The 136,941-nt window shown below is 40.8% G+C and overlaps 7 protein-coding genes across 13 annotated transcripts; 6 read left to right on the plus strand and 1 right to left on the minus strand.

Annotated features, from left to right (window-relative positions):
- Nucleotides 1-13,300: 13,300 nt before the first annotated feature.
- Nucleotides 13,301-19,992, plus strand: srsf2b (serine and arginine rich splicing factor 2b). Of its 2 annotated transcripts, XR_009067340.1 has the most exons (4): nucleotides 13,301-13,903; nucleotides 19,022-19,311; nucleotides 19,517-19,730; nucleotides 19,830-19,992. XR_009067340.1 is itself a non-coding variant. In XM_057861328.1 (3 exons), the coding sequence occupies exons 1-2, from the start codon at nucleotides 13,527-13,529 to the stop codon at nucleotides 19,290-19,292; spliced, it is 648 nt and encodes a 215-aa protein (XP_057717311.1). In that variant the 5' UTR covers nucleotides 13,301-13,526; the 3' UTR covers nucleotides 19,293-19,311; nucleotides 19,517-19,992. The 2 variants fall into 2 exon arrangements, 1 of the variants encoding a protein (XP_057717311.1); XM_057861328.1 differs by having other exon boundaries at nucleotides 19,517-19,992.
- A 496-nt stretch (nucleotides 19,993-20,488) lies between these two features.
- On the plus strand, nucleotides 20,489-22,528 carry LOC130932003 (eukaryotic translation initiation factor 1b). The gene is made up of 4 exons (XM_057861335.1): nucleotides 20,489-20,689; nucleotides 21,214-21,377; nucleotides 21,929-22,030; nucleotides 22,104-22,528. Exons 1-4 carry the CDS (start codon nucleotides 20,659-20,661, stop codon nucleotides 22,146-22,148), a joined length of 342 nt encoding a protein of 113 aa, XP_057717318.1. The 5' UTR covers nucleotides 20,489-20,658; the 3' UTR covers nucleotides 22,149-22,528.
- Nucleotides 22,529-22,654: 126 nt separating this feature from the next.
- si:ch211-198p11.6 (uncharacterized) lies at nucleotides 22,655-26,600 on the plus strand. Of its 2 annotated transcripts, none has more exons than XM_057861331.1 (6): nucleotides 22,655-23,242; nucleotides 23,372-23,411; nucleotides 23,479-23,520; nucleotides 25,551-25,661; nucleotides 25,730-25,867; nucleotides 26,189-26,600. In XM_057861331.1, exons 1-6 carry the CDS (start codon nucleotides 23,223-23,225, stop codon nucleotides 26,273-26,275), a joined length of 438 nt encoding a protein of 145 aa, XP_057717314.1. In that variant the 5' UTR covers nucleotides 22,655-23,222; the 3' UTR covers nucleotides 26,276-26,600. The 2 variants fall into 2 exon arrangements, with proteins under 2 accessions (XP_057717314.1, XP_057717315.1); XM_057861332.1 differs by having other exon boundaries at nucleotides 22,655-23,127.
- Nucleotides 26,497-38,408, minus strand: LOC130931705 (serine protease 27-like). The gene is made up of 10 exons (XM_057860683.1): nucleotides 38,372-38,408; nucleotides 35,592-35,612; nucleotides 35,173-35,335; nucleotides 33,892-34,157; nucleotides 33,246-33,388; nucleotides 32,877-33,183; nucleotides 32,604-32,781; nucleotides 29,832-30,085; nucleotides 29,644-29,741; nucleotides 26,497-27,064 (listed from the first exon to the last, which is right to left on the minus strand). Exons 1-10 carry the CDS (start codon nucleotides 38,406-38,408, stop codon nucleotides 26,825-26,827), a joined length of 1,707 nt encoding a protein of 568 aa, XP_057716666.1. The 3' UTR covers nucleotides 26,497-26,824.
- A 10,072-nt stretch (nucleotides 38,409-48,480) lies between these two features.
- On the plus strand, nucleotides 48,481-80,263 carry LOC130931994 (tryptase-like). Of its 5 annotated transcripts, none has more exons than XM_057861320.1 (7): nucleotides 48,482-49,210; nucleotides 58,585-58,644; nucleotides 62,531-62,551; nucleotides 67,636-67,801; nucleotides 73,833-74,095; nucleotides 79,604-79,749; nucleotides 79,830-80,262. In XM_057861320.1, the coding sequence occupies exons 1-7, from the start codon at nucleotides 49,162-49,164 to the stop codon at nucleotides 80,157-80,159; spliced, it is 1,035 nt and encodes a 344-aa protein (XP_057717303.1). In that variant the 5' UTR covers nucleotides 48,482-49,161; the 3' UTR covers nucleotides 80,160-80,262. The 5 variants fall into 5 exon arrangements, with proteins under 5 accessions (XP_057717308.1, XP_057717303.1, XP_057717307.1 ...); XM_057861323.1 differs by lacking the exon at nucleotides 48,482-49,210 and adding an exon at nucleotides 49,426-49,492 and having other exon boundaries at nucleotides 79,830-80,261; XM_057861322.1 differs by lacking the exon at nucleotides 58,585-58,644 and having other exon boundaries at nucleotides 48,486-49,210; nucleotides 79,830-80,260.
- Nucleotides 80,264-93,623: 13,360 nt separating this feature from the next.
- LOC130932000 (testisin-like) lies at nucleotides 93,624-104,199 on the plus strand. The gene is made up of 6 exons (XM_057861330.1): nucleotides 93,624-93,746; nucleotides 95,578-95,840; nucleotides 99,454-99,599; nucleotides 99,675-99,887; nucleotides 104,039-104,102; nucleotides 104,170-104,199. Exons 2-5 carry the CDS (start codon nucleotides 95,657-95,659, stop codon nucleotides 104,069-104,071), a joined length of 576 nt encoding a protein of 191 aa, XP_057717313.1. The 5' UTR covers nucleotides 93,624-93,746; nucleotides 95,578-95,656; the 3' UTR covers nucleotides 104,072-104,102; nucleotides 104,170-104,199.
- A 22,309-nt stretch (nucleotides 104,200-126,508) lies between these two features.
- LOC130931995 (tryptase-like) lies at nucleotides 126,509-131,709 on the plus strand. Its single transcript, XM_057861326.1, has 6 exons — nucleotides 126,509-126,633; nucleotides 126,867-127,002; nucleotides 129,758-129,920; nucleotides 130,088-130,350; nucleotides 131,126-131,274; nucleotides 131,350-131,709. The coding sequence occupies exons 2-6, from the start codon at nucleotides 126,930-126,932 to the stop codon at nucleotides 131,689-131,691; spliced, it is 990 nt and encodes a 329-aa protein (XP_057717309.1). The 5' UTR covers nucleotides 126,509-126,633; nucleotides 126,867-126,929; the 3' UTR covers nucleotides 131,692-131,709.
- Nucleotides 131,710-136,941: the final 5,232 nt, after the last annotated feature.

Here is a 136,941-nt window from a genome sequence, read left to right on the forward strand (position 1 = left end):
CAGGAAATTATGAAAATATGATTGAATATGGCCTGCACAAGAAGCTTGAAGTCAGTCTACATTCTGTTGCATTTCTCAGCTTTTACACTAGAGCTAGTCACTGAAGCGGTACCTCTCCATTAGCACAGGTGTCAAAACCTGACAATGTTGAAATCAGCGTAGGAAAACTGTACAATTTCAGCATTTTGTTTTACAAAAATGAGCTATCTTGGTTGTGATTTTTCCTGACCTTTTTACTGTCACTGGAAATTTTGTTTTTGTTCTGCAAAATTTGTTTTAATAGTGTAAATATTAATCCAGTTGGTATATATACAGTGCCTTGCAAAAGTATTCGGCCCCCTTGAACCTTGCAACCTTTCGCCACATTTCAGGCTTCAAACATAAAGATATAAAATTTTAATTTTTTGTCAAGAATCAACAACAAGTGGGACACAATCGTGAAGTGGAACAAAATTTATTGGATAATTTAAACTTTTTTAACAAATAAAAAACAGAAAAGTGGGGCGTGCAATATTATTCGGCCCCCTTGCGTTAATACTTTGTAGCGCCACCTTTTGCTCCAATTACAGCTGCAAGTCGCTTGGGGTATGTTTCTATCAGTTTTGCACATCGAGAGACTGACATTCTTGCCCATTCTTCCTTGCAAAACAGCTCGAGCTCAGTGAAGTTGGATGGAGAGTGTTTGTGAACAGCAGTCTTCAGCTCTTTCCACAGATTCTCGATTGGATTCAGGTCTGGACTTTGACTTGGCCATTCTAACACCTGGATACATTTATTTTTGAACCATTCCATTGTAGATTTGGCTTTATGTTTTGGATCATTGTCCTGTTGGAAGATAAATCTCCCTCCCAGTCTCAGGTCTTGTGCAGATACCAACAGGTTTTCTTCCAGAATGTTCCTGTATTTGGCTGCATCCATCTTCCCGTCAATTTTAACCATCTTCCCTGTCCCTGCTGAAGAAAAGCAGGCCCAAACCATGATGCTGCCACCACCATGTTTGACAGTGGGGATGGTGTGTTCAGGGTGATGAGCTGTGTTGCTTTTACGCCAAACATATCGTTTTGCATTGTGGCCAAAAAGTTCAATTTTGGTTTCATCTGACCAGAGCACCTTCTTCCACATGTTTGGTGTGTCTCCCAGGTGGCTTGTGGCAAACTTTAAACGAGACTTTTTATGGATATCTTTGAGAAATGGCTTTCTTCTTGCCACTCTTCCATAAAGGCCAGATTTGTGCAGTGTACGACTGATTGTTGTCCTATGGACAGACTCTCCCACCTCAGCTGTAGATCTCTGCAGTTCATCCAGAGTGATCATGGGCCTCTTGGCTGCATCTCTGATCAGTTTTCTCCTTGTTTGAGAAGAAAGTTTGGAAGGACGGCCGGGTCTTGGTAGATTTGCAGTGGTCTGATGATCCTTCCATTTCAATATGATGGCTTGCACAGTGCTCCTTGAGATGTTTAAAGCTTGGGAAATCTTTTTGTATCCAAATCCGGCTTTAAACTTCTCCACAACAGTATCTCTGACTTGCCTGGTGTGTTCCTTGGTTTTCATAATGCTCTCTGCACTTTAAACAGAACCCTGAGACTATCACAGAGCAGGTGCATTTATACGGAGACTTGATTACACACAGGTGGATTCTATTTATCATCATCGGTCATTTAGGACAACAATGGATCTTTCAGAGATCCTCATTGAACTTCTGGAGTGAGTTTGCTGCACTGAAAGTAAAGGGGCCGAATAATATTGCACACCCCACTTTTCAGTTTTTTATTTGTTAAAAAAGTTTAAATTATCCAATAAATGTTGTTCCACTTCACGATTGTGTCCCACTTGTTGTTGATTCTTGACAAAAAAATTAAATTTCATATCTTTATGTTTGAAGCCTGAAATGTGGCGAAAGGTTGCAAGATTCAAGGGGGCCGAATACTTTTGCAAGGCACTGTACATATACATGTATATATATATATATGTGTGTGTGTGTGTGTGTGTGTGTGTGTGTGTGTGTGTGTGTGTGTGTGTATATATATAGTGAAAAACACTAAAACACTCAGGTGACTTGAAGTTCCGCTCTGACACCCCAAATTTGGCCAAATTTCAAAATTGTCCGATACGCACATGTGATACATCATTGGAAAGATTAAAATCTCAATTTTCTGGTGAAAGAAACATTTTGAGCAGGAGGGCATTTAAAAAAAAAAAAAAAAAAAAATTAAAAAGCGAAACCCTAACTGGAGGTGAGAGCATGAGAGAGCACAATTAAGGATGCCATGATATCAACGAGATATTATCGCGTACTGACCTTGTTTCGATCCAAAAAGTCCATGTAGCATGTATCACCGAGTGTCAAGACACAGATGTGAATGGCCACAGTCGGATTTTGGGGGGAATTTATGGGTAAAACATGGTAATATAACAAGGGTTGCCATGCAGAAATCGCAGAAATCAAGGAATGGTTGAGATGTTCTTTTTCATATATTTACCATTTCAAACGTTTTTTTTTTTTTTTTTTTCAATTTTTCTCTGTTTGGATCAGGAAAATGCGACAGTAACAAAAAAAAAAAATACAATTAAGCGATAGTTATGAGGTGGATATGCGTGACTTATTTACAGACACCATTTTTCATTGTGTCGTAATTTGTTTAAAAGTTTAAAATATGCGATTGAATAACTTTTTAAAGTTGTTCTTTTTAAACGAAATGTCAGACATAAATTTATGATTCTAAGTTAAAAATGACAGCCATTTTGAATCATAAATATAATACTTTCTTTTTATGGCTGGGTTGAAACAAAAGCAGTTGCGCGACGTCTGTAAACAGGTGTTTCCAGGGAAAATGGACAAATTAAAAATAGTTCGGAGAAGTAATGGCCCATGAATCTGCTATGGCAGTATATAGACATATTGTTCTATCAGACACAACACTTTTAGCTTAAGATACAGCAGTTTATTTTAAAGAGGGGTGCAAGAGCAGAAACTGCTTTTTTAGTCTTGTATGTGTTTTCTGCCCTCAAGTGACTTGAAGTTCTGCTCTGAGACCCCAATTTGGCCAAAGTTCAAAATTGTGTGCATTTGTGATACATCTTTGGAAAGCTTAAAATCTCAATTTTCTGGAGGAAGAATAATTAAAAAAGAAAGAAAGAAAGAAAGAAACGGCAAAACCCTAACTGGAGATAAGAGCATGAGCGAGCATACAGTGGGGCAAATAAGTACTTAGTTAACCACTAATTGTGCAAGTTCTCCCTCTTGAAAACATGAGAGAGGCTTGTAATTGTCAACATGGCTAAACCTCAACCATGAGACAGAATGTGGAAAAAAAACTATCACATTGTTTGATTTTTAAAGAATTTATTTGCAAATCATGGTGGAAAATAAATATTTGGTCAATACCAAATGTTCATCTCAGTACTGTGCTATGTACCCTTTGTTGGCAATAACAGAGGCCAAACGTTTTCTGTAACTCTTCACAAGCTTCTCACACACTTTTCCTGGCATTTTGGCCCATTTCTCCATGCAGATCTCCTCTAGAGCAGTGATGTTTTGGGGCTGTCGTTGGGCAACACAGACTTTCAACTCCCTACACAGATTTTCTATGGGGTTGAGATCTGGAGACTGACTAGGCCACTCAAGGACCTTGAAATGCTTCTTACGAAGCCACTCCTTTGTTGCCCTGGCTGTGTGTTTGGGATTGTTACGAACGGCAAGCCGTTAAGGTGGATCCAAAACACAGACTAGGAGATCAGAGAGCGAATTTAGTATTTAATGAGTACAATAAAGGGAGCACGCTAAGTAACGCGAGTAAGAAAATACAACTGAGAGAGCACGCTAAGTAACGCGGGTAAGAAAATACAACTGTACAAAATTACAATTACAAAATCCCAATAAAACACAAAAGTAAATGAGATCAAACCAGAACACGATCGAAGAATGTCGGGAAGCACCAAGGGTGACGATGAGCACACAGAAGTAAGCAAAGCCGTAACAAGCAAATGCAATAGTCCGACACTCTCAGACGGTGACAGGAGTCCTTAAATAATGAGCGCTCCTAATGCGCCACAGGTGTGCGGCCACGGCCCCGCCCATCCAGCTGAATCAGATGCTGGAAAGAGAAAACAACTGAGAAGGCATACAGATATGACAGAACCCCCCCCTCAACGGACGCCCCCTGGCGGACCACCTGGTTTCGAGGGATGAAGGGAGTGGAAATCCCGCAGAAGCGACGGATCGAGGATCCAGGAGCGGGGGACCCATTGGCGCTCCTCAGGGCCATAACCTTCCCAGTCGACCAGGTACTGCACCCCCCTACCCCTCCTCCTAGAATCAAGAATGGCACGCACCGTGTACACCGGCCCACCGTCGATCACGCGAGGAGCAGGAGGAGGCACTGATGGAGGGTTCAGGGGACAGGTGGAGACCGGCTTGAGCAGAGAGACGTGGAAAACTGGATGAACCTTCATCGAGCCGGGAAGCTTCAGCCTGACAGTCACAGGGTTCACCACCGCGTCAACCGCAAAAGGACCCACGAACCGAGGGCCCAGTTTTCTTGAAGTCCCAGCCAGGTGCAAATCCCGCGTCGAAAGCCAGACCATCTGGCCTGGGCGATAGACTGGAGCGGGCCGTCGGTGGCGATCAGCTATCCGCCGGTTGCGGGCCGCCGTTCGGACTAGTGCAGCCCTTGCGTCTCTCCAGACCCTATGCGCCCTCCGCAGGTGCACCTGTACAGACGGCACGACGACCTCGGCTTCTTGGGAAGGAAACAGTGGAGGCTGGAACCCGTATGCAGTCATGAATGGTGACCTCCCAGTGGCAGAGCAAACGAGGGTGTTATGTGCATACTCCACCCACGGGAGGTGTGACGACCAGGAAGCCGGATGCAGTTCACAAACACAACGGAGGGCGGCCTCCAGCTCCTGGTTGGCCCGTTCCGTCTGTCCATTGGATTGTGGGTGGTAACCTGAAGACTTGCTTGACGTGGCCCCCAAAGCTTTGCAGAACGCTCCCCAGACTCGTGAGACAAACTGGGGCCCTCTATCTGAGACAAGGTCACACGGGATGCCATGAGCACGAAATACATGGGTTACCAGCAGGTCGGCGGTTTCCAGGGCTGAAGGCAACTTGGGGAGTGCGATGAAATGTGCCATCTTGGAGAACCGGTCCACCACCGTCAAGATGACCGAATAACCCCTGGATCGTGGAAGACCAGTGACAAAATCGAGCGCCACATGTGACCAGGGGCGAGCTGGAACAGGCAATGGATGGAGTAAGCCCGCTGGAGCACGATGGACTGGCTTGCCCCGAGCGCAGATGGAACAAGCGGAGACATAGTCCATGACGTCCTTGCGCATGCCTGGCCACCAAAACCTCTGGGACACGAGGAAGAATGTGCGGGACACCCCCGGGTGGCAGGCAAACTTTGAGGAGTGGCCCCACTTCAGCACTCCTGCACGTTGAGCAACTGGGACGAATAACTTGCTGGCAGGGCAGCCCCCAGGCACCCTAACACCTCGTAGGGCTTCCTCCACAAGACGTTCAACTTCCCATCGTAGGGCGCCAACGATCAGATTCCCAGGAACAACAGACTCCTCTGATGGCCCCTCCTCAACCGGCTCATGGATCCTTGACAGCGCATCGGGCTTCCCGTTCCTTGACCCTGGACGGTAAGTAATCAGGAAGTTGAAACGGGTCAGGAACAATGCCCAGCGGGCCTGGCGTGAGTTGAGGCGCTTGGCAGCACGAAGGTATTCCAAGTTCTTATGGTCTGTTAGTATCTGGAACGGTACCTCGGTGCCCTCCAACCAGTGCCTCCATTCCTGCAATGCCTGGACTATAGCGAGCAGCTCCCGGTTGCCGACATCATAATTTGCCTCGGCAGGGCTGAGGCGGCGGGAGTAGAAAGCACAGGGGTGCAGCCTCTGGTCGACTGTAGACCTCTGGGACAGGATGGCCCCCACTCCGGAACTCGACGCATCTACCTCGACAACAAAAGGAAGATCGGAGTCGGCATGAACAAGGACAGGTGAGCTCGTAAACGCTCGTTTAAGGCTTAAAAATGCGGCCTCTGCCGCCGAGGACCAAACAAATGGCCGCTTGTTAGAGGTTAACCTGGTGAGGGGCTCGGCCCTCATACTATAATTGCGGATAAAACGTCTGTAAAAGTTAGCAAACCCGAGGAAACGTTGTAAGTGCTTACGTGAAGTGGGGGTGGGCCACTCTGCCACCGCCTGAATTTTTGCCGGATCAGGCCTTAGCTGCCCTCTCTCCACGATAAAGCCAAGAAACTGCATTGACTCACAGTGAAACTCACATTTCTCGGCCTTAACGAACAACCGGTTTTCCAAAAGTCTTTGCAGAACTATGCGGACATGTTGGCGATGTTCCTGCAAGCTTCTGGAGAAAATTAAGATGTCGTCCAAATAAACAAAACAGAACACATTTAGCATGTCACGCAATACATCATTGATGAGGCTTTGGAACACTGCAGGTGCATTTGTTAGACCGAAAGGCATGACCAAGTATTCAAAATGCCCAAGTGGGGTTTTAAAGGCGGTTTTCCACTCGTCTCCTTCACGAATCCTGACCAAGTGGTAAGCGCTACGCAAGTCTAATTTGGTGAAAATGGTGGCTGATTTTAACGGCGCGAAAGCCGAATCCAACAACGGTAGCGGGTATTTATTTTTAACAGTAATATCGTTGAGACCCCGATAGTCGATGCACGGTCTAAGACCCCCATCCTTCTTGCCAATGAAGAAAAACCCCGCCCCCAAAGGAGAAGACGAAGGGCGAATGAGGCCTGAAGCCAAGGAAGAGGAGATGTATTCCCTCATAGCTTCCTGCTCCGGTTTAGAGACTTGGTATAAGCGCGAGCTGGGTAGTGGGGCATTGGGCAGCAATTCAATGGTACAGTCATAAGGTCGGTGCGGTGGCAGGGTACTAGCATGCTCTTTACTAAATACACGCTGGAGGTCATGATACTCGACGGGAACATTCTTCAAATTAACTGGCTCGGTAGCCATTTTTGCTTCACCGGGAAGTAGACACGCCGAACGTAAACAATGTGCATAACAAAACGTACTCCAAGCAATTATTTGAGTCTTTGCCCAATCGATATTAGGATTATGCACTTTTAACCAAGAGATCCCCAGCACGACGGGAGCAGATTTGCACAGCATAACCAAAAAGCTACGGGCCTCAAAATGATTCCCGGACAACTTTATTTTGAGCGGGGGCGTAATAAATTTCACGTCCGCCAGGGGTCGCCCATCGAGATCTAAAACCCTTTTAGGTCTAGCAAGTCTTATTAATGGACATTTAAGAGCGTCAACAACACTCTGGTCCATAAAACAGTCATCTGCCCCCGAGTCAATTAGAGCAGTAAACTTAACTTGAACCCCACCATGCGAAACTTCTCCCGGCAATTGCAGTCTCATTTCAGCTCGAGTTTGTTTTAGTTCATTCAACTCGCTGCGAGGCAATTCATTCGACTGATTGCCATTATGTACGAACCTGGCCCCCCCTCGGGCGAGGGGAACCCCAGGAGCCGAAGATCCAGGACGACGTGAAGGGATCGCGTCACAGGTGGCGACGTGGTGCCCCGGCAAGCTGCAGTAAAGACATAAGCCTGCCTTCATCCGTCTCCGTCGCTCCTCCGCAGAAAGACGACCGCCACAGAGTTGCATTGGCTCCTCCGCCGTCAGGACCGGGCTCCACGTCGGCGTAGAGGCAGATGGTGATCCGACGAAGCCGTCCGCACGCAGCGCTGCTGGGCCGTTCCGCAACGACGACCCACGACGACCCCGCTGCTCCAAGGCTCGTTCCCGCTCGCGCTCCTTCAGTCGATTGTCCAATTTCACGGACAAAAAAATCAGTTCTTCCAAGCCCGAAGAATCCTCCCGGGCCGCCAGCTCGTCTTTCACCGCAGACGACAGCCCCCGTCGAAAAATTCCACACAGCGCAGCTTCGTCGTAACCGCACTCCGCGGCCAAAATTCGAAAACGAATGGAGTAGTCCGCCACGCTAAGATCGCCTTGAAAAAAATCCAGCAGGCGGCTGCCTGCCTCCTTGCCTCTAACCGGGTGATCAAAAACCCTCACAAACTCTGTTTTAAAAGTCTCGAATGACTGACGGATTGCGGGATTAGCGTTGCTTACCGCCATTGCCCAAGTTGCCGCTTTACCGGCGAGGAGACTCATAGTATACGCTACACGGGACCTGTCACTCGCGAATGTATACGGCTGTTGGTCAAATACAAGGGAACACTTGTGCAAAAATTGTTGGCAAGCGCCGGGTTCTCCCTCATAACGATCTGGGTGTGGCAACACCGGCTCCCGAAAAGAAGACGGTGGAACAACCGGAGGCGGGGCGGAGTGATCGGGTGCCGCGGCTGCGTTATCAACACCACCGGACTGAGCAGGTGGGACCATATTTTCGATTCTAGTGGTTAGCGCGGTGATCACGGTCAGTAATTCATTTAATGATTGTTCATGCTTGCTGATCATATGGCCATGACCGGCAAGCGCATGGCGAATAGCCTCGGAGTCTGCGGGATCCATGGTCGGACTATTCTGTTACGAACGGCAAGCCGTTAAGGTGGATCCAAAACACAGACTAGGAGATCAGAGAGCGAATTTAGTATTTAATGAGTACAATAAAGGGAGCACGCTAAGTAACGCGAGTAAGAAAATACAACTGAGAGAGCACGCTAAGTAACGCGGGTAAGAAAATACAACTGTACAAAATTACAATTACAAAATCCCAATAAAACACAAAAGTAAATGAGATCAAACCAGAACACGATCGAAGAATGTCGGGAAGCACCAAGGGTGACGATGAGCACACAGAAGTAAGCAAAGCCGTAACAAGCAAATGCAATAGTCCGACACTCTCAGACGGTGACAGGAGTCCTTAAATAATGAGCGCTCCTAATGCGCCACAGGTGTGCGGCCACGGCCCCGCCCATCCAGCTGAATCAGATGCTGGAAAGAGAAAACAACTGAGAAGGCATACAGATATGACAGGGATTATTGTCATGCTGAAAGACCCCATTCATTCTTTCCTTTACACAGATCAGTTGTCCTGCTCCCTTTGCAGAAAACAGCCCCAAAGAATGATGTTTCCACCCCATGCTTCACAGTGGGTATGGTGTTCTTCGGATGCAATTCAGTATTCTTTCTCCTCCAAACACGAAAACCTGAGTTTCTACCAAAAAATTCTAATTTGGTTTCATCTGACCATAACCAGTGTTGGGAGTAACGTCGTTATAAATAACGCCGTTACATAACGGCGTTATTTTTTCAGTAACGGGGTAATCTAACTAATTACTTTTTCCGCCGTTACAATGCCATTACCGTTACTGACGGTCAAAAGCGGTGCGTTACTTACTCTGAATAAATTGAAGAAACTACCAGCCGTGTCGAGTCGACTCTCTGCTCTGTTGATTTGTCATCCAAGACTTGGGGTGCGTTCAGGTTTGAGAATAGCACACTTACTTCTGACTCCAAGCTGTTTGTCCCTGCTCATTCAATTAGACAATGCTTTCCAAAGTTTGGTAACGTTTCTGTGTTTGCTACACCTGATGCTAGCCTCGTTCCCATCTCCCACTGTCAGCCAGCAATAATTCTGCTTCCATCTTGAGGACGGCACACGCTTTGAAGGTGACGTGAATTGTCGGGAAACCAGCCTACCGGAATGCAGCCCCTCGAGAGATGCGATGGAAGTGATTGTGATTGGCTGAGGGTTAGAGTCATGTGTCGTGGTAAGCCAATAAGAGCCGGTGATTTCACAAGCAAACCGGAACAGGGCGTGCGGCAAACACACACAAAACAGATGCACAGGGTCGGGATGGCAGAGCATTCAGAAGAAAAATTGTCCTCTAAGAGGTGGAGATATGGACACTATTTCAAGTTTGTCGAAATTAAAGGAAAGAACCTGCATGTAATGTGTAATTTAAGTCCCGGGGCAAAGCTTTTGTCGACATATGTGGTATGCAATTCAAATCTGCTGCTAACTACCTGTCTGTTCTTCTCTATTCCACTGACTCGAATACTGCTCAGAAAATTTCAAATTCGGTGACATACAACAAGTTCTTTTTAAAGTAACGGAAATAGTTACTTTCCCTGGTAACTAGTTACTTTTACTATAGAGTAATTCAGTTACTAACTCAGTTACTTTTTGGAAGAAGTAGTGAGTAATGTAACTAATTACTTTTTTAAAGTAACGTGCCCAACACTGACCATAACACATTCTCCCAGTCCTCTTCTGGATCATCCCAATGCTCTCTAGCGAACGGCAGACGGGCCTGGACGTGTACTGGCTTCAGCAGGTGGATACGTCTGGAAGTGCAGGATTTGAGTCCCTGGCGGCGCATTGTTACTGATAGTAGCCTTTGTTACTGCGGTCCCAGCTCTCTGTAGGTCATTCACTAGGTTCCCCCGTGTGGTTCTGGGATTTTTGCTCACCGTTCTTGTTATCATTTTGACGCCACGGGGTGAGATCTTGCATGGAGTCCCAGATCGAGGGAGATTATCAGTGGTCTTGTATGTCTTCCATTTTCTAATAATTGCTCCCACAGTTGATTTCTTCACACCAAGCGTTTTACCTATTGCAGATTCAGTCTTCCCAGCCTGGTGCAGGTCTACAATTTGGAAAAATGGTGTCTGTAAATAAGTCACGCATATCTACCTCATAACTATCGCTTAATTGTATTTTTTTTTGTTACCGTCGCATTTTCCCCAATATTTTACATTACAAATAAACTGCTATTTCAGACTTGTCTGTGTTCTCAGCCATATATATGAGTGGGAACCTCTTGGTACCTCAAGATACGATTCGATTTGCGATACAAAGCTCACGATAAGGATGATCTGACGATATGGCGATACAACGATTATCGATACATTGGTCAGGAAATCATTCTAGGATATTCTACAAACAACTAATAAACAGAAAAACAAGCTTCTGCTGTGAATTGGAATGAGTTTATCACTTGTACACGTCCAATCCGTTTGAACTTGGAGGGTGGCAGCGAATGATTCATTCATTCGCTGCCATCCATCCCACTTCAAACGGATTGAACGTCTATGGCCGGTAGTGGCAGCCAATGCCAGGCAATGAGGTAATTTTGGGCAATTTAAGGTCATTTTCCTGTTGATTTTCAGTTACTTCCTGTTGATTTTAGGGTGTTTTATGGGTCTCTTCCTGTTCAGTTTGAGTTACAGAACAGGAAGTGACCTGGGAATCACCCAAAAGAATACAGTCACTCATACTCAACAGAAAATACAAACTCAACAGAAAATGACCTGTAAATGCCCTAAAATGAAAAGCAAGTGACCTTTAAATGCCCTGAAAATCAGACAGAATGACTGTGAATGTATCAAGCACCATCAATGCAGCCCTAGAGGTAACTGAGACACTATTATGGGGGAAGATTTTGGGAGCAACTTATTGGTTCATTTTTGTATTTAGACATTGACACCTTTTTAAAACGTTATCTCGATTCTTGGCAGGAGCATACTGATAACCTTTTGAGATACAAAGTATCACGATATATCCAGGGGTGAAAGTGGTTAGAATTTCTTGCTGGAACTCCCCGACGTGAAGGTCGCCACGGAGCCAGAAATTTTATGTATATATATATATATATATATATATATATATATATATATATATATATATATATATATATATATATATATATATAATTTAAATATTTAATATCTATAATAATATATTTATAATAAGCTATATTATATATTTATATTCATAATGAATATATAATTTAATATTTATATATATATATATATATAATTTTTATATTTTATGAATAAAAAAATTAATGGGGGGTCAAAAGTACTGAAAATGCAAAGAAAACTGTTTTGGTCAGTTATTTCTATAACACATACAGAAACTGATTTTCATCCAAAATTGTATTTTTTTCAATGATTTGCAAAATAAAAGTTAACAAAAACAGCTATAACCCCAACATCCATCTCCTAGTTTTTATTCTCCCTCATTTCCTCAAATACTAAATGACAAATTTTAACTACTTAAAAACATAAGATGTATATTAATATTGAAGTTAATGTAAACATTTACTTTTTTGTGTTTTTTTTTTATTAATGAAGATATAAGTAACATAAATTCAGAAAAATAAGTACAAATGACTTATATTATGCAGAGTGAAATGGAATATATTTTGAAGATCCCACAAACATTGACTTTTTTAAATCATAAGGAAATGAATAAGTAGCCTAACATAAATGAACAAATATAAGTCCAAAGTGCACATTGACAGTTAAGATGTTCTGAACCTCCCCACCAGAGCAAATAAAACTAAATATGATAAATAAGCCTCCTTAACTCTTGCCTGTGTCAGAAAAAATGCACATTTGAACTATCTCTGGTGAACAGATTTCAGTATGTCAGCCAGTTGAACGGATAAATGAGTCCAGGCGTTTTGCTTTGCTGCGTGTATTCGCACATTGACGTGACTCATCATCGTCAGACTCAGATAACTGCAGCAGCTGGGGAAACCTCCATGCCGTCCGTGGAATAAAACAAATAATAAATATCGGTGGAAACGGATTACGCTAGACAAGCCCTTTATTATGCTTGTTGTTAACACTTGTGTATGTAAATCTAATGTTGGTAGATTGTTTTCTTCTTGGTGATAAAATGCATGTGTGGCAGCTTTGTATATATATATTTTTTTTACATAGCGTTTTGACAGGTGCCGTCATATTTTCGGAATCAAAGCACCATATACCGGAACGTTCCGGCCCTGAATCTTATACCGGAACTGTGTTCCGGCCCCGAATCTCATACCGGAACTGCGTTCCTGACCGTTCCGGCCCACTTTCCCCCCTGGATATATCACCATTTCGATATTTTGTTACACCCCTAATATATATTAGAATATTCTTATATCTCTGGATTATTTTGTTGCATGTAGCCATTAAACTCATTCACTGCATTCACTCCATTGGCAGTTAGTTCCAGTGATCACGTTTAACTGCCATTGACGCCTCACGTTTAACTGCCATTGACGCTTTCAATTTGATGTTAATTCCAGTTTTCCAAATTGACTGGGCAGCTGATTGGATGTCAATTACTGTCAACGGCAGCCAGTGAGTGCTTAAAAATAATTATAGAATGTGGAAGAATTTCAAGGTGGCCCTTGCATCCTTTGATATATCCGACGGTCGCCCTCGGGGAAAAAAACTTTGGACAACCCTGTACTACCTGCTACGCTTACTCCGGAGCACCAAGTGGCAGTAGTGCTGCACATGTGTGACTAGCACGCACAACCGGAAAAAGAAGGTAAATGAGAAGAAGAAAGGCTCTTGAGGGCGGCAGCGAGCCATTTTGTATCGAGCCAAATCGAGAGGGGAAAAAAAGAATTCGATTGAGAGCATCGTGTTGCGAAAGAATCGTCCAAGAACCCATATTCCAAGCGAAAAGGTGACGAGCAAGCTCGTCGACGTCAAAAGTTTCAAGTTTTTCTTGGAAAGGCGAGCACTCGGCGGTCGGCAGCACCATGAGTTACGGAAGGCCTCCGCCCGACGTCGACGGCATGACTTCCCTCAAAGTGGACAACCTGACGTACCGAACCACACCGGAGACCCTGCGGCACGTCTTCGAGAAGTACGGCCGCGTCGGCGACGTGTACATCCCGCGAGATCGTTACTCCAAGGACAGCCGCGGCTTCGCCTTTGTCCGCTTCCACGACAAGCGAGACGCCGAAGACGCCATGGACGCCATGGACGGAGCGCTTCTAGATGGACGCGAGCTGCGTGTGCAGATGGCCCGCTACGGCCGACCCCCGGATAACCATTACGGTGGCGGGCGACGAGGAAGCAGCGGTGGCGGAGGACCACCCCGGAGGTACGGAGGCTCCAGTCGACGAAGCAGAAGGTGAGATATAAACAGAACAAAGCTATGGTGACCGATGCACGTTGACACCAAAGGAATTGCGTATCAACACACAATGGAAAGTTTTTCAAACTTGCTAACATTTTGTGGAAATTGCCAAATAATACAGGAATCGTCACTTTTTATTCTTGCTTGAAAGTGTTTCTAATCAAATTAACCATGCAAGAACAGTGAAGCAGCAAATATTTCTTAAACGTTTTCATATTTGATAGGGTAGTAATCTGCAATTTCAGGACGATAAATTATCAATTCTTAACAAGACACAATTGCTATATTTGTTGATTAGTGGTGTGACAAAATATCGAAATGATGATATATCGTGATACTCTGTATCCCAAAAGGGTATCGATATGCTCCTGCCAAGAATTGAGATACCGTTTTAAAAAGGTGTCAATGTCTAAAAAAAAATTTTTTTTTAATGAACCAACAAGTTGCTACCAAATTCTTCCACCATAATAGTGTCTCAGGGGCCGTTTACATGGTGACTCTCAGAGAATACAAAAAATGTCAAATTTGCATTTGCGTCTCCACTTGAACAATGTCGCGATTCCTAATGAAAACGATGTCGCATTCATGCCAGGCCCTAGGGGGCAGTGGAGATTTACCGGGCAACAGAGAATGATGCACTTTGACCCCACCAAGCTCCCTCATCCCGGAAAAAAAATATGCTCGCCCACTCGAAGCAATGTCATTTTTCTTTTGCTCAAAAAGGCACACAAATTGAAACGTTCAACATAGTTAATTTAAAAATATTATTAAAACGGTAAATTAAAGCCGACATTCCGCCATATTTGCTGTTTTTAATGTTTAGTAGCACCGCTGCGCACGCCCAATGTGACGTGTACGAGTAGTGACGTTAACGACGTGGTCTCGCTCTGCAGGAGCCTTTGATATGCATGCCGAGGAAGCCCCCCTCGACCCCCCGCAATCGGATTCTTCCACTTTGGAGGCAGGATTCAGAATTTTTCGTCTTCGCCTTCCGTCTTCGCCAACACCATATGCACGCGAGGCGAGTCCGCAACTCAGTCATTGCGTCTCTGTGTCGCAGAGTCGACATGTAAACTGCCCCTCAGTTAACTCTAGGGCTGCATTGACGGTGCTCGATGCCCAATCGGTTTAGACTGGGAACGGTCGTTCATTCGAAACCAGAGTATTCACAGTCATTCTGTCCAATTTTCAGGGCATTTAAAGGTCTCTTGCTGTTAATTTTAGGACATTTATGGGTAATTTTCCGGTGAGTTTGAGTTGCTGCCTATTCCTTTTGGTGATTCCCAGGTCACTTCCTGGAAGAGACCCATAAAATGCCCTAAAATCAACAGTAACTGAAAGTGAACAGGAAAATAACTTTCACTCGCCCAAAATTACCTCATTACCTGGCATTGGCTGCCACTACCGGCCATAGACGTTCAATCCGTTTGAAGTGGGAGGGATGGCAGTTAAAATGGATTGGACGTCTACAAGTGATACTCATTCCAATTCACAGCATAAGCTTGTTTTTCTGTTTATTGGTTGTTTGTAGAATATCCTAGAATGATTTCCTGACCAATGTATCGATCATCGTTGTATCGTCAGATCATCATTATCGTGAGCTTCGTATCGCAAATCGAGTGGTATCTTGATGTACCAAGAGGTTCCCACTCCTATTGCTGATAATAGCAAATATGCCATAATTCGGGCTTCAATCGATTAAAACACAAACACTGACAACAAACATACATCCATCCATAAAACTAGAACGCAATTCTGACGTTTATGACAAATTTCTTGCGGAAACCTTTCATACACGTGAATGAAAATGATTGTTTTGAACAAAACTGCCTATTCAAAACTTGCTGACATTGATTGGTTTCGGCTTTGTTTCAATAAAATTGATTAAATCACCACGGATTTAGCGATCCAGATGGTAAATCATTAATTTCATGAAAATTCAATATGATTTAAAATTTTTGGGATGGTCTGGTCAATTTAACCTTTTCATGGACTGGTCACGACTAGGGATGTGCTGATGCTTTAAAAAAAAATATATATTTTACTTCCGATAGAAAGGATGTTTTCCCCAAGATGTTGGATGTTTTGCCAATATCGATTTGATTCTCATATTAGTTATACTAGTAAAAATTATACGATAATGTAGCTAGTTAATGGCTAATCATATTTTTCGTATTAAAGTGAGCCTTGCTGGTACATCAAATTTTACATGATGCTGTTCCTATCGTAGTCTCTAACGAAAAATAGTCCAACTCGGCAGACATCTTCACCTTGTGGTTTAATTTACAGGAGCCGAAAAGCACAATGGTACTGAAAACGCACGCGACTATTGAATCGAAACCAATCTTGTGACCAAATCCGATACTGTAGCAGCCCCTCGGAATGACGACGTGAGATCGACTGATGTGCAAGGTTCTTAATTTCCATTCAATTCTTACGACACCGTGAAACTAAAAAATGAATACAAAACAATTAACATTTCACAGTGAGCAAATATCGAAGAATTACAACACACAAATAAGATATCTCGCTGCGCTTTCCGAGGCGTGCAAATCAACCCGAACACGGAAGCTGCTCCATGACCAGCGAGCAGACATCAGCTTGTCAAATGAAATTACAGCAGTTTGCGTCTGTCAGATGTTAAAAAAGGCGAAGCATGGATATTATAACTCAACAAGGAAGTTATCTTACCTGCTACTGCGTTGCCAAGACGCAGCTGTCTGCTGATTTACAACTGGATGTTACGTTGTTTCAATATGTTGCAGCATTGGTCCAAACAATTCAAAAACAATTTATAAAATAGAAAAGGTTGTTCATAAATACAAAATACACAATTAACTATTGGCATTTTAAAGATACTGTTTGACACTTCAAAAATAGCCATAACGGACACTAGGGGTGTGCTGTCATAGGCACCCCACGATTCGATTCGATTACGATTCAGGGAGCTACAATTCGATTATTGAACGATGATCACGGTATTGAGGATGATCGCGATTATCGACGCATCTTACATTTCTAATTAATAGAGGTGTGCAAAATTTCCGATTCTTAGATTATTCACGATTCGGCCGAGGAAGATTCGAGAACGATTCACAAACATCCAAATTCCGATTATTGAAATATGCCAAGTAAAGCGGAAGTACAACACACTCAGCGCGCCGCGCGGTCTTCGGGACGCAATGAGGAAGAACGGAGCGAGAGTAGCTAAACATCATGCTTCTCATTGCACGGCCCCTCAGGTAATGCCAATGCTCAACTCACGGCTCTAGCTCAACTCATGCCACGAGATAAAAAAACACAACAACATACCTGACTGCTGCCGAAAAGCTGCTACAAGTACATCCACATAATGTAATGGTAGATATCATTTATATAGGACTAGATGCAACATAGATTCGGTAGCGTTAGCAGCACATCTATAAAAAGCTAGATGCGGGCGTTAGTAAACGGCCGCCATCTTAAAGCAGTACACTTCCCTGCAAGGCTGTTGTAGCGAACCTTCCAAGCAAACCTAAATTAACTTTTTATATAAAATACTCCTAAATCGGTAAAATATTGACTTGAATCTATCTTTAAAATAGTTTTAAAACTTTCACATGTCGAAGTAGACAAAAGGGAAATTATGGAATAATGGTTGATTCACAACATTAAATTAATTGAATGTAGTTTAAAACTGCTGATACAGAATGGGGACATAAGGATTTTATTTACTGTTATTTTTGTATATTTGTTTACTGCTATATGTTAACTTGGTACTGAAATAGTAGTTTGGTTTAGCCTGAGAGTATTTTTGAACAATTTTGGAACTAATGTACAAAACATTTAAAAAAAAAAAAAAGGAGGGGGGTGCATCAATAATCGTTTTATAATCGAATCGGAGCCTCTGAATCGCAATCGAATCGTTAGGTGCCCAAAGATTCCCAGCTCTACTAATTAATACAGTAGCCAAACAAATTTGTTATTTATTTAAAATATCCTAATGATTCAACAGGAATGATGGAAACATGCCCATACAACAAAAAGCTGCCCTCAAGCTGCTTTTTTATTTATTTATTTATTTTTTTGCAAGAAACTGCAAAAACATTAACCATTTTAAAGAGAGTACTTATTTCTCTCAACAGTACAATAAAATTTACACAGTTGGACTGAATTCCACATTTTCTGGAAACAAAGTGTCTTTCGAAATAAGACTTCTTTTAACCAATATACCTGTACTGTTTCGCATTTTTATAGTGTTACCGCTGTACTTAATCATGGTTTTACACGTTCTGCATATGAAATACACGTTAGCTAATTAGCTTAGCACTCAGCACTAACTATTAACATCTCAAAGACAACAACAATAAAGGGTAAACAGTACAAGAGGGTTCGTGTACTCACCTCTTATAGATGCACACGGGTCTTAGCAACACTCTTAGGACATTTTTCAATTGAAATGCTTTAAAACTACTGCGGGACATCTAAAAGACAAGGAGCAACGAACTATCTCTCTTCCCCTCTCGTTCTAAAAAATGACTTGCGCACAAAAGCTGTTCCTGCCTGTCTCATACACAAATTTATTTTCCAGTCTTTTAAAAAGGAGTAACCGGCAGCATCCATCATAATGTGCGTGCGCCCGTTAACGGTACCCGGGCGGCAGACGTGTCTTGAATTTCGTTCTGCTACGAGCGGCTGCCATAAAGTTATAGAGGGAAAATCCTCGTTTTTGAACCTTTATGAATCGTAATCGAATTGTTACGTGTTGAATCGCGATCCATGTAATAATCAGTTTTTTGGAACTCCTCTATCGGGCACTGTTACCGATAATGAGTGTCTGATCAGGACATCACTAGTAACTACAGTGGACAGCTATTAAAAGGTTAACCCTTAAGACCTTTAACACTTTATGGAGCAAGTGAGTATTTTAGTCATTTAAAAAACTATTATTGGCAATTATTATGATTACTCCCAATGAATTGGATGTCTATCACCGTCAATGGCAGCTAATAAGTTCCAGACTGATCTGCTTTTGTTTTTCCCCATGGTCTTATCACTGATTTTAAATGATTGAAATTGGAATAGTAAGTTTCAACATCTTTAAGTCATTGCTTGTGAATTATGTTTCCTTAGCCCCCGCCCCAGAAGACGCAGCAGATCCCGCAGCAGGTCCCGCTCTCGTTCCCGGAGCCGCTCCCGTTACAGCCGCTCCCGTTCCAGGTCCTACTCCCGATCCAAGTCCCGCTCGCCCAGGAACAAGAAGACCAGCAACAAGTCCCGCTCCCGATCCCGTTCAAGGTCCGCCAGCCGCTCCGCCTCCCCTCCCAAAAGAGGTTCTGGATCCGCATCCAGATCCAAAAGCCCACCCAAGTCACCCGCGCAAAATGGAGGCGAGTCACCCTAGTTGGCCGGCCGGTCATGAGGTGAGCTCTAGGTTTGGGGGAAAAAATTGTAACTGCAATATCACTCTTCAATGCTTAACGTTTCGATGGTTATGTACTGCATATACGGCAGTACAGAGACGCCCCCAGCAACCTGCTTGTCAAGCCAGATTCAGATGCTCCATTGATTCATCGATCCCGATCAAACTGGGTGGTGGTAACGCGCTGGCTGTGGTTTTGTGTTCAGGTGAGCGACGGCAGATGTTTGTCCAGGCCAAGAAGCCACCGGGTCCTGGAGAAGGTTGTCCTCATGTCTCCTGCATCTTTTTGGCTTCTTCCTATTCTTTTTTTTTTATTTTATTTTAATTGAATTTGAAAGCGGGGGATGTTTACTGTCGTGTCACTTCTCACGGCGCGTCCTCGTCCCGTCCTCTCTGGACTCCCGAGCTCCTGTTCAAAAAGTTGGTGTGATTTAATACATGGAAAGCCAGCCATGTTGTAGTAAGCTGTTGTCATCATTAAGTTTTTTTTATTTTCCATATTTTGTCTTTGTGCTCTAGGCGCAGTTGTGTAGCAGGTGATGCTAAGCCGCTAAGGTGTCGATGTGGCTCGGGCCCTGCAGTTTTCTTATGCTCGCGACGCTCCTCTTGTACAATTCTGATTTTCTGGCATTTTTTTCTTGTGACTTTCATTAAAGACTTTCTCAACATTGTCTTTTTTTAATATTTGCCCTGACATGATTTTTTTTTTTTTTTTGCTTGCAGCATCACATTAACTAAATGGCACCCATCGACAGAGCTAGACATCCAATTCATTTTGACTGGGAGGGTTGGCAGTCTAAATGGATTGAATGTCTAGCCCCGTCATTAGCACTAATGGATGTGTATTCATTGTCAGTCCTCCCAGTTTAAACGCATTGGACGTCTATCCTTGTCTATTCCAGGCCATGAATTATTGAAAACGACAAAATGAAAGTAATAAGATTCCAGAATTGCAGCAAATTGTATACAATCAAATGGAAAAACAATTCAATTTAAAACTTCGAATATTTTTGAAGCAAACTGTCCGGGGAAAGGTGAATAGATGCAAATGACGTCAGCCTGTGCCTGAAGCGAGTTCCGGCTTCCGAGAACAGTCGCTGCTCTGATTCGTCAGCCTTGGCATTACGTCACAGATGGGATGACGCCGACAGAGGCGGGGCTATAAAGGCTTGTTTTTCTTGAGTGTCGCCACCTCGGGACTCCATTTTGAGGAGGCAGCAGTGAGCTAAAGAACCAAACCCGTCACACTCACCGTCTTTCCCTACTAGTCGAAGCCCTGAACGCTAGCACGACCCGAAGACAGTTCGCCGACCAAGTTACTATCCGAAAGGAAAGCCAATCTTATCGTATGTCCGCTATTCAGAACCTCCAAACTTTTGGTGAGTGACCGGGGTGGGGGAAGGGCGACTGACGCCTATATTTTCGGCCACAGAGATTCGAAGAGTGTTGCTATTTCGCTTATGGCATTGCAGTTGGCGACAGGTTTACGTAGGAAACCGTTTCAAGTATTTGTGGTTCGGCTAACGATGTGAATTTGAACGTCGATTTTAGCACCTTAGCAGGCCTAAAGCTAAAGTAATGGACAACGCGGCCGCCATTTAGCCTCTGGGTAGCTAACTCTTGTTAGCTTTTTATTCTTGACGCTTTCTCCTCAGGATCTGCTTAATATTCCCCCCCTATTTTGCACTTGAAGTAATACGCGGCATGATTAGTTTCCTATCGTGGCTCTTTGAAAGAGAAAATATGTCCGTGGCAGAAGTCTAATCTTGAGTAAGCCGTTTTGCTTGCGCATGCGTACACGGTCTGCATTCTGACCTTTCAGCCAGGACTCGAGTCGCGACATATGTGATGAGCTTATTGTATATTTATACTGTAACCGCCCCGTTTTATTTATTTTTTTCAGACCCCTTTGCTGATGCAACTAAGGGTGATGACTGCCTCCCAACTGGGAAAGAAGACTACATCCACATAAGAATTCAACAGCGGAACGGCAGGAAGACGCTCACTACTGTCCAGGGCATTTCTGCCGAGTATGACAAGAAGAAGCTAGTCAAGGCCTTCAAAAAGGTCTGCTCATTTAGACTAGATTGTCATTGGATGCGTCACCAGTATGAAGAAATAAATTCAAAATACCTCATAACCACATGTGCCTAATCAGTAATTAAATGGCAAGGTTACAATATTTTTTTCTTGAACCAGACACTTCATTGCTATTATGACTACCAATTATTTGACGGCTATGTTGAACTAATTTCCTACCAGTCATTGTTTATATAAGTGCACTATTTAAAGATTGTTGTAGTTGGTAAAAGAAAATGTATATTGGGAACACCTTTTGGTGACAAACGTCCACTGTGTCACAGTCACTGGTAAATTTTTCCTAAATGTTTGAAATGCTGTGTAAATATTTTAGCAAAGTGTACTCCAAAAGGTTGTGGCTGCTTTGACTGTAGGCACACTTTGAACATTTAATCCAGCTATAATTTTTGGGTGTTGAATATAAAATGGATGTTTTTCCTCCATCTGAAGTCATTGAGGACTTGCCCTTCCAGTTTGAATGGGTTGGATGTCTTATCACTGCCAATTAATTAGTTTTAAGTGCGTGTTTGCATTTCTAGAAGTTCGCTTGCAATGGGACGGTGATTGAGCACCCAGAGTATGGTGAAGTGATCCAACTTCAGGGAGATCAGCGCAAGAACATCTGCCAGTTTCTCATGGAGGTGAGTCGTCGTCCCTTGAATCGAATGGGGTCGGATACTTGCGGTCTGTTTTGACACAAGTATTTGTTTGCAGATTGACTTGGCTAAGGAGGAGCAGCTCAAAGTCCACGGCTTTTAACCGGTGACAACACCCCATCCCCCGGACCCTCTCCTGGCTCTGCCCCTATGTTCTGCTGTTGCTCTCCCTTCAGCTCCCCCCTTGCTAGTCCACCCCACCGGCTGTGAGCAGCTAAGGTGTTGTAACATGGGACTGTGTACCGCTGCCGCCCTCCGCCACCTGGGGGCGGGCTCGTTGCGGTGGCGTAGACTCACCCCGCGCAACATCTGCGACCGATGGTGACCACGTTTACGCCAGCTTCCTCCTGCCCTGGGCTTTTTCCATTTTGAATTTTTTCCCCTTTTTAGGTTTCTGTGCCACAATGAGGAGGCACTGTTCATGTAACTTTTTTTGTTTTGTACTTAAAGTTGTTTCAATAAAATGATGCGTCTCCAGATCCAGTCAGTGTCTCAAAATACTTCATTAGCTGCCACATTAGCTGCCATCGATAGTGATCATTTGTTTGTTGCAAGTCCTTCCGAGACAAAATGGGTTGGACGTCTATCGCTATCAATGGCTCGGGAACAATTCACCAGTTAAAATACCAAATAAAATATCTGTTGCTTTAAATGGCAGCTGATGAGCTGTTGGCTATTAATCTGACATGTTTGATTTCGCCGCTGCTTAATAAGGATTTGTACTTGAAGCCAAGTTTTGACTAAGTATACTGACATACATTGTGAATTACTAAATTGTCTTGTAAGTGCCTTAACATTTGTATATCCACTGCTACGAGTAACTGTCTGGTAATGAATAGTATTTAAGATTTTACAAAAAAAAAAATGCGACTAATAATTCCGATATGTGACGTTTCGCTGTTTTGGGCTTTATGGCGACCCGTCGTTCTCCATGGTAACCTCGATACTGCTATTGTGTTTGCGGAGAACGAAAACAAAGCTGCCAGTCTTTTCGTTTTGTCTCGCATTCCTCGTCGGTCTTCACGTCTTGCGTTAAACCAAATCTAATTGGCAGTGCACAACTTTAAAAGAAGCCTTTTTTGGTTGGTATTACTTTTTCCGACTCCATTGAGCACCAATATGGCGCCCGAGCGCCTTGTCACGTCTTGCTAGCGCGACTCAAAGCTCGTTTTGATGAATGAGTTCAAATGCTTTGAGGCAAGTGTGCAATGTCTTACGATGTTTTTTGTGATTGCGTCGTCGCTAGAGAGGCAAATGTTGAATCCAGAATTTTTGCCGAAAAGACTGGGACGTGAAACGAGACTTTTTCTTCTTCACTTTTAACAGAATCGCTTGTTTTATTAAAATCAAAGCACATACAGACCAGGTGAGCAAGTATTAAGATAAATTTATAGTGAATAAATTGGATGACCGTGATATTTTGTTTCTTGAAGGCAACGTGGACATGTGACCCCCCCTGCTGGCTGAGAATGACCGTAAGAATCCTATTTCTATATTACCTTAAAATCATGCTTGTCACCAAAGTGCTTTAATTGAACTGGAAAGCAGTCAGAAATCACAAAACAAATTGCATATGAGAACACGTATTTTTGTCATTGACCACACAGTACTGTATTACTTTGGCATATTAACATTTATAGCACCCAAACTACAGAAACATAATTAAAAATAAAAACGTCAAAAGCATAAGCAAATCAATCTGTCGCAAGGAAATGATTCAATTTAAAAGAATACACCCTCCCAAAAAAACAGACTACAGTGCATCTAATGTGACATACAAGTTTACTTATAAAACTAATCATAATAGCTCAATTCGAAACCACTGCATTTTGTCAAAAGTAGCTAACATTTGATCTACTACCCTGGTTCATTGAAAATGGCCCAATTGGGTGGCAACCCCCCCCCCCCCCCCCCCCCATAGATTATGGTTGATACAATAACGGTTAAGCAACAATCCAATCAAATGGATGGAAATGCAAAAATTATGTTTTGTCAAAAGATGTGTATAGACCCCAGTCACCAACGTCACACAATCACGTGATCGCTGTATTGTACCGCCATATTGTCCGTCATTGTGTGTCCGTATTGTCAATGATCGTAGTTTCTAAAGGTGGATTCACTTGCAAATTATGGAAGCCCCGGTGCTTTCAGACGCTGTAAACTCATTGGATGAGTTGCATAAAAGCTGTTATTTGGAAAAGCTTTGGTCGATCCAGTCGCCAGATCCATATTTGATGCCCAAACCGAAGTTTCCTCCCGTCTGGTCCCGTCCCGTGCGTCAGAGCTCGTCCTGAGACCACAAAATTTCCAATCATACTCCAGTTTATGTCACGATGAGTAGTCAAGTACCCAAAATCGGCACCGGCCTGAATATAAACTGAAATTTGGTCAGCTGAGCATCACCATTGTCACGATTGTAAAATTAAACTTGATCGACAACGGGCCGGTGTGTGCCAAAAAATAGCTGCCCCGCGTGAAATGTCCCCCCTGACGGGAGCGCTTATTTATAACGCTTTATTGACATGAAAACATCAAATGTTTTCATGGACGCATTACAGTAATGGATTTACGACTGTAAAATCAGTTTTAAATAATTAAATTATACAAAATATTAGTACTGTATTTTAGTAACAAACCGTGGACTGGGCCACATAACCATCTTTGAACAGAAATGTATTAGTCTACAGGTTTTCACGACCATATCCCAATGACAATCACACAGGTATGACATTTATTAGTTCAAGCAGTGTAAAATAATACATATTCATGGTACAAGAAAGTCGTTTCCGTGTGGGCGCTCCAGTCAGGGGGGACATTTCACGCAGGGCGGCTATTTTTCGGCACAACACCTGTTGTTGCGGTCACCCTCTTGCTGCGCGACGGTGGCGACGAGCTTCGTAGTTTTCGCCGCTGTCTAACAGCTGTCGACACAAACGCATCATGGACCGAGATAAACAAACCGTGCTGCTTTAGAGATTTGCCCTTTTAACATTGGGCACACAGCAACTACTAAAATGATAGTTTATCTGCTCTGTTGCCTTCACCATTTTGATTAATCAATGTTAACGATTGTCAGGAAGGTTTTTGGATTCATTTACTAGGCGGTGATTCCTTAGACAAGCAGAAAAACACGCAGTAATAGGAGGAATGTACGTAGCGGTAATATGTAAACACGATGATCTGACGGACAATATGGCGGCATCAGTCAGGGGGGCGGAGTTGTGACGTAACGTGATTGGGGTCTATAAATGTCTTTGCCCGCTGTACCTTGATTTCCAAGTTTGTAGACATGGTTACCATTAGCTGCAGTTCAAATGGGTTCGACATATATTGCTGTCAATAGCCGTAAATGAGAGAACCAGCCAAATGATCTGGCAAACCCGCTTAATGGACAGCAAAGATGACAAACATTGTGCGAACCTTTAAGAATAAAATAGAAAAGGGTCAAATTGACCAGAAATGAGACTTAATAGTCAGTCCGTTAATGTCTATCAAATGTGGTCAGGTGGTTCCTGTTTTGGGCTTGGCCATGCCTCTGCCCGCCATCATCCTGTTGGCCATCATGCTCTACATGCTGCTACTGGCCGTGGTCGTGTGGATCCGATTCTGCTTTAAGGTGCGTGCCGCCGACCCGGGCCACTAAATAACACCCGAGCGGACTGACAGACCAAGTTGTCGTCACAGGAACGCTGTTCGTTGGCGTGCGGTCCGTGCTGTCCCGAATTTTCTATGTGGGACTGCTGCTTCCAGCTGGCTCAGTCGTGCGACTGTTACCCACCCACACTGCGCTCGTGTCTAAAGGATGTTGGATTACCAGCCGTGGTGAGTCAAAAAAGTTTTTTTTTTTTTTTTTTTACATTAAAAAATGCATAAATAGAAAATAACAAAATAAAAAAGAAATGAGATTAATAAAAAAAAAAACGAAACTTTCTAAAATGGTGAGATGCATGCCTGTTGCGTTGCTACCATCTGCTGGCAGTTGTGCGGCAAAAAAAAAATGCTAGTGTGAAATTTACTGTGACGCAGTAATAATAATGTCAGACCTTCCCCTGCCCCTCCCTGTTTAATAATCATCTGCCAATGACGGCATTTGACATCCAATCCATTTGAACGATCTCCGGTCATGTGCTTCTGTGTTTGCAGTGCTCCAAGTGGGACTGCGCTTGCATGTGTCAGCCCCCCGAGTGCGAGTCGTGCAACTGTCTCTGCTTTGAGATCCGAATCAAGTAGTCGTGTATCACACACACTTTTTTGGAAAGACCACAACTGGAGTCCACACCTAACACAACACAATACGTGGACGACGAAACACTGCAGAGAACATTTTAGACAACTTGAGTCAACTGTACTTTCCTCTTGATTGAACACAACACGCCCATGTGCCATCTTTCTCGTTATCTTGCTTTTTGTGTTTGTAGGTGTTAAACAATGTTCATATGACTCTTTTCAAATCACAAAAAAAATATACATTTTTAATTCTGACAAACAAGAGCATAACATTTTTCAAAGTGTAATTTTTATAATGGTGTTTAAATAAATACAAGTTTTGTCAAAATATGATTCTACCTCCCTTTTACTTTCACATTATCTGAAAAGAAATATTTTTTAAACCCCTTGCCTGCCAGTGACAGCGATAGACATCCAACCCATCTAGCAGTGAATGGTTTTAAAGCTTGTTTGTCACAGTATCTGGAGAAAACCCTCACAGGGTTAGGAGGGTAACAAAAAGATTTTCACATTGATGTTGAAACACAAGGATTGCGCCCCTTCCTGTATGATTCAGTGGCAAAGCGCCACAAGGACAGCGAAGGCCAGGGCCCAACCGGGGAAGAGCACAGGCGCCGACCTGGAGTTTGCTGGCGACAAGAAGTCCCCCAACTCATTCCTCAGGAAGCCATTGAAGCGAGTGAGGTTGGTGAAGGTTGTCATTTCACTCTCCCGGCCAGGGTCAAGCCACAGCACTCCTGCCTGCTGCCAGATGCCATCCTGCTGGCACATTAATGGACCGCCGACATCCCCCTGATTCACAACAACAACAAGTAGTCAGGAAAAAAGTGGTAAGAATGACAAGCAATCTGGTTAGTGTTTGTCTTGCGCGAAATACTTGATTATTTGGTATAAAAAGACAGATTATCGGCTGGGCCGATTATCGGCGCTGATATTTGGAAATTTGACATATTGGTCTTTTTTTTTTTTTTTTGTCCGACCGGTCGATATGATTAAAAAAAATCAATTTAAAACTCAGTTATTTCGGCTCAGATGCAGCCGCGCTTCTCTCTCCTGCCTGCTGTCACATGCACTAGTATTCACGCTGTCGTCTGATTGGTTAAATGCAGGAGTTAATTTGAGCCGGTATGTTCCGGTATCTCTTGATTTTAGACTCCTTGTGTTCCGGGACTTCTTTTGACCAACCAGCTCCTACTGAGTGTCACTATTAATGATAATATTAAGCCGAGTGACGTGGAGGAGGATGTGAAGCGATGAATTACACATCATCACTTGCTACGCTAGCGCCCCCTATATTTAATGACTATACGAATCGCTTCGCTTCACTGAGCAGAGCACACATTATATAACACTGGAAACAACCAATCTAAGTCATGGTTGCCCAAACTTTTCATCAAGCATTTGGGCTGAACAGAAAACAGTCGCTTTAAATTGTAACGCTTGCTAAATTGGCAATGCCGGTCACACTGAAACGGGACAGCCGCCCTTTGAGATGCTGGTAACAATGTTGTTTGTAAAAATGTTACGTCATTTGAAAGAGTCAGAGGTTTGTTGATACGCTCAAAAGCTGCACCAACAAATCAGCCCCTGGCATAAATTGGAAAAAACTTTAGGATCGAACGGTATTTCAACATGCCTAAAAGACAGACAAACGAGTCAGAAAAGCAACAATGACAACAAGGAATGTTTTGGACAACTAAATATGGTAAGGTAAATAGGCAGCCGTGCCAATCTTTTTTATGTTTTAAAAGTTAGACCTGTTGAGAAACTAATTGCTGACTGTAAGTCCCATCTGTGGTTATGTGGACAATTGCCCGGACATTCATACCATGGATATTATGCTTGTAATTTTTTTAAGATTGTTTTGCTGGTACTATGATTCCCATCTCTTGTGAAGCGTCTTTGTGTGGCTTGAAAAGCGTTCTAGAAATACAATGTATTATTATTATTATTTGAAATTGAGGCTTATAAGTCCCACAGCATGGCAAGTGGGCATTTGCATGTTGTTTCAGCATCATTTCTACTTATATTCCGGGACCTGTGTCCGTCTCGTCATCCCTGCGCTGTCATATGTACTTTGTGTTCCGGCACCTTATGATTTACAAATTAAGCACTGGTTAAACGGTATTTGTAAATGGAGTTACACGTGTATCGCGCCTTTCCACCTTTTTAAGGCCCTCAAAGCTCTCACGCTATATCCTCATCTACCTACTGGTGACGCAGCACCAGGAGCAACGTAGGGTTTAGTATCTTGCTCAAGGATACTTAGACGAGGTCATCAGGGCAGAGTATCGAACCCACAACCTTTTATTAAACTTCATGAGAGATGTTTCTGAGTCTAGGACAGTGTTTTTCAACCGGTAATGTGCCGTCAGAGATCGTCAGGTGTGCCGCGAGAAATTATCCAATATTTATTTAATTTCTTAACGTTGTAGGGTGGAGTTGCAGTTGGAAGGAAGGAGTAGGTAGGTTTCGGTGGTGTGCAGATGAGCTAGGTATTTCTCATGTCACGTTCAGGAACTGCTCGGATTGCTAGCCATTAGCCACCTTGCTCTGCGACAATGTGGACCTCAGCACGTCTACTGTACATCATTTGATTACACTCGTCAAGTGTCGATATACCTGTACATGAAAATATCCTTTCGATTTTATCCATACAGTATGTGATGACTATCAATCCTCATCGTGTTTTATTCCAACACATCGTCAAGTAAAGCAAGGTGGCTGATGGCTAGAAATCCAAGCAGTTTTTGAACGCGACACGAGCAGCTATCCAAAAGTGCCATGGTGCAAAGAAGGCTTAAATGTCATAATTAAAACAAGTCGATGGAGTATTTTGTTCGCCTTTGTGAAAACACAGAGAAACAGGCAACTTGTTTGAGAAAAACTACAAATTTAAATGCGAAAGCCCTCAAAGCTAATTACCTTGTTGCTGAACTTGTTGCTAAGTCCAAAAAGTCCCACACTGTGACAGAGCCTTAATTCTACCTGCTTGCAAAGCCACTGTAAGCGAGATGCTCGGCCATGATGCGGTTACAGACATTGCTTAAGTCCTTTTGGCATTTCAAGGAAGTTCAGTATTTGCGATATTCAAATTTTTTAACGCCATTTTTTACACTTTTACTGCAAATGAAAATCGGCTCCTAAAATTGGTTATCGGCCTCTCTAACTACTAATAATTGGTATCGTATCGGTCCTGAAAAACCCATATTGGTCGATCTCTATTATTTGGTGAAGTATATTTTCTTACGGTAGATTTGATGTCTAATCATAGAACTCAATATTCGGTGGGCCAGATAAGGTAGCACTCTTGGGGTTGTCTCAATGAGGTGAGTGTGCAGTGTCAAACAGCAAAAAGTGCTAAAGGTCACCTGGTCTAGTGCTACAGGTTCCGTACAAATGTTGCCGGTAGATGAAATGTTAACACAGTCCACAATCTCTGTCTGGATCTCCTGCAAGATCTGCTCCTCTATAGTGTGAATAAGGAAAAACATTGCATTAAGAAAATACAAGGCGGCCAATATGCTCATTTGATTAGATATCAAAGTCAAACTCGCACCCCCTCCTCGCTCCGCGCTCCATCCGGCGGCCCAGCAGGAAGACCCAGTGTCGAAGGTCACCACACTCTCAATGCAGATGGGCTGGATGAAGTTCGACAGCGGCACTGGCGAGGCTAGCGTCAGAAGCGCCACGTTTTGACCGGGCTGCCTGCTGGTAATGATTCTGGTCACATTCACTTCTACCTCTTCACTGTTGGAGCCAATCTGCCTCAGGCGACCCAAGAAGACGGTCCAGTCGGACGCACTGCTGGACCTGCAAGGATGAACATGGGTTGAGCAAAGATCACGTCTGAATCTGCTCTGTAGATTTTCCTGATCCTTCCAACAATGTGGGTAACTGCTGGGAATACAGTATCTATACGTTTGAGTCAAAAGAGATAAAACAGTTGCTGTTTGTTGAACTGTATACTGTAAATCCCTATTCAAAGGTGGAGGGAAGGTACACTACTGTCCACCAAGACAGGTTTTGTAGTTCCTGGTATTGTCTGGGACTCAATTCCCAAAAGATTCGGTCTTGGTTTTGACTCCCACAAGTTGAATTTCAAACAAATATCGGTGAGTCCTGATTCCATGCAAGTTTCCGTTGAGCTGAACACTAGGTGAACCCCAATCAGCAGACGCAGAGCCAGGGACAATCCCTTTACACATCTGCTGACCACCTTTCACTCTAGGCAACTTGACAGTACAAACCCCTTTGAATTCAGTCAGAACTTGTCAACCTCGCACAAACACTCCTCAGAGGTGACATTCCCCATCTCTCGGCATAACTTTTATTGGAAATGCGATGAAGGGACTCTTTTTAATAGTTCTGACACTGGGTGATTGCATGTGGGTCAATCGTGAGAGCGACTGAAGGGTCAGTGGTTCAAATCCTGACTCCGGCTGGTCTTTATTCTTTCCTGGCAGGCTCACTAAATATGTTGTGTCATAGACTTCATTATCATTGACGGGTCAGAATCGACCTTCACCGCCAAACGCCTTTAAGGAGGGGGCCACCCTAAAGTCTGCTTCAGTTATTCCCAGTCGGTCGCCGAGTAAAAACATGCAAGATTTTAACACGCCGGATTTAAAAAGTACGAAAGCTGTACCGCATACAAACAGGAAGGATTGTCTCATTAGTGATTTGTTCGAGGATTCAAGGTAATCATTATATTTTTCGTACCATGCATGCATTTTGAAATGTTGTGGGAAAAAAATCAATGGAAGAAATTAACTGCTACGGCATTGGCATCATAATTTAAGCATTTATTCACAAGAATTTTTAACGGAAAAGCTTTGTTTACAAATAGCGGCTGCCGGATTGACTAACAGACTAGCCTCGTACTTCGACATACAGTATTTACGTAAAATAAATGCGTAACTGCCGTTTTTTTTTTTTGCTCTTTTAACAAATAATCCAGACTTCTTTAAATGTTCATATCTATAAAAAATTTGGGGATTTAAGCATTTATCACAAGATTCTTCAATGGAAAAGCTCTGTTTACAAATGGCGGCCGCCGTATTGACTAACTGACAAGCCTCGTACTTTGACATATTTACTTAAAATAAATGCGTAACTGCCTTTTTTTTTGCTCTTTTAACAAAGAATCAAGACTTTTTTACGTACATATCTATAAAGAATTTGGGGATTTAAGCATTCACAAGAATTTTGAACGGAAAAGCTCTGTTTACAAATGGCGGCCGCCGTATTGACTAACAGACTAGCCTGGCACTTCGATATATTTACGTAAAATAAATGCGCAACTGCCCGTTTTTTTTTTTTTCTGTTTTAACAAAACATTGAGACTGTTTTACGTACATACTGTATCTATAAAGAATTTGGGGATTTAAGCATTTATCACAATAATTTTCAACGGAAAAGCTCTGTTTACAAATGGTGTCCGCCGCATTGACTAACAGACTAGCCTCGTACTTCGACATATTTACGTAAAATAAATGCGTAACTGCCTGTTTTTTTGCTCTTTTAACAAAGAATCAAGACAGTTTTACGTTCATATCTATAAAGAATTCAGGGATTTAAGCATTCATTTAACAAGAATTTTTAACTGAAAAAGCTCTAAATACATATGGCGGCTGCTGCATTGAGTAAAGGACTAGCATCGTACTTCGACCTATTTACGTAAAATAAATGCGTAACTGCCCGTTTTTTTGCTCTTTTAACAAGAATCGAGACTGTTTAATGTTCATATCTATAAAAAAAAATTGGGGGGATTTCAGCATTTCCTAACAAGAATTTTCAACGTAAAAAGCTCTGTTTACAAATGGCATCCGCCGCATTGACTAACAAACTAGCCTTTTACTTCGACATATTTACGTAAAATAAATGCGTAACTGCCCGGTTTTTTGCTCTTTTAACAAATAATCCAGACTGTTTTACGTTCATGTCTATAAAGAATTTGGGGATTTCAGCATTTATTCACAAGAATTTTCAACTGAAATGCAGGCCCACTATTAATCGGCCCTGCGCCCTGTGTCCCGTCAATAGTTATGAAGTCTATGGTTGTGTCTAAACAGATGTCTTAATAACAGGTGATTTCCCGGTTGCGATTGGCTTGTTTAATTGGATATAGCAACTCTTATAGAACATGTCTGAGAAGAGTGAAGATGATCAATCCTGAAAAGGGAAGGAAACTCACTGGAAATATGTTTTCGTAACAGTCAGCAGACGACCAATCCATTTGAACGGGGAATGTTAGCAGTAAATGATCATGTTTGGGTGCCATTTATAGCTAAAAGAGTCAGACCAAATTCTTCGTTGATGCTCAGCTTACCCGCTTACACACTGCGCGCTGGTAAGGACGACGTCCTGATCCACTAGAGTGCCACCGCATCGGTGACTTCCGTTGAAGTGCAGACTGGCCATCCAGGGCCAAAAACCCGCTGGAGCCGACCCCACCCCAGGGCCTGACAGGCGCGTATTTAAAGGAGCGTTCCCGCAGGTCACAGATGCTATAGACAAACATGCCGACAACTTTTCTTAACAACTTCAAACATCAACAACAGGTTAGTTAAAAAATAGTTGGTGTGTGGATTGTGCCCCTCACATTGCAGTTCGTCAGTAACACTGGGCGGCGACGGCGATGGCGGCGGCGGCGGCGCGGTCCCACTGGTGACTGACTGGTCGTTGCATGTCACGGGTCCCAGGTCCGGGTCGGTGCCCGGGGACGTGAAGGTGACAAAGCCTGGCAAGTTGGTGTTTCCCAATTCGTTGCTAATCCAGGCCTGGTACTGTGACACTCGCGCATAGACTCCCGGCCGCTCTGGCCGGGCGCAACCTTCCCCGAAGCTTACCACCCCGCTCTGGACCCACACGGTTCCTTGTCTGCTCACCATAGGACCGCCAGAATCACCCTGCAGAGGAGCACCATTTCGTTAATGTCTTGCTTTTGTGAGTTCATCAACGATATTTTCACCTGGCAGGCGTCTTTTCCTCCATTTCTCAGGCCAGCACAAATCATGTTCTCGGTGATTTGGGAAGAGGGGTTATAGTCGCAATTGCATTGGCGGTTTCCTATCACGGGAACCTCAACCTCCATCAAATCATTTGGCAGAGCACCTGCATTTGACATAACAAAAACAACAATGAAAACTATGAGCACAAACCTGTTTTTGTTATTAAAACAAAACTAGTTCTGTAATATGTCAAGAGTTGTCACCCATTCAATGAATTTCAGGAAATTCCAACATGTAATGGATAAGACAATGAAGTGTTTTTGTATAGATGATGAGTATTAGACAAACTGAATGCCCTTTTTTGTAAACATGAAATAAGATTCGTTTTAGAAAACTAATTTACATGATTTTTGGGTGGAGGCAATGAGACAATTTGATCTTCTACATATTTCATACAATTTCCATTTAAAGACTGTTTATTACCGTTTTTTACATCAGAGAACATGTTGCTTTCCTCCTGAACTTATAACCTTAAATGTCAAGGACAAATTCTAGTTTTTAAGTAAGCTGATATAACTTTATGGAGGTTTTGTTTGTGTGTGTGTCTGTGTGTAGCATTTTCTCTTAATTCGTTTGTAAACAAAGTTATATCCGATGTGGACCAACCTCCCTCTGTGATGCGGCCCCATCCGGTGACCCAGCTGTCGGTTCCGGTGAAGAAGGTGCTGGCAGTATCGGCCAGACAGACGGGCCTTATGAAGTTGTTGAAGGTGACGGGGGAGGCAAGACGCAACAGCGCCACGTCGTTGTCGAAGGTTGACGGGTTGTAGTTGGGATGGAGGATGGTCATGTCAACGTTTCGGGAAACCTCATTAGGATTGGGACCCGACTGGGTCAGACGACCCAAATACGCCGTCACAGGACCATTGGAACTGAGCATGCACGTGACATTAAATTGTTATTAGGGTTGTCGTTCTCTAACAGTGGTTAGTACAGTATAGCCGCTGTTAGCATGGTTTTGCATAATACCCACATTCATTGGAAAAAGGCTTGCATGTTATATTTATTTTTTTACTGTTTATGTATTAAGTACTATTATTGCATTATTTTTTAAATAATGAATGAATCATGATACTTTAAATCATTACTTTTTTATCCATTTTAATTGTAGTCAATTAATAAATACATTACTGTATTATGATTAACCTCTTAAATGTAACATTTAAAAAATGTAAAATATAACATGCATTATTGTATAATTGATATTGATAATATCATTTTTAATCAGAAATATGTATATACTGTACATGTATACGGTATTTTATTTTAACTTTATAGGCCAGGTGACTTTTTTTTTGTGACAATTTTTTTTGTACGTAATTTAAAATAACCTTATGAAAATCGGCTGTCCAAATATGTGGACATCACATTATGACTCAAACTGTGATGTCCAGTTCCATTGACGAAAATAGACGTGCAATTGATTAAAATTGGGATGACCATACGTGCAATTGATTAAAATTGGGATGACTAGCTTTGAATGCTCATGTTTCAGGAGAATTTATGAATATTTAGGGGTCATCCTTTGAGTCCTTTTTTTTAGCCAATAAATTGACCTTTTTCTTAGTTTAAAAAAAGAAAAGAAGTAATGTTATACAAACAAATTGTACTTTGAAACATAAGACGCAGTAATTGACTTTAGTATTCGCATATTCTGACAATATTATGCTGTGTTTTTACCGAAACAAAATAGATTTAAGAGATCATGACGTTATTGTCAAAGCCTTGGCATTTTTTTCCTGTTGAGATTTACCAGTTCCTTATTATGTTCGCCATTAATGACAGCCTATGAATTGATGTTGGACTAAATCCTGGATGCATGGGGAGGCCAAAAGTTGACGAAAGCATGTTTTACTATGTGTTGTGCAGGCTTTGCGTGTTTCTGACCTGCCAAAGCAGTGCGCGGCCGTCAGCAGCCACTGATTGTTGATGAGCGACGCCCCACAGAAGTGAGACCCGCGCCTGTGCAGGCTGACCATCCAGGGCCAATCGCCCTCAATGGCATTCTGCCCCCCTACAATGCGGCTGGTGAGCGGGGGCTGACCGCACACTGAAAACATGAGGTGAGAGTTAGGGTTGTCACAAACCATTCTTTTGATAGTCGATAAATCGCCTGATTATTTTTATGATGAGTTCACTTATGGCGCATATAGAAAAACACGTTGTTTAATGTTGTATTACTCTGGTTAAAAGATTTTAGCTCGAAATGTGCATTGGTGCCAAAAATAATATGGAATTACTATATGTTGAACACCTTATTTGACTTGAGGACTGAAAGAAGGAGAGGAAGAAAAGTTGCGACTCACCATTGAGTTGCGCTCCACACTCTAAAGATAAAAGACAAAAAGGAATGAATTATTTCTTCTAAAATGTTCACAATCCGAAAGCAATTCATACCGATCAATGATCCTGTTTCAGTGCCATTGATTTCAATGTCCACTCCATTTTGACATTGTTGTCTGTCAATGGCAGCGAGGGAGTTAAGTGTGATACTTAATACCACTATAACTTTTATCAGTTTTTCACCTGGTTTTTCCAGCTTGGTGACAGATAACAATTAATACCTTAAAATATTTCATTTGGAACCGATTGTGAGACGTTGATTGTATTCGCGAACCACAAAAGCTATGCCAAGCATTTTAAGCATCAACGGGGATAAAACATGAGGTAATAAAGTGGCGGGAACGGAAAATTGTTGTGCAAAGTGTCGTTTGTCAGGTTGTCATCTTTATCACGGCACCTTTCTGAATGTTACCGTCTGACCGGTTTGGATGATGTTTTTGCATTTTTCTGGTCAGGTGATTGACAAAGACAACACGTTTTTCTTTAGTGACGCTTTAGAAAAGTATCAACAGAGGTCAGAGAGACTGCAAAAATCCTTGTAATGGAGTCAACATTATTGAATGATTGCAAACACAGCACTCATTTACACATTCCTGACTACCTATTGACTGCAAATTATAGTGGAGGAATTATCTAGGTTCTTTCTGTAAAAAAATCCCAATATGAAGGGCATTAAATCTACAACACAGGAAGTACAATAAACCTAAAAAAAGACTCTGTACAGAAATTTGCTATTTTCGGCTTGCAGTGACTTTTTGGGCTAAGATTTCATCAGTAGTGCTTCCTGGAAAATTGCGGGGGGGGGGGGGGGGGGCTCAGCCCTTGACAACAGTTTGACAGATTAACACAAAAGTGAGTGGACAAGTCTATCATAATAAAACACAGGAGAAAGTCTCAAGGACCCATGGCCCATTTTAAACAGGGAGACAGCCATTTGAACTTGAAGCAAGAAGCGGAACACGAATTCATGGATTGTACTTAGACCAAGTTCATTTGTCCTAACAGTATGCATTAAAAAGTCTGAAAGTCCCCAGTCCGAAAATAAACATGAAGTTGTTAGTTTGTGGTTAGAAGTGACTACTGGGGCTAAATTTTCTCAGTACTGCTTCCAGGATTTGATTTATCAACACAAAATTGGACGGACACGTCTAACATAAAATGATGCTGGGAAAAGTCTCGAAGAACCAAATCTGAATATGAACAGGAGTTGTTCATTTTGGCTGAAAACAGCTATTTGGGCCAAATTTTCTTTGCAATACTTAAAAAAAAAAAAAAAAACACAGTTCTGCCACCAGTTTTACCCATCAAAACTAAATTGGGCGCGCATGCTATCATAAAAGCTTGCACAAAAAAGTGTCAAAGACACAAGTCTGAATATGAGCAGAAAGAAGTTCATTTTGGCCGGAAACGGCTATTTAGGCTGAATTTTCTTTGGCTAGGTTCATACTGAAGGTCTTAATGCACTATTCCAATTTTTTTGGTCATATCTATGGGTTTTTTTGCGTGCCCGTTCCGACTGGCTTTCTCCGTTGAACCCGTTCAAGTATTGCGCATGCGCCCTAATTCGCAGTCCGACACGCGCTGAGCAAACTGAACCGCATGCCCAGAAGCATTAAAACAAATAAATACAAATGCTGGCTGTATGTCATACACGGGTGATCATATTTTGATTTCCAAAAAAAAAGACACAAATAACAGACATTAATAATCCCAGTTTTGTTTTATATATTATAAATTTATATGGACTGATAGAATGCATACATGCACTTAAGCCTTACGTGTGTGGGTCAGTTTGCCCTGACTTGGCCATGTAAGCAATAGTGAAATATTGCTCATTTGGCCCACAGAAAGAAATTCTAGCACTATCAGGCTTATCCTTTTCTTTTTTATGACTGTGGTCAAGCCCGCCTCCTGCGTAAAAGCAGAGTTCAAGCTAGGCGCTAACGCTAATGCACAACTACATTGTGCATCTTCCCGCCTGCCGCTCTTGCGCTTTGGTAATGTAATTGCTGCATCAAATATGATTTGGGAGACTTGACAGTTCAGACCGCTGCCACATTCTGGAAAAATGTGGCCCAGATCGGATTCAAACCACATACGAAAGTGACCCAGATCGGATTTGGTCCACTTCTATGCAACATGTCATGTTCAGGCCATCAAGTTAATGCCTCACTTGAGTCGGAAAAACATTTTGAAAAAATGGATTTGTGCATTAAGACCTGCGGTATGAACCTATCCTTTGCGATGCTTTTTGGAAAACGAGGAAAACAAAATAAACCCCTGCCACCAGATTTACCTAACAAAACAAAACTTGCTTATTATCAAAGGTTGTACGAAAAAGTCTCAACGACAGAAGTCCGAATATTAACAGAAAGTTGTTCATTTTGGCTAAAGTGAGAATTGGGTAGTACTTTCCTGGAAAATGAGAAAAAAATCAGCCCTGGCAACAGTTTGACCAATCAACACAGAATTGGGCAAACATGTCTATCATAACAGAACACATGAAAAAGTCTCAAAGACCAGTTTTGAATAGAAAGACAGCTATTTGAATTGAAGCAACCAAGCTGAACACGATTCCAGGGTCTACTTATACAAAGTTGATTTGTCATAGTAAATCCACACGAGAAGGCCGCAGGCCAGATTCTGACCCTCGGCAGATGTGCTAAATACTTGTGCACCAAAATATTTTTTTTCACAGGATCCATTTCCATCTAATAAAGAAGAGCGATGATGTCCATCTCACCTGTGATTAGCAGCAGCAGCAGCAGCAGCAGCAACATTGTGCTCGTACACGTCGGCATTTCCATGATCTGAAAGTGCTTGGATGCCCCTTACCTCTGCCATCACCAATAAGTACCAACACGTCGGACACACCCACACGCAAAACCCGCCCCTTTCCTTATTCATCCAGGCACAATAGAGCGGATCTAAACCAGATAACTCGCTTGATAAAGAGCAGTTGTTTGATGAAAAGGCAGAAGTTGATTGGTGGCATTTTTCCACAATGACTTGGAGCTATTTCATAAACCCTGTGTTTACCTTACTTGGCAGCCGGTACCAGGAAAACTTTTTTCAGCCAAATTCCCCCTTCATGTCGAAACGCCTGAAGGCATCGTCATGTTTTCCTTTCACATAAGATGCTTTTTGACATTTGCACAAACGCACATTTACAATAGACACACATGCAACTAGGCCACTGCAACCTCTTGTCCTAAACTGAAATGTAAGATTGTGCCCACCACACGATACTAATATTTAAATATATACTGGTATATACTGTATATTATTGTTTTGAACAAAATCAATTCACATCTTCAACTACTAAATAAAAGCAAGCAAAATTGAACAAGTTACATTTTCTGAGCAACAGAGCAAATAACCCAAGGCAAAACAAACAAGACGCCTGGATTAACAAACTTGCTTGTGAGTGAGGCCGGGACCTCATGACTTTTTTGGTGTTTTGGGTGACACACTGTCCATATTTTAGGCAGATTCGGCGGCGTAAGTAACTGGGTGCCGTCTTACATCAAGGGCCGTATTTGGCAGGTTTTATTGTAGTGAACCTAAAGGTGATTTTCTCCACTACAATGCTCTTAACTTGCTGACTCCTTGACTGATTTACAGTTTGTTTTTTAACAAACTGCACTAGGCTAAGTTGGAAAAACTTTATAATTATTCTGAAGTATCCAGTAAATTGACAGCATCTCTGACGTTTATGTAAAAACAAGCTGATTGAAAATCGGTTGAAAGTTGAGCAATGTATAGCTGTTTCAAAGTACACGTGCCATTGACGATAATGTTATGTTTATCGAAAAGCCCTGTGAAAAAATGGCCGACTAGGGACGACACCTGTCCCCATTGGCTCACACTCAGTCATTTCTGCAAAAGGATTCCCAACCAAGTATTGAGTGCATAGGTGATATAATTAATTGAAGGGTGACTTTTTTTGTCTTTAAAAAAACACTTTTTTTGTATTGGTCGGATGAAATATGCTAATGTTTTGAGATATTGTTTTTTCTTGACTTTTTCCTCAAAATCATCAATATTAAAACAATAAAAGGCTTGAACTACTTCAGTTGTGTGTGATGAATTTAAAATTATCAAAGTCTAATGTTTACCAGTACATTACAGAAAATAATGAAATTAATCACAATATGCTCATTTTTTGAGAAGGACGAGTATATAATATCCAAGCCAAACGTAAGGCCCGCTTGGTCATCCAATCCAACCTACACAGCACCTTGTAGCTCATTCATACTGTACATCAAGGGCGTAGGTTTAGTCTCAACCTTGGTAGGGACAATATGACAGTATGTACGCTTTTTGCTGGGGACAGGACATTAATAAGACCAAACAGATTGGGTGAACAGGGGTCAGGGCTACATTTCTCACGAATATGAACCTAATAGGATAGGCTAACTAAACGATCAATGCAAAATAAATCTGTAGTGACTAATACTAACTTTCATATGTATTGGTTCAGGTGATACACCGTTCGATTCAAACCTTTGTTATAAAAAACTACTAAAGAAAGATTTTTGAAAACATCCAGAATAAATGTTTGGATTTCATTAGCAAATTTAAATTGCAATATTTGAACATCAATTATTTTAACACACAATAAATATCAACTTGTTAATAATCTTTTAACTCTCCAGGATTGGAAAGAAAAAAACAATTTTCTTAAGACCACTCGACATTGTCTGTCTAAATAAATAAATTAAATATAACTGACAAAACCTTTTAGTCAGGGAATAACAAAAATAAATAAAAATGGAGCCTTTTTTCAGGTAAAACACTACTGCTTTTGTCCACAAGCACAGCCAAACTCAACAAAAAATGAAAGCTCCTTTTGGCTGCTTTAAGACCACATAAGCAAAATAAAAATGAAACTTGGTGAGAAGGGGGTAAACCTCGATTCACTACATTTCTTACAGTTTAAATAACATTAACAGTAGAAAACACATACAGGAAGACACTAAGCAGCGTCTTACTCGAGTTTTGCAGGTTAGCGAGTTCACTCAGTTTAATGTTATGCTAACACTGACGCAGCTCGGAATTTCTGTAGCAAAAGTTGTGGTGTGTTCCCCACCTCCACAACATTGACGTCTTTTTACATTATTTACAGTTGCTGCTGCTGGCGGCCAGAAACAAAATCAAATATCCCTCCTCTTTGAAGGGGACGGAGGAGGCGGCACGTTTTCGACGACATGCTGTCTGTGTCAGGGCTGTGTGTGTGTGTGTGGGTCAAGTCATCAGCCAATCAAACGTGCGTTTCATTTAAGGGGTAAAAAAATGGACCGGCAGAGTCAACATGTGAAAAGGGGTAAATGCATGTCTGAACACAATACGCAACTGGTTCTCCCGTCTCGTACCTGACAGTTTAGCCAAAAATAAATTGTTCCGTCCCACATGAGAACTAATTTGCATGAATGTGGCCCGCGAACCAAACAAGTTTGACACCCTGCAATCAAGCGCTCATGGAAACAGTGGTGCGACGACGTCATGACGAGACAATAGAGGAAGGCATATTCCTATACAGTGGTACCTCAACATGCAATCGCTTCGACACACATCCGATGTAAAATTTTGACTCGCCATTTGTTTCTACATCCGAGAAATGTTAGAAATATGACGATTTGTGACAGCGCTGCAGTTTCTTTGTTTTCTCGCAAGACGGACGCATGGCTGATTTTCTTGTGAGAGAAATCAACACAGGTTCAAAGAAGATTATTGCAGGTGGTGAAAATGGAAAAAGGTGACGCTTGTCATTGAAATGTAGCTAGAAATGATAGAAAAATATGAGCACATCCGTAAACTGGCTCGACAATACGGCCAGAGAATGACTAGGATCTTTATTGGTTAAGGTGACAATTACTATTGTGGTAGCATCGCCAAAGAAATCGCCAGCTCCGTCAGATTTCTGAACATTTATTTCAGAACTTGTGCAACACAACACTCCTACTGTCTGCCGCAGCTGACGCCATAAACAGCAAAACATTTAAAAGAGAGTTAAGTCCCTACCACACTTTTCTCACTCTGTCACGTCAGCCACGCAGTGCGTTCAGGTAAAGCATGCAAAACATATCCGCCATATTAGAACCCGATTCGTTACATTGTTACAGGAATTATTATTATATTATTATTCTGATTTTTATTTATAATTTGTTTTGCCATGTGTAATTGCCATTTGTAAAAGTACGAGCAGTATTTATTAAGGATTTAATGTAGGTTTTCAGGCTGTGGAAGAAATTAATGGAATTTTAATGATTTCTAATGGGAAAATCCTGCTCGACATGCGACCATTTCAACTTACAAACAAAATCCTGGAATAAATTAACTTCGTATGTAGAAGTACCACTGTATTAGTTTACATGTTTAGTTTAGTGTTAGAAGAACATGACATTGGTTCGCGTAAGGTGGCTTCATATAAAAAAACAAAATAAAAAAATAAAGCACGACTTGTTGTGATGCCCTTTGACCACTAGGGTACCCAATTCGTGACATGTGATTTGCTTATATGGTGCGGCGGCACTGCGTGCAATATTTTTTTTTTAGAATATTATATAAGATATTTATACAATAAAAAAAAACATAGCAATCTTGACCGTTTTTTGTTATTTTACATAACATAATAATACTATCGATACATTTAATCAAAACCATTAGGAGGCTTAGAAAGACGAGGATTTGTGCAATTCTGAGGTCAATAATTTTTCGAAACAGTTAGTCTTCTAGCAAAATAGGTCTCGAGTAATTTGATAATTGGCTAGTTGGTATTTTAATAGCCCAATTTGACACACAAAAAAAACGTTTAGAAAAGTGAGTGCAAACTAATGACTCGGGAATGTACTAGTACTTGCGCTAATGTAATAATTCATTATACAGCATAAAGGCCATTATATATGTGTGTTTAGGAATTCCTTTGGCAAACTCCTAGCTTGTATTTGAGGTCTTTTTTGTCACCAAGCAGGAAGTTACACTAATTACTGTTTATTATTACTGGAAGCTTCTTGATTGACAGATTTCTTTTATAGAAGCGGCACACACTAACCGCAAACATGCACAAATTAAAAATGAACTTACATTAACTTTGTGCATATATGTCTGGATATTATGTACAGTCCCATACACAAGATGGAACCCGCGACGAGGTAAACAACAATATCACATTAAGCGGGCTGGATTAGTATTTTTATTCTTTTAACTATAAATAGCCTCAATCGAAACCACACAGTTTGAGGGTTTCAAATAATTAGTCCATTTGGAAAACATTCACACGTAATATCTTTTTGCAAAGCTCGTTTCAAACCGTATGAGTTACCTCCATTTTGGTGGGCGAAAATAACCGTAATTTCACAATATTAGTGTTTTCATTTAAATGTTGGTAGTCAGGTTGGAGAGACAGACTCTTTCAAGATGTGTTTTCAGTGAAAGACAAATATATTCTTTTTTGTGTTGCGAACATTCGTCCAACCAGTCCGGCTTAACCCTCCTCATTTACACTGCTGGCCAAAAGTATTGGCACCCCTGCAGTTTCGTCAGATAATGCTCAGTTTCTCCCAGAAAATGACTGCAATTATAAATGCTTTGGTAGTAATATCTTCTTTTATTTATTTTTTGCTTGCAATGAAAAAACACAAATGAAAAAAAATTAAATCATTGTCATTTTACACATAACTCTCAAAATGGGCCAGACAAAAGTATTGGCACCCTCAGCCTAATACTTGGTAGCACAACCTTTAGACAAAAAAACTGCGAACAACCGCTTCCGGTATCCATCAATGAGTTTCTTACAATGCTCTGCTGGAATTTTAGACCATTCTTCTTTGGCCAACTAGTGCAGATTTGAAGGGTGCCTTCTCCAACTGCCATTTTCAGATCTCTCCACAGGTGTTCTGTGGGATTCAGGTCTGGACTCATTGCTGGTCACTTTAGAAGTCTCCAGTGCTTTCTCTCAAACCATTTTCTAGTGCTTTTTGAAGTGTGTTTTAGGTCATTGTCCTGAGGGAGACCCAGCTTTCTCACAGTGGGTCCTACATTATGCTGCAAAATTTGTTTGTAGTCTTCAGACTACATAATGGCATGCAGACAGTCAAGCAGTCCAATGCCAGAGGCAGCAAAGCAACCCCAAAACATCATGGAACCTCCACTATGTTTGACCGTGGGGACCGTGTTCTTTTCTTTGAAGGCCTTGTTTTTTTTCCCTGTAAACTCTATTGATGACTTTTCCCAAAAATCTCCACTTTTGAAAATATTCTTCCAAAACGTTTTTGGCTTTCACAGGTAAGTTTTGGCAAACTCCAGCCTGGCTTTTTTATGTCTCTGGGTCAGAAGTGGGGTCTTTCTGGATATCCAACCATAGAGTCCCTTTTTATTCAGACGCCGACGGATAGTATGGGTTGACACTGTTTTACCCTCAGACTGCAGGACAGCTTGAACTTGTTTGGATATTAGTTGAGGTTCTTTATCCACCATCCGCACAATCTTTCGTTGAAATCTCTCGTCAATTTTTCTTTTCCGTCCACATCTAGGGAGGTTAGCCACAGTGCCGTGGGCTTTACACTTATTGATGACACTGTGCACTGTAGACACATGAACATTCAGATCTTTGGAGATGGACTTGTAGCCTTGAGATTGCGCATGCTTCCTCACAATTTTGCTTCTCAAGTCCTCAGACAGTCCTTTGGTCTTCTTTCTTTTCTTCATGCTCAATGTGGTACACACAAGGACAGAGGTTGAGTCAACTTTAATCCATTTTAACTGGCTGCGAGTGTGATTTAGTTATTGCCACCACCTGTTATGTGCCACAGGTAAGTAACAGTTAGTGTTAATTACACAAAGAAGTATCACATGATTTTTCAAAGGGTGACAATACTTTTGTCTGGCCCATTTTTGGAGTTTTGTGTAAAATTATAATGATTTCATTTTTGTCCATTCTCTTTTGTGTTTTTTTCATTGCAATCAAAATAAATGAAGATATTACTACAAAAGCATTTGTAATTGCAATCATTTTCTGGGAGAAATTGAGCATTATCTGACAGAATTGCAGGGATGCCGATACTTTTGGCCAGCAGTGTTTGGGTGTTTGTAGGGCTTTAGGACCCTGGGGAGACTATTAAAAAGAGAAAGTATCGCAGTCTTTCTCTATGCTTCAGAGCCTGATTTTGAGTGTTTTAATTTTTTATTTTTTTTTTATTAACGCGATAAACAGACAGAAGAACAATCAACAATACAAAACAAAACAAAACATTCAAAACATTGCACATCAGAGGGGGAAAAAACAATAATGCTGTAATCAATTACTCACAAAATGTGTTTTTCACAAATATTGAGTTTTTCCTGCTTTCAGATTATTTGATTTTTTTAACGGATTTATGTAGCATGAAAGTGCGAAAAAGAAGGTAACAGCTTGCTAAATTTACATTTGTGGAGGTAGAATTTCGATAACAAAATGAGTAGTTCAATCATAAAAACATTCTCATTCTTGAGATTCTTATAGAAACAAAAAATGACATTTTCCCATTTGAGTTTGAAGTCCGCATGTAGATTCCTGATGATGAACTTGCAAAATTCTTTCCAATTTTGGGGGGAAAAAGAGCAGGTCCAAAAAAGGAGCTGAACTGGCTCTGGATGATTTCCACAGAACGAACAGTTTGTATCAATGTCCCGCTTGAATTTTTTCATGTAGTGATTTGCAGGATAGTATCTATGGATAATTTTGAAAGAGACTTCTTCCACCTTATTTGTCAACAGAAACATGTTGGGGATAATCCATACCTTAGGGTGTCCAAACCTGTCTGCAAGGGCCGCTGTGGGTCCTGGTTTTTGTTCCTACCAATCAAGCACAGACAGTTTAACCAATGAAGTTTGTGCTAAAACAAGCAGCACCTGACTGCAATCAACTGATTACACTTGTGAGACACCAGATTGGTGAAAAGATGTCATCTTGTTTTGTAGGAATGAAATTCAGCACCCACTGTGGCCCTATGTGGAATAGTTTGGACACCACTGCGGCTTAGACCAAATGATATCTCCAACAAATTAGTTTAAAAAAAAAAGACAATATACGGTGTGGATCCAAGTTCATTCTGAAATACAGAACGAACAGATCTATTTGAATTTTTGTTGTGTAGCAAATATAATTTCACCACATTTATGTACACTTGTATATCTGGAGGAGGTACACTTTGTAATGGCAAGTTTACATTTTAGCGCAGCACAATGACACCTGAGGGAATTGCATCATAAACAATAGCATATTGCTTGGTCTAACTGGGAACTGAAAATAATACAAAAACTGTGGCTTGCATTATGTGGCCGGCAAACGGCGTCTTGTCGCCCCCATTCCCCGGTCCTCCATGCATGCCCACCGAGAATGCGCTTTCCTCGGCTTGGACACGAGCAGCACCGTGCTCCGATGTCGACCAAGATTGGGCTATTTTTGCCGTTCATTTCCGGCGACGAGCACTACCGGCCCACCGTGGCCACAGTAGAACAGCGAGCTGTACTTTACTCGCCCGGTCCTCTTCGTGTGCCCGGCGAGAATGGGCTTTCCTCGGCCTGATGACGAGCCCTGGAAGCTCGCCGTGGCCCTAGTACAACGACGGGTTGGCTGACCCAGCTCAATCGGTCCTCCTTGCGTGCCTGCCGAGAATGCGCTTTCCTCGACTTGGCCACGCGCAGCTCTGTGCTCCAATGTCGGCCGTTTTTTCCCCACCGGGAATGTGGCTATTTTTGGCGTTTGTTCCCGGCGACAAGCACTGCCAGCCCACCGTTGTTTACGCTCTTTCCTCTGGCTCGGAAGCTGGGGTGGGCAGGGAAATGACAAAAGACGGTGGCATAAAATATAGTTCGGGAGGTGCAAGAAGTGGACAGTGTTGAGCATTATGGAGTAATTTTGCCATGTCGTACTGAATAAATGCATTTTTAATATTTCATGTTCCATTTAGCACAAGACTTATTTGTCATGACCATACCATTTATTTAGCAATCGGGGAAAAATACATCGATAAAAAGAATGTCCTGTAAAAATATTGGAGTAGACAGATTGAAAGAATGACATTTTGCTGCTCTCTTCGTCGCATTTTCCTTGTTATGAATAATTCCCCCTCTATGGGCTGAAGTCTAAATCAGATGAAACCATTCTCCTGCCGACGTCATCCTCCTGTTTGGGACGCTAGAGCTCTATAATGGTAGGCGTTGTTAAACCGCAGATTAAAAGGGTAATTTCTCGTCATCCGCGCTTTGGCAATTTGTTGTATATACAGTGGGGCAAATAAGTATTTAGTCAATCACCAACATGGGTAAACCTCAGCCATGAGAGACAGAATGTGAAAAAAAAAAAAAAGAAAATCACATTGTTTGATTTTTAAAGAATTTATTTGCAAATCATGGTGGAAAATAAGTATTTGGTCAATACAAAAAGTTCATCTCAATACTTTGTTATGTACCCTTTATTGGCAATAACGGAGGCCAAACGTTTTCTGTAACTCTTCACATGCTTTTCACACACTGTATTTTGGCCCATTCCTCCATGCAGATCTCCTCTAGAGCAGTGATGTTTTGGGGCTGTCGTTGGGCAACACGGACTTTCAACTCCGTCCACAGATTTCCTATGGGGTTGAGATCTGGAGACTGGCTAGGCCACTCTAGGACCTTGAAATGCTTCTTACGAAGCCACTCCTTTGTTGCCCTGGCTGTGTGTTTGGGATCATTGTCATGCTGAAAGACCCAGCCACGTCTCATCTTCAATGCCCTTGCTGATGGAAGGAGATTTTCACTCAAAAACTCTCGATACATGGCCCCATTCATTCTTTCACCAAGCGTTTTACCTGTTGCCGATTCAGTCTTCCCAGCCTGGTGCAGGTGTACAATTTTATCTCTGGTGTCCGGAGTTTGGAGTGTGACTGACTGAGATTGTGGACAGGTGTCTTTTATACGGATAATGAGTTAAAACAGGCGCCATTAATACAGGTAACGAGTGGAGCCTCATTAGTTCTTGTTAGACCTCGTTAGAAAAGAAGTTAGACCTCTTTGACAGCCAGAAATCTTGCTTGTTTGTAGGTGACCAAATACTTATTTTCCACTCTAATTTGGAAATAAATTCTTTAAAAATTAAACAATGTGATTTTCTTTCTTTTTTTCTCCACATTCTGTCACTCATGGTTAAGGTTTACCCATGTTGACAATTACAGGCCTCTCTAATCTTTTCAAGTAGGAGAACTTGCACAATTGGTGGTTGACTAAATACTTATTTGCCTCACTGTCGTCGAATCGTCTCAAAATATGATTGTAATTCACATAATAACGCTATTTAAGACTTTTTTTTATCCTGTCGTACGCACTTTAATGTCGTTTCCAGCACAATGAAACATGCTGTCAATCAAATACATAAGGCGGAGTCATTTAAGGGATTGGCTGGATCGTGGAGTCTGGCTAGCTGCACTAGCGTTTGATAGCATCACTTTCAGTTTAACTCGGAGAAGTTGCGAACCGAGGATTTCAGCAGCAGTGTGTTTTTGATTGGATGCTTTCTGAAAGTTCACCGAACAGTTCATTAACGCAACCAAATGCTCGCGACCAGACGCTACCAAATGCTAATGACCGGACTCCACAGTCCAGCCAATCACTTAACTGACTCCGCTTTATGAATTTGATTAATAGAAGAGAATTCATTGTGCTGAAAAATGACATTATGAAATAAAAAGGCCATCATGGAAAAAGACATTTTGAATTACATTTCTTTGTGAATAAAGCTGTTAATCTTGTATAATCGAATTGTGCTTAAAAACAACATTATGAAATAAAAAGGCAATTGTGGAAAAAGGCATTATAAACAGGGGTGCACATATTTACCCTTTAACCCTTTGCCCAGGTTCTCAGAGGAGGACCTGGAGATGTGACTTGGTCCTCATTGAGCTTGAGAGCCGACCCGCCTGATGCGATAAAATTATGACAAGCTTTAGTTAGAGCCAAATACCTTCAATTAATTATATAAAAAATGAACGCTTGATTAACATCAACTGGCACAACAAAATTGCCATTACTTTGAAGTGAAATGTAAAGAAATAAACATAAAAGCACTAATTCAAAATAAAGTGCATTCATATGCGGCTCCCACATTAAAGGCCAAATGTGAACTAAGGTTGGCCAACCATGTTTTTGAATAATATCAATGGCTAAACAATTATAAGCATATTTTCTTTTTTTTTTTTAACGCAACCCTTCCAGATTCTTTGTTTAACCCATAGCAACGCCCTTGACAACGAAAATGCTTTTCTTCGGCAATCTTCGGAAATCTTCGGAAATTACGTCACACCTAGACGTGCGAGGGAAGTCCACCATAGAACAGTATCGTTTGTTGCATTGCTTCTCGGCGGTGTGTGGCGATGTTTTGTTCTCACTCAAACGAAAAGTTGTATGAGTGGCCGAAGGATACCAGGGCACGTAAATGGACATCTTTTGTTCGCACGAAGCGAATGAATTTCACGCCATCATCGAGTAGTTTTCTCTGCTGCAAACATTTCGAAGATGCCTGCTTCCTTAACCGGTCTGCTTATGATCAAGGATTTGCCAAAAAGTAAGTGTGATTTTTGGATATATGACTGATGACTTTGTCAAAGCAGAGCTGCCAACTGTTGTGGAATGAACAGTATAAGCTAGCGACATTAGCCGAGGCTATCCCCGATCATAGTTGTTGTTACGTTCGCTAGGTTAAGCGTGTTTAAATTGTGCGTCATCTACGATCTTGTCCGAAAGGGTTAATCCACTGTCAATCGGGAAAGGGGTGTGGATGTGCACATAAGCGGGTCGGCGTCGCGGTAATTCACGGTCACATTGCAGTAAGAGACACACACCGCCGGTGAGTTTGTTTATTTATTTTTTATTTATCTGTATTTGTATTATGTATTTCCACCTCATTCATGCTTCAAGCATTGCATTGCATTTGTACGGTTCGCCGTTTCTTTCACGGTGATCGCTTTGAAACCTTCTAGTTTGTGCCTTCGCCTCTTCGCGAGAGCTGCTGACAGGTGACAAGTGTTGCTTTTAATGTCTGGCAGCGAATCAGTGAGCGCCCAGGCCACGCAGTGAATCATGGGAAATGCAGTCTCGGGACAACACTGAAGTGGTGCTTTGTAATCTGTTTGCTTGTGTGAAAAAACTACATTTCCTCACGCCATTAGACGCCACTTTGTTTTCTTATTGTTGCCACAATAAAGTGGAGAAAGCCATCGGCGACTGTGATAGTGGATTTTATTTAGTTGTAATACGGGAGTTCACCAGTAGAGTGCACGCATGTCATTTAGATGTGTTATTGTTTGTGCCTTACTCCTTCACTAAAATAGAGAAAAGTTGTTCAGAGTCACTTGGCAAGACGTTGAGTAAAGTTGTAAAAGCCAATAAAGGTGTCGTGTGGGTCACTCGGTCAAGATATAACAATTGCCACGTTTACATGGAGCCAAATATTCCAATTACAATCGGAATATTTGTTCAAACCGAATAAATGTGTTCCATATAAACACCTCATTCGGAATGAACAGGCCCAAACCTAATGGAATTTCATTCCGATTCACAGGGGTGGAATATTCCTTTTGCCAAACCGATTAGAAGTAAAATTATATCATGTACAGGGAAGCGGAATGGTGTCTGGTTGCGTTCTTTCTGCACATGCTCCGTACTGACATCACTTTGTGACGTAAGTAACGTCATTTGCAACATGGCTTCCAAGCACAGCGCACCTAATTGGAGTCCGGCGGAAAGATTGTATTTAATTCAAACTTTAAAAGAATTGAATATAATTGCTCGCTTAGACGGGCGTAAAACGAGGAACAGTGAACTATTTAAAAAAGTTCACGAGAGGTTATACGAAGCCGGAATAGACCGGAGCGTTGACCAGATTAGAAACCGGTGGAAAACCGGCTACTACAAGGCAAAAGAGCGAAACAGCAGAAGCGGATACGACCCCACAAGCACAACAAGTGGGTTAAAGTTAAAACAGCAGCACTCCGACGATCGATCTCCATGTTTTGCAACGTGACGCTTTGTTTTGGTTAATCTGCGCATGTCAGACGGCAGTTGTCAAACGTCCTTTCGGAATAAAGGCAGTCACATGTAAACGCTGGATCGGAATAGATGAAGTGACATGTTAACAGCTGATCTGAAATTTCCATTCGGAATGATTTGAATCGGTATGAATAAAAGTCAGCATGTAAACGTGGCTAATGACTCATCTCCTTCTTTCCCACCAACGTTTTTATATTATTATTTTATATGCACGAGAGCTGCCGGATCTGCCAAAATGAACATGAAGTCTGATTATTTTTTTTAACAATGTCATCAGATAGACAAAAACATAAAATTATGAGCAAATATCTGCATCTTCAAATCATGAAATAAACATAAAAGCACTACTAATTCAAAATAAAGGGCATTATGCGGCTCCCACATTAACTCCAAGCCTTTGTAAAAGTGGGATGTCCTCCTCATAAAAGCTCATTGAACGTGCATGTTTAGCTTTGTGAAATGCGAGCAAAAACACATTTGTCAGTGCATGGTGCTGTTCTTCAATAACTTTTTTTCCGCCACTTGTCCATAGGGTAAGTGGGGTCCTGTTTGACATCGATAGTTTGTTTAATTGCCACATGCTCTGTTTTTTTTTCCGTGCTTTTCAAAGTTTGGATGGCTAAAATTCTTTGACCCTACATAAAATGCGCTGCTCTTATTAACGACATTGGGATTCTCACGGGAAATGTTGCACCACATTTCCGTGCGAGCATCATTTGCTTCTAGCCATGTTGCCTTCTGCAGCCACTTTTCAGCAAAAGTCCTTTTTTCCCGGTAGCTCCTGTGACGTCTCTGTCGTCTGTCTTTTGATGGGGGTGGGGGAACACGGAAATAATTACTCGGTGGGGCCTGCCTCTTTGACATTTTGAGAGGTGATTTCCTCGTGTCTGCCGCAAACGCAGTGGTCAGCCATCGGTACGCAAAAGCGTATGGAAGCCGTTGAAGGCCAGCGCGTTTGTCTACTTCCAGTACGCATGCGCGCATAAGAACCACTTATGTGCACCCTGATTATGAAAAAAAAAAAAAACTTTGTGAAAAACACTTTTTATCTTGTAAAATCTTTTTCATAATAATATATATATTTTTTTGTAATTTAAGGGCCACACAACACAATTTGTTATTTATCAAAGTGGTATTGATTTCAAAATGTTGTTTTTATTTATTTAATTTGACCCTTTTGGGGTTCCATGTTTCCATATTAATGACATCGCTCTTTTGCATTAACATCACACCAGTGTGGGAAATTCAACTGTGGTCAGCAATTTTATTTATTTTTAACTAAATTAAAATTTTGAATTTGCTTTGTGGTTGATCAAAACTTGTCGAATCCGTTAAAGCTATAGATCAAAGAAATCAATCAAATTGAATCATTTCAAAAGGTTTATTTGTATTATTAGAGTTCTCCTCAAGTATCCTAAGTCAAAGCTAGGCTGAGGGCTAACTTTAACACAAAATGTCCCATCTGGCTTCCACTATGGTACGTCCAAATGGCACCAAAAATGACTCACATAATTTTATAGACAGCGACATTTAAGGCAAGGCAAATTTATTTATATAGCACAATTCAACACAAGGCAATTCAAAGTGCTTTACATCACATGAAAACCATAAAAATCACATTTAAATCAACACAACGTAAAAACCAAGACAAAAGATCGCATTTAATCACAGAATAAAAATAAATAAATAAAAATAAAACAAAAATAGAAATAAAGCAAAAACTACTACTAATAATAATCATTGAAATCACCAATGGAGATAAGCACAAGAGGAATAGAAGGCAGGTAGATTGAAATATATAGACAGTTATGGATATGCAGTGCTAAACAAAAGCGTTTTTAGCCCTGATTTAAATGAGCTAACGGTTTGAGCATACTTCAGACCTTCGGGTAACTTGTTCCAGAGGTGAGGAGCATAATAACTAAATGCTGCCTCACCCTGCTTGGTTCTTGTTCTTGGAACATGCAAAAGACCCGTTCCAGACGACCTTAAGGGTCTAGATGTCTCATAGGAATCTAACAAGTCAAGCATGTATTTTGGTCCAAGGCCATTAAGTGTTTTGTAGACGAGCAGTAGTATTTTATAGTCTATCCTTTGACTCACTGGAAGCCAGTGTAGCGATTTCAAAACCGGTGTAATGTGGTCCAGCTTCCTTGTATTTGTGAGGACTCTGGCTGCAGCATTCTGTACAAGCTGCAGCTTCCTGACTGATTTTTTATCAAGACCTGTAAATATACCGTTGCAGTAGTCCAATCTGCTGAAAACGAATGCATGCATAAGTTTTTCCATGTCTTGTTGAGTCAGAAGCCCCTTAATTCTGGTTATATTTTTTAGGTGGTAATAAGCGGATTTAGTGACGGACTTTAGATGGCTATCAAATTTTAGGTCTGAGTCAATAATTACGCCAAGGTTTCTGACTTGATTTGTAGCTGTAAGTGACATTGTGCTAAGTTGGCTGCTTATCTTTGACCTTTCCTTTTTTGGCCCAAAAATGATCACCTCTGTTTTCTCCACATTTAACTGGAGAAAATTCTGGCACATCCATTCATTGATTTGATGAATGCATTTACTCAGGGAGACTAAGGGACTATAATCATGTGGGGACACAGAAATGTACAGTTGTGTGTCATCTTTAATACTAGACTCTAATTGAATGAAACCTTTTAATAAACATAACCTCAAAAACTGGTTGTTATGTGCACATTGCTTTCGGCAAATAGCTCAGATGTCAACCTGATCAAATATCACAATGTGATTGAAATCCTTTGGAGCGCTTGAAGTAATCTTAACTCGTTGCTGAATATTTGTTTGAATTAACAGTCGTTGTCTTCCCCTTCTGGACACAGCCTGCAAACACACTGACTTCAATATTTTTCCGATCAGACCAAACAAATGCACACTGTGTGGCGCTATCATCAAGAAATGAAGACTCAAATTAATTTTTTTCTCAAAAACTATATAATCGGCCACCTCAAGACTAGAGAACGACTCCGATTGGTGACTTGAAAAACATTGCATTTCAAGATAAAGGGAGAATCAAGGATAAAAACGAGGGTAATATTGTTTAAAAATATAAAGTTAAAATTGGCTATTTAAAATGGCTGCCAAAGCTCAATCTTGTTAAAATAACCTTTTTAAAAATTCTGTTTTGATTGCTTGCTTGGTCAGGTGCACGCATTGCTTATCACGTGATACAGCGGTACCCATAAGCGGATTTTAAGGAGGGGGCAGGGGGGCAAGGCCCCCCTGGTGGCCGAAAAGTGTCATTGCATGAAAATTACTTTCCTATATATATAAAGTTGTAAAGCAATAAAACTGCAACACGAATGAAATGAACAACAACATTCATTTGTATAATGGGTCAAATTATTTTTTGAACAGATCATGTGATTAGCACCTTAGACGGTCATTTACTTTGGATATAATTTTTTTTTTTTTTTTTTTAAAAGGGGAGGGCAATTTTATTTTTCAAATGATTTTTTTCTTTGATTGAAAATATTTTTTTGATAAAGCAACTTTTCGGGGGATTGAATGATTTAGACACAAATGTCCTACCCATAAAATGGCCCAAACATAAAAAGGATGGCTTCAATCAAATAAAACTTTTTCAATGAAAAAGTAAGTGTTCAAATGCAAATTTTTCAATCTCAAATATTTTTCGCATTCAAAAACGTTTTCTATGATTGATTGTTTTCTTTTTTTGACTAAAGTGATTTTTCTTTTTGAAAATATATATGTCTTGAAGCAACTTATTTTTTGATTGAATAATAAAGACAAAAACATCCTAGCCAAAATGTGGCCAAAACACAAATCAACATTACTTCAATCAAAAAAGTTAGTTCAGTCCCCCCCAAAAAAATCCAATCAAAGAAAAATAGCTTTCACATGCATTTTTTTTAACTTTCAAATTTATTTTCGCACTCAAACACATTTTTTTTTTTTTGATTGAAGTGACTTTTTTGATTGAAAATATATATTTTGATTGAAGCAAAAAAAAAAAAAAAATTAATAACTTTTTTTTGATTGAATAATAACGACACAAATCTACCGCCATATGGCTCCGCCCAGGGGATACAATTTTTGACTGGGGTAACTACATTGGCATGACAACGGCGGGCGTACCATATTCAATGGTTGACGATCTTGGTGGAAAGTATTGCCTAAGCAGCTTGATTTAGAATTCCCCTCAAAAATGATGGGAAACAAATAACGCTCATTGTCAACTTATTCTTAGAACATTCTTGTAAATTAATTTTATTGCTGACACTGTGTTTCGTTGTCATAATATATGATACCAAAAAATAAATAAATAAATTGGAATTTTTTTTACATGAACGTGATCACCATTTTAATGAATTAATGACACATTTAATAACAAATGTATGCTTATAAATCCGTGGCACTTTTAGTCCCCCATACCACAGAACTTTTAAATTATTAATTGCGTATTTAATGGTGTATTTATTTAATTAACTTTGGCACTTTTAGGCAAGGCAAATTTATTTGAAAAGCACAATTTAACACAAGGTAAAAGTGGTTCACATCACATGAAAATAAGCAAGACAATTTTAGTCCCCCATACACCTTGTCCAAGGGGAATAAATTTAACTGAAACTAATCCACAGCTGGCTGAATACTGAAAATATTTCTAAAACAACAGCCTGGCTAATGATACAGTATAATTTTGCTTTAGCAGTTAGTCATATAAACTCTATGTAAATAACCGCTAGCTTGCAGTTGCGCTAAGTATACGTGCTTATGCTGTTGAAAAAAATCATCACAACAAACCCGTTTTTCTTCACGTTTATTCTCTCTTCTTTCTTTTTCTTTTGACCCGGAGGGCTTCTGTTTTTTCATGAAGTTGACTTGTCACCGTAACGTCGCTCAATTGCGGAAGCTAAAAATAGCACCTTGATCTTGCATGGAGCCCCAGATCGAGGGAGATTATCAGTGGTCTTGTATGTCTTCCATTTTCTAATAATTGCTCCGACAGTTGATTTCTTTGCACCAAGCGTTTTACCGATTGCAGATTCAGTCTTCCCAGCCTGGTGCAAGTCTACAATTTTGTCTCTGGTGTCCGTCGACAGATCTTTGGTCTTGGTCATAGTGGAGTTTGGAGTGTGACTGACTGAGGTTGTGGACAGGTGTCTTTTATACCGATAATGAGTTAAAACAGGTGCCATTAATACAGGTAACGAGTGGAGCCTCGTTAGACCTCGTCAGAAGAAGTTAGACCTCTTTGACAGCCAGAAATCTTGCTTGTTTGTAGGTGACCAAATACTTATTTTCCACTCTAATTCGGAAATAAATTCTTTAAAAATCAAACAATGTGATTTTCTGTTTTTTTCCCCACATTCTGTCTCTCATGGTTGAGGTTACCCATGTTGACAATTACAGGCCTCTCTAATTTTATCAAGTAGGAGAACTTGCACAATTGGTGGTTGACTAAATACTTATTTGCCCCACCGTACATTATGTTTTGTCTACAATACTGTATTTTTGCCTCTTGTATCCTGAAATTTGTTTCATAACAAAATCAATATTTTTCCATTGAGGCGTGTCGTAACCTGAACATTCTGTTTGTAGAGACGTTTGTAAGTAGAGGTACCGCTGTATATGAGATTTATGAGGACTACCCAGCTATTACTGCTCTCGTTCATCGGCTGAAATTCTAGTTTGCTACATTGATTTCAACAACTTTTGACACCTGAGCTAATGGAGAGGCGCTGTTTAAGTGACTAACTCCATGAAGCTTAGAAGTAGGGTTGTTCCGATCATGTTTTTTTGCTCCCGATCCGATCCCGATCGTTTTAGTTTGAGTATCTGCGGATTAGGGCTGTCCCAAACGACTAATTTTCTCCCGATTAGTCAGCCGACTATTTTTACGATTAGTCGACTAATCTAATAATTACATTTTTTTTTTTTTTTTTTTACTAATTTAGCAATGAAATTTTTGTTGACGCTTATCAATTCACAAAAAACATATTGGAACACTCAAATCAATTATTAAAGTACAAATAAACACGTAAATAACAATAATAAATCACAAATAAACAATGAGTTCAAATGCTGATAGAATTAACTAGTGTAGCATCCCGATTGAAAAGATGGTCTCTTAAACTGATGGTTTACAACTTTTATTCCATCCTTGATGTAAACACACCGTAAGAGCTACGGTGTACAAAAATAAAGCAACACAATTAGAAATTAACAAAAACTTGTCAACTTTTGCCTTTTAAACCTTATTTATATATCAATGAATTGCCTATATGAATTGCCTTTACCTTATTACCTTATCATTGACAATTTCTCCCTTGAGTGCAATCACTGTATATATTCATGACCTTTTAACCTTATATAATTTTCTATACCATAAAATAAACCATAACATGAAATAAACCTTTCAATTAGCATTAAGAACAATACTAATAGCACACATTATTTCGTAAGGCGACAGCACCCTCTGGTGTACAAAAAATGGAAAAAAAAAAAAAAAAAATTACAAACTGCGTGAAGGCGCTTGAGGTGTTTATTCACGGCCGACGTGCAGCCAAGCTTGGCACTGAAGAGACAGGACAGAAGAGTGTACTCTCCTTTGTTTCTTTGAAATAAGTCAATGTTTTGGACACTCTGGTGCGCTTTTTTTGGCTTTGTGCCGCTTTCCCCGCTTGCAAACAGAGCATCCGACATTCTAACTTTCCACGCATATATTCTTTTAACCCTTAGTCGACGGATTTACGTCATCGATGACGTCGACTATGTCGACTAGTCGGGACAGCTCTACTGCGGATCCCGATATTTCCCGATCCGATTGCTTTTTTTTTTGCTCCCGATTCAATTCCAATCATTCCCGATAATTTTTCCCGATCATATACATTTTGGCAATGCATTAAGAAAAAAAAATGAATAAAACTCGGACAAATATATACATTCAACATACAATACATAAGTACTGTATTTGTTATTTATGACAATAAATCCTCAAGATGGCATTTACATTATTAACATTCTTTCTGTGAGAGGCATCCACGGATAGAAAGACTTGTAATTCTTAAAGGATATTGTATATTGTAACTAAATATTGCCATCTAGTGTATTTGTTGAGCTTTCAGTAAATGATACTGCAGCCATTTAACTTCTGCCCAAATGCATGATGGGAAGTGCAACCATGACTGTGCGTAAGGGCACCAATTGATATATCTTTTCTGCGTTGGGAAAGAACATAGGGTTTTAAAAGAATGATCAACTACTACCTATCTTCCCCACATTGTCTCCCACGTTATTTTTAATTGCTGAGAAAGGTATTGTAAGGCTTTGGCCACATAAAGAATGGCTCCAAAGGCTGTCAAAATTCTCTCTACTCATTATACGCTGCCTTTTAGTGCTATCTATAGGTAAAACGGCGTCTTTATAGATTGTACGCGACAATGCGTGAGTGGGTCGTGCAGCGCATGTGTTAATTATTTAATGTGATTAATTAAAAAAATTTATTTCCGCCTTTAACGCAATAAATTTGATAGCCCTACTTTAAGCCAAAACTACTCTGGATGAGTGTAAGACATTTTGTCTGTAACGTTAAATACAATTAGAAAATGATTTAAATTAAAAAAAATATATATTAAAAAAAGGCATGTCCGATATTTTTTTGCCGATTCTGATACTTTGAAAATGACGTGATCGGACCCGATGATCGGGACATCTTTACTTAGAAGTGCTGCTGAATTGCTTGCCTTGCTTTTATTGAGCGGTTCTGGCACCGTCAGTCGAGGGAGTGGTCCAATAAACGATGATGAACGTCAGTGAAATGAAAAGTCAGGTTTTGTGGGTGTGAGCAAAGTACACCGGGGACATATATAAAGGTAAGTAGCGTGTCTTCTTTGTCTTTGTTAGTCATCGACGTCTCAAAAAGGATGCTACCGCTGCTGCTGTTGCTGTTGCTGCTACTGAAAGGTTAAATATTTCACACCTGTCTGTGTATTTGTTTTAGTTAAATCTTATTTTCAAACAATCCTTTTCAAATTGTATTTTCTGTTATTTCTTTTTCAGCCTTTTGTGAGTGTGTTACAACATTTATGCTAGGGCATAATGGAACAAAATATCACAAAAGATTAGCTCTGTCATTAACAGCAGTCATAATTGTTTTAAATTTGTCGTGACGGTTTTATATTTATTTAGTTTTAATTGTCCCCCATGATTTAATAAGTATTTAATTAGTTTTAAAAATGGATTTTCTAGTTTTTTTTTTTTAGTTTGTGATTTAGTTGAGATTTTTATTAATCTTTTCTTTTTAAACTCTGAGCTATTTGTCAGGATTGAAAAAAAAAGAATCAAATCTTACAGCTCGACAAAAAAAATGTAATACTGGTATTCAGTCATTTTGAACTACTAACAGGGATAAGATACAAGAAGTGGTTGTAATATTCTTATTTTATTTGTATTAATCCTTCCTACATTTCAACATATTTGAGTTATTTTTTAAACACATAATACAGTTTAAAGCAACACTAGGAAACTTTTCAACCTTTATCAAATATTCTCATAACACTTGGATAATATGTCGACTGACAACTAGTTGAATGACACCTCTTTTATATCGGCCCGGCTTTCATTCGTTCACATGAAGCCCCTCCCATAAACTCAACTCGTCAGTGCTGACGAGTTTGGGTGGGGTGTGTGTGTGTGTGTGTGTGTGGGGGGGGGGGGGGGGGGGGGTTAGCCACACTAAGCCACACGGTTGCTCACCGTCATATGCCATTGTTTAGCCATAACTGGATTCAATACCTTACTAATATTCGTCCATCACACAGCCGCTGGAAAGAGAAATGTTGTTTAATTCATCTGCAAGCTACCGGGAGATTGATTTTTGATCCATTGATGAAAAGGTACAAAGTGTTGCTTTTCAGTCCTTTTCATTTTAGTTTAATTTTTATAACAAAAACATCTTTTCAATTTTATTTTTCTTTATTTTTGTGTTTTTTTAATTAAACATAACTTGCTGCCTGCAATTCCTCCTAAGTGTAGATAAAGATATATTTTTTAATATTGCGTGAGGAAATTGAATTTAAATATTTTGATTTTTCTTTTCCACCTGATTGGCTACCATTGACGGCAGTAGACGTCCAATACATTTGGACTCGGAGGAGCTGGCAGCTATTATTCAGTCCGTGAATGCAGTGAATAAATCAAAAATTGCAATTTATATTAATTTAGGGTATTTTTTTGGGGGGGACTTTGTTTTTACTTAACACACAAAACACTACAACACAAGACAATCCTTGACAACTTCATCAATAGTGTATAGATATATATATAGACATGGTGAGTGAAAAACAGACACATTTGCATATGACTCATTATTCATATAATTACAGCATGTTCTGGGTTTCTTTTCAGGAAGATTGATACTCTTCAATAGGCCTGCGTCTTTTCTGGAAACTCGTATAGCTTCCATTTCATACACCTCCCTTAGTTTATGACTCCACTGCATCACTGTGGGAGGCTGTGGATTCCTCCATTTAATAGTCACCATTTTCCTAGCCATCATTAATAGTATGTGTAGGAGATACTTTTGTTCCCTAATGTAGACCTCCTCAGGGGTTGAGTCCAGGATAATCTGTTTTGGGGTAAGTTCCAATACAAAACCTAGGACTCTGTCAGTTACATCCTTCGCACCCCTCCAAAAAGCATGCAACTTCGGGCAGTCCCAAAATATATGAGTATGGTCACCAATCAACCCACAGTCTCTCCAGCACTTGATTACATTTGGGTCATTTACAAATTTAGAGACAGCCACGGGAGTTCTAAAGAACCTCGTTTTTGTCTTCCAATCAAACTCTTTCCATGTGCTGCTATTAATCCCTTTATGGCAAACAGTGCATATTTTCCCCCATTCCGAATCCTCACTTATAACATTCATCTCAAGCTCCCTTTTTTTTTTTTATATGGAAAGTATTATCTATTAAATCCATCAATAGATTTCTATATAGATGAGAGACATTGATTTTGTTAGGCAATTTGTGTTTGATTATATTTATGAAATATGTTTCCAAATTCGATGGCACGTTCTTGATAACTTCCCAGTCCTTATGAGTTGTAATATAATGTCGAATTTGAAGATATCTGAACATATCACTTTGTGGTAGAGAGAATTTTTCTTGGAGCAGAACATTGTCATGGAATAACTGATCAATAATTTTCAGATTATTGTTCGCCCATCTCCTAAAAGCAAGGGCGTAGGTTTGCATAGGGACGGTAGGGACATAACACTACCAACTTTTCAGGATGATCAAATTATCCCCACCAACCTTTAAGCAGCCTTATTTGCATTATTTAATGACTTCAGTTATATAGGTCATTTTATAGGTCATATTGTCTTCCTATATGTTGTAAGGATAGACTTGATCCTACCATTATTAAGTGAATCACAGTACTTTCATTATGTTCAGACTTACACTGACCCCTTTTCACTCGCTGAATGTGCCGGTCCATTTTTTTCCCTCAAACACACGTTTGATTGGAAGATGACTTGACCCCAAACACACACACACACGCATTCACAGCCCGACAAATGCCGCCTCCCCCGCCCCCTTCAAAGACGAGGGATATTAGGAGTTTTTTTCCCTCCAGCAGCAGCCACTGTAATTAATGTAAAAAGACGTCAATGTTGTGGAGGTGGGGGGCACTCTACTAATTTTGCTACTGTTAAAGTGCTTCAAGTCGATTTTACTCACTTAGATTTCTTGAAATAAGAAAAAGAGCTAGCTGAAAATAATCTTAAGACTTATTTTAAGCAAAAAAATTGTATATTTAATCTTAAAAGAATAATTTATTTGTCAGAAATGTTTTTAATTCAAGAATATTGTTCAAAACATTATTTAAAAATATTTTTTTTCTTCATTTAGGTGAAAAATGACCAACAAATAGTAATGTTTACCCTAAAATAAGCGGAAGAATCCAACGCATTAATCTGTTAACTAGCCTTTAACGCTAAAAAAAAAAAGATTGAGAAAATTATTTGACTAGATATAACAAAAATTATCAGATTAAAACGTTATAAATTTGCAGTGCGAAAGTTAGTATAGGTCAATACAGATTTATTTGGCATTAATAATTTAGCCTATGAATTAATTAGGTTTATATTGTTGAGAAATGTAGCCCTGACCCCCATTCACCAAATATGTTTGGTCTTATTAATGTCCCGTCCCCAGCAAAAAAATGTACATGCAGGTTATACTGTTATATCGTCCCTACCAATATTAAGACCAAACATACTCCCTTGCCTAAAAGAAATACCAGATATTGCGGGGGGAAAATCCGCATTCCCATTAATCTGTTCTGCCCGTGAAAGGGTTTTTAAGGTGTGTTTTTCCTACACATTTCTTATATGCGCTTTATTTTGGGTTTCTTTAATTGAAAACACCAAGACAGATAATGACATATTTGGCAGTGAACTCTGTTCTATGGTCACCCATCCTGATTCTTTGTCATTGGTAATCCAAGCTACAATTGCTGTCAATTGAGCTGCCCAAAAATAGTATTTCAAGTTGGGAAGTCCGAGACCACCCTTCCCCTTCCCAAGAGTGAGTGTTTTAAGTCTTACCCTCGGTTTTTTGTTCTGCCATATAAACCTGGATATCAATTTATCCAACATATTGAAGGCTGAAATTGGAATACCAACTGGGAGAGATAACTTTGGTTATTTTTATGATTGTTTGACAACTGTCATTGTCAATGGTAACCAGTGAATTAAGTTTGACATGTTAGCAAATGTTGGATGACTCTTGTGAAACATGAGCATGTTAAAAGAGGAATTGAAATCATTGTCTTTTTTTTCCAGAGAGCAGAGGGCAAATTGATGGTGAGTCGCAGCTATCCTGCCTTCTTTCCTTATATACTTGCTTCTTTCCATTCTGTGTCCAAACACTGAGAATGCATACTAATGCTGCAACGATCGATTAACTCGAGTATTCGATTAGAAAAAAAGATTCGAATTAAATTTTGCTGCTTCGAGTATTAAATTTAATTTAAGTGGCGTTGTAATGGTTTATTTTGAAAGTGTTTGCAGGTTTTATTGATTTGGGTGGATACTCTGCCTTCTAGTCTACCTCATTTCACATGGCTGAATCCAGGTGCTCCCTGTTAAGACCAACATAAGCTACAATTTTGTTTGAGCTAATGTTTTTTTTTTTTTTAACAAATTTGCTATTTAATTTAGGGGTAGCCCATTTTTGTGGGAATATGTGTCTGAACCATTTGTTAAGAGCATTGTAAATAATTAGCATTTTATAGTATTTAAATTAGCGGAATTTCGCTATGTAAGTTTCATCCTCATTTATTTATTTTTTATACCATTTGAGGCTCAGCTCAGGTAATTTAATTTTTCATGTTCCTTATCCGATTACTTGATTATTCAAATAATGGTTCATCGATTAATCGACTAATAAAATAATCGATAGCTGCAGCCCTAATGCATACAGTATTTCATTAAAGCATGTTTTTTGTTTTTTTTTTGTTACATTTAATGAGAGTGTGTATAATGAAATAAGGTAGAAGATGCAATTTCTAGAGAAAGTGTGTGGGAATGCTTACATGGTCAATACACTTTTGGGTTACTTCCCATTGCGATTCTGGATTACTTCCTGCAGATTATGGGCCAGTTTTTGTTCGTTTTGTTGCATTTCTGAATTGAGACTCTGCTATAGACAAGTTTCGTGAGCGAAACATGGGTGGCGCCATCTTGGACAACGTCTGCCTTGAACTTCCGGTTTAGAAAAATCTCATGAGTTGCCGTTGAAGTTAGCAGCGTGTTGACAACGTTAAAACTGCGAAATCAAGCCAGAGGAACCCACAGAATCTTCAAAAATGGATTCAGCACGACCTAGATGAGACGTAGATGAGATCGGATGATTGTTGTTATCACTTCGTTGATCATTCGTGGACAAAATTATAACCACCTGTCAGCCTGTGTTGACGTAAGGTATAGATTGATATGCCGACCACTTGAGTGACCAAAATGAGGTGGAATTACAAATTATTTTACATTTGCCGAATGCAGAAGGGCTGACACAGATTTTGTTGTTACAAGGAAATACTACAATGTGTGTACATATTGACAAAAATAGTACGTCATTATTTTTTGTTGCAGATATTGATCGCAATAAAACATTAGAACAACATGATTCCATTTCTTATTTAAAACGATTGGTTCATGTGCAAAACAGATCAATAAATCACAATTTATAAAATTATTGGAAAAATAGCATACGAAAATGTGATATCAGACAGCAGAGCTCTGGAGCCTCGCCAAACTTTCTCTGGACATTACGGCCTCCAGACGGGCTTTCTCTCGCTGTCCTCGGTAATTCCAGCCTTCCTTTGCCTAACAGCGTTTTCCACCTGTAAACAAACGAACAAAAAACATGTAACACTTGCATTTATGCGGTGCCATCCAAAACGAAAAATTATTAATCTTCACAATCATCATCGTAATATCAATAGCAAAAGCAAGTCGTTTCATGCGCCAGATTTTAGGTTTCGTATTTTTGGAGCACCATAGGCTTCATAATACATTGACATGACACGGGGCACAGGGCCGATCTGTAGGGGGCCTATTTTCAAAAACTTAAATTTAAATATTTTCTAAACCAAAGCTGCTAGCGACCTAAAACCATAACAGGCACCTACCTTAGTCATATATGAGTCTCCATGAGCAGCGGCATCAAAAAATTCAAAGTCGTTCCCTTTTAAAATCCCTATTAATTATATTTAATATAAGTACAGTATAACAAAACTTAAAATATAAATATAAAATTCTCAGATTTTACACTAGATGCACAAAAATCACCAAATGCAGAGATAATCACCTATATTTTCAGGATCAATAGCAATATTGAACATATAAAAGTTTTTGCCCAAAATAGCAGCTTTTTTCTTTTGTTTACTGCAAGTTTTCAACAGCTAATAAATCAGTCAATTTTTAAATCAGAAACTTAATAGTTGAGAAAAGCATGCAGAATCAATTATAAATAATATATAAATAGATTATTAAAAAATTCTATATGCAATCACAACTTATTATAGAATTGAATAGCCCTTTATTGTCATTATTTAGTTTTACAATGAAATTGTGGAGCATCTCCCTTTACACTGCAGGATAAGTTAAAATCTCAAACGTGACTTGCAAGTATAAAGTATGAAATCTAAATAAACATAAATATAAAATTTGTACAGATAGTCCTATAATTTCGGCAGTGCAAATCATCGATGTGGTGTTACCAGTATGTGAGCCTCGTCTTTCAGCAATCACATAGCCTCCTTCTATGCCTTGCGTTTTCTTGTCAGCCTCCTCGACTTGTTCAAGTCCCTGTTCCTCGCCATCTCCTTTCAGCCCTCCTCGACTCTCCCCCTCTTACTGCCGGTAGGCCACTCCAAGGCCTTGTTCTTCCTTGCTTCTGAAGTCATATCCTTGGAGAAGTTCGCACCAAAACAGTTGAAGAGGAACCGCCAGGAACTCCTGCAAGTGCCTGAAGCTGTCACTGTGGTGCATGGCAAGGGAGAGGAACCTAACCCTTTGCTTCTTCTTGTGCTTCCTGCACATCAGGGAGTCCCACAACGACATTCCGAAGGATACCATGTGGGCCATGGGGAGAGATGGCCGCTTGAGAACCGCCCGGCCCATCTCCATCTTTCCCTTGTCCTCTGGAACATCTCAAGGACGTCAGCCGTCTTCCTGTGTTCCTCCTTGCCCGTGGTCATGGTGATGAGCCTCAGCCCGGCGACCGTGTTGGGGTTGACGACCGCCATGATGAGCCCAACACTCTGCATCTCGATCGAAGAGAGTGCTAGCACCTTCTGGGTCAGCTTGTAGCCGGCCTTGACAGACTTCTAGTTCTCCCACCTGGCCAGCACCTTCAGGCTTGAGAACCAGGCCGCTCCTAAAAAACATGTTTGTTTCAAAAAGATAGGTGTTTTGATTCATCTTTTTTTATAAAGTGAATGATGCTGGCCGCTGACTTCAGTCCCAGGACACCTGGGCAGCACCATACAGCCGTGGTTGTGGAAGCTGCTGTAGATGTTCTACCAAAGATGCACAGGCTCAAAGTACAGGAAGATTTGCTTGTTGCCGTCGGCGTAGGGGTTGGTGTAGGACCAGATGCCCTCGGGGAGCTCAAGGCTGGCGTAGTAGCCAGCATTGTTGGCGTGGCCGTCAAAGCTGACCGAGTGGAAACACAAAGAGCTTTTTCCGTTCAAAATTCTTGTGAACAAATGCCTAAATCCCTGTATTGTTTATACTGTAGATACAGTGGGGAGAACAAGTATTTGATACACTGCCAAACCCATTGGCAGTGTATCAAATACTTGTTCTCCCCACTGTATGGACGTAAAACAGTCTCGATTCTTGATTAGAAGCAAAAAAAAAAACAAAACAAAAAAAAACGTGCAGTTTGTATTTATTTTACGTAAATATTGAGAACTATGATGCTAGTCAGTCAGCAAACTAGGGCCGCCATATGTAATCAAAAAGCTTTTTCCGTTGAAAATTCTTGTGAATAAATGTTTAAATCCCCGAATTCTTTATGGATATGGACAAAAATCAGTCTCGATTCTTGGTTGAAAGCAAAAAAAAAACAAAAAACAAAAAAAAACAGGTAGTTAGCATTTATTTTACCTAAATATGTCGAATGTGCTGCTAGTTAAGTCACTCCGCCGGCCCCCTTAGTACAACAAAGACCTTTTCCCGCTGAAAATTCTTGTAAATAAATGCTTAAATCCCTGAATTCTTTGTAGATATGGACGTAAAACAGTCTCAATTCTTGGTTAAAAGCAACAACAAAAAAAACGGGCTGTTAGCATTTATTTTACGTAAATATGGCAAATGTGCTGCTAGCTAAGTCACTGTGGCGGCCCCCTTAGTTCAACAAAGAGCTTTTTCCGCTCCAAATTCTTGTGAATAAATGCTTAAATCCCTGAATTCTTTATAGATATGAACGTAAAACAATCTTGATTTTTGGTTAAAAGCAAAAAAACGGGCAGTTAGCAGTTACAGTATTTTACGTAACTATTGCAAAGTATAATGCCAGTGTTGTAGTGGCTATTTTTTTCCATTGATTTTTTTCCACAGTGTTTCAAAATGTATCCATGGTACGAAAAATATAATAATTACCTTGAATTCTCGAACAAATCACTCCTGAGACAATCCTTCCTGTTTGTATGCAGTACAGCTTTCGTACTTTTTCAACCTAAATCCGGCCTTACATTGCTGCATGTGACTGACTGCTAATAAATGAAGCGGAGTGTGGGACGGGCCCCTTCAGGAAGGCGTGATGCAGTGAATGGCGGATGTTTCATGTCAATACATTATGACATCTATGGGAGCCCATACCTTCCATGACACAGCAGCAGCATGGCTACACGGATGCGCGGGACCCGCAATACATGTACAGCCTGCAGTTTCGACGTCTCCCTCCGGTGTTAACAGCACCCATGGTTCGTGTTACGGAGCATTGAGGCACTGGCTTGGTTCTACATCCGCCTTCATGAGGACAAAATTCCTGTGTTCGTGTATGAGGACACATCCAACATTGTGGCTGTGGAGGTACTGGAATGCCTCGGAGCTTTTCAGGTTCCTGTTGGCGTTTCCATCCACTGCCATAGAGTCAATAAAGTACGATAATATTTTACTTGTGGTCACCCTCGGCCACTTCTTTATGTTGTCTTCCCATGTCGAGAGGGCTGAAGGATGCGGTATTTCCAAATGGTGTTTTTTCAGGGTTTTTAGTGAGTAATGCCACTCCAGCGCCATTGAAGTCAATGGTAAAAAAATTGAAAACGGAAGTTGCGGGCAGACATAAGGAAGTAAAGCAGAAGTTCCTCGGAAACTTGTCTATAGAGTGCACGTACAGCGAAGACTTCATGAATCTGTGTGTGTCTCTGTGTGTGTAGTGTGCGGGCGAGCCAATCTCAACAACCGAATTGCTGGGGGTGATGTGGCCCCCGATGGCGCGTGGCCCTGGCAGGCCAGTCTGACCTTTTTTGGGCGTCACTTCTGTGGGGGTACACTCATCAACAACCAGTGGGTGCTGACGGCCGCGCACTGCATGGTTGTCAGGTCAGAAGTGCACTAAACACATCCAGACTACTGTTAGAAATTATTGTGCATACAGTTAACATTTATGCTTTCCTTATTGTATTCACCAGCAGTGGCGCCTCCAGAAATTTTTCATAGGGGTGGCCAGATGGGGCCACTTAAACTCCTGGGGTGGCCCAAACTAAAAGCCATAATTTCAGGTTTTCATTATATTATTGCAGTAAAAAAAGTCAGGGGAAAACTATCAGAAAGACTTAAGGATATGGCTACTGATATACTTTGGTGTATTGTGTAATATTTGATGTTACTAATGATTTAATGTGCATAGTCCACTACTGTCCAGTCAACATTTTGAGTTCCACAACAATTCTGTTTTATTATGTTATGTACAGTGGGGAGAACAAGTATTTGATACACTGTCAATGGGTTTTGGCAGTGTATCAAATACTTGTTCTCCCTACTGTATATACAGTGCATTGCAAAAGTATTCGGCCCCCTTGAATTTTGCAACCTTTCGCCACATTTCAGGCTTCAAACATAAAGATATGAAATTTAATTTTTTTGTCAAGAATCAACAACAAGCAGGACACAATCGTGAAGTGGAACAACATTTATTGGATAATTTAAACTTTTTTAACAAATAAAAACTGAAAAGTGGGGCGTGCAATATTATTCGGCCCCTTTACTTTCAGTGCAGCAAACTCACTCCAGAAGTTCAGTGAGGATCTCTGAATGATCCAATGTTGTCCTAAATGACCGATGATAAATAGAATCCACCTGTGTGTAATCAAGTCTCCGTATAAATGCACCTGCTCTGTGATAGTCTCAAGGTTCTGTTTAAAGTGCAGAGAGCATTATGAAAACCAAGGAACACACCAGGCAGGTCTGAGATACTGTTGTGGAGAAGTTTAAAGCCGGATTTTGATACAGAAAGATTTCCCAAGCTTTAAACATCTCAAAGAGCACTGTGCAAGCCATCATATTGAAATGGAAGGAGCATCAGACCACTGCAAATCTACCAAGACCCGGCCATCCTTCCAAACTTTCTTCTCAAACAAGGAGAAAACTGATCAGAGATGCAGCCAAGAGGCCCATGATCACTCTGGATGAACTGCAGAGATCTACAGCTGAGGTGGGAGAGTCTGTCCATAGGACAACAATCAGTCGTACACTGCACAAATCTGGCCTTTATGGAAGAGTGGCAAGAAGAAAGCCATTTCTCAAAGATATCCATAAAAAGTCTCGTTTAAAGTTTGCCACAAGCCACCTGGGAGACACACCAAACATGTGGAAGAAGGTGCTCTGGTCAGATGAAACCAAAATTGAACTTTTTGGCCACAATCCAAAACGATATGTTTGGCGTAAAAGCAACACAGCTCATCACCCTGAACACACCATCTCCACTGTCAAACATGGTGGTGGCAGCATCATGGTTTGGGCCTGCTTTTCTTCAGCAGGGACAGGGAAGAGGGTTAAAATTGACGGGAAGATGGATGCAGCCAAATACAGGAACATTCTGGAAGAAAACCTGTTGGTATCTGCACGAGACCTGAGACTGGGATGGAGATTTATCTTCCAACAGGACAATGATCCAAAACATAAAGCCAAATCTACAATGGAACGGTTCAAAAATAAACGTATCCAGGTGTTAGAATGGCCAAGTCAAAGTCCAGACCTGAATCCAATGGAGAATCTGTGGAAAGAGCTGAAGACTGCTGTTCACAAACACTCTCCATCCAACCTCACTGAGCTCGAGCTGTTTTGCAAGGAAGAATGGACAAGAATGTCAGTCTCTCGATGTGCAAAACTGATAGAAACATACCCCAAGCGACTTGCAGCTGTAATTGGAGCAAAAGGTGGCGCTACAAAGTATTAATGCAAGGGGGGCGAATAATATTGCACGCCCCACTTTTCAGTTTTTTATTTGTTACAAAATTTTAAATTATCCAATAAATTTTGTTCCACTTCACGATTGTGTCCCACTTGTTGTTGATTCTTGACAAAAAATTAAAATTTTATATCTTTATGTTTTGAAGCCTGAAATGTGGCGAAAGGTTGCAAGGTTCAAGGGGGCCGAATACTTTTGCAAGGCACTGTATTAGGCATAAGGTGTACATTTAACTAGGGCTGTCAAACGATTAAAATTTTTAATCGAGTTAATCACAGCTTAAAAATGAATTAATCGTAATTAATCACAATTCAAATCATCTCTAAAATATGCCATATTTGTCTGTAAATTATTGTTAATATGGAAAGATAAGACAAGACGGATATATACATTCAACATACTGTTCATAAGTACTGTATTTGTTTATTATAACAATAAATCCACAAGATGGCATTAACATTATTAACATTCTTTCTGTGAAAGGGATCCACGGTTAGAAGGACTTGTAATTCTTAAATGATAAATGTGAGTTTGTATATTGTGACTAAATATTTCCATCTAGTGTATTTGTTGAGCATTCAGTAAATGATACTGTAGCGACTTAACTGTTCTGCCCAAATGCATGATGGGAAGTGGTGCAACCATTACTGTGTATGGTGGCTGCAAATGCTATATCTTCTCTGCGTTGGGTACACTACAGGGTGTTCAGAAAAAGATCAACTCCTGTCATTCTTCCCCACATCGCTTCCCACAATATTTATACTTGCTGCGGGAGAGATGACAAAGCTTTTGCCAATTGAAAGCACGGCCCCAATGAATGCTTGTATCTACTCGACTCTGCCTCCTATCTCTGTGTATAAGTAAAACGGCGCCATTGTAGGCTGTTTGTGGCAATGCGTGAATGAGTTGTACAAAGTCGTAAAAAATTAATTACCGCCCGTTAACGCGATAAATTTGACAGCCCTACATTTAACAAAACAAAATAAATGCATTCATTTGGGATGAAATGCATAACTGATGCTTCAAACAATCTAACAATATACTGGCAAGCGGGGTGGCCACTGGTGGCGCCACTGTTCACCAGATAGAACAACTTCTGTCTAGTGAGCCTTTCCTTTGTCCTTGGCCACAAGCCCCCCCCATGTAGACCATGTATTCTATTCTATGTTTTATGTTCTATGGTGCTTTCCTGCCCCCCCCCCGAATAAAGAGGGTTGCCTTTTCAGCAACTAGGAGGGGCAGCTACCAACCTCCAAAAAAGCTACATCGACTTCTTGTGTGTTCTTTTTAGCCGAGCTAGGTGTACATGAACCCAGCTTCAAATCTAGCAACTACTATCAGGTGTTGGAAATCATTTCACTTCATTACCCCAGTGTTGATTTCGTCAACGACGACGATAACGAAAATATTTAATTAAAGAACACTTTTTTTCACGAGGACAAGACGATAACAAGCTAAAAAGGTGTTTTCGGCGACTAAAACATAAAGAGCCTAATGCTCGATTTCGTCTGACAAGAACGAGATGAAAATGCACCATAGTTTCCATCACATGTTCACAATATGTGACATTTTATGTGTAGTTAGGGTGCATCATAGCAGTGTCTGGTTGTGTCACTCATGTGACGTGCTGCCCCCCCACACCCACTAGCGCAGTGTCCTTTCCACTCTCAGGGCTTGCACACACAATAAGATATGTTTCATCAGCTTGGCTATAGAATATGCAATGATAATTTAGCCATTAAAGGTCTGTGGGTTATCATCACTAAATATAACTCGTAGCGTTAGCATAGCATCAGCGTTAGCATTAGGCTAATGCTAATGGCGGGCGTCCTATTCAACTCTTCAACTTTTTTTTACATACAGTTCGTGGCGTCCAGGTGGGTATAATTATTTGAAAATAATGAACTGTTTTCCTGCTGTGTATTATCACCAAGGTAGCATGGTCCTTGTAGATGCTACAATATGTGCTCGTCTGTCAATATTCATTTGAAATAGTTGGAAATTCATTAATCATTTTTGGAGTGGAGAAAAAAATTAGTAAACATCGACTAAAACTAGACGAAATTAGTCTTACGTTTTCGTCAGCAAAAACTAGATGAAGACAAACACATTTTGAGATGACTAAAATACAGTGATCCCTCATTTTTCTGGGTTTAATGGGGACCAGAACCCGCCCCCCACACCCCCAATTATTATTATTTTTTTTTTTTATCATTGGAAAACGATACACATAAGACATTTTTCACCTTTTTCCCCAAAGAATAATTTAAAAAACTTTAATGTATATATATATTTTTAAATGGTTTTTAAGCACTTTAAATGCAATAATTATGATAAGTTTTAAACATGTTACTTTACAACATAATTATTTTCAAACTAGAAAAAAGTAGACGCCTAATCCATTTTTAAAAAAGTGAAAAAATGCTTGTCTTTATTAAATGCTTCATTGAGTCCACTCGAATCCGCTCCAGCTGCTCACTTACGCACAATGAGTTGTCACAGCAACAGTTTAACAAGTTACACAATGATTGACGCATGCGGCGCTTTGAAGGTCGATTTTCACGGTTTAAACACCAGCAAACATGGACGAAGAACGTTTCATCATGGAGGTGGAAAGTCACAAAGTGATATACGATGCAGCAGATCGTTATTATAAGGACAGCATTAAAAGCGAAGCTGCAAGGTGTCCTATTATGTGTGTTTTTCTGGCAATGATATCAAACACACGACGTGCTGACAACTTTGAGCGAAAAAAAAAAAAAGCGTATCTGGAAGTGGTTCCACCGCAGAAATTCTCGTGCCCGGCGCACATACAATGTCGGTTTGTATACAGAGTCGAGGGGAAAGTACGAAAGAGAATAGAGACACCCACAAGTTTCGACCTGGTGGTGTATTCGAGACGTTTCTCTTTCTTTCCTACATTTTACATGACTTTTCATAGAAAAACAAACAGTTTGCGCTGGGCACAGGAATCTGCAGTGTTGAGACACCAATTCCAAGTACGCTGTTTTTTAGCTTGTGTAGTATATAATTCGCTATCCATTTTATAAATATTGCAGATTATTTAACAGTTGTTTATAACAGCTCTATGAGATGTTATGTGCCATAATTTTTAAATGTGCACAAAGCTATAAACCCACCGACACAACCAAGGGCATAATAGGGCCCCGCCCCCTTCCCCACACACGGAGCCCTGATCTCAACATGATGGAGTCAATCTGGAATTAAGAGACCGACATAACTAAAATATCAATATGCAAAGAAAAAAATGTGCTCTCTCTCTGCTTCTCTGATGAGTATAGACTCCGTTTGTTTTTCATTGTTTTAAATGGCACATTATAGCGCGCGATCACACGAGAGCTCACGAGGGGACGGAGTTGGTGGACCGCAGCCGTGCGCAGCCGGTATGATTTGCCTGTTTTTGACGTACTGCGTGGCACGCAGCCAATACTGAACCGGACCGGAACCGCAACGATCATGCATCTGGTTTACTTGGGCCCTTAACCATCTGTCAATCATCGTTTACTCTAATAAACAACTCCAGTTCACTCTTTGACGAACAAAGAGCAGGGAAAGGGAGGGAGGGAGAGGGAGACTACGCGATCGGCCCGGGACAGCTCATCTGTATTATTATTATTTTTTTAATTGAAAAAAAAATCCGCGATGGACTGAGGCTGCAAAGTTTGAAGCGCGAAGTAGCGAGGGATCACTGTATGACTAAGACTAATAAGTATTATCTTTCAAAAGACTAAGACGAAAATAAAAGAGCTGCCAAAAACAACACTGATTGACCCGAAAATGATAACGTATTTCTGGGAAAAACTCAAAATCAACATAACACATAAGGGGTGGCGTGGCTCAGTGGTAGAGTAGTTGTCCTCCAACCCAGAGGTTGTGGGTTGGATTCCCTGCCCTGATGAATTCGTCTAAGTGTCCTTGAGCAAGATACTGAACCCCACATTGCTCCTGGTGCTGCGTCACCATTAGGTGGATGGTGAGATAGTAAAGCGCTTTGAGGGCCTTGAAAGGTGGAAAAGCGCTATAGAAGTATAACACCATTTACCAACACTTGCAAATCAATAATAATAAAAAAAAAAAAAACTTTCAAAAAAAGTACACAGTATGATGGCACAATTTCACCCTCATCTTTTGTTGTGTGTGCAGTCCAGACCTAATGGTAGTGCATTTGGGTCGTCAGCGCCAGAGCGGTCCCAATCCAAATGAGCTGAACTTTAACGTCTCGATGGCCATCGTCCATCCCGAATACGACGTAGACACCGTCGACAACGACATGACCCTCCTGCTGCTTTCTGCACCGGTCAACTTCAATGAGTTCATAAAGCCCGTTTGTCTGGCTGCAGCCACGAGCACCTTCTTCGCCGGAACCAACAGCTGGGTCACTGGATGGGGATTCATTGGCGAAGGAAGTCTGTTGACACTTCAAACGATCTTTGTCACCTTGTTTATTTTTTTAAAAGCTAAACCATAGACTTCATAATATATTTACGGGACACGGGGCCGATTATTACGGGGCCTATCTCCGTCTAAGCTGACCGAGTGGACACACAGACAAAGAGCTTTTTACGTTGAAAATTTTTGTGGATAAAAGCGTAAATCCCTCAATTCTTTATAGATATGGATGTAAAACAGTCTTGATTCCTTGTTAAAAAAGCAAAGAACCGGTCAGTTAGCATTAATTTTCTGTAAATATTTCGAATGTGCTGCTAGTCTTTAAGCCACTGTAGCACTGCCTTATCACCACAAAGAGCTTTTTCCTTTGAAAATTCTTGTGAATAAATGCTTAAATCCCTGAATTCTTTATAGACATGGAGGTAAAACAGTCTTGATTTTTGGTTAAAAGAGCAAAGAACTGGGCAGTTAGCATTTATTTTACGTAAATATGTCAATGTGCTGCTAGTCTTTAAACCAGGGGTAGCCAACTCCGGTCCTCGAGGGCCCCTACCCAGCTTGTTTTCCATGTCACCCTCGTTTAAAACACCTGAATCAAATGATCAGCTCATCAGTAACCTCTGCAGGAGCCTGATAACGATCCAGATTATTTGAGTCAGGTGTGTTGGAGGAGGGAGACGTGGAAAACAAGCTGGATAGGGGCCCGCGAGGACCGGAGTTGGCTATCTATGCTTTAAACCACTGTAGCGCCGCCTTATCACCATAAAGAGCTTTTTACGTTGAAAATTTGGAATAAATGCTTAAATCCCTGAATTCCTTATCGATATGAACGTAAAACAGTCTCTATTCTTGGGTAAAAGCAAAAAAACGGGAAGTTAGCATTTATTTAACGTAAATATTGCGGGTTATGAAGCCAATGCCTTAGCGGTTAATTTCTCCCATTGATTTTTTTCACAACATTTCAAAATGCATGCAAAGTTACAAAAAATATAATAATTAGCTTAAATCCTCGAACAAATCACTCCTGAGACAATCCTTCCTGTTTGTATGCGGTACAGCTTTCGTACTTTTCAACCTAAATCTGGCGTTGGATCGCTGCATGTGTGAGAGAATAACTACGACCGACTTTGACCGACTGAAGCGGCGTGTGGGAGAACAGCCCCCTACTTGAAGGCGTGGCGCAGTAACTGAGGAGTGTGTCCCGTCAATATCATTATGAAGTCTATGGCTAAACACAAGACATTTGTTTGCTAAAAATGTAGTATATATGTATATGTAAGGCATAAATTAGTGTTGCACCTATGCCACTCTTTGATACCAAATACTGATTACGTACCTGGCTAATGCTAATACTGTACCTATAGCACACTTTTGAACCCTTTTAGGGACATTGGACGGCTATTCAAAAGTTGACACTTCAGACATTTAACCATTTATATTTCTATTTATTATATTAGATAGTACCTTTGCATCTAATGCAAAGCGACGGTCTTATATTTCTTTATTATATGAACTAATTCTTATTATTTAATGTATTAATTTATTTGTTTATTTAATAGGGGACAGTGCACATTAATGAACATCTATTAGACACATCCAAAAAATGTTAATATGCTGGACTATAGCAAAAATGCTAATTTACATCTGCAGTCCCTAGGCAGGTAACACAATGACACAAAAAGACAAAAAAAAGAACAAAAGGTTACAATTATTATTTGACGCAGGCTCCCTTTCGACATCAACCCTAGTGTTTACTGTTACTACGGTAGGGACATAAGTTTACCAACTTTTCAGGATAATCAAATTGTCCCCCTACCAACTTTTGACTTCAGTTACAGTGCCCTCCATAATTATTGGCACCCCCGAAAAAGATGTGTTTTTTAGCTTCAAAAAAAAATTTTTTTATTCAAATAATATGGGACCTTAATGGAAAAAAAGAGAAAAATCCAACCTTCAATACAAGTGCATTCATTCAGTGGGGAAAAAATCCCACATAAAGAAAAAATTATTTGACATCAAATAATGTGTGTCACAATTATTAGCACCCCTGGTGTTAATACTTTGTACAACCCCCTTTTGCCAACAAAACAAGGTCTGGGGACTGAGATGGCCATGGGAGGAGCTTGATTTTGTGTCTGATGAACCATTTCTGTGTAGATTTGGCCATATGTGGCCACTAAAATACACACGGTCCCAGGCTTCAACTGGGGCCGTGTGCTTTGGTCAGATGAGACCAAGATTGAGCTTTTTGGCAACAAACACTCTAAGTGGGTCTGGCGTGCCACGAAAGCTTCGTATGCTGAAAAGCACCTCATACCTACTTTGAAGTATGGGGGTGGGTCAGTGATGCTGTGGGGCTGTTTCGCTTCCAAAGGCCCTGGGAACCTTGTTAGGGTGCATGGCATCATGAATGCTTTGAAATACCAGGACATTTTAAATCAAAATCTGTTGCCCTCTGCCCGAAAGCTGAAGATGGGTCGTCACTGGGTCTTTCAGCAAGACAATGACCCTAAACATATGGCCAAATCTACACAGAAATGGTTCACCATACACAAAATCAAGCTCCTCCCATGGCCATCTCAGTCCCCAGACCTTGTTTTGTTGGCAAAAGGGGGTTGTACAAAGTATTAACACCAGGGGTGCTAATAATTGTGACACACATTATTTGATGTCAAATAATTTTTTCTTTATGTGGGATTTTTTTCCCCACTGAATGAATGCACTTGTATTGAAGGTTGGATTTTTCTCTTTTTTTCCATTAAGGTCCCATATTATTTGAATAAAAAAAAAATATTAGAAGCTAAAAAACGCATCTTTTTCAGGGGTGCCAATATTTATGGAGGGCACTGTATATAGGCCATTTAGATTGTCTTCCCATATGTTGTAAGGATAGAATTGACCCTACCATTATGAAGTTCATTATTTTCATTATGTCCAAACTTACATTTACCCCTTTTCACTTACTGAATGTGCCGGTCCTCCCACCTCCAAACGTACGTTTGATTGGCTGATGACTTGACCCACCCCCGACACACACACTCATGCTCACAGCCCCGACAGAAATTCACATCAACAAATGCTGCCTCGTATGTCCCCTTCGAAAATGAGGGATATTAGAAGTTTTTTTCGTCCAGCAGCAGCCACTGGAAGTAATTTAAAAAGACGCCAGTTTTGTGGAGGCGGGAAACACACCACTAATTTTGCTACTGAAAGTCTGACCTGCATCAGAGTTAGCATAACATTGAACTGTGTGAACTTGCTAACCTGCAAAACTCGAGTAGAAAGCTGCTTAGAAGTGTCATACTGTTTGTGTTTTCTACTGTTAACGCTAATTAAACTGTGAGAAATGTAGTAAACTCTACTGAAAACTACTGAACCAGAAAATGTGAGCAAGAAGCTGCTTGGAGAGAGAGGGGTGCTGCATAACCTCATATGTTGCTCACACAACACAACATACACATCTTAATTAACTATGTACATTAAAAAAAAATTTATTTTTTTTTCTGATGCCACGAGCTACCCACAGTAGCGTTGCAATCGACTGGTCAGTCGTGATCGACGTAATGAGCACCCCTGATATAGCATATGAAATAATTAGGTTCATATTCGTGACAAATGTACAGTGGGGCAAATAAGTATTTAGTCAACTACCAATTGTGCAAGTTCTCCTACTTGAAAAGATTAGAGAGGCCTCTAATTGTCAACATGGGTAAACCTCAACCATGAGAGACAACGTGGAAAAGAAAACAGAAAATCACATTGTTTGAGTTTTATAGAATTTATTTCCAAATTAGAGTGGAAAATAAGTATTTGGCCACCTACAAACAAGCAACATTTCTGGCTATCAAAGAGGTCTAACTACTTCTAACGAGGCTCCACTCGTTACCTGTATTAATAGCACCTGTTTTAACTCATTATCGGTATAAAAGACACCTTTCCACAACATCAGTCAGTCACACTCCAAACTCCACTGTGGCCAAGACCAAAGAGCTGTCGAAGGACCTGCACCAGGCTGGGAAGACTGAATCTGCAATAGATAAAACGCCTGGTGTGAAGAAAACAACTGTGGGAGCAATTATTAGAAAATGGAAGACATACAAGACCACTGATAATCTCCCTCGATCTGAGGCTCCATGCAAGATCTCACCCCGTGGCGTCAAAATGATAACAAGAACGGTGAGCAAAAATCCCAGAACCACACTGGGGGACCTAGTGAATGACCTACAGAGAGCTGGGACCACAATTACAAAGGCTACTATCAGTAACACAATGGGACTCAAATCCTGCACTGCCAGACGTGTCCCCCTGCTGAAGGCAGTACATTTCCAGGCCCGTCTGCGGTTCGCTAGAGAGCATTTGGATGATCCAGAAGAGGACTGGGAGAATATGTTATGGTCAGATGAAACCAAAATAGAACTTTTTGGTAGAAACACAGGTTCTTGTGTTTGGAGGAGAAGGAATACTGAATTGCATCTGAAGAATACCATACCCACTGTGAAGCATGGGGGTGGAAACATCATGCTTTGGGGCTGTTTTTCTGCAAATGGACCAGGACGACTGATCTGTGTAAAGGAAAGAATGAATGGGGCCATGTATCGAGAGATTTCGAGTGAACATCTCCTTCCATCAGCAAGGGCAATGAAGATGAGACGTGGCTGGGTCTTTCTGCATGACTATGATCCCAAACACACAGCCAGGGCAACAAAGGAGTGGCTTCGTAAGAAGCATTTCAAGGTCCTGGAGTGGCCTAGCCAGTCTACAGGTCTCAACCCCATAGAAAATCTGTGGAGGGAGTTGAAAGTCCTTGTTGTCCAACGACAGCCCCAAAACATCACTGCTCTAGAGGAGATCTGCATAGAGAAATGGGCCAAAATACCAGCAACAGTGTGTGAAAAGCTTGTGAAAAGTTACAGAAAATGTTTGGCCTCCGTTATTGCCAACAAAGGGTACATAACAAAGTATTGAGATGAACTTTTGGGATTGACCAAATACTTCTTTTCCACCATGATTTGCAAATAAATTCTTTAAAAATCAAAAATTGTGATTTTCTGTTTTTTTTTCCACATTCTGTCTCTCATGGTTGAGGTTTACCCATGTTGGCAATTAGAGGCCTCTCTAATATTTTCAAGTGGGAGAACTTGCACGATCACATTACACAATACATGACCAACTGGCTGGTCTGAACGGTACATATTGTGCCGCATCGGTGGGTTGTTTTGTAGTACCCACCGATCTCGGCATTTTAGGGCTGTATCAGGGGCTGGTACAAGTATCGGTGCAACACAAGTTTATATGCCATGCTTGAGCGTGGGGCTGCCACAGGATGTCAAAACTCAGGGAATGCAAAGACAGCAAAAAACCCACTTGGTATGAAAACGTGAGGGTAGTGTTTTCCAATTGTTTCACGCTGGCGTTAGTTTGAGAATTTAGATCGCACATGTACATCCGACCGGTTCAGTCCATTTCACAATCTGTGTCAGCTGGTGTTTTTTAGTAGCCCAATTTTACTGTTTTTTTGTCTGCAGTTCCTCTGCCACCGCCAGGGGACCTGATGGAAGTTAAGATGCCAGTGGTTGGAAACCGCAAATGTTTTTGCCAATATTGCTTCATAAATATCACCGAAAACATGATTTGTGCTGGCCTGACTCAGGGAGGAAGAGGCGGCTGCCCGGTAAAAAGTCTATTTGTGTCTATTGGCGATGTTGTAAAAGCAAAAACCCTAATGAGGAACTAACTTGTGCTGTTCCACAGGGTGATTCCGGCGGTCCTTTGATGAGCAAAAATGGGTCCGTGTGGGTTCAAAGCGGGGTGGCGAGCTTCGCATTTGGTTGCGGCCAGCCAAGGTTCCCAACCGTCTTTGCACGGGTGTCCCAGTACCAAGACTGGATCATCAACCATACGGGTGTCGAAAACATGCCGGGCTTCGTCACTTTCACGTCGCCGGGCACCGATTCGGACCTACATGAGAGCTGTGCTGCCTTGCCACCAATCGACAATTGCCCCGGCGGTGTCGAAATGTTCTGGAAATGCTTCGGGGACAAGCGTGACGATTGTAACCGTGCGCCCCCGATCACACTTTGATTCACCAAAGATAAACAAAAAAAACAGCAATGTTTTTGTCGATTGAAAAGATACAATAAAGTCAAGAAATTTCTCAGTTTTCAGTTTTCTTTCAGTACTGGAAAACCTAATGTACATGTTAATATTGGATAATTTCATTGTTAGAGATGGAGGAGCATGAAGACAACAGAGGGCAAAAAAGAAAGTCTCGTTTCATTTACCTGTCTGTCTATATAGATTCAGTGGTGGATGAAGGACTGATTTACCTACAGTGCCTTGCAAAAGTATTCGGCCCCCTTGAATCTTGCAACCTTTCGCCACATTTCAGGCTCCAAACATAAAGATATGAAATTTAATTTTTTTGTCAAGAATCAACAACAAGTAGGACTCAGTCGTGAAGTGGAACAACATTTATTGGATAATTTAAACTTTTTTAACAAATAAAGTGAAAAGTGGGGCGTGCAATATTATTCGGCCCCTTTACTTTCAGTGCAGCAAACTCACTCCAGAAGTTCAGTGAGGATCTCTGAATGATCCAATGTTGTCCTAAATGACCGATGATGATAAATAGAATCCACCTGTGTGTAATCAAGTCTCCGTATAAATGCACCTGCTCTGTGATAGTCTCAGGGTTCTGTTTAAAGTGCAGAGAGCATTATGAAAACCAAGGAACACACCAGGCAGGTCCGAGATACTGTTGTGGAGAAGTTTAAAGCCGGATTTGGATACAAAAAGATTTCCCAAGCTTTAAACATCTCAAGGAGCACTGTGCAAGCCATCATATTGAAATGGAAGGAGCATCAGACCACTGCAAATCTACCAAGACCCGGCCGTCCTTCCAAACTTTCTTCTCAAACAAGGATAAAACTGATCAGAGATGCAGCCAAGAGGCCCATGATCACTCTGGATGAACTGCAGAGATCTACAGCTGAGGTGGGAGAGTCTGTCCATAGGACAACAATCAGTCGTACACTGCACAAATCTGGCCTTTATGGAAGAGTGGCAAGAAGAAAGCCATTTCTCAAAGATATCCATAAAAAGTCTCGTTTAAAGTTTTCCACAAGCCACCTGGGAGACACACCAAACATGTGGAAGAAGGTGCTCTGGTCAGATGAAACCAAAATTGAACTTTTTGGCCACAATGCAAAACGATATGTTTGGCGTAAAAGCAACACAGCTCATCACCCTGAACACACCATCCCCACTGTCAAACATGGTGGTAGCAGCATCATGGTTTGGGCCTGCTTTTCTTCAGCAGGGACAGGGAAGATGGTTAAAACTGACGGGAAGATGGATGCAGCCAAATACAGGAACATTCTGGAAGAAAACCTGTTGGTATCTGCACAAGACCTGAGACTGGGACGGAGATTTATCTTCCAACAGGGCAATGATCCAAAACATAAAGCAAAATCTACAATGGAATGGTTCAAAAATAAACGTATCCAGGTGTTAGAATGGCCAAGTCAAAGTCCAGACCTGAATCCCATCGAGAATCTGTGGAAAGAGCTGAAGACTGCTGTTCACAAACACCCTCCATCCAACCTCACTGAGCTCGAGCTGTTTTGCAAGGAAGAATGGGCAAGAATGTCAGTCTCTCGATGTGCAAAACTGATAGAAACATACCCCAAGCGACTTGCAGCTGTAATTTGAGCAAAAGGTGGCGCTACAAAGTATTAACGCAAGGGGGCCGAATAATATTGCACGCCCCACTTTTCAGTTTTTTATTTGTTAAAAAAGTTTAACTTATCCAATAAATTTTGTTCCACTTCACGATTGTGTCCCACTTGTTGTTGATTCTTGACAAAAAATTAAAATTTTATATCTTTATGTTTGAAGCCTGAAATGTGGCGAAAGGTTGCAAGGTTCAAGGGGGCCGAATACTTTTGCAAGGCACTGTATGTAAAGGGACAGATACAGGGGAGGTATCTAAAAAAAATACTCAAGTAAAAGTACAAAAGTACTTGCTTTAGAATTTACAATTACAAGTAAAAATAAAAGTACTTTCTCCCAATGCAAAAATGTGATGTATGATATCTGAGCCAATGTGCAAAGAAAGAACCCGAAAATTCATTGACTGCTCAATTTTATTTAAAACTGTGCAGAACGGGAAAAAACAAGCAATAAAATTGACTGCACTGTAGACAGAAGCTTAACAAGCTCAAAATTTAGCTTAATTGCGGATTGCAAGCAACTATCAGGTGCATACTCGAGCATGAATCTGCAGTGGATTTTCACTCCTGTTCCTTCCTACTCCCACAGAAAAACTCCCATTCCATCCCAATCCCGGGTTTGATTCAAAAAGTAAATCCCGTCCCACTCCTGTAGAATGACTCCCAATTGAGTCCCTCTCTGAGTCAAAATTACCCCCACTCCTGTTTTTTTTTTTTTTTTTTAAACACAAGTCTAGCCCTCTGTAACCTTTGATAGGACTTGTTCAGATCTGCAGGTGTTATCTGTCAGTGGTACATCCCATGCAGAAGGGAACCCTCTGTGCATGGTGAGCAGCTTCTGTGTGTGTGTGTGTGTGAACTTCCTCTTTTGTGTGTATATATGTACTAGTATACAGTATAAATCAAGGGTGTATGTTTGGTCTCAACATTGGTCGGGACGATATAACAGCATAACCTGCATGTACACTTTTTGCTTGGGATGGGACATTAATAATACCAAACAAATTGGGTGAACCGGTGTCAGGGCTAAATTCCTCACGAATATGAACCTGATTATATGATATGCTAAATCATGGGTGCTCATTATGTCGATCACGATCGACCATTCAATTACAACGCAATTGTGGGTAACTCGCGGCACCCCCCCCCCCCCCCCAAATACAGTGATACCTCAGCTCACGAACATAATTGGTTCCCAGAAAGTGTGTGTAAGGCGAAAAGTTCGTCTTCCGAACATTTATTTCCCATAAGAAACCATTAAAATGAGAATAATCCGTTCCCAGGTCCCCATAAAACATAATTTTCTACTAAATAAGCCTTAAAACTACACAAAAATATACCTTATTTTATGTATAATAAATGTGCTATTGTATTATAATTAAAGAAATAAACTGTACTGTATAATAAAGTCGTTTTATTTACCTTTGTGATGGTAGTTGATGGCTTGATGGAATGGAGTGGGAGGAGGAGGGAGGGAGGGAGTTACTGTTTGGAAGGAGAGTGTTACCGGCAAAGTGCGCAGTTAGCGTAGACTCCACTGCTGTGCCCCCCACATGCTTTTGGTTGTTAATAAAAGTGCCCACAAAAAGCCATCCGACGCCTCTGGGTGTTTGTATGCACGCCGCCACCTTTCTGGAGAGGAAATCGGGCGAACCGAAGACAACCGACGACAACGAGCCAACGTGACTCGCCGGTCCACTTCTCACTACGGTGGGAAGCTGAAAGCACCGCCAATTACCAGTCGAGGGCGAATTGGTAACACAAGTCACCTTCCATAAGGACTGTAGGTAACTCTTTTTCGGTCCCATAATAGCAAAAGTACACTCAATATGGTCCAAAATGTCTATCAAACACAAACCACGTCCGCACTCAACGAAAGTGAGGGGACGAACTGGGACGCCGTGAGCGTGCGTCAGCTTCTCGTGGCGCTGTTCGACCGCGTGGTTTCGTTCGTCCGCCGAAAACTAGTTCGTCAGCAGAGACTATATGCTCGCGAATTTAATGTTCTTGAGGCGAAAAGTTCGTGAGCTTAAGCGTTCGTGAGCTGAGGTATCACTGTAATTTTAAAAATGTAGTTTTTTTCTTTTCTTTTTTTTTTCTTTTTACCCTGTCCTGTTCAGCTGTTTTACACAGAGAATGGAAGTCTAAGTGCCCGGGTTGTCTGAACAGTTTTAATGTTTCACATTGAGAGTCTGATATACTCCCATTGTGATCATTCAAAATACCTTTTTATTATGACAAAGCAGCGAACAGGAAGGGATTATGGGGGACAGAAGAAAAGCAACACAAGAGAAGGAAGAAAAGAAACACATACACAAAGAACAACAAGAAATACACAGAACATCTAGACTAATCATTAATATGCTAGTGCCATCGTCAGCGAGATGTATTTCCGGTTTACACCATGTGGGGACCTATTGGCCAGTGAAAGAGGGGGACGGGAGTGGGGGTGTCTATAAGCTTAGTGATTGAAAGAGAGTGTACACAAATCAGTTCTGTGATCTAGAACCCAGTAATCATGTGAATCTCTTATGAATGTAAGCCCGTTGGCGACCAACCGTACGCCGCCCCATCGCCAATCCCGGCACCAGGACCCCCAACCCGAGCATGCCCTACCGCATCCAGCAGCACGTGAGCCCCACCGGGCGCGCGACAGCCATGCAGACGGGGGGGAAGCCGTGCGGGTGCCAACCCAGGGCCACGGCCACCCAGCCAGCCCGGGGAAGGAGGGCGGGCGGGGGGTCTTTGGGGGGTCAAGCGCAGCCCATCCCTCCTCCCGCCGCCCAGCAAAGGAGCCATCGTCCCCCCACCCGGGATCCAGGGTGGTCCCCCGGGCCACCCCTGCACCCATCAACCGGCCTTCAGGGATGGCGTATGAAGTATTGAGATGAAGTTTTGGTATTGACCAAATACTTATTTTCAACCATGATTTGCAAATAAATTCTTTAAAAATCAAACAATGTGATTTTCTGTTTTTTTTTTTCACATTCTGTCTCCCATGGTTGAGGTTTACCCATGTTGACAATTACAGGCCTCTCTAATATTTTCAAGTGGGAGAACTTGCACAATTAGTGGTTGACTAAATACTTATTCGCCCCACTGTACAGTATGTTGAAGCTGAGAAGTGCTACAGAATGTAGGCTGAACTCAAGATTCTTGTGCGTGCCATATTCAGTATTTTCATAATTTATTGCTGGCAAATTAAATGTGGACCACAGGCCTTAGATTTGACACCACTAGTTTACACCTGCTACAGGTGTGCTTTGGTCACACCCAAACACAGGAATTCTTAAGTGCATGTGTCAAACAGTCACTTGAGTATATCTGGCTTGCGCGGCCTAGCCCTTGTTTTAATTGTCGTTAAGACTAATTATATGTTAATTTTGCTACTCAGGAAATTTGCCAGAGAGATGAATGTCAGGGAAATTAAAACTCAGGGTTGTGGGTGTAGGCAAAGCACAATGGGGACAGATATAAAGGTAGGGCATCTTCCTTGTCTTTGTTGGTAATAGACGTGTCGAAGATGATGCTACCGCTGCTGCTGCTGTTGCTGCCACTCAAAGGTCAAACATTGCTCTGTATTTTTTTCTTTAACTCTTGCAATCCTTTTCAAATTGTATTTTATGTTATTTCCTTGCTTCTTCTTCCTTCTTCCTTCTTCCTTCTTGCTAGTTTGTTAGAGCTTTTATGCTAAGGCATAATAGAACAAAAGATGTTTTATCACCAAAGATTAGCTCTGGCATTTACAATGCGGTTTTAATAGTTTTAAATTTGTCATTGTATTTTTATTTAGTTTAGATTTTTTTTCCCTGTTTCAGGAAGTTTTAATTAGTTTTTAAAGTGTATTTTCCAGGTTTATTTTTTTAAATGAGTTTGAATAAGAAAATATCACATATTGTGAACATATGACAGACATTATGGTGCATTTTCGTCTTATTAGACGAAAACTGGCATTTGTTTCGTTGTGTTTTGGTGTCCCAGGACGCATTTTTAGCATGTTATCGTCTTGTCATCGTCATGAAAAAATTGGTCTAAACAAGCCCAATTCTGTTTTTTGTTTTTGTGTGGTCAACAAAAAAAGAGAAATGAATTGTTTCCCATTTCCCGATTAAACGCTGGTAATTCAATAACGGAAAATGAGCTTTGATCCATTTTTCCAATACAGGGGCCGTTTACATGGTGACACTCCAAGAATACGAAAAATTTCAAATTTGCATTTGCATTTGCGTCTCCATTTGAACAATGTCGCAATTCTGCATGAAAACGATGTAGTATTTATACCAGACCCTAGGGGGCAGTGCAGATTTACAGGGCGACAGAGAATGATGCACTTTGACCCACCAAGCTCCCTCAGCCCAGAAAAAAATATGCCCGCCCACTCGAAGCAATGTCATTTTTCTTTTGTTTAAAAAGGCAAAATAATTGAAATGTTCAACATATTTGATTTTAAAATATTATTAAAACAGTAAACTAAAGCCGACATTCCGCCATATTTGCTGTTTTTAATGTTTAGTAGCACCGCTGCGCACGCCCAATGTGACGTGTACGAGTGCTGACATTACGGCGCGGTGTCGCGCCGCAAGAGCCTTTGATATGCATGCCGAGGAAGCTCCCCTCAACCCCCCGCAATTGGATTCTTCCACTTTGGAGGCAGGATTCAGAATTTTTCTTCTTCGCCTTCCGTCTTTGCCGACACCATATGCCCGCGAGGCGAGTCCGCTACTCAGTCATTGCATCTTTGTGTCGCAGAGTCCAGAGTCGCCATGTAAACTGCCCCACAGTAATCCCTTACTACTTAGCACGTCAAACTTCACGCCCTCAGTCCATTGCGGATTTGTTTTTTTTCCCTCAATCAATAAATAAATTAATTAATGCACTATTTTATAGAGCTGTTCCAATCCGATCACGTAGTCTCTCTCTCTTGCTCCTGCCACTTTTCTAGTGCACTGGAGTTTCTTATCAAACTTAACAATGATTGACAGACGTTAAGGTTTGATCTTGCAAGAGACGCTTGTAAGCCGAAACTTCAGAGCGCTGCATACGTCAATCATCGTTTAACTTGTTAAACGGTTGCTGTGGCAACTCATTGTGTGTAAGTGTGCAGCTTGAGCGGATTTGAATGGACTCACTCAATGAAGCATTTAATAAAGACAAGCATTTTTCTACTTTGTTCTTGTTTAAGAATAATTCGGTGGGACAGTAACATGTTTAAAACTTATCATAATTATTACATCTGAAGTGCTTAAAAACCATTTATAAAAAAAATATATACATAAAAGGGTTTTTTTTGTTGTTTTTTTTTTTTATTATATTTTGGTAAAAAATGAAAAAACATGTCTTATGTCTCTCTTCCCAATGCTAAATCTGAATAAATACATTGAACACACACAAAAACAAAAACATTTAATTTATTATTATTTTTTTTTTCATACTTTGCGGTTTTTCACTTATCGCGGTGAGTTCTGGTCCCCATCAGTGGCGGACTTGGCAATTTTGGGGCCTAAGGCGAACATATCCAGGGGTCCTCTTCATGGGTCAGGGGTTAAAAAGGTGAGAAGGGTGTGGAGGAAATATGTTCCGGTACACTAGGGCTGTCCTAAACGACAAATTTTCCCCTGATTAGTCAGCCGACTAGTTTTACGATTAGTCGACTCATCTAATAATTTTCTTTTTTTAACTAATTTAGCATTGAAATTTTTGTTGACACTTATTAATTCTCCAAATTATTTTGGAACAGTTAAATTCTTTATTAAAATACAAATAATCATGTACATAACAATAATTAATCACAAATAAACAATTGGGTTAAATGCTGATAGCATTTACTAGTGCAAAAGAATGGAAAGTAAACAGATTCAGAACACTGACTTTGCCTTTCCAACATTATTCAAAACAATTCTTTAAAAAAAAATTCTAGCATTATCATTGTAGTATACTACTATATATAATAGTAGTATAATAATTACAATAATTATTAATTACCAGTCATATTTGTCATAAAGAGTGTCATTTGAAAGCTCTTCTTAGTGTAGAATCTGTATTCTGTAGTATTTACTCTACATATTATAATATTAATTCTGAAGTATGAGGGATTAACTCCAGAAATCGTTATTTATATGACGAACATGATGTGCTTTTATTGTGAAATGTTCACTGGAGGTACGTTCGCTAAACCGCTAACCAAAAGCTTTACACTCCGTAACAAACATTCTTCGTCATTGCTTGTGGTGTCACTATAGCTTTAAAGTTTTTTTTCGTTAGCAAATGCTGTTTACCAGCTGTTGAGTGTTATTGTATGACTGATTGGAACTGTACTGCATTGTTTCGCCACAGGGTGGGCTGTCGTGAATTTTATGTTCGGTGTGAAGAAGAAAAAAGTTAAAAGAGGCATTAGCGGCCTGTTCTCAATGTCTCCCTCACTGCACTTTGGCGCTCATGGACAGCACGTTCGCTCATGTGTTCGAAATAAACGATAACCGACGTGCAAAGTAGCAAGTGAGCTGTAAAAATAGCGAGCTTAGTGGTGTGAAAAAGGCGGGAAAACTAAGTGAAGCTAACGAACAGCCAGGCGGAGCTGAGCTAAGCGATGCTAAACGGAGCTAAGCGAAGCTAAACAGCGCTAAATGAAGCTAAGCGACTGATACTCAGTTCCTCGTCGTGGAACAGTCCATTGTAGTGCGTGTGTGTGGAGGAAAGATAATATAAATGCAGCATTCAAATGGCTTTCTTTTTTGTTTTGATATTTGTTTGGTATGCTGACATAATTATACATGACGAATAGTTGGGGGTGCTGCTGGCTCCGGTGGCCCAAGCCCTTGATCGTTGGGGCAAGGGCAGCTGGTTGTGGGCCCCCTACTGGTTGAGGGCCTAAGGCGATCGCCTACTTCGCCTGAATAGTAGATCCGCCTATGGTCCCCATTAACCATAAAAAACGAGGGATCACTGTATTAATTTATTGAACTGAAGTGAAAAAACAAAATACGCCTAATATTTGTTTCCCAACAAGTTTACTTTTGCAATAAGCCACGATCCGGAAGACAATGTCCTTCTTCTTATAAATATTATGCGGCTGTAGCAGGGTCTTGTCCATTCATAAAATGAAGAAGAATGTCTGCTGGGCCGTGGCTCATTTTAAAAGCGAACTTGGTTGAATATAAATATTGGTAGTATTTTGTTTTTCGATTTCTGTTCAATAAACTAATATTGGAAAAGGATTCTTTCAGTTATGTAATTACCCCTTTTTAGTCAGGAAATGGTAGACGATTCAATTCTCGGTTTTTACTTCACACAACTATACAGTGGTTTGAAAAAGTATCTGAACCTTTAGGAATTTCTCACATTTCTGCATAAAATCACCATCAAATGTGATCTGATCTTTGTCAAAATCACACAGATGCTTTAAACCACCCAAACATTTATAGGTTTTCATATTTTAATGAGGATAGTATGCAACAATGACAGAAGGGCGAAAAACAAGTAAACCATCGCATTTAATATTTTGTGCCCCCCCCCCCCTTTGGCAGCAATAACTTCAACCAGACGCTTGCACATCGATCAGGACTAATCTTGGCCCATTCTTCTCTACAAAACTGCTGTAGTTCAGTCAGATTCCTGGGATGTCTGGCATGAATTGCTGTCTTTAGGTCATGCCATGGCATCTCAATGGGGTTCAAGTCCGGACTTTGACTTGGCCCCTCAAGAATGTGTATTTTTTTCTCCTGAAACCATTCTGAAGTTGATTTACTCCTGTGTTCTGGATCATTGTCTTATTGCAGCATCTATCCTCTTTTTAGCTTGAACTGTCTGACAGACGGCCTCAGGTTTTCCTGCAAAACATCCTGATAAACTTTTGAATTCATTCTTCCATTAATGATTGCAAGTCCAGGCCCCAATATAGCAAAACAGCCCCAAATCATGGTGCTCCCTCCACCATGCTTCACGGTAGGGGTGAGGTGTTGATGTTGGTGAGCTGTTCCACTTTTCCTCCACACATGACGTTGTGTGTTACTCCCAAACAATTTAAGTTTGGTTTCATCAGTCCACAAAATATTTTGCCAAAACTTCTGTTGAGTGTCCAAGTGCCTTTTTGCAAACATTAGAGCAACAATGTTTTTCTGGCTTCCTACGGGGAGTCCTCGCATGACCACCATTCTTGGCCATAGTTTTACATAAAGTTGATGTGTGCGCAGAGATATTAGACTGTGCCAGTGAAGTCTTAAGCAGACACTCTCGGGTTCTTTTTTTTAACCTCTTGGAGTATTCTGCACTGAACTCTTGGCGTCATCTTTGGTGGACGGCCACTCCTTAGGAGAGAAGCAACAGTGCCAAACTCATTTGTAGACATCTTCTTTGACTGTCGATTGATGAACATCTAGACTTTTAGAGATGGTTTGAATACTTTCCCAGCTTTATTCAAATCAACAATCCTTGATCGCAGCTCTTCAGACAGCTCTCTTGACCGAGCCATGATGCACATCTGACAATGCTCCTCATCAAGACATTTCTTACCAGTTGTGTGTTTTATAGTGGGCAGGGAAGCTTTAAACCAGTGATTGGGAACACACCTGACTTAAAATCTTTTGTAAACATTAGTTTCAATTGCTCTTCAAGTCCTTGGGGAAAGGGTTCACTTACTTATTTCTCCCCCTTCTGTCATTGTTTGCCATGCTATCCTCATTAAAATATGAAAACTTATAAATGTTTGGGTGGTTTTAGTAAAGCAGACACTGTGTTTTCTTCTGTGTGATTTTGACAAAGATCCGATCACATTTGATGGTGATTTTATACAGGAATGTGAGAAATTCCAAAAGTTTCAGATACTTTTTCATACCACTGTACACGTATATAACACATATAGAAACAAAAAAATGGATTTGGGCTCGTTTTCTGTTTTCCAAAAGTAGAAGGAAAAATGAATGGCTGAAAAGTACTCCAGTATCCCTGAATAGACCTTCCCTGGGAGGCTGATGAGTGAGAGCCCCCAATAATTGGAACACACCCTCTGATCCCTCCTTTAAAAAACAAAACAAAACAAAAAAACGATCATGTTTCAATCATTGTTTGAGGATTTTTTTCGTTTTTTTTTTTTTTTTACCGCAGTACACGTCCAACACATTTGGACTGGGAGGGGCTGTGTTGGGTCTAAAACACCTTCTTCAATTTAGCTGTTGACCCAGAGCGAGGTGACAAAGGCAGGACACAAGGAGGCAGGTGGCAGAGAGTAGACTTTTACCAAACTGCAGTTTGGGGAGAGGTCTGAGATCGGGCAATGTGACTAAGAGCGTCTCATCGAAGTCTCTCTCAGAGCTCCCCGCGCTGCTGACTTTTATTGAGGGCTTGTTGCTGGGCAGAATATAGTTACAACAGTGTTGTCCAATGTGGCAGTTTCGATCGGGCAAGTTCGTTATTCTAGTCATTGATTAAATTAACAGTCACACTCATTGATTAAATTAACAGTCACACTCTTGAGCGAGCAAGATAACTTTGTTTTGAACACACATTTGCACTCGAAGTAGCTTGGTGGAAAAGTACTGAGACGTTATGTGATGAATCAACATATGTGTGTGTTTCTATTTATCAGCAGAATGTGAGCAATTGCTGGTAATAAAAATGTAAGCACATGATTATGGGCTAAAACTGTATTCTTCATAATAGCTTGGGAGAGCGCGTATAATAGCTGTGGGAGAGCAAACTTGTATAACCCGCAGAGTATAGTGGTCATACAATCAAGCATATCTTACAGGCTGGCAGCCATTATTCCATCTGTGAATTTAGTGAATGAATAAAAAACTGCATTTTTTTTGTTTACTCTGGTTGTATTTATGATTTTTAGACAACTGTTATTGTCAATAGCAGCCAATAATTTAACCTAAGTTTAACATGTTAGCAAATGACTGATGACAGAAAACGAGCAGCTTCTTATGAAATGTGAACATGTTAAAAGGGAAATTAAAATGAACCTTGTCTTTTTTTCTTCAGAGAGCAGAGCGCAACTCAATGGTAAGTCATACCCATCCCGCCTTTTTATATTCCTGTGCCCAAACACTGACAGTACTTACTTCTTTAAAGTGCGTATGGCAGCAAAAAGCATGTTTATTTCATATTTTCCGCTGTATTTTATGCTCCTGAATGAAATGGTCCGCTTGGATGTGTGTGAAAGCGATCGATACATTTATTCAGTTTTTTAAATCCCGCGCCATGAAAATGAGCGACTTCCTGGATTGACGAGGTTTCCGAGTGTGACGTCAGCGGGATAGTCATCTTCAGTATACATCCAGTACTACAGTATGCAGAACGACTGTGGATTCAGTTGATTTTGCGGATTAATTTGTTTCTTTTTCGCATCACGCCAGCCAAATGTGCTGGAGAAACATTTTGCTGCACAAGGAAGAGGCGTATGAGCCTTTTTGGGCTTCAAAAAGTTCCCGTTCACCCCGAGATTGGTGTAAACAATTCTGACAGCTGTGGGACTATTGGATTTACGAGGAAGTGAGTAAACATCGTGTTTTGTATGATGTCAAATACTGGGATCATGGCACGCGTTTTAATAAGGAAGTGGCTTGCATTTTGTGGCTTTTCGCCCCCCTTCCCCGGTCCTCTTTGCGTGCCCACTGAGAATGCGCTTTCTTCGGCTTGGCCACGAGCAGCTCCGTGCTCCGATGCCGGCCGAGAATGGACTATTTTCGGTGTTCATTCCCGGCGAAAAGCATTGCCAGCCCGCCATGGCCACAGTAGAACAGCGAGCTGTGTTTTGCTCGCCTGGTCCTCTTTGCGTGCCCGCCAAGAATGCGCTTTCCTCAGCTTGGCCACGCGCAGCTCTGTGCTCCAATGTCCGCTGTTTTTTTTCCCACCGAGAATGGGCCATCTGCGGCGTTTGTTCCCGGCAACGAGCACTGCCAGCCCCCTGTTGTTTACGCTCTTTCCTCCATCTCGGAAGCCGGGGCGCGCAGGGAAATGACAAAAGACGGTGGCATAAAATATAGTTCGGGAGGTTCAAGAAGTGGACAGTTTTGACCGTTATGGAATAATTTTACCATGTCGTACTGAATAAATGCATTTTTAATATTTCATATTCCATTTAGCACAAGACTGTTATTTGTCCTGACCATACCATTTATTTAGCAATCGGGGAAAAACTACTTCGATAAAAGAATATCCTGTAAAAATATTGGAGTAGAGAGGTTGAAAGAATGACATTTTGCTGCTGTCTTCGTCACATTTTCCTCGTTATGAATAATTCCACCTCAATGGGTTGAAGTCTAAATCAGATGAAACCATTCTCCTGACGACGTCATCCTCCTGTTGGGGACGCTAGAGCACTATAATGGTCGGCGGTGCTACACTGCAGATTAAAAAACTAATTTCTCGTCATCTGCGCTTTGCCAATTTGTTGTATATAGTCAAATCGTCTCAAAATATGATTCTAATTCTCATAATAATGCTATTTAACACTTTTTTATCCTGTCGTACGCACTTTAAAGCATGTCTTTCTTATGTATTCATTTTTTTTTTTTTTTTACATCCATTCAGACTAGAGTGTGTTTAGTCAAAGAAGCTAGAAAATGCAATTTCTGGAGAAAGTGAGTGGGAACGTGTATATGGTCAATAAACTTTTGGGTCACTTACTACTGATTCCGGAGCAATTTTGGGTTACTTCCTGCAGATTCTGGGCATCTTCCTGTTCGTTTTGTTGCAATTCTGAATTGAGACGAAGCTATTGAGTGCAAGTACAGTGAAGACTTTTTGACTCTGTGCGTGTCTGTGTCTGTGTAGTGTGCGGGCAGGCCCCTCTCAACAATCGCATTGTGGGGGGTGATGTGGCCCCCGAGGGTGCGTGGCCCTGGCAGGTCAGTCTGACCTATTTTGGTTTTCACTTCTGTGGTGGGTCACTCATCAACAACCAGTGGGTGCTGACGGCTGCGCACTGCATAGTTTTCAGGTCAGAAGTGCACTCAAACATATTATCACTACTATCAGGTGTGTCAAGGGAAATCATTTCACTTCATTGACTTGAAAATGATGACGTATTTCAACAACATACACTGCTGGCCAAAAGTATTGGCACCCGTGCAATCCTGTCAGATAATGCTCAATTTCTCCCAGAAAATGATTGCAATTACAAATGCTTTTGTAGTCGTATCTTCATTTATTTTGCTTGCAATGAAAAACCGCAGAAGAGAATGGAAAATTTTTTAAAATTATGATCATTTTACACAAAACTCCAAAAATGGGCCGGACAAAAGTATTGGCACCCTTTGAAAAATCATGTGATGCTTTTAACAGCTCCTGTTACCTACCTGTGGCACATAACAGGTGGTGGCAATAACTACATCACACGTGCAGCCAGTTAAAATGGATTAAAGTTGACTCAACCTCTATCCTGTGTCATTGTGTATACCACATTTAGCATGGAGAAAAGAAAGGAGACCAAAGAAATGTCTGAGGACTTGAGAAGCAAAATTGTGAGGAAGCATGGGCAATCTACAAGTTACAAAGCTACAAGTTCATCGCCAAAGACCTGAATGTTCCTGTGTCTACCGTGCGCTGTGTCATCAATAAGTGTAAAGCCCATGTCACTGTGGCTAACCTCCCTAGATGTGGACAGAAAAGAAAAATTGACGAGAGATTTCAACGAAAGATTGTGTGGATGGTGGATAACAAACCTTGACTAACATCCAAACCAGTTCAAGTTGTCCCGCAGTCCGAGGGTACAACAGTGTCAACCCGTACTATCCATCGGCGTCTGAATGAAAAGGGACTTTATGGTAGGATACTCAGAAAGAGCCCACTTCAGACCCAGAGACATAAAAAGCCAGGCTAGAGTTTGCCAAAACTTACCTGAGAAAGGCAAAAACTTTTGGAGTAATGTTCTTGGGTCAGATGAGACAAAAGTAGACCTTTTTGGAACAAGGCATCAACATAGAATTTACAGGGAAAAAAATGAGGCCTTCAAAGAAAAGAATACGGTCCCCACAGTCAAACATGGCGGAGGTTCCCTGATGTTTTGGGGTTGCTTTGCTGCCTCTGCCACTGGACTGCTTGACCGTGTGCATGGCATTATGAAGTCTGAAGACTACCAACAAATTTTTCAGCATATTGTAGGGCCTAGTGTGAGAAAACTGGGTCTCCCTCAGAGGTCATGGGTCTTCCAGCAGGGCAATGACTCAAAACACACATCAAAAAGCACCAGAGAATAGTTTGAGAGAAAGCACTGGAGACTTCTAAAGTGGCCAGCAATGAGTCCAGACCTGAATCCCATTGAACACCTGTGAAGAGATCTGAAAATGGCAGTTTGGAGAAGTCACCCTTCAAATCTCAGAGACCTGGAGCAGTTGGCCAAAAAAGCAGGGCGTAAAATTCCAGCAGAGCATTGTAAGACACTCATTGATGGACCGGAAGCGGTTGTTTGCAGTTATTTTGTCTCAAAGTTGTGCGACCAAGTATTAGGCTGAGGGTGCCAATACTTTTGTCCGGCCTATTTTTGGAGTTTTGTGTGAAATGATAATGTGTGTTTTTTTTTTTTTTTTTTCCATTCTCTTCTGTGTGTTTTCATTGTAAGCAAAATAAATGATATTACTACCAAAGCATTTGTAATTGCAATCATTTTCTGGGAGAAATTGAGCATTATCTGACAGAATTGCAGGGGTGGGAATACTTTTGGCCAGCAGTGTATCACTTGCAAATCACAAAAAAAAGTTTAAAAAGCCTTTCGAATACAAGTACAAAGTTTGTTGGCACAATTTCACCCTGAACTTTTGTTGTGTATACAGTGCAGACGAAATCGTAGTGCATTTGGGTCGTCAGCGCCGCGATGGTCCCAATTCTAATGAGGTCAACAGTACTGTCTCGATGGCCATCGTTCATCCCGAATACAACGCAAACACCTTCGACAACGACGTGGCCCTCCTGCTGCTTTCTTCACGGGTCCTCTTCACTGACTTCATCAAGCCTGTCTGTCTGGCCTCAGCCACGAGCACCTTCTTCACCGGAACCGCCAGCTGGGTTACTGGATGGGGCCGCATCGGCGATGGAAGTCAGTTGACTCTTCAGTTGATCTTTGTCACCTTAGTTATTTGTTTTTTGCCTAAACACAGGACATTGGTTTGCCAAAAATGTAGTATATACTGTAGGTATACAGTGAAGCAAATAAGTATTTAGTCAACCACTAATTGTGCAAGTTCTCCCACTTGAAAATATTAGAGAGGCCTTTAATTGTCAACATGGGTAAACCTCAACCATGAGAGATAAAATGTGGGGAAAAATCCCAGAAAATCTCATTGTTTGATTTTTAAAGAATTTATTTGCAAATCATGGTGGAAAATAAGTATTTGGTCAATACCAAAAGCTCATCTCAATACTTTGTTATGTACCCTTTGTTGGCAATAACGGAGGCCAAACGTTTTCTGTCACTCTTCACAAGCTTTTCACACAATGTTGCTGGTATTTTGGCCCATTCCTCCATGCAGATCTCCTCTAGAGCAGTGATGTTTTGGGGCTGTCATTGGGCAACACGGACTTTCAACTCCCTCCTCAGATTTTCTATGGGGTTGAGATCTGGAGACTGGCTAGGCCACTCCAGGACCTTGAAATGCTTCTTACGAAGCCACTCCTTTGTTGCCCTGGCTGTGTGTTTGGGATCATTGTCATACTGAAAGACCCAGCCATGTCTCATCTTCAATGCCCTTGCTGATGGAAGGAGATTTTCACTCAAAATCTCTCGATACATGGCCCCATTCATTCTTTCCTTTACACAAATCAGTCGTCCTGGTCCCTTTGCAGAAAAACAGCCCCAAAGCATGATGTTGCCACCCCCATGCTTCACAGTGGGTATAGTGTTCTTCGGATGCAATTCAGTATTCTTTCTCCTCCAAACACGAGAACCTGTGTTTCTACCAAGAAGTTCTATTTTGGTTTCATCTGACCATAACACATTCTCCCAGTCCTCTTCTGGATCATCCAAATGCTCTCTAGCGAACTGCAGACGGGCCTGGACGTGTACATTCTTCAGCAGGGGGACACGTCTGGCAGTGCAGGATTTGAGTCCCTGGCGGCGCATTGTGTTACTGATAGTATTCTTTGTTACTGTAGTCCCAGCTCTCTGTAGGTCATTCACTAGGTCCCCCCGTGTGGTTCTGGGATTTTTGCTCCCTGTTCTTTTTATCATTTTGATGCCACGGGGTGAGGAAAGAGTTGAAAGTCCGTGTTGACCAACGACAGCCCTAAAACATCACTGCTCTAGAGGAGATCTGCATGGAGAAATGGGCTCAAATACCAGCAACAGTGTGTGAAAAGCTTGTGAAGAGTTACAGAAAACGTTTGGCCTCCGTTATTGCCAACAAAGGGTACATAACAAAGTATTGAGATGAACTTTTGGTATAGAGCAAATACTTATTTTCCACCATGATTTGCAAATAAATTCTTTAAAAATCAAACAATGTGATTTTCTGTTTTTTTTCTCCACATTCTGTCTTTCATGGTTGAGGTTTACCCATGTTGACAATTACAGGCCTCTCTAATATTTTCAAGTGGGAGAACTTGCACAATTAGTGTTTGACTAAATACTTATTTGCCCCACTGTAAATGACTCGCACAGTATAATGAACACAAAGGTGGGGGGGCCGAGCGCGTGCGCACAGACCGGAAGCACGCTGCGTGCACGTTTCGGTCATCTTGGACGTAAAAGTGGCGAAAACTAAGCACTTTACACTCATATGGATGTACAACATCATCTTAAGATGCTAAACTAACACATTCGCTCTTAACAAAAATGTGCAACGCAAATATAATGTAAACAACGCTCTCCTCGACGCAGCGAGGACAAGCGGGAGCAACCAGCCGATGTAACAGTAAAAACACGAAACGGTTGCGCTGATAACGGCTCTAACTTATCATTAGAACTTTATGACATCAAGAGGAAATACTTACATTTGTTCATGGACACACACTTCCTCGCGCACATCTTAACAGGTAGCCGTCCTCTGCTCGAAATGCGCACCTTACACCTATTCTCGGTCCCAGAATACGCAGCGCGCATGACGTAAGACAACAACAGGAAGTATCTGACTGGTTGCTATGGGAATGAATGCATACCCAAGGAACTTTCTAACAGGAGTAATAAAATTGCAAATAAAATCGTGTAGGATTATTTTAAATGCATATATGTTATATTTTCCTTATAGCAGAGGTTGCGCTAGACATTTTCGTTGTCTGTCATTTTGACTGACAGGGTCATAAAAATCCGGTCATAACCTATTTTTACCCGTCACTTAAATTTTTAAAATGATAATGATGACATATTCAATAGTATTTAGTTTTCATTCATTTTTAATTAATATTGTAACGCTTGCTTGGCGGCGAAAAATTAGACACGGAAGTCGTGGTATTTTTCTCCCTCTTTTTACTCTGCTTACCGCCAACAACACCAACAAAACAACTACTCCGCCCCCAAAGAAAAAGAGGCAACTATATAGACCCCAATCACCAACGTCACACAATGATCTTAATTGTGGTTGTCAGCCCAAAATCTTCTAAATATATATTAAATGCATCTTACCAGATATAAAATGACTACTACATAGTCTGTGGTGATCGTTTGGTGCCCAGATTTCTTGTCGAATTACAGCAGTCCATCTCGCTTTCCTCTTCGGGTCTCTCAGAATACGGTAGAATTTCAAGTCTCTCCGTCTATCTTCTCTGTTACTGCAATCAACCGCCACACACGCCTTCACCATTTTGATTATTAATGTTAACGAGCAGAAAAACACGCCGTAATAGGAGGCATGTATGTAGCGGTAATGTGTAAACACGACGAGCTGAAACACAATATGGCGGCTCCAGTCAGGGGGGCGGAGTTGGGACGTCATGTGATTGGGGTCTATACACAGGCGGCAATCTAGTCCACCAATTGGATGACGCGCTGGCACACCGGGTGCACCAATAAGAACCTCGCGTTGATGTGTCAATCACGGTGCCGCCACCAGACCCCGGTGACGCTACAATATTCTGACAGAATAGCCAACGACGTCATGCATTACGAGAGACAATAGCTAATTAATATGCTCACTCGCCACCCTGTGGTCTGGGGTGTGAATTGCAACCTGTCAAAATGACGGAGGGACTTCAGTTTTTTCCGTCACCGTTTTAAAAAACCGGTCAACGACGGAAAATATTCGGTTAACGCGACCCCTGCCTTATAGCGTATTCGACAAGGAATACGATAGACCCATTAATAGACTTTTTGGGAAAAATCACCATTTCTTTTAAGTAGTCTCATGAATAATGATATGGCCTGTGAAAATCAATGCAAACTCACTCGGCGACGACTCTCCAGATTATACGTGGTGAGTGGGCCCTATTTGAGTAATCATGTAGTCTTACTTGCTGAACCGAATGGGTGTAACATGCGTAAGTTATGTTACGTAAATCGTGCTGGTTGGGATCTATAAGAGAATTGTTAGATAAACTGCCAAACGATTCGATGGAATTGATACACACGGAACCGGTTCTCTATAGAAATCGGTTCTCGATTCCCATCCCTAATCACACGTGCACATCTGACAGGATCTTACACTAACACTAACTAACGATCTAACACTCTGTCCGCTGACTTGTTTTAGAAGCCCACTTTTTCGGTTATTTGTTTGCAGTTCCTCTGCCAACCCCAGGAGAACTGATGGAAGTTAAGATTCCAGTGGTTGGAAGCCGTCAATGCTTTTGCGAATATTGCTTTATTAATATCACCGAAAACATGATTTGTGCTGGCCTGAATGAGGGAGGAAAAGGCGGATGTCAGGTGAGAATAACATTTGTGTCTATCGGCAATGTCACAAAAGCAACACGCTAACAAGGAACTGGCGCTATTCCACAGGGTGATTCCGGTGGTCCCATGGTGAGCAACGATGGGTCCGTGTATGTCCAGAGCGGGGTGGTGAGCTTTGGAGTACCTTGCGCTGTGCCAAGGTTCCCAACTGTCTTTGCACGGGTGTCCCAGTACCAAGACTGGATCACCAACCATACGGGTGTCGAGAACATGCCGGGCTTCGTCACCTTCACGTCGCCGGGCACCGACTCGGACCTACATGTGAGCTGTGCTGCCCTGCCACCACTCGACAACTGCCCCGGCGGTGTTGAAGTGTTCTGGAAATGCTTTGGGGAAGAGCGTGACGATTGCAACCGTGTTTCGCCAAACTACAACATTCATTAGATCAACAAAAAGCTACAACGTACAAAAGAAATTCTAAGAAAGTGTTGTTTCCAGCATTGTCATCCATATTGTAAGATGTTTTCAGCTTTGTTGTTCATCAAAAGAATGCAATAAAGTCAAGAAATGTCATTTGCTTTGTTTTCTTTTCCATTTTCTTTCGGTACTGTACAGTACTTTAATACAATATAAAGTGGGGCAAATAAGTATTTAGTCAACCACCAATTGTGCAAGTTCTCCTAGTTGAAAAGATTAGAGAGGCCTGTAATTGTCAACATGGGTAAACCTCAACCATGAGAGACAGAATGTGGAAAAAAACAGAAAATCACATTGTTTGATTTTTAAAGAATTTATTTCCAAATTAGAGTGGAAAATAACGAGGTCTAATGATGCTCCACTCGTTACCTGTATTAATGGCACGTGTTTTAACTCATTTTAACTTATCGGTATAAAAGACACCTGTCCACAATCTCAGTCAGTCACACTCCAAACTCCACTATGGCCAAGACCAAAGAGCTGTCGAAGGACACCAGAGACAAAATTGTAGACCTGCACTGGACTGAATCTGCAATAGGTAAAACGCTTGGTGTAAAAAAAATCAACTGGGGGTCAATTATTAGAAAATGGAAGACATTCAAGAACACTGGTAATCTCCCTCGATCTGGGGCTCCATGCAAGATCTCACCCTGTGGCGTCAAAATGATAACAAGAACGGTGAGCAAAAATCCCTGAACCACACGGGGGGGCCTAGTGAATGACCTACAGAGAGCTGAGATCACAGTAACAAAGGCTACTATCAGTAACACAATGCGCCGCCAGGGACTCAAATCCTGCACTGCAAGACGTGTCCCCCTGCTGAAGCCAGTACACGTTAGAGCCTAGTTCGGGCCTAAAAAATCCAGCCCGACCCGACACGGCCCGCTGGTATTGAGGCCCGACCCGGCCCGAGCTCGATCACTTAACTAGATTTGCAGGCCCGAGCCCGAAAAACCCGATTTTTTTTTTTTTTTTTTTTTTGAGTGACACGGAAAAAACGCAGCAGCAGCCATTTATTTTCATTTCTTCGAGTTGGCAGAAAAAAAACGCAAGTTTTCTTAATGTTTAAATAATCTACATATTTTTTTGAGAATTATCAAAGCATTCACACAACGAAATAACGCTGGGAAAGTTTGTTAAACATATTTCTGAGTGTGTGGGATATTGTTCTCACATGGACGCGCCTCTCTGACAAGGAAATGAAAATGAGGGGGGCGCCTCGGCCGTGCGCAAACGGTACAGCGGGAGGACAAGAATAAAAAGCGGCCGGCGCCACGGCGTTCGTGCACACGCACAAGCAGAAGCGCAATACAGAGAGCCTGCTCTCCATTTTTTTTTTAAAATAATTTATTAGTCCGGCATGGCGGCCCGACCCGAACTGACCCGAACGTGAATGCTTAAAATGTGGGCCCGACCCGACCCGACATTCGGGTCGGGTCGGGTCGGGTTTGGGCACAAAATCTAACCTCTAGTACACGTCCAGGCCCGTCTGCGGTTCGCTAGAGAGCATTTGGATGATCCAGAAGAGGACTGGGAGAATGTGTTATGGTCAGATGAAACCAAAATAGAACTTTTGGGTAGAAACACAGGTTCTCTTGTTTGGAGGAGAAAGAATACTGAATTGCATTGAAGAACACCATACCCACTGTGAGACATGGGGGTGGAAATATAATGCTTTGGGGCTGTTTTTCTGCACTGCGATCAAGACGACTGATCTGTCTAAAGGAAAGAATGAATGGGGCCATGTATCGAGAGAGTTTGAGTGAAAATCTCCTTCCATCAGCAAGGGCATTGAAGATGAGACGTGGCTGGGTCTTTCAGCATGACAATGATCCCAAACACACAGCCAGGGCAACAAAGGAGTGGCTTCGTAAGAAGCATTTCAAGGTCCTGGAGTGGCCTAGCCAGTCTCCACATCTGAACCCCATAGAAAATCTGCGGAGGGAGTTGAAAGTCCGTGTTGCCCAATGACAGCCCCAAAACATCACTGCTCTAGAGGAGATCTGCATGGAGAAATGGGCCAAAATACCAGCAACAGTGTGTAAAAAGCTTGTGAAGAGTGACAGAAAACGTTTGGCCTCCGTTATTGCCAACAAAGGGTACATAACAAAGTATTGAGATGAACTTTGGTATTGACCAAATACTTATTTTCCACAATGATATGCAAATAAATTCTTTAAAAATCAAACAATGTGATTTCCTGGTTTTTTTTCCACATTCTGTCTCTCATGGTTGAGGTTTACCCATGTTGACAATTACAGGCCTCTCTAATATTTTCAAGTGGGAGAACTTGCACAATTGGTGATTGACTAAATACTTATTTGCACCACTGTATGTATCTGTAGTAGGTATGTGCTGGTTACTGGTTTCAAGGTTTACCGTACTAAGATTTTCCGTCATACCGTAGTACGGTATTAGCGATTTTATGTCACAAAACTGCAGTGAAAATCCTTGGCCTGGAGCAGCAGTGCTCACCCCTCCCCATCCAGTTGTTGCTCTGTCCTGTGTCCACCGGTGTGGCTACTTCTGACAACCCCCCCCCCCCCCCAAAAAAAAAAAAAAAGACAGTTACTAGTACGGGAGTAGTTCGGCTATCGAAAAGAAACAGACGGCCGCAACTTAGAGGAGGAAGGACAGCCGAAATGCTTGCTGAGGGTGGTTGTCTGGGGAAGCAACACCTCCAACATGATGTTCTATTTACGTGACCATCATCCGTCACTTTACACAAAATTTAAGGTAAGTAAACACTGTCATGAAAGTTTCCCACCAGCTACGAGAGTTCACTCCAGCGTGTTTAGTGTGTCTGGTGATGGTAAAACAAATACTACAGTGGTATGAAAAAGTATCAGAACCTTTTGGAATTTCTCCCATTTTTGCATAAAATCACCATCAAATGTGGGCTGATCTTTGCCAAAATTACACAGATGAAAAAACAGTGTCAGCTTTAACTAGAACCACCCAAACATTTATAGGTTTTCATATTTTAATGAGGATAGTATGCAATGACAGAAGGGGGAAAAATAAGTAAGTGAACCATCACATTTAATATTTTGTGCCCCTCCCCCTTTGGCAGCAATAACTTCAACCAGACGCTTCCTGTAGCTGCAGATCAGTCTGGCACATCGATCAGGACTAATCTTGGACCATTCTTCTCTACAAAGCTGCTGTAGTTTAGTCAGATTCCTGGGATGTCTGGCATGAATCGCTGTCTTTGGGTCATGCCACAGTATCTCAATGGGGTTCAAGTCAGGACTTTGACTTGGCCACTCCAGAACGTGTATTTTGTTTTTCTGAAACCATTCTGAAGTTGATTTACTTCTGTGTTTTGGATCATTGTCTTGTTGCAGCTTTTTAACTTCAACAGTCTGACAGACGGCTTCAGGTTTTCCTGCAAAACATTAATCCTGATAAACTTTTGAATTCATTCTTCCATTAATGATTGCAAGTTGTCCAGGCCCCGAGGCAGCAAAACAGCCCCAAATCATGATGTTTCCTCCAACATGCTTCACAATGGGGATGAGGAGTTGATGTTGATGAGCTGTCCCATTTTACAACCACACATGACGTTGTGTGTTACTCCCCCAAAAAATCAACTTTGGTTTCATCAGTCAACAAAATATTTTGCCAAAACTTCTGTGGAGAGTCCAAGTGTCTTTTTGCGAACATTAAACGAGCAACACTGTTTTGTTTGGACAGCAGTGGCTTCCTCCAAGTCCTCCCATGAACAAGTCATCAGTGATTGGGCAAACACCTGTCTTAAATTGTTTGGTAAAAATCTGTTTCAATTGCTGTATAAGTCTCCTTGGGCAGAGGGTTTACTTACTTATTTCCCCCCTTCTGTCATTGTTTGCCATGCTATCTGTGGTGGTCCTGGCCCACACTCTCCTCTACTGGCTTTTATTGTTGTTAAACTTCCTGTTTTATGTGGCATGAGTTGAACCTTGGCAGACCTGGGAGTGCACCTGCAGCTCATCACAATCAACATTGCTTTTAAGGAGCGGCCTGGACAGCAAGCAAGTGCCAGATGATTCTGCCAAACACCAGTGATACATCAGCCAAGTACGCCTGTAGTTTTTTTTGACAATTGTTGATGGAACTCTTGATTAATCTTGTTCTTTGCCATCAGGACAGCCACCCATCAAGCCCTCGCAGCCACAGCCATAGCCTGAGCAACAGCCATAGCCATTGTTTAATAAAAACCCTTCACTCCACTTCTGTTTCCTGGTGGCACTTTGGTCCACATCGACTTTGCCAACTTTGCCCTGACACTATCCTCATTAAAATATGAAAACCTATAAATGTTTGGGTGGTTTTAGTTAAATCACTGTTTTTTTTCATCTATGTGATTTTGACAAAGATCAGATCACATTTGATGGTGATTATATGCAGAAATGTGAGAAATTCCTAAAGGTACAGATATTTTTTCATACCACTGTATAACGTAAGCTTGTTAATGAGGCAGACAACATGGCTAGTTAGCATACCAAGATGGCTAACTAGTTTCCACCCTACCATTAAGCTACTTTTGTTAAGTCTACCGCTATTGTAAACATCTGTTCAAAATAACATTTTGATAATACAGCATGTGGTGTTTTTTTCTCTCTGGCGACTTTCTGTGTTGAGAGAGTGTGTGTATGTGTATAATATGTAAATAATGATACGAGTCATACACACGCGCGCTGTATCTTTGTGTTTTACACATAAAATCAACTTGATCATATATTGTTTAAGTCCAGTTCTATATTCCCAAGGGTTCTTGTTCTAATGTTGAGCAACTTGAGCTGTTCCTGTGGCCTGTGGGTTCAGTCTATAAGTTTTATTTTTTTCAATTTTATTTAAAATATTTAATTTAGTTTTTGTTATTTATTTATTTATTTTAACATCATATTCATGTTGATGTGCCAATTTGCAAGTTATATTGTGAAAAATGAAAAACTCCTGTTAAATAGAAAAAACTTTTTTTAACCCATGCATCTCAAAATAACACATTTTAGAGCTATAATTGCAATACCGTCATACTGTGAAAGCGTGGTACTTTTGCTTGAGGTTATTATACCATCAAATCTCATACCAGCACATGCCTAAATTCTGTAGCAACATGACTTTCTTCTGTTTCACATGTAGCCGAGACGCCACGACACGAAAACCATACTTTTCAATTAAAAGGCATCTCTATAAGATGACCGTGATGATCAGTTACATTTTAGATCACCATTCGGAGGCTGTGGCAAGTCATTAAGCCCCCAAACTATTTTTAATTTGTCCATTTTAACCTCAAAACTCCCGTTTACAGACATCGCGCAACCGCTTATTTTTCAACCCAGCCATAAAATGAAGGTAATTAATTATATTTATTATTCAAAATGTCTGTCGTTTTTAGCTAAGAAATATTTATTGATGTCTAATATTTCGTTTAAAAAGAAAAAAAACGACTTTAAAAAATATTCACTCGCATATTTTAAACTTTTAAATAAATTACGTCACAATGAAAAAAATGGTGTCTGTAAAAAAGTCATGGATATTTACCTCATAACTATAGCTTAATTGTATTTTTTTTGTGTCAGTCGCATTTTTTCTGATATGATAGATGATAAATAATTGATCCAAACAAAGAAAATTTTGAAAAAAAAAGTTTAAAAAGGTAAATATTAGGTCAATAATAACGCGTTAACAACCACGATTAATCTGGAAATATTAACGCATTAAAAAAAAATAACGCAATTTACCGCTCACGCTAAATTTGGCCACAACTGCTTCCTGTAGTCCCACACGCTGATGTTTACATTCTCGGCGCGGCAATGCAGGACAAAATGCAGCCAGCCACGATGAGTGAGGATGATGACCAAGTTCCGTTTTAAAAAGCTGCCTAATGGAAATCAGGATAAAACCAAAGTTGTGTGCACATACTGATGTAATGAACTGTCCTTCGATCGAAGCTCAACCACCTTCGGGCAAAGCATATCTTCGCTAGTGTTAGCAATGACGCTAACACTGCGGGAACAAGCCGCAGTCATCAAGCTACACTGGCAGAGTGCGGACTCGGACTTGCCAACAAAAAGACAGCAAGTAGGTTGACTACTGCTATCGCTACATGGGTAGCCAGAGACTGTAGAGTGTAGACCCATTAACATAGTCGAAGACGAGAGCCTTGAAAATCCAATGACAACAAACAACAACTTTTGAACAATGGCCTAAACTCAGTAGGGAGTCACTTGCCGGATCAGCAACCAGTTTTGGGCCAGAACTGGTCCAAAGTAGCAGACACTACATTAATGCATGGCCCAGATTTGGCACACGTTACCCAATCTGGGCCAGATTTGTATCAAAACCGTTTTCAGAATTAAATTTGGGGTCCATTTTGTATTAATATTTTCTATTAAAAGCAATAATAACAACACTTGTTTTTCATACCATTTATTGATGCTAATATATGAATGCACCATAACAATACAACAGAGGTCACGGAACCGCGGACCTCGGTCCAGTTCCGGACCCCCAAGCCGTCTTGACCGGATCTCAAGCTGTCGCGACTAATACACAACAACAAAAATCATTTTTGTCTGCGGGTTTGCAGAGCTGGAGGTGGACAACAAACAAAAACCTTAGCGGTGATGTGCGTGAGCAAGCCAATGGGAGTGAAGCATTTGAAAGTTATTTTTAGAACAGCATGTCTCAGGGGCAGTTTACATGGCGACTTTGCAACACAAAGACGCAATGACTGAGTAGCGGACTTGCCTCGCGTGCATATGGTGTCGGCGAAGACGAAAAATTCTGAATCCTGCCTCCAAAGTGGAAGAATCCGATTGCCGGGAATTGAGGGGGGCTTCCTCGGCATGCATATTCCCGCGGCGCGAGACCGCGACATTAACGTCAGCACTCGTACACGTCACATTGGGCGTGCGCAGCGGTGCTGCTAAACATTTAAAACAGCAAATATGGCGGAATGTCAGCTTTAATTTACTGTTTTAATAATATTTTTAAATTAAATATGTTGAAAGTTTCAATTTTTCTGCCTTTTTGAACAAAAGAAAAATGCCATTGCTTCGAGTGGGCGGGCATATTTTTTTCCGGGCTGAGGGTACTTGGTGGGGTCAAAGTGCATCATTCTCTGTTGCCTTGTAAATCTGCACTGCCCCCTGGGGCCTGGCATGAATACTACATCGTTTTCATGCGGAATTGCGACATTGTTAAAATGGAGACGCAAATGCAAATTTGAAATTTTTCTTATTCTCGGAGAGTCACCATGTAAACGGCCCCTCACACTCGCTTTCCAGACTCCGCGGAGTGACAGCCAAATACTGAGCCGAATGAAGTTGGAGGAAGAGCCGAAAAAGGTACGGCAAATGGCGTGCTCAAAACTATGCAAGATTGATGCAGAAAACCGAGTGGTAAAGGAGGAGTGGACCAACACACTTTCTGGCAGGCAAGCAGTACAGGATCTTGGGGGGAAAAACAATATCGAGCTCATCATCAGGATTACAAGATTCTTTGTTAGCTGAAAGTCACATCAGTGAGTTGCTGATCTGGCAATGATGTAAGGCTAAAGACCGGTTTAAGTCAGCTGCTGACGATGATCAGCGGCACCTGGTCCCAGGCTCACCCATCAGTGCAATCAAGGAAGGAGGAAACGCAATTATGACTTTGAATAAAGCACTTACCATAAAAATGTTAATAAGCCGAGATGACATTTCCTGAATCCTGTGTGTTCTCCTGTTAAGTACTGCAGCAGGTGCCCACCTTCACGGTGCGCTCTGTTGTAAAAGTCACACGTCGACCGTTAAATTTCAGATTTTTAGCGCGTCCGGTCGCACGGTCCGCCCTGGACCAGTGCGTAACCTATCATTTGGACTGTCAGATTGATGATCCCCACCGCATCTGGAGCACTGACGTTCAGCGGGCGTGATTGCTATGGCAATCTGGCGAGCTTAGGCTGGAGCTGTATGAAGTCACCTGCTATCGGGGAAGAGGCAATATTTTCCCTTTGAAACGTGTCGTAACCTGAAGATTTAGTTTGTAGAGACGTTTGTAAGTAGAGGCACCACTGTAGATGCTAAATCAAGATGAAAAAGTGAATTAAAAAACATAAATTATAATCAAAAATATTAATAGTAAAGTAAATATAATTTAATGTATGGTGCAATTAGCGTCAACAGGCATCTATGGTAAAACAACAACAAAAAAACATCGGGGCTGTATTAATCTGTTGAGTTGTCTGATATTATCAGCGGATATAATCATTTTACAATAATATCAGAAATTATTGACATCAGTTTTTCATGATCGGTTTTGAGCCAATATGCATGTTGCCTTGAAGGCTTTCTGCCTTTGTACAAGGGCTGGTCACAGCTTAGCACAGCAGTTATGCTTATTGACCAATAGATGTTTCCAAACTAAGATGCTTGGGATTTGTTATGTGAGTAGACCATTGACATTAATGGTGCAAAAATGAGAGAGAGAGAAAAAAAAAAAGAAACGTATTTTCCGGACTATAAGTCACACCTGAGTATAAGTCGCACCAGCCATAAAATGCCCAACGAAGAGGAAAAAAACATATATAAGCCGCACCGGAGTATAAATCCCATTCTGGGGGGAAATTTATTTGATAAAATCCAACACATAGAACAGTTATGTCATCTTGGAAGGCAATTTAAAATAAAAATACAATAGAGAACAACATGCTGAATAAGTGTACAGTATGATTATGTTACATGATGCATGAACAACGAAATGCGAACGTGACCAGTATGTTAAAGTAACATAGCTATTAAGAGTTATTCAGATAACTATAGCATATAGAACTTGCTAACAAGTTTACCAAACCATCAGTGTCACCCCAAAACACCAAAATAACATGTGAAATGATATAAATATTAGGGCTGTCAAGCGATTAAAAATTTTAATCGAGTTAATTACATCTTAAAAATTAATTAATCGTAATTAATCGTAATTCAGACCATCTATAAAATATGCCATATTTTTCTGTAAATTATTGTTGGAATGGAAAGAAAACACAAGATGGATATATACTTTCAACATACGGTACATAAGTACTGTATTTGTTTATTATAACAATAAATCAGCAAGATGGCATTAACATTATGAACATTCAGTGAAAGCGATCCATGGATAGAAAGACTTGTAGTTCTTAAAAGATAAATGTTAGTACAAGTTATAGAAATTTTATTTTAAAACCCCTCTTAATGTTTTCGTTTGAATAAAATTTGTAAAATTTTCAATCAAAAAATAAACTAGTAGCCCGCCATTGTTGATGTCATTACACAATTCTCATGGGTGCTGAAGCCCATAAAATCAGTCGCACCCAAGCGCCAGCAGAGGGCGACAAAACTCCAAAAAACACAAGTAACAAGTGGGCATTGCACTGTGCTGTCATTTTAATCTGTTTGAGCGGTGTTGTGCGTTAACTGCGTCAAATATTTTTACGTGATTAATTTTAAAAATTAATTACCGCCCGTTAACGCGATAATTTTGACAGCCCTAATAATAATGTGTTAATAATTTCACACATAATTCGCTCCAGAGTATAAGTCGAACCCCCAGCCAAACTATGAAAAAAACTGCGACTTATAGTCCAAAAAATACGTAACAATAAATGATTGAAAAATAATGAATATGTTAAGTATACGACCGCGTATATCGGTGTCGGTTTGATATGGGTATCAGATTTTTGGAGTTGGGCAATATGGGGATATCAATTATCTGTTAAAAAGACATTATCGGACAACTCTAGCAAATTGTTGTAATAGTCAGTCATATTAAAAACAACCATTGACGGCGATGGAAGTTATTCCGCACCCTTGTTTGAATTCTATGCTTTCCACCTTGTGTTGGCTCTGCTTTGGGAATTAAAGTTGTGCCGGCATGTTTGTGACATGAAATTTTCTCTAACTTGGCTGTCTATTTTGTTGATTTTTTTTCATATACATACTGTACACGTTTCTTTGCCATGAAACAAGAAAAATGATTTGTCTTATCTGTTTGGCTGTTTTCAACTCTTTGACTGCCATTGACGGTGACAGGAATCCAATTTAGTTGGACTGAAATGGATGGTAGCGATAGACTGGTCCATGACTCCCAACCACGGGTATTCGCCCCCAAAGAGGCACCGCCTTTATAACACAACACTGAGTTTGTTTTCCCAGACATTTACATAACTTAGCCTTGCCAGGTTTTGCAGGTGCTGCGAACACGAATATTTTTTCTGGCAAATTTTGTGCCGATACTCATCACGAACAAACTGGTTTCCACACCACAAGATTACAGCCCAACAATAGCATGGAGTACACTAAATTATAGGTTTTGTCTTCAACGTCACAGTTCCCAAAACGCTTCATAGTCAAATTTACACAGTGAAAATAGAAGTTTTTTTTTAACTTGAAAGGCTTCTGAAAGTTTGATAAACAGCTCAGTAAAATAAAACTGAACTCAAGTCAAGTCATTGAACTTACAACATTTCACGTCAATTACGCTTGGTTCAGACCGCACAAATCCGTTTTTTTTCGTGTTTTTCCGACTCGAGTGAGGCACGAAGTTGACGGTCTAAAAAGGACAAGTCGCATAGACGTGGACCATTTCAAATCAGATCTGTGTCACTTTCATGTGTAGTTTAAATCTGATGTGGGCCACATTTTTCCATAAGTTGGCTGTGGTCTGAACGGTCAAATCTCCCAAATCGGAATTCATGCAGCAATTACATCAGCAAAGAACGAGAGCAGCAGGCAGGACATGCATTAGCGTGAGCGCCTAGCTTGAAATCGGCTTTTACGAAGGAGGAGAGCTTGACCACGGTCATTAAAAAAAATAAAATAAAATTAAGAAAAGGAAAGGAAAGGCTGTTAATGCTCGGTTTTCTTTGTGTGCACCAAATAATCAATATTTCAGTATTGCTTACAGTGGGGCAAATAAGTATTTAGTCAACCACAAATTGTGCAAGTTCTACCACTTGAAAATATTAGAGAGGCCTGTAATTGTCAACATAGGTAAACCTCAACCATGAGAGACAGAATGTGGAAAAAAAAAAAAACAGAAAATCGCATTGTTTGATTTTTAAAGAATTTATTTGCAAATCGTGATGGAAAATAAGTATTTGGTCCATACCAAAAGCTCATCTCAATACTTTGTTATGTACCCTTTGTTGGCAATAACGGAGGCCAAACATTTTCTGTAACTTTTCACAAGCTTTTCACACACTGTTGCTGGTATTTTGGCCCATTCCTCCATACATATCTACTCTAAAGCAGTGATGTTTTGGGGCTGTCGTTGGGCAACACAGACTTTCAATTCCCTCCACAGATTTTCTTTAGGGTTGAGATCTGGAGACTGGCAAGGCCACTCCAGGACCTTGAAATGCTTCTTACGAAGCCACTCCTTTGTTGCCCTGGCGGTGTGTTTGGGATCATTGTCATGCTGAAAGACCCAGCCACATCTCATCTTCAATGCCCTTGCTGATGGAAGGAGATTTTCACTCAAAATCTCTCGATACATGGCCTCTTTCATTCTTTCCTTTACACAGATCAGTCGTCCTGGTCCCTTTGCAGAAAAACAGCCCCAAAACATGATGTTTCCACCCCCATGCTTCACAGTTGGTATGGTGTTTTTCGGATGCAATTCAGAATTCTTTCTCCTCCAAACACGAGAACCTGTGTTTCTACCTAAAAGTTCTATTTTGGTTTCATCTGACCATAATACATTCTCCCAGTCCTCTTCTGGATCATCCAAATGCTCTCTAGCGAACCGCAGACGGGCCTGGACGTCTACTGGACACGTCTTGCAGTGCAGGATTTGAGTCCCTGGCGGCGCATTGTGTTACTGATAATAGCCTTTGTTACTGTGGTCCCAGCTCTCTGTAGGTCATTCTCTAGGTCCCCCGTGTGGTTCTGGGATTTTTGCTCACCGTTCTTCTTATCATTTTGACGCCACGGGGTGAGATCTGGCGTGGAGTCCCAGATCGAGGGAGGTTATCAGTGGTCTTGTATGTCTTCCATTTTCTAATAATTGCTCCCACAGTTGATTTCTTTACACCAAGCGTATTACCTATTGCAGATTCAGTCTTCCCAGCCTGGTGCAGGTCTACAATTTTGTCTCTGGTGTCCTTCGACAGCTCTTTTGTCTTGGCCATTGTGGAGTTTGGCGTGTGACTGACTGAGATTGTGGACAGGTCTTTTATACCGATTATGAGTTAAAACAGGTGCCATTAATACAGGTAACGAGTGGAGCCTCGTCAGACCTCGTTAGAAGAAGTTAGACCTCTTTGAAAGCCAAATATCTTGCTTGTTTGTAGGTGACCAAATACTTATTTTCCACTCTAATTTGGAAATAAATTCTTTAAAAATCAAACAATGTGATTTTCTGTTTTTTTCCCACATTCTGTCTCTCATGGTTGAGGTTTAACCCATGTTGACAATTACAGGCCTCTCTAATCTTTTCAAGTAGGAGAACTTGCACAATTGGTGGTTGACTAAATACTTAGTTACCCCACTGTACATGGCCAAGTCGAGGCAAACTGACGCACACACTTAAGGTTTACAGTATGTATGTGTGTGTGTATGTGTGTGTGTGTGACGCATGCACGCAGTGTGTTAAGCCATATAAACTTTGAATATGGGACTAAACGAGGATTATTAATGTCTGTTATTTGTGTCCTCTTTTTAGAAATCAAAATATAATCACCCTAAAATGACATAGAGCCAACATGTGTAGTCATTTGTTTTGCTCAGCGCGTGTTGGACAGCAAGTTAAAGTGCATGTGACACGAAAAAGCATGTTTATTTCATAATACACGCGGTATTTTATGCTCCTAAATGATATGGACCGCTTGGATGTGTGTGGAAGCGATCGCTATATTTATTTCGGGTTTTTTTAATCCCGCGCCATGAAAATTAGAGACTTCCGGCTCCGGTCTTGCATGGAGGAGAAGGGCGCTGTGACGTGTATGGATGAAGGCGTCCTCTTCACTATACAGCCGTACTGTTGTGTATGACGACTATGGATTCAGTTGATTTAGTTGATTAATACGTTTGTTTTTCCAGCCAAACGGCTTCAGAAAAATCTTGCTTTATGAGGAAGAGGCGTGTGCGCCTTTTGGGAGTTTCAAAGGATTCCCATTCACTGTGGATATTGGCCAAAACAAGCCCTACTACTGTGGGACCATGGGACTTACGAGGAAGTGAGCAAACATCTTGTTTTGTATTATGTCAAATACGAATACAGCGATTACAACGTAAACACTACAAACTTTCTTTAAATAAAGGACTACTCACGTTTGATCATCGATAGGCATGTAAAAAGCTCTTCTCTTGCACATTAGCTGCACATTAGCTGCACAACAACTGCAGCCGACCTCCTCTGGGGAATGAGCTGTAAATTGCTCTCCGGCGGGCGGTTTGCCGATCCGCAAAGACAATCGACAACCCAGTCGTCATGTCAAATAATCCGGGCTAGTTTTGTGTGATTTTCCGCTTCGAAAACTTTGAAACATCACTTAGTTCGGGTTAGCATGTCGGCTAGCTGCCACGCCTCTTGGTTTGTTTACATTCTCCGAAGCCGGGGAAGGGAAATGACATATGTCCGATTTAGGTGTCATAAAATATCGTTCGGGAGGTGCGACAGTAAAGGTGAAGTCGACAGTTTGACCATTATAGAGTAATTCTGCCATGTCGTCCTGAATAAGTGCATTTTTATTTCATATTCCATTTAGCACAAGACTGTTATTTGTCATGACCATGCCATTTATTTAGCAATTGGGGAAAATACTTGGATAAAAAGAATATCCTGTAAAAATATTGGAGTAAAGAAACAGAAACAATGAAATTTTGCAGCTCTCTTCGTCGCATTTTCCCTCGTTGTGAATAGTTCCCCCTCGACGGGCTGACTGGTCCTTCTCAAGCCATTTATTTAGCTATTGGGGAAAAATATTTGGATAAAAAGAATATCCTGTGAAAATATTGGAGTCGAGAGACTGAAACAATGACATTTTGCGGCTCCCTTCGTCGTGTTTTCCTCGTTCTGAATTATTCCCCCTCATTGGGCTGAATAGTAAAACCGATGAGCCCAGTCTCCCGCTGACGTCATCCACCTGTTGGGGACGCTAGAGCCCTATAATGGTAGGCGTGGCTAACCGGCAGATTAAAAGACTAATTTCTCGTCATCTGCGCTTTGCTAAATTGTTGTATACAGTTGAATCGTCTCAAAATATGATTCTAATTCACATAATAATGCTATTTAAGACTTTTTTTCTCCTGTCGTATGCTCTTTAATGCGTATGCGTAAAACTTGAACGGGCTCAATGGACAAAGGCATTTCTGAACAGGCACCCCCCCAAAAAAAATAGACATGATAAAAATCGGAATTTGGCATTAAGACCTGCTGCATGAACCTAGCCTAAGACTGCAGTTCAGGCACATTTTTTTGTTTTTTTAAATAGGGTGTCATTTGGACATAACAGAGTGGACACTACATGGCCCTAAGCCTAACTTTGCAAGCATTATAGCAAACATGAATTTGGATACTTGAGAAAACATCTATAATTTTACAATAAACTTTGTGAAATGATTCCATTCAATGAATTTCTTTGATATACAGTGACTGGCGCTGCCAGGGATTTTGATCATTTTCCCGCCACTGGTGTGTTGGAATCACAGAAGAGTGATGTTATCACTAAATGGGGAAATTTCTTAAAGGGACATGAACACAACTTAACAGAGTGGACAGCGGCACTGGGGACGAACAGAAAACCTTTCTTTTCCTTTTTTCTTTTTTTTTAATTAAATATTTTATTTTGATTTAAAAAAAAAAAACATGATTGAAGACAATAAAAACATAAGGAGGATTTTGGAATTTATTTTTGACGTACATTGATTATTTTATACACTCAATTTGACCGAAACACGCTGGGGACATAGCAAAATTCCCCCCCAAAATTTTTTTTACCAAAAGTAAATTCAATTTTTAAAAAAATAGAATCTTGGACCCTTTACCCTTGAATTTATAATGGATGACAATTGATAACACACACACACAAAAAAAAGTTAAATGAGTACTTGTCCAACTTTAATGAAAATACAGCTTAATTTATACTGTGCACACAAATTGCATATTATCTAAAAAATGACTCTTATATTTTACTCCAACCGGACCCGAGGCAGCCGATTACGCAGACAACTGCGCTAAACACGCGGACTGACACCTGAGTTAGCATCAGAAGTGAGGTTGCAACTGTTACTAAACATTTCAAGTTCAATTTATTGAGACATGCAAGTTAATTCAACAATATGATCACAATAAAATATACATTGTAAAATGAGTTCGAAACACTCTGAACAACAAGAGACTTTCTTGAGTCATTTGCCACGTTTACATGGAGCCAAATATTCCAATTACAGTCGGAATATTTGTTCAAACCGAATAAATGTGTTCCATATAAACACCTCATTCGGAATGAACAGGCCCAAACCGAATGGAATTTCATCCCGATTCACAGGGGTGGAATATTCCTTTTCCCAAACCGATTACAAGTAAAATTATATCATGTAAACAGGGAAGCGGAATGGTGTCTGGTTGCGTTCTTTCTGCACATGCTCCGTACTGACGTGGTGACGTCACTTGGTGATGTAAGTAACGTCACTTGCAACATGGCTTCGAAGCACAGCGCACCTAATTGGAGTCCGACGGAAAGATTGTATTTAATTCAAACTTTAAAAGAATTGAATATAATTGCTCGCTTAGACGGGCGTAAAACAAGGAACAGTGAACTATTTAAAAAAGTTCGTGAGAGGTTACACGAAGCCGGAATAGACCGGAGCGTTGACCAGATTAGAAACCGGTGGAAAACCGGCTACTACAAGGCAAAAGAGCAAAACAGCAGAAGCGGATACGACCCCACAAACACAACAAGTGGGTTAAAGTTAAAACAGCAGCACTCCGACGATCGATCTCCATGTTTTGCAACGTGACGCTTTGTTTTGATTAATCTGCGCATGTCAGACAGCAGTTGTCAAACGTCCTTTCGGAATAAAGGCAGTCACATGTAAACGCTGGATCGGAATAGATGAAGTGACATGTAAACAGCTGATCTGAAATTTCCATTCGGAATGATTTGAATCGGTATGAATAAAAGTCAGCATGTAAACGTGGCTAATGTTACAGTGATTGTGAAAGTAATGTGAGCATGCCAAAAGCTTTGTGTACTGACAAGGTGGAGATAAAAATGACCAATTAAGAGGAATCCATGTCTTTGTTTTACTGAGAGTTTTAGGTATGAAAGCCAATTAGATGATAATGCCTGGCGTCACAAAGTTTGACAGAAAGATTGATGGTATGCTGGCGGCTGCGAAGCTATGCATTGTGATATACAGGTGATGGTTTTCCTGCTTGGCATGTCTGCCTGCCGCGCCTCCTCCAGCGCACTTTGGGTGTCAGCTGCAGTGTCGACAGCTGGTACCAGCGTTCACAGACATTTCGCCCCATAGCCAGTACCTCTCCAGGTGGAGGGGGGCAGGGGACGTCTCCCTGCCGCCCCCTGCAGCTCCCCTCATTGGGGTGTTGCCCCCCAACTCCTATCCTTCCTCCGAAGCTACAGCCAGTAACTTGCCTTCTCTGCCTCCTCCGCCAGTTCTTTGACTGCCCTCTTTATGTTTGCCCCTGACATCCCAGCAAGCCGGAGAAGCTGGATTGCTGACTTCCCCACAAAGCCCCTGCAGCCAACTTCAATGGGGTGGATGGTTGCAGCCCAGCCTCCCTCTCTGCACTCCATTGCCAGCTCAGAGTACTTGTGCTGCTTGAATTTGTGGGTTGATGGTATCCCCTCCTCCCATGGCACCGTGAGCTCGATGATAAGGACTCTCTTGGCGGCTGTGGACCATATGACGATGTCAGGTCTCAATGTGGTCTGTGTGATCACAATTGGAAAGGTGAGCTGGGTGCCCAGATCGACACGCATCTCCCGTTTCTTCCCAGGGGTAAGCAGGGATGTTGGTCTTCCTGCCAATGGTGTTGCCTTCTGTGCAGTCTCTCCTGGTCTGACAAATGGGATGCCTGTGTGCTGAGAATCTTGGGAGTTGTTTGAACCAACTCTGCATCTCTCCAACTGTTCTGCCTACTTCCTCAGCACCTGGTTGTGTCACCACCTGAGGTGGCCCTGTGACAATGCCACACTGCACCCTGCCGGGATGTGTTGCAGTCCTGCGCTGACCTTTCCACAAAGCAGGCACTTCTCCTCATTCCCGAACCATTGGGTGAGGTTTCCGGGCCCGGAAGCGTATCATATGCTGCCCTCACGAGGAAGCTGAGCCGTGACTGTGGAGCCCGCAAAATATCTGCCCAGGTCAGAACCCTGTTGGTTGCCTCTTCCCAGCGGGTCCATGCTCCTTCCCTTCCCTGGGACACCGCCTTGATGAGGTACCGGTCCTGCTCCACTCGTGAGACCTCTTCCACCACCATCCTCTTCCTCTGATCCAGTGTGGCTTTGGACCAGAAGTGGACTGGCTCTCCACAGCCCAGCCCTGCCCGGTTGTGACTCTTCCCAGGACTTCCTTGTGTTCCAGCCTGCTGATGGCTTGCTCCACCTCTTCCTGGGCCTTCCATTTACGCCTCGTCCGGACAGCCACCCTTGCACCTCTCACCACTTCATCCTTGGACTCCCTCAGCTCGCACACAAGACGGGTCTTCTCCTGCTTATATCCAAGTTTTATGGACTGTAGCCCGAGTCAGAGAAGCAGCGGGGAAGGCCCAACCACTTCCTGATGTAGGAGTTGGCAATTCTGTCCATCTTGCTGGCTGCGGAAGATGGTATCTCGCATACTTTCAGCGGCCATATTATCCGCTGGAAGAGCGTGAACTGGTAGCACCACACCTTCAGTTTCCCGGGAAGCTGGCTGCCATCAATCTTTGTGAGCCCCTCTCTTAGCCGCTTCTGGGCCAGCTTCCCCATCTGCCTGTCAGACAGCTCTGCTGTGTATTCCCTGCCAAGGCTTCGGATGGGTTGCTGCGTCAGCAGTGGTATCTCCTCCCCTCCAGCGGTGAACACTGTCCTGTCGTTCCTCACCCCTTTCCTAATCGAAAGACTCATGGACTTTGAGGTCTTTATCTTCATTCTTGCACACGTTGTCAACTCGTCCAGGCGCTTGAGGAGACGTGCTGTGCATGGAGCAGTCTGCAGGATAGTTGTCACGTCATCCATGTATCCTCTGAGTGCAGTGAGTCTTCCTCCTGATGGCGTTCTCAGCCCTCTGGCGACTTGCCTTGCCCCGATTAGGATGACCTCAAATGCTGCCACAAAGAGGACTGGGGAGATTGAGCAGCCCAGTACTTCTCAAATAGTGGGGCGATGCCGGGGGGGGCGCATGTGACCTGGAGAACATGCTTTTTTTTTTTTTTTGCCGTACTGGAATAAAGTGTACTTGCACATCCACGCAGTGAGTGGCAGTGGCGCTCTCATTTTCAGAGTGCACGCAGTATTTTTTAACTAAGGAAGAGCACTGAGCACACACAGAAAACAGATATGAAGAGCAGTGTGCCGCCGCCGTTTTCGAAAGCCGTTTTCCGACCGGACTCACTCACGCAGCGACCCACTGTCTTGTCCGGTTGTCAAGTCGCCGCCCGAGAAGTGCCATTTTCGGCTAGGGATCGTCACGACGACCGCCCTCACCTACGGTTCTACCTCGGCCACCGAGAATGCGCTTTTTCCGTGCCGTTTGCCTTTTAGCTTTGACTTTTAATACAGTGGCTGATGAGGAAAGACCACTGTTTACTGTGTCTAAAAATAATTATAGCGGACAGCCAGAAGCCAAATCAATTAAGACGCCACTTAAAGACATTAGACCCCAATCTCATTGATAAGCCGCTTGATTGTTTTTCAGCGAAAACGTGCCGAATACTGCCAACAATCGTCTTGCTTTGTCAGTGTTATATCAGTAAACCAGTGAGCATTGTTAGCATGCTCATTGCAAATAACTCCACACCATTGCAAAGGAAGTAATACTGTGAGCAGCAAAAATAAAAACTGTCCTTCTGTCCAAGGACACTCCTTTTTTCTTTTATTCAGTTTTGTTTTTTTGGTCAAAATTTTTGGCATATTGTCCTCATGAGTGAATGTTTGTAATCAATTTTAATTTGTTATTATTTACTGATTTTATTACATTTTATTTTTCTGTATCAAATGGTCAAAAATGTACCTTGAGTGTATTTTTTACAGTTTAGATGTGACTTTTTTTTTAAATTCAGGCAAACTGATGCGCGTGAAGTCTTCTCTGTTACAAACAAAACAATGTTAATAAAGTTATCCTTTATTATAAGTTGATCTATGTTACTTTTTTCTTTATTAGAAAAAAAGGACACAATGTTAGTCAGATGCGTATTTATAATAGTAATTTTATAGACAAATGATACTATTTACAGTGGCGGCAGAGAGTTTGGGGGGGCGCGAAACATTTACGTCTTCCTTGGGGGGGGCGTAACAGAAAATAATTGAGAAGCACTGGATCAGCCCATCGCGATGCCGACTTCTAACTGCTGCCAGCCTGTTGTGACTCATACCGCAATCAAAGCACATCTGCAAGTTGCTGAAATACTTGGCTATGATAGAGGTGACGCAAGCTGGAATGTGGAAGAATTCCAGTGAGAACTCGACCAGCTTATGCGGTACTGAACCGTATGCATTGGCCAGGTCAAGCCACACCACGTGAAGGTCGCTCTTCTCCCTTTTGGCCCATTGTAACTGTTCCCAGATCAAGTCTGAATGCTCAATGGATCCTGGGAAACCTGGGAGCCCAGCCTTCTGACAGCTTTTGTCAATAAACTTGTTTGTGCTGAGGAAGCTGGTCATTCTTCTTGCCAGGACTGAGAAAAAGACTTTTCCTTCCACATTCAGTAGGGCAATGCTTCTGAACTTGCCAATGGTGGTGGAATTCCACTCCTTCGGAATGAAGATTCCGACTGCTTCTTGCCACTCGGCTGGAATGGCTTGCTTCTTCCAAACGACCCTCATGAACTTCCACAAGATGTTTGTCACCTGTGGACAGTTCTTGTACACCTTGTAAGGGAGCCCATTCGGTCCTGGCGCTGAGGCTGATCTGGCCTTTCTGAGTACCTCTCTAATCTCACCTAGCCTGGGTGGGGAGGTGTCGAACGGGGTTCTCGGGGGATCTGGACGTGGCACATAGCCAGGTGAGCCAAGTGGTGTGTCTTTGGCTGCGTCCGTGTACTGGCCCTTGATATATCGTTCCAGGTCGTCTTTGGGAATGACCAGCCACCCGCTTCGCTTCTCATCCAACAGTTGGCGGGCATACTTGAGCGGGTCCTTGAAGAAGTCCTTTCTTACCTTTTCCTTCCGTTTCCTTCGTCTCCTGATTCGTTCTGCCCGGTGCTGCTTGGCTAGCCGCTGCTTCAGGTCATCCCAAAGAAGTTTTAGGCCCTCTTTGTCTTCTATTGCAGCTTTCCTCCACGTCTTTTGCAGCTGGCACCTGTCACTCATGAGCTCCTTGATGGCTTTCTCCCTCCGTCCTTTCTGTCTTGGAGTTGGGGCTCTCTTGGTTCTGCATTCTCCAAACCTCTCTCTGCGCTCCTCATTGATGTTCTGACTGAGCGTGGTCACTTTGTGCTCAACCGTCCTACGCAAGGAATGTTCCAGCACTGTGCTCAGATGGTCATTCAGCATGCGCCATTCCTCTTGATTCTTCGTCGTGGGCCACTTGATCTTGCACAATTAAGGCAATGCAAGGCAAATTTGTTCAGTACAATTCAACACAAGGTCATTTAAGTGTTTAACATCACATGAAATCCAAAAACACAATTAAATAATACACAAAAGTCAAATTAAATCATCAAGACAGAAAAAACAAAAACAATGGAAACAGGAAATAGAAATAAAACCAAAAAAATGAATAAAAATTAAAAGGAATTTTAACCATAAGGGCAGCTATGAATACACTTTGTTAAACAATAGCCTTTTTAGCCCTGATATAAATGAGCTAACGGTTTGAGCATACTTTAGACCAGGGGTCGGGTTCTTTGTTTGAAAAAATTTTTTTTTTGATTGAAGCAACTTTTTAAGGGACTGATTTAAACACAAATGTCACAAAAGGATTGCTAAAATCAAATATTTTTTTAAAAATGAAAAACAGTGTTTAAATGCAAATATTTGAGTCTCAAATATTTTTTTGCATTCAAAAACTTTTTCTATGATTGAAATTTTTCGTTTTTTGATTGAAGTGATTTTTCTTTCGAAAATATATATTTTTTGTTTGAAGCAACTTATTTTTTGATTGAATAATAAAGACACAAATGTCCTAGCCACAATGCGGCCCAAACGCAAAACATTACTTCAATCAAAAAGGTGCTTCAACCCAAAAAGAAAAGACTTAAATCAAAAAAATAAATAAATAAATAGATAAAATTCCAAAGAAAAATAAGCTTTCAAATGCATTTTTTTTTTTGTTTCAAATTTATTTTTGCATTCAAACACATTTTTTTTTTATTGAAGTGACTTTTTTTTAATTGAAAATATGTATTTTGATTGACCTTTTTTTTTTTTTTCTTTGACTGAAGCAACTTTTTTGGGATCGAATATAAAGACACAAATCTACAATTTTTGGCTGGGGTAACTACATTGGCACGACCGGCTGGAGTACCATATTCAATGGATGACAATCTTGGCGAAAAGTATAGCTGTCCTAAGCAGCCTGATTTAGAATTCCCCTCAAGAATAATGGGATACAAAAAACACTCATTTTCAACTCATTATTATAAATATTCTTGTAAGTTAATTTTATTGCTGACACTGCGTTTTGGGGTCATCATTACATGTTGTGCCCCCCTTGCCCCAAAAGTCAAACTCCGCCTATGGCAGACAACTGCGCTAAACACGCGGACTGACAGCTGAGTTGGCATCAGGAGTGAGGTTGCAACCGTTACTAATCATTTCAAGTTCAATTTATTGAGACATATAGGTTAATTCAACAATAAGATCACAATAAAATATACATTGAGAAAATGAGTTCGAAACACTCTGAACAACAAGAGACTTTGTTGAGTAATTGTCAGTAATGTGACCATGCCAAAAGCTTTGTGTACTGACAAGGTGGAGATAAAAATGACCAATTAAGAGGAATTCATGTCTTTATTTACTGAGAGTTTGAGGTATGAAAGCCAATTAGATGACAATGACAAGCGTGACAAAGTTTGACAGAAAGATTGATGGTTTGCTGGCGGCTTCGAAGCTCGGCTCAATTGAAGCAAGCCAAGGCAAATTCATTTTTTTATGGCACAATTCAACACAAGGTTATTCAAGTGCTTTACATCACTTGAAATCCAAACACGCAAACAAAATAATAAACAAAACTCAAATCATCAATACAGTAAAACAGGGAAAAGAAATAAAACCAAAAAATGAATTTAAACAATGAGGGCAGTTATGAATACGCTTTGTCAAACAATAGCCTTTTTAATCCTGATATACAGTGCCTTGCAAAAGTATTTGGCCCCCTTGAACCTTGCAACCTTTCGCCACATTTCAGGCTTCAAATATAAAGATATAAAATTTTTTGTCAAGAATCAACAACAAGTGGGACACAGTCGTGAAGTGGAACAAAATTTATTGGATAATTTAAACTTTTTTAACAAATAAAAAACTGAAAAGTGGGGCGTGCAATATTATTCGGCCCCCTTGCGTTAATACTTTGTAGCGCCACCTTTTGCTCCAATTACAGCTGCAAGTCGCTTGGGGTATGTTTCTATCAGTTTTGCACATCGAGAGACTGACATTCTTGCCCATTCTTCCTTGCAAAACAGCTCGAGCTCAGTGAGGTTGGATGGAGAGTGTTTGTGAACAGCAGTCTTCAGCTCTTTCCACAGATTCTCGATTGGATTCAGGTCTGGACTTTGACTTGGCCATTCTAACACCTGGATACGTTTATTTTTGAACCATTCCATTGTAGATTTGGCTTTATGTTTTGGATCATTGTCCTGTTGGAAGATAAATCTCCGTCCCAGTCTCAGGTCTTGTGCAGATACCAACAGGTTTTCTCCCAGAATGTTCCTGTATTTGGCTGCATCCATCTTCCCGTCAATTTTAACCATCTTCCCTGTCCCTGCTGAAGAAAAGCAGGCCCAAACCATGATGCTGCCACCACCATGTTTGACAGTGGGGATGGTGTGTTCAGGGTGATGAGCTGTGTTGCTTTTACGCCAAACATATCGTTTTGCATTGTGGCCAAAAAAGTTCAATTTTGGTTTCATCTGACCAGAGCACCTTCTTCCACACGTTTGGTGTGTCTCCCAGGTGGCTTGTGGCAAACTTTAAACGAGACTTTTTATGGATATCTTTGAGAAATGGCTTTCTTCTTGCCACTTCTCCATAAAGGCCAGATTTGTGCAGTGTACGACTGATTGTTGTCCTATGGACAGACTCTCCCACCTCAGCTGTAGATCTCTGCAGTTCATCCAGAGTGATCATGGGCCTCTTGGCTGCATCTCTGATCAGTTTTCTCCTTGTTTGAGAAGAAAGTTTGGAAGGACGGCCGGGTCTTGGTAGATTTGCAGTGGTCTGATGCTCCTTCCATTTCAATATGATGGCTTGCACAGTGCTCCTTGAGATGTTTAAAGCCTGGGAAATCTTTTTGTATCCAAATCCGGCTTTAATCTTCTCCACAACAGTATCTCGGACCTGCCTGGTGTGTTCCTTGGTTTTCATAATGCTCTCTGCACTTTAAACAGAACCCTGAGGCTATCACAGAGCAGGTGCATTTATACGGAGGCTTGATTACACACAGGCGGATTCTATTTATCATCATCGGTCATTTAGGACAACATTGGATCATTCAGAGATCCTCACTGAACTTCTGGAGTGAGTTTGCTGCACTGAAAGTAAAGGGGCCGAATAATATTGCACGCCCCACTTTTCAGTTTTTTATTTGTTAAAAAAGTTTAAATTATCCAATAAATGTTGTTCCACTTCACGATTGTGTCCCACTTGTTGTTGATTCTTGACAAAAAAATTAAATTTCATATCTTTATGTTTGCCTGAAATGTGGCGAAAGGTTGCAAGATTCAAGGGGGCCAAATACTTTTGCAAGGCACTGTAAATGAGCTAATGGTTTGAGCATACTTTAGACCTTTGGGAAACTTGTTCAAGAGGTGATTGAATGCTGCCTCACCCTGTTTGGCTCTTGTCCCTGGAATACACAGCAGACCGGTACAAGATGACCTTAATTAGAAAGAATTTTTTTTCCTGGTCCGGAAAACAAATAACATCTGGGTGTGATCAAAGCGCACTTAAGACAGGTATAAAGGTAGCATGTCGTGGCATTCGAGTCTTTAGTGCTCTTAAAGATGATGCTACCACTGCTGTTGATGCTGCTACTCAAAGGTCAATTATTGCTCATCTTTTTTTCTCACTGTATTAGCATACAATCCAATTCTTCGTTACTTCCATGTCTGTCTTTTGCTAGTTTGTTACAGCTGTTGTGCTAATTTCGCGCGGAACGGAAGCGAACGTGTGTTTTACCACTAAAAAAGTACTTAATAGTTTAGATTGTTTTTAATACATGTACTAGTAGTAGGGGTGTAACGGTACACAAAAATCTCGGTTCGGTACTTACCTCGGTTTTGAGGTAACGGTCCGTTTCATTTTCGGTACAGTAAGAAAACAAAATGCAAAATATAAATGTGCTAGTTGTTTATTACACACCTTTGTGCTTTCAACAATAGCAACATTAGCCTATATACAAAGCTAGAATTCTGCTCAAAAAGTAGCGGGTATTTAAAGATAATCCAACAACAATTTGTCTTTCAGACCCTGCGTATTGGTCAGCTTTCTTTCTGAAAGAAAGAGGAAAAAAGAAGTCCTGTGCTAAAGAGAAAAGCAATCCCAATGACAAAGATTTTAACTAGGGCTGTCAAAATTATCGCGTTAACGGGTGGTAATTTTTAAAATTGATCACCTTAAAATATTTGACGCCATTAACGCACATGCCACGCTCAAGCAGATCAAAATGACAGCACAGTGCAATGCCAACTTGTTACTTGTGTTTTTTGGAGTTTTGTCGCTCTCTGCTGGCGTTTGGGTGCGACTGATTTTATGGGCTTAAGCACCCATGAGCATTGTGTAATTATTGACATCAACAATGGCGGGGTACTAGTTTATTTTTTGATTGAAAATTTTACAAATTTTATTAAAACAAAAACATTAAGAGGGGTTTTAATATAAAATTTCTATAACTTGTACTAACATTTATCTTTTAAGAACTACAAGTCTTTCTATCCATGGATCGCTTTAACAAAATGTTAATAATGTTAATGCCATCTTTTTGATTTATTATTACAATAAACAAATACAGTACTTATTTACCGTAAGTTGAATGTATACAGTATGTCCATCTTGTGTCTTATCTTTCCATTCCAACAATAATTTACAGAAAAATATGGCATATTTTATAGATGGTTTGAATTGCGATTAATTACGGTGAATTAATTTTTAAGCTGTAATCAACTCGATTAAAAAATTTAATCGTTTGAAAGCCCTGATTTTAACATAGTATTTGACAAATGAATTGCCTCAATGAATCATTTTTTTTCTTATGAACGGTTTTCAAAAGCTTGATTGGTGGATTTTCTCAAGTTAAAGCGCCACACAGAAATTAGTAAATTTATTTGTGTAAGCAGGATCTGTGTATTATTATTATTTAATTACAGGGGTTTTAGCTCATTTCAGTTTATTTTATTTAAATGGACTATTATTTATTTTATTATTTGTTCATATTTCACAAATGTGATGCAGTATTCATTTATATTGTATATTTTATGTTGTATAACTTTAGTTCCTATGTGAATATTAGTTTCTACTTGTTTTGTTGCGGTAGGAGGGTTTTGTATTGAACACGGGGCCGTGCTGGTTATTATTATTAGTGTTGCACCGATACCATTTTTTGGCCCCGATACCGATACCTGGCTGTGCAGTATCGGCCGACACCAATACCATACCGATACCACCCCGTTTATATATATATATATATATATATATATATATATATATATATATATATATATATATATATATATATATATATATATATATATTTATTTATTTATTTATTTTTTTTCCCCCAAAGAGCTACATAATTGGATGTGAAATCATTGCTATCAAGTCTTTGTCAGGCTGTTGCTTACCTTTGCAAAATAGGAAAAAGACTAGTACAAAGTATAATACTAGCCCAACAGTAAGAAAGTAAAAATAAGTTCATAACAATAAACTCTGAATGAACTGAGTAAACTTTTTTTAAACCTCTCAAAGGCCAAACAGTGCAACTTTCATGAAATTATTGTCACATTCTGCCGCCTGTTAGATTGTGTTTTGTTGCTGGGCTGTTAGTGGGGTTACTGACGTCGCACCTGAATCCAATGCTGGCTCATCAACGCAGCATTTAAGCACGGGTGAGCTCAGAGAAGGCTGCCGAGATATTTGCTTTGCTGCTCGCCATTTGACATCTCGCACTATAGTCTCGCTACATTTGCTTGTTACGCCCCTGCATTGGGTTTTTTCTGTTAGTGTGCTGCACTCGTTTGTAACCTCTACTCTGTGCAGGTATTTGAGTGTTTTTATTTTGGCTTTTTGGCTCGCTGCCTATCGTCTTAGTTAACCTTCGAGTTTGTAGTATTGAGCTCCGTCGACCTGCTGTCACGGACTCCTTTCGTTATTTCTACTATCCCGCGATCGCGTGTAATTTTTTGTTTGCAATTAAACCTTTGTACGTATCCTTGTACAACAAGGTGCATAAAAAGTTCTTTTGTTTACAAGATATTGCATGTTATTTTCAGGTCATCTTGGTCAAATGTGACCAGTGAGCGAATAAGCGATGACAGAAAACAAGCAGCTTATTTATGAAATGTTTTGATCAGGGAATTGAAATAGTTCATTGTCTTTTTTTTCCAGAGTGCAGAGCGCAACTTGATGGTGAGTCACAGCTATCCTGCTTTCTTTGCTTTTATAATTCCTTCTGTGTCCAAACAATGAGTGTATTTACATTATGTAAAATCCAAAATGAATGTAAACATAAATTCACACTGGTTATGGCCCCGAGTAACAATCTAAAGTTGATTTTTTGGCAGCAGCAACATTGGTGTGTGAATGTGTGCATGAAAGGGTAGATGTGTTCTAGTGTAATGCGCTTTGGGCATTTTAACTATGTAGATACAGTAAATGCGCTATATTACTAAATAAAATAGAATTAATTTTTAAAAATTAAAAACTTTTAAAAAATTGAACAATTTCAATAAATTGAAAAGAAAGACATCACAGACTTGATAATGATATTGACGAGACACGGGGCGAGGGGCCAATTAATAGGGGTCCTGCATTGTTGCCGTGGATGTCAAAGCTGACGAGTGGAATCACAGACAAAGAGCTTTTTTCGTTGAAAATTCTTGTGAATAAATGCTTGAATCCCTGAATTCCTTATAGATATGGGCGTAAAACAGTCTTGATTCTTGATTAAAAGCAAAGAAAAAACATGCAGTTAGCATTTATTTTATCTATATATGTCAAAGTACGAGTCTAGTCTGTTTGTCAATGTGGCGGCCACCATATGTAAACAGAGCTTTTCCGGTGAAAATTATTGTGAATAAATGCTTAAATCCCTGAATTCTTTATAGATATGGATGTAAAACAGTCTCGATTCTTGGTTAAAAGCAAAAGAAACGTGCAGTCAGAATTTATTTTACGTAAATATGTCGAAGAATGATGCTAGTCTGTTAGTCAATGTGACGGCCGCCATTTGTAAACAGAGCTTTTCCGGTGAAAATTCTTGTGAATAAATGCTTAAATCCCTGAATTCTTTATAGATATGGAAGTAAAACAGTCTCGATTCTTGGTTAAAAGCAAAAAAAAAAAAAAAAAAAAACGTGTAGTTAGCATTTATTTTACGTATATATGTCGAAGAATGATGCTAGTCTCTTAGTCAATGTGGCGGCCGCCATATGTAAACAGAGCTTTTCCGGTGAAAATTCTTGTGAATAAATGCTTAAATCCCTAAATTCTTTATAGATATGGAAGTAAAACAGTCTCGATTCTTGGTTAAAAGCAAAAAAACGTGCAGTTAGCATTTATTTTACCTAAATATGTCGAAGTACAATGCTAGTCTGTTAGTCAATGTGATGGCCGCCATATGTAAACCGAGCTTTTCCGGTGAAAATTCTTGTGAATAAATGCTTAAATCCCTGAAATCTTTATAGGTATGGAAGTAAAACAGTCTCGATTCTTGGTTAAAAGCAAAAAAACGTGCAGTTAGAATTTATTTTACGTAAATATGTCAAAGAATGATGCTAGTCTGTTAGTCAATGTGATGGCCCCCATTTGTAAACAGAGCTTTTCCGGTGAAAATTCTTGTGAATAAATGCTTAAATCCCTGAATTCTTTATAGATATGGAAGTAAAACAGTCTCGATTCTTGGTTAAAAGCAAAAAAATGTGCAGTTAGCATTTATTTTACCTAAATATGTCGAAGTACGATGCTAGTCTGTTAGTCAATGTGACGGCCGCCATATGAAAACAGAGCTTTTCCGGTGAAAATTCTTGTGAATAAATGCTTAAATCCCTGAATTCTTTATAGATATGGAAGTAAAACAGTCTCGATTCTTGGTTAAAAGCAAAAAAAAAAAAAAAAAAACGTGTAGTTAGCATTTATTTTACGTATATATGTCGAAGAATGATGCTAGTCTCTTAGTCAATGTGGCGGCCGCCATATGTAAACAGAGCTTTTCCGGTGAAAATTCTTGTGAATAAATGCTTAAATCCCTAAATTCTTTATAGATATGGACGTAAAACAGTCTCGATTCTTGGTTAAAAGCAAAAAAACGTGCAGTTAGCATTTATTTTACCTAAATATGTTGAAGTATGATGCTAGTCTGTTAGTCAATGTGGCGGCCGCCATATGTAAACAGAGCTTTTCCGGTGAAAATTCTTGTGAATAAATGCTTAAATCCCTGAATTCTTTATAGATATGGACGTAAAACAGTCTCAATTCTTGGTTAAAAGCAAAAAAAACACAGTTAGCATTTATTTTACGTGAATATGTCGAAGAATGATGCTAGTCTGTTAGACAATGTGGCGGAACCTTACAACAAAGTTTTTTACGTTAAAAATTCTTATGAAAAAACGAAAAATATAAGAATTACCTTAAATCCTCGAACAAATCACTCCTGAGAGAATCCTCCCTGTTTGTATGCAGTACAGCTTTAGTACTTTTTTAACATAAATCCGGCATTGGATCACTGCATGTGTCGCGGCGACCGACTGAGAATAACTAAAGCGGATTGTGGGGCGACCCCTACTTGAAGGCGTGGCGCAGTGAAGGTCAAATCTGACCCGTCAATATCATTTATAGAGTCTATGCATCAATTCAAATAAGTGTATTATTCTATTGGAATTTTAGAAATGCATATTGTTTAATAAATCTCATAGCTTAACTCTTTGACTACCATTGATCGGGCAATCGCGTAAGGCGCCCCCGCTTGAAATGGATTAGATGTCTATTGCCGTCAATACTTGATTTCAGTCTCAATTTCCCTCTTTTACTAACTAACACAATGCATAACCTGTAACCTGGGCTGGTAGTGAATGAGTTAATGCCACCGTCCCTGAAAGGGCTTACCCGGTACAGGGTAAGTGACCATTAATTGCCATTTAAATTGTGTACGTGTGTGTTTGTGCAGTGTGTGGGCAGGCCCCTCTCAACAACCGCATTGTGGGGGGTGTTGAGTCCCCTGTTGGTGCATGGCCCTGGCAGGCCAGTCTGCACATTGATGGAAAACACTTCTGCGGGGGGTCGCTCATTACCAGTGAGTGGGTGATGTCTGCCGCGCACTGCTTTTTCAGGTCAGAACCGCAAGCGAATACACAGACGTTCTTATCAGGTGTGCCAAAAGAAATGATTTCACTTCATTTGCCCGAAATTGACACACAATCCAGTGGAAAGTCGCACCTGCATACCATTTTCTGTCAGACCTTGAAAATAAAAGTCACTTTTTGTACTTTATGTGCAGTTCAGCTCCAATTACAGTGTTTTTGGGCCGTCAGCGGCAATTTGGTTCAAATCCTAACGAGGTGTCTAGAACTGTAACGGAGATCATCCGCCATCCCGACTTCGACGACCCATCATTTGACAACGACGTGGCTCTCTTGCACCTTTCTGAGCCAGTCACCTTCAACACCTTCATCAGGCCCGTCTGTCTGGCCGCAAAAGAGAGCACTTTCTACGACGGAACCAGAAGCTGGGTCACTGGATGGGGTGATATTGCAGAGGGAGGTCAGTCAACACTTGATGGTCAATGATCTTTTCCACCTTCAGAGTAGCCAAACGTTCTACTCAAGTAAGAGAAGAGTTGCTTCAAAATCATGTCATGCAATTAAAAAGAAAAAGTAATCATTAGTACAATTAAATACAGTGGGAAATAAGTATTTAGTCAACCACTAATTGTGCAAGTTCTCCCACTTGAAAATATTAGAGAGGCCTGTAATTGTCAACATGGGTACACCTCAACCATGAGAGACAGAATGTGGAAAAAAAACAAGAAAATCACAGTTTGATTTTTAAAGAATTTATTTGCAAATCATGGTGAAAAATAAGTATTTGGTCTATACCAAAAGTTCATCTCAATACTTTGTTATGTACCCTTGTTGGCAATAACGGAGGCCAAACGTTTTCTGTAACTCTTCACAAGCTTTTCACACACTGTTGCTGGTATTTTGGCCCATTCCTCCATGCAGATCTCCTCTAGAGCAGTGATGTTTTGGGGCTGTGGTTAGGCAACACGGACAACACATAATTATTATAATTATTATAAATCCACTAATTATGGAGGGCACTGTACATATGTAAATATAAAAACTGGGAGAGAGTTTGAAATTTTGTGCTCTAAGTGAAAGTACAGGGAGGCGGGCAATCGTAGCTTTTTTGAAAGTGTTTCACTTTGGGAGCCGGTTTGAAAATGGATCATATGTTGCATCTGTCCATTTCTGTCCACTTAACACTCCCCGTCCAGCTCGCTTTTTACTAATCTTTTGGTGTTATTTGTGTCCAGTTCCAGCACCATTCCCACAGGAACTGATGGAGGTTGACGTTCCCATAGTCGGAAGCCGCCAATGCTTTTGCGACTACAGCGACCTGATAAATATCACCGACAACATGATTTGTGCCGGCCTGAGAGATGGAGGCCAGGACGCCTGCCAGGTGAAAAGTTCATTTGGATCTACTCATGATGTTAAAAATGTAAAACACTAACAAGGACTTGATGCTGTTTCACAGGGGGATTCCGGCAGTCCCATGGTGAACAAAAAAGGCGACGTGTGGGTGCAGAACGGGGTGGTGAGCTTTGGACTAGGTTGCGCCCGGCCCAATTTCCCGGGTGTCTACACGCGGGTGTCCCGGTACCAGGAGTGGATCACTGAACAAATAGGTGGCTACAACCTGCCGGGCTTCATCAAATGCAAGTCCCCATGCCCCAACCGAGACCTAGAAGTGAGCTGTCCTGGCCTGCCTCCTCCTCCCTCCGACGGCTGCAAATGTGATGTTGAAGTATGGAAATGCATCGGAAGCGCACAAAAGCATTGCGGGCATATGCATATGCACCCAATCATGACACATTGATTTACCAAAGATAAATAAATTGGGGGGGGGGGAGGAGAAGCAACAAGGTACAAATGAAAGATTCGAGAAAATAAAAGTCACAATGTTCTGGACTAGTTCCCCTTGTTGTTAGTTCTTTCGTCCACCAGAGGCCACCATATGATTCCCTTATAATCCCGGGAGACTAGAGAAATTGAAGTTGATTTTTTCCTGTTTAAGAAACGTTTCTTGTAACGAGACGAGGTTACTCTGTGCTCATTCCATCCGAACTAACAATTTCTTGTTATATCTCATGTTATCGTGTGCGTCCAAGTGAGTGTCTATTATCACCTCAATACATGTTAATTCATTGTTATGAGTGAACCTTGTTGGTAGTATTATTGCCCTTCTTATCAGGGCCGTTCCTGACCAATTTGGTGCCCTAGGCAACATATTTGTTGGCGCCCCCCCCCCCCCCCCCCCCCATTTTCACTACATATATTTAAACACTCACACTGAAAAAGCACGTTATCTCTTTGTAATATATTATATAAAAAAAGACAACGGACAAGTGCAGAAATTAAAAGATAAATGCTCTAATAATGAATGAATGAACTATTCAAAAGCACCAATAAAAAAACACTCCAAAAACAAATCTATTTAATAAATTACAATTGTTATTACAATATGATTAACACCCACCAACACAAACCTATATAAAGACAGACAGAACACTTTAAAAATAAACTTTTTTCTCACCTTGACCTATAACCTTACTCACCTTGTCTTCACTGATGCAAAAGCATCTATTGCACTTTCATATGACAGTTGTTTTGGAAGGTGCACTTCTTTCCTGGACTTGGTGGGCTTGGACTTGATGCTGATGTGGATAAGTTCGCTGTAAAAGATGGCCCAGGATGTACAGAGGTAGAAGGAAAATATTTCAGAAGAGCGTCTACAAAGGGAAGAAAGTGGAATGTTACATTATATCAGTCAAATAGCTGCTGATTGTGAAACCAGCATGACATAACCATAATAGCGCCTAAATTCTTGCAGCCAACTGTACCTGGCTAGTGGATGCGGTCACTATCTTTGATGGGCGTAGTTGAAAGAAAATAATTCTTGAAGCACTGCAACTACACAGGACTATCCAATAATAATGAATTAAATAATATATGATAGCATAAAAATAAAGAATAAAGAAATAAATTGAATATTTTTTTACATGAACGTGATCACCATTTTAATGAATTCATGACACATTTAAAAACAAATGTTTGCATTTAAATTCATGGCACTTTTAGTCCCCAATACCACAGAACTTTGAAATTATTAATTGCATATTTAATGGTTGTAAGATATGCTTGATTGTATGACCATTATACTCCGCGGGTTATACAAGTTTGCTCTCCCACAGCTATTATACGCGCTCTCCCAAGCTATTATGAAGAATACAGTTTTAGCCCATAATCATGGGCTTCCATTTTTATTACCGGCAATTGCTCACATTCTGCTGATAGATACACACACATATGTTGATTCATCACACAACGTCTCAGTACTTTTCCACCAGGCTACTTCGAGTGCAAATGTGTGTTCAAAACAAAGTTGTCCTGCTCGCTCAAGAGTGTGACTGTTGATTTAATCAATGAGTGTGACTGTTAATTTAATCAATGACTAGATAAGGAACTTGCCCGATCGAGGCTGCCACGTTGGATAACAGTGTTGTGACTATATTCTGCCCAGCAACAAGCCCTCAACAAAAGTCAGCTGCGCGGGGAGCTCTGAGAGAGACTTCGAGGAGACGCTCTTAGTCACGTTGCCCGATCTCAGACCTCTCCCCAAACTGCAGTTTGGTAAAAGTCTACTCTCTGACTCCTGCCTCCTTGTGTCCTGCCTTTGTCACCTCGCTCTGGGTCAACAGCTAAATTGAAGAAGGTGTTTTAGACCCAACAATGGTGTATTTATTTAATTAACCGTGGCACTGTTAGGCAAGGCAAATTTATTTGAAAAGCAAAATTTAACACAAGGTAAAAGTGGTTCACATCACATGAAAGTAAGCAAGACAATTTCAGTCCCCCATAGGCTTTGTCCAAATTTCTCAAAAATTGGAGGGGGAGTAAATTTAACTGAAACTAATCAACAGCTGGCTGAATACTGAAGATATTTCTAAAACAACAGCCTGGCTAATGATACAGTATAATTTTGCTTTAGCACTAAGTCATATAAACTCTCGCTTGTCTGTTGGGTTGTGAGGGAGACTAGGGTCTGTGGTGAAATTATCGCATCACAGGAAAAAGTGAAACAGGCGGAAGGCACACTAGAAAAATGATTTCATTATTATTTAAAGACTTATGATGAACGGTATTGTTCTTCTTTTGTTTTATTGTTTTGTTTAATTTTGTGAATACTGCTATCATCAAATATTATTTGAATATTTTTCTTGACACCCTTAAGACGCTGCTGCGCTCTTAGGCAGTTGCCTAAATCGCCTAACGGGCGGCACGGATCTGCTTCTTATAGTGTCTTTCGCTTTGTTGTGCTGTGTTAGCTACCCATCTGCTCTAACTTATTGTAAATCGTGGATGAAATTCTAGTAAACTTGTGATTCACAACTCCTCTCCTGTCTTCATTTAAAGGGAAAGTTCAGAATTTTTGACATTAGGCTTAATCTTCAAGTTAGCGGGTGTTTAATTATTCAACAATTTTTTATTAATATTTATTAATTTCAGGGCTCCGGAGTGGCTAAGCAAGCTCGACTCAATGGTCCCTTCCTAGCATGCCAGTAAAAAAACGATACTAACAAAATTTAACATAGTCAAATGCCACCTGGTGGCCAATAAGTGTCAATGCCTGTAATTGAATTTTCTATATATGAATTTAAAATTAAGACTTTGACTGGTAAAATGTTGTCTATAAAAGCAATAAAACAAACAACAAAAATAATGAAATGAACAAAAGAATAGATTTTTTTATAATGGGTCAAAATTATTTTTCGAACAGATCATGTGACTAGCACCTTAGACGGTCATTTGCTTTGCTAAGCCAAAACCACCTGAGGACAGAAGAGGCAAGATGGATATACGTAATCTTTTCAAACCTACGCTTTCAAAATCGACAACAACTACTCCCAAGGATTGAAGATGTGGACCATGAAATGCCTGAGAGCACTGCCAAAATGCTGAGCGGAGTTTCAATTTGCCCCACTAGAGCCGTTAATTGTACAACAGAGCCACCACCGGGCAAATCATATTCTCCTTCTCTAAAACGCGCGCGCTCACACACTCATAACTGAGATGACTGTAATTACGAGCCTGGGCTGAGCTACTAACCGAGTATTTATCTTGTAAGTTAATTTTATCGCTGACACTGTGTTTCGGGGTCATCAACATGTTTTGCCCCCCCCTCAATGCCACAAAAATCAAACTCCGCTTATGGGTTTAGTCGACATTTACTAAAAATGGTTTCGTCTGTAAAACTATTTTTCTTTTTCTCCAAAAATAATTAACCCTTAGATGCATAAGTGGGTCAAAATTGACCCAGTGAGGTTGTTTTCTTGAGATATCTTCGGAATGAAAAATTGTTATCAATTCATATTCCAGGTATTCCTCAAGAAACATGTTTTTGATATAATGCCATTCAAATTTTTGGTGAACTTTTTATTAGGGCTGTCAAAATTATCGCGTTAACGGGCGGTAATTAATTTTTTTAATTAATCACGTTAAAATATTTGACGCAATTAACGCACTAGCCCCGCTCAGACAGATTTAAATGTCAGTATAGTGAAAGACCAACTTGTTAATTGTGTTTTATGGAGTTTTTCCGCCCTCTGCTGGCGCTTGGGTGCGAGTGCTTTTATAGGGGTGGCGTGGCTGAGTGGTAGAATAGTTGTCCCCCAAACCCAGAGGTTGTGGGTTCAATTCTCCGCCCTGATGAACACGCCTAAGTGTCCTTGAGCAAGATACTGAACCCCACGTTGCTCTTGGTGCTGCATCACCAGTAGGTGGATGGTGAGATAGTGTAAAGCGCTTTGAGCGCCTTGAAAGGTGGAAAAGCGCTATATAAGTGTAACACCATTTACCATAGGCTTCAGCATCCATTACCATTGTGTAAGTAGTTATTGACATCAACAATGGCGGGCTACTAGTTTACTTTTTGATTGAAAATTTTACAAATTTTATTAAAACGAAAACATTAAGAGGGGTTTTAATATAAAATTTCTATAACTTGTACTAATATTCATCTTTAAGAACTACAAGTCTTTCTATCCATGGATCACTTTAACAGAATGTTAATAATGTTATTGCCATCTTGTTGATTTATTGTAAACAAATACAGTACTTATGTACTGTATGTTGAATTTATATATCCATCTTGTGTCTTATCTTTCCATTCCAACAATAATATACAGAAAAATATGGCATATTTTATAGGTGGTTTGAATTGCGATTAATTGCGATTAATTACGATTAATTAATTTTTAAGCTGTAATTAACTCGATTAAAAATTTTAATCGTTTGACAGCCCTACTTTTTATACATTTGAAGAAATTGTCATTTTTGTATTACTACCCTAAGCTTCCACAAGTGGGTCAAAAATGACCCACATGCATTTTCTATGGAATCCAATGGGAATCTTTCATTCTTATCAACTTTGGCTGTCAGGAATAAATTTACCCTGGACCACACAGACAACGTATGTAAAAAGTGAAATCCCTTAAGAAGATTATTTTACACAGCAAGAGCTGATACGTGTACTGTAAGTATTATGTCCATATAGTATTTTGTGTGTGTGTCTTTCATGACTCTTTATTATTATTTATCAACAAATTAACCTACTTCATAACTAGCTAGCTAACTAAGGCTAGGTTCATACCGCTGGTCCTAATGCACAATTTCGATTTTTTGTCATATCTGTTTTTTGGGCGTAACCGTTCAGACTGCCTTTGTCCATTGAGCCTGTTCAAGTATCACACATGCGCTCTAATTCGCAGTCCGAGATGCGCTCAGCAAACTGGCCCGCATGCGCAAGAGCATTGGAGCAGAGAGAAAACCGAGTATTGTCAGGCTTGTTCTCAACCCATTGTATTTTTTTATGACTGTTGTCAAGCCTGCTCCTTCCCCAAAAGCCGCGTTCAAGCTAGGCGCTAACGCTAATGCACAGCTGCACCGCTACCATAGCACCCTGTCGCGCTCGCTCTTTGCTGATGTTAATTGCTACATGAATTCCAATTTGGGGGACTTGACAGTTCGGACCGCAGCCACATTCTGGAAAAATGTTGCCCGGATGGGA

This window comes from Corythoichthys intestinalis, chromosome 16 (genome assembly GCF_030265065.1).
Source record: "Corythoichthys intestinalis isolate RoL2023-P3 chromosome 16, ASM3026506v1, whole genome shotgun sequence".
NCBI lineage: Eukaryota > Metazoa > Chordata > Actinopteri > Syngnathiformes > Syngnathidae > Corythoichthys > Corythoichthys intestinalis.

Excerpts from the sequence above, each read along its gene's own strand:
- LOC130931705 (XM_057860683.1), bottom strand. The coding sequence starts at position 38,408 with ATGTTGCTGCTGCTGCTGCTGCTGCTGCTAATCACAG. Across the intron at positions 34,158-35,172 it reads GCCGCGCACTGCTTTGGCAG|TTCCAATGGTCCTGTGACGG; the intron begins GTCAGAAACACG and ends GTGCATGCTCAG. Across the intron at positions 33,184-33,245 it reads GAGGAAAAGACGCCTGCCAG|GGTGATTCTGGCGGTCCTAT; the intron begins GTGAAAATATCG and ends GCTCCTCTGCAG.
- srsf2b (XM_057861328.1), top strand. The coding sequence starts at position 13,527 with ATGAGTTACGGAAGGCCTCCGCCCGACGTCGACGGCATGACTTCCCTC. Across the intron at positions 13,904-19,021 it reads TCCAGTCGACGAAGCAGAAG|CCCCCGCCCCAGAAGACGCA; the intron begins GTGAGATATAAA and ends ATGTTTCCTTAG.
- si:ch211-198p11.6 (XM_057861331.1), top strand. The coding sequence starts at position 23,223 with ATGAGTTCAAATGCTTTGAG. Across the intron at positions 23,243-23,371 it reads ATGAGTTCAAATGCTTTGAG|AATCGCTTGTTTTATTAAAA; the intron begins GCAAGTGTGCAA and ends CACTTTTAACAG. Across the intron at positions 23,412-23,478 it reads TCAAAGCACATACAGACCAG|GCAACGTGGACATGTGACCC; the intron begins GTGAGCAAGTAT and ends TGTTTCTTGAAG.
- LOC130932000 (XM_057861330.1), top strand. The coding sequence starts at position 95,657 with ATGGCCATCGTTCATCCCGAATACAACGCAAACACCTTCGACAACGAC. Across the intron at positions 95,841-99,453 it reads GGGCCGCATCGGCGATGGAA|TTCCTCTGCCAACCCCAGGA; the intron begins GTCAGTTGACTC and ends ATTTGTTTGCAG. Across the intron at positions 99,600-99,674 it reads GAGGAAAAGGCGGATGTCAG|GGTGATTCCGGTGGTCCCAT; the intron begins GTGAGAATAACA and ends GCTATTCCACAG.
- LOC130931994 (XM_057861320.1), top strand. The coding sequence starts at position 49,162 with ATGCCTGCTTCCTTAACCGGTCTGCTTATGATCAAGGATTTGCCAAAA. Across the intron at positions 62,552-67,635 it reads GAGCAGAGGGCAAATTGATG|TGTGCGGGCGAGCCAATCTC; the intron begins GTGAGTCGCAGC and ends CTGTGTGTGTAG. Across the intron at positions 79,750-79,829 it reads GAGGAAGAGGCGGCTGCCCG|GGTGATTCCGGCGGTCCTTT; the intron begins GTAAAAAGTCTA and ends GCTGTTCCACAG.
- LOC130932003 (XM_057861335.1), top strand. The coding sequence starts at position 20,659 with ATGTCCGCTATTCAGAACCTCCAAACTTTTG. Across the intron at positions 20,690-21,213 it reads TCAGAACCTCCAAACTTTTG|ACCCCTTTGCTGATGCAACT; the intron begins GTGAGTGACCGG and ends TATTTTTTTCAG. Across the intron at positions 22,031-22,103 it reads TCTGCCAGTTTCTCATGGAG|ATTGACTTGGCTAAGGAGGA; the intron begins GTGAGTCGTCGT and ends ATTTGTTTGCAG.
- LOC130931995 (XM_057861326.1), top strand. The coding sequence starts at position 126,930 with ATGAAATGTTTTGATCAGGGAATTGAAATAGTTCATTGTCTTTTTTTT. Across the intron at positions 129,921-130,087 it reads GCCGCGCACTGCTTTTTCAG|TTCAGCTCCAATTACAGTGT; the intron begins GTCAGAACCGCA and ends CTTTATGTGCAG. Across the intron at positions 130,351-131,125 it reads GGGTGATATTGCAGAGGGAG|TTCCAGCACCATTCCCACAG; the intron begins GTCAGTCAACAC and ends ATTTGTGTCCAG.